The 144,179-nt window shown below is 40.0% G+C and overlaps 4 protein-coding genes across 7 annotated transcripts; 1 reads left to right on the forward strand and 3 right to left on the reverse strand.

Annotated features, from left to right (window-relative positions):
• Window positions 1–8,227: 8,227 nt before the first annotated feature.
• LOC146630848 (cytoplasmic phosphatidylinositol transfer protein 1-like) lies at window positions 8,228–81,995 on the forward strand. Its single transcript, XM_085354996.1, has 9 exons — window positions 8,228–8,505; window positions 63,608–63,756; window positions 67,415–67,503; window positions 69,818–69,825; window positions 71,236–71,307; window positions 77,467–77,562; window positions 78,013–78,168; window positions 78,410–78,473; window positions 80,122–81,995. The coding sequence occupies exons 1-9, from the start codon at window positions 8,458–8,460 to the stop codon at window positions 80,475–80,477; spliced, it is 1,038 nt and encodes a 345-aa protein (XP_085211122.1). The 5' UTR covers window positions 8,228–8,457; the 3' UTR covers window positions 80,478–81,995.
• Window positions 81,996–85,235: 3,240 nt separating this feature from the next.
• LOC146630849 (von Willebrand factor A domain-containing protein 7-like) lies at window positions 85,236–94,415 on the reverse strand. Its single transcript, XM_085356145.1, has 17 exons — window positions 94,221–94,415; window positions 93,501–93,708; window positions 92,924–93,009; window positions 92,714–92,807; window positions 92,464–92,592; window positions 92,177–92,363; window positions 90,182–90,351; window positions 89,830–89,942; window positions 89,464–89,580; window positions 88,911–89,114; window positions 88,691–88,826; window positions 88,231–88,383; window positions 88,008–88,100; window positions 87,596–87,705; window positions 86,954–87,118; window positions 86,368–86,691; window positions 85,236–85,697 (listed from the first exon to the last, which is right to left on the reverse strand). The coding sequence occupies exons 1-17, from the start codon at window positions 94,413–94,415 to the stop codon at window positions 85,236–85,238; spliced, it is 2,946 nt and encodes a 981-aa protein (XP_085212271.1).
• Window positions 94,416–105,404: 10,989 nt separating this feature from the next.
• On the reverse strand, window positions 105,405–115,633 carry LOC146630850 (von Willebrand factor A domain-containing protein 7-like). 4 transcript variants are annotated; one of them, XM_085356150.1, is made up of 18 exons: window positions 115,442–115,633; window positions 115,106–115,310; window positions 114,821–114,906; window positions 114,620–114,713; window positions 114,215–114,343; window positions 113,609–113,795; window positions 113,152–113,321; window positions 112,928–113,040; window positions 112,042–112,158; window positions 111,106–111,312; window positions 110,826–110,961; window positions 110,226–110,378; window positions 110,051–110,137; window positions 109,729–109,838; window positions 109,244–109,408; window positions 108,768–109,067; window positions 105,995–106,298; window positions 105,405–105,574 (listed from the first exon to the last, which is right to left on the reverse strand). In XM_085356150.1, the coding sequence occupies exons 1-18, from the start codon at window positions 115,631–115,633 to the stop codon at window positions 105,405–105,407; spliced, it is 2,925 nt and encodes a 974-aa protein (XP_085212276.1). The 4 variants fall into 4 exon arrangements, with proteins under 4 accessions (XP_085212276.1, XP_085212275.1, XP_085212273.1 ...); XM_085356149.1 differs by having other exon boundaries at window positions 105,405–105,592; XM_085356147.1 differs by having other exon boundaries at window positions 105,405–105,624; window positions 105,970–106,298.
• A 22,319-nt stretch (window positions 115,634–137,952) lies between these two features.
• Window positions 137,953–138,881, reverse strand: LOC146630851 (uncharacterized). The gene is made up of 2 exons (XM_085356624.1): window positions 138,369–138,881; window positions 137,953–138,135 (listed from the first exon to the last, which is right to left on the reverse strand). Exons 1-2 carry the CDS (start codon window positions 138,879–138,881, stop codon window positions 137,953–137,955), a joined length of 696 nt encoding a protein of 231 aa, XP_085212750.1.
• Between the last annotated feature and the right edge of the window lie 5,298 nt (window positions 138,882–144,179).

Here is a 144,179-nt window from a genome sequence, read left to right on the forward strand (position 1 = left end):
TTATGTTAGTTACAGAGACAGAATACAATAAATAAATGAATAAAAGTTTCCTTAATAATAGATTTTAGGGACTCGTGGACAGGTGACCAGTCTGCCCCAGTGTTAATATTATATATAGAGCCAGACATTAACACCTATGGTCAAATTAGAGTCAACAATTAGCTTAAACCCATGCCTGAAGGAGGAGGACAGAGTACCCAGAAAAAACATGTAAACACTACACAGAAAGGTACCAGATTAGATTTAGACCAACGACCTTCTCGGAATAATATTAATAATACAATTTAAATTCAAATACGTTTACTCAGACGGTCATTTTAATCTGTCTAAGCTGTTCTTTTGACATTAAAAAAGACGATATAACCATGCATCACCAGCAGGATGTGCTGATTCACCATTTTATAGCTCAATTCATTACTCAAAGCAAACCGCAAAATAACATCTTGAGTGAGTTCGAGTTTATTACATTAATGATGAAGCCAAACGTGCTTAAATTGGGACATAAGTGTTTGTATGGTGTAGTTGGGTGTAGGCGACCTGTCGCTGCACTAATTACTTATTCCGGACACTCCATTAAAACCTTATTGTTACCGTTTAAATATTTGGCTTCATGTGATTGAATAGTTCCTTATGATGAGCTGCTTGCTGTTGCTTTAACTGAAGAACATACTCACATATTGGCATACATACTAGTAAAACTAATCAGTCTTTATTTCATAGATATTGCAAAAAGCCTGCTCATATATGTTTGACATGCTCAGTATATTTGTTATGTGGCCGACTGAAAGAGACTGCCATATCTGTCCGCCGCTGGCATCAAGTGAAAAAAGTATAGTGGATATGAACTGCCTGGTATGGCTTTCCCTCCACAGTAAAAACAAAACAAAACAAAACAAAACAATCAATCAAACAAAAAAACAAACAAAAAAACACTCCTGTGGCAGTAAGACTATGCTGTTTTACATTGCTGTTCATATATTTTACTTAATTTGCTCTTAGACACGAGGACTATAATGGTGACAAGGCTAAGAGTAATGGTTGAGCGTTTTGGTGGAATCACCACTGACCACATAGCTTAGAGGAAATAAGAAGCCATACTTTAAAGAATAATAGTGGAAATCATGTCGGTGGTGAAGACTGAAATGGAACAGACACATTATTTTACCATTCACAGAATAAAGCCTCACGTGCTTGGCAATCATCAATCAAATGGTCAGGGTGAGTGAAGAACTTTGTGAATGGACAGGATTTGATTGAATGAACACATCGTGTAATTGCAGCAGTCCACCAGGAGGTGTCCTTTTAATGTGTGCGTTGATGTGTGCTTTGAAAGGCTCCCAGTAAATAGAGCCAATGTGGGTCAGTGATTTTCTTCCTCCTGGCAGAGAAAGCCCCTAAGCCCTGAACTAGAATCAGTTTGATCCCAGGGCAGGCTCAGTCAGCATAGACCTCAGAGGCCTGGTAAACTGAACATGACTCGGCTCTGTTGAGAGAAAGATCAAATATGGAACAAGAACTCTGATTGCGAAGGCATAAAAATAATCTCAGCATACTTTCCAGACTTCAAAACCATCAGGAAGAGCTCAGCGTGAGATTGAGCTTCAGATGGTCTCATCATTATTGTGATCATCAGTACAGTCAGCAACAAAAATGTCGTAAATGTCATTATTTTAGCCAGACATTTGACGATTTTAACATAGCATACTGTTGTACAAGTGCAAAATATTTTTGTGGATCAGAGTTCATCGTTATCTACCGAGAAGGATTTTAGATCCAACAGTGTGGGTCAAATCAAGGAAAATTGTATTTTTAAGGAATCTTGAAACTGTGAAACTTTAGACAGTATGCCTGTGTATAATTTTTATAGGACAGTGATTACAGAGTTCAGTGGGTACCTTGACACTGTAATGAGAACTGTATTCCCACCATACTTGCCCACGATCCCACAGAGACAGGCATCTGCTGGTCTTTAAAGGATCGTGGGAGATTCTCTAAACACTGTAACAGTAAAACAGCAGAAGTGATCATATGTGGTGCACATGAAGAACAGAGCCCATACAGAGGCCAGAGGGTGCATTGACAAAGGTACTGAAAGGCTCTGAAATGGGGTGGCATGCTCCAGTGTACTTCAAGTGGGTGTCCTGTGGTTACTCTGGCTTCCTACTAAAGACCAAAGACATACACGTAAGGCTAATTGGTGATTCTAAACTGGCTGTGGATGTGAGGTTCTTGAATTGTGTAATTAAAGTGTAACTTGCAGTCGGAAGCCTTTTAAGTGGTCAGTAAAACTATTCTGTTGTTGTGAACCTGCAGGCACAAATACCCACAATATAAGAAAACCTGTAAAAGTAAGCAAATTCAAAACAACCTGAACTGAGATTAAAACAGAGATCAAAAGAGAGTTTTAGAGGGATCATAAGATTATAAAAGCACCTTTTCTGCCATTTAAATGTCTTGGAAACGTCCAAATCCCACACACGCCACTGCTTTGAATGCACAGACTAGTTTGCAGTGAGTAAAATTTGTGCTTTTTTCCAAGCTCACATTTTTATTTATTTATTTTTGTATTAATAATGCAGCGCCTGATGTCATCTGTAGATCAGATGACATCGGGCGCTAATCTCTTTTCTAATCAACACAGACGTTATTGAAATTTTTGGGCCGTCTTTAGGTCAAGTAGTTACGCGAAAGACCATCACTGTTCGACAGCCGGGGGGGTTTAAGATAAACACAGACTGTCAGAAATTAAATACAGGCTTTGGATTTTAAGAAGCTCTTCCTTGTTTTATGTGTCACTGACTAATGAATTAAACCTTTGTGTGACTGTGCTTCATGCAAGGAATGAGTTTTGTGATATCTTAGGACCTGTCTTAAGACATGTCTTATCATATGGTTTTGAGGCATTTAAAAGAATGTCATATTTACCCAGGACATGGCTATAAAACAGTTACACAGTTGTATCTTAGGCTTCTTTTTAATGGAGGCATGAAGCACATTTTTGGTATTCTCCTTTGAAATCCATAAAAAAAAAAACAATACCACCCATGCATCTCTGGAGTGGTAACAGAATTCGAATACAGCAATGATTAAATTCAATTTAGTGTACTATAGTACTGTGGACCGTGGTTCAGGGGGTTGGGAAGCTCATCTTGTAACTGGAAGGTTGCCGGTTCGATCCCCAGCACTGTTTGTCTTGGTCATTGTGTCCTCGGGCAAGACACTTCACCTACCACCTACTAGTGATGGCCAGAGGGGCCGATGGCGTGACATAGCAGCCTCGCTTCTGTCAGTCTGCCCCAGGCCAGCTATGCCTACCACCAGTGTGTGAGAGTGAATGAATAGTGGAGTTGTAAAGCGCTTTGAGGGTCTCGAAATACACTATGTCAATGCAATCCATTATTAATATAGCAGCCGTGGATGTGTTTCTGTGCTTTGGGTTTAATAATCCTTTACCTTACTGGGCTGTTTGAAAGCCAAATATGTGAACACAGTTACATTGAATCACGGTGTATTTTATAAGACGTTCTTTTCAGTGCAAGCTCAGGTAAATTTAGCACTTAAATTAATATTTGCAGCTTCCCGAGGTTCACAAAGAAGTGGCACATGCTTTATTGCTGTGCCAGCGGGGTTAATTTTCTTGAGTGCTGTATTATGCAAGTTCTTTCTTTGAAAATGTGACTCATTTTGTTCATAAGGCCCAAGTAAAATGGTGCTACTTAATGTTAGACCATTAACTAGAACACAACAAGGAAAACTGTAAACATTTCTCTCAAAAAAGTGTTTTGAATCAATGTTAATCACTTGAATCTTCATTCAGTTAAGTTTATTAAGAAAGATGAGTTGAGTTGATGAGGAGCTCAAGCTTTGTGTTAAAGTTATCTTTTGTTATTCCCAATATATGGTGTAAAAACTTACATTGCTGTGAGGAAACTCACATTACATGATGCTTGTTTTCATATAGCTCTTCTGTAGCAACTGTGCCACCAGATATTTTGAGTTAATGTTAACTGATCACTTAATAATGTATCCCTGTAAGGCAAGGCAAGGCAAGTTTATTTGTATAGCACAATTCAACAACAAGGTGATTCAAAGTGCTTTACAGAGACATTAGAAACAAGAACAAATAAAAAGCATGATTTAAAATTGAATAAAACAAGCAAATAAACTAACTAACTAATTAACAAACAAACAAACAAACAACAGTATATAAAATCAAAACAGATAAAATCAGAACAGTAGATAAAATCAGTAGTTAAATGTAAGTTTTGAAATTTAAGCTTAAAGTGTGGATTTGGTGCTTTATTCAAATGCAGCTGAGAACAGGTGAGTCTTCAACCTGGATTTAAATAAACTGAGTGTTTCAGCTGATCTGAGGCTTTCTGGGAGTTTGTTCCAGATATAAGGAGCATAAAAGCTGAATGCAGCTTCTCCGTGTCTGGTTCTGACTCTGGGAACTGATAAAAGACCGGATCCAGATGACCTGAGGGATCTGGATGGTTCATACTGGGTCAGGAGGTCATTGATGTATTTTGGTCCTAAACCATTCAGAGCTCTTAAAGCAATGCCTTTAAGAGCATTAAATGTTTTAGCTATTAGGTGTGTGATCTGTACTTTAACATTAACGAGGCCACAGTCATGCACAAACTGGTCACATTTGCAATTTTTTTATATTCTTACAATGCTGTAACATTTTTTTTTAAAATAATGTACGACATCTATTTGAATTTATTCTCTGTGTTAAAGTATGGCGGATTCTAGCAGGCGTAGCTGACACTAATGGACAGCAGCATTACTGTCACTGACAAAATGTCTTGTTTTCAAAAGGAACTCACAAACTACAGAAATCCAATTACAAATACAGAGTGTTATACAAGTACCAGAAGGTACTTACTGAACTCTACTGGAGTCAGAAATATTAGCACCAATATTCTGAAGGTCTTGCAAAGTTTTTCCCTTCAACCCTTACTTAGGATGAGACAAAGATCTGTGCGTGTGTTAAAAGAGGGCACTGGCTGTCAATGTTAAAATAATAAATGAAGGTTATGGAACAGTATAATAATAGTTCCCAGATCCTTTAGGCCAAATGTTTGGTCAAGTGAGTTAACAATCCTGACTTCCTCTCTTCAGATATGTTGTGAAACCTGTGTGTTTTTAATGGGTGAATTGTGCAAACTGTACAGTTCGTTTACATCCCACTGAAAGGCCAACATTAGTAGCTGCAGTTTATAGGACACATGTTTGCTGTCTTGGCTCTCAGGTATCGTGATGGTCCTACTGAAAACAACAAATGAACCATAACCCTTGTATTTAGCTTCTCCTTAGTTCCTCTCCAGCTATCACATTCAGAAGTTTGCAGACGACACAGCCATCATGGGGTGTATCTGGGATGATCAGGAAGAGGAGTACAGAAGTCTGGTGAGGAACTTTGTCGCATGGAGTCACACAAACCACCTGCAACTCAACACCTCAAAGACTAAGGAACTGGTTGTGGACTTCGGGAGGTCTAGAGCAGGTCCACTGCCGGTTCAGATAGAGGGGGAGGAGGTGGAGGTGGTCAACAAGTACCTCGGGCTGTGGGTGGACAATAAACTGGACTGGTCATGCAACACAGAGCACCTGTATAAAAAAGCCCAAAGCCGACTGTACTTCCTCAGGAGGCTGAGGTCTTTTAACATCTGCAGGAAGCTCCTGAGGATGTTTTACCAGTCGGTGGTTGCTGGAGTACTTTTCTATGCTGTGGTGTGCTGGGGGAGCAGCACAGCAAAGAAGGACTCATCCAGGCTGGAGAAACTGATCAGGAGGGCTAGCTCTGTGGTCGGCATGAAGCTGGACACTCTGGTGACAGTGGCAGAGAAAAGGACATTAAAGAAACTGATGGACATTATGGACAATGCCAGGCATCCTCTGCACACGGCCATTAACAACCAGAAGAGTCTGTTCAGTGACAGGTTGCTTCTCCCAAAGACAAGAACTAACAGACTTAAAAACTCCTTTGTCCCACACGCCATCAGACTGTTTAACTCCTCTCTGGAGGGGAGAGGGAGGGGAAACAGGAGGACAAAGGAGGGAACAACTAAGCTGTAGTGCCTCTTCACCTCACTGTGCAATACCTTTTGTGCAATACTTTTGTAAATAGTCAACGGTGCAATAGACTCAATACTTGAAATGTGCAATTCACTTGTATTTTTATTTTTATTCCTATTTATTCTATTTATCCCCTTCGTATATTTTATTTATATCGTCTCTGTATTTATATATATGTGTGTGTGTATAACTCTGTAACTTCTGTCGGTGCTGTGCTTTTTTGGAAATCGAATTTCCCAGAGGAACCCACCCGAGGGATTAATAAAGTTCTATCTTATCTTATCTTATCTGAAGCCATCTGGACTAAGAACGCAGTACACAGCATAACCCCTAACTCATTTTAAATTGCTGTAGTGTCTGATCCTCTCAAAATGTTCCCATCATACTCACCCTGCTGAAACTATCTAAAACTCTTTATAGCTCACTCTCAGTGGTCTGTGTGCATATGTGCTAAATGCGTCTTTGATCGAGAAGCAAAAGCACTATGTAGACGTGTGAGAGGAGGTTGGGGGGAGTGCAGCAGTGAGCTGATGTTTCCTGTGCTGTGGTTGAGCAGACCGATGTTTCCAGCAAGCCGCTTCGTATTTCAACCGGCCAAGCAGAGGAAAGAAGGGGGGCCTAGACTGCTGCTAAGTGCTTACATTTTCCGATACCTCTGCGAGCTGTTTTTACAAGTGTGAGTGTTTGTGTCCGGGGGGCGGAGGGGGTTGCAGAGGGCCTCGTTCTCATCTGACTGAAGGACTCGTTTAAACCGCAGTTTTACTGCCTACAAGCTGAAGGCTGCTTAACAAACGCTGCTTTAAGAAGCCTTCAGCTTTACTCGTCAGCAGTTTAGCTTTTTACTTCTTGTGGCATCCCCAACAGAAAGCTGTGCAGCCAGCATGCAAAAGGCAATGCCACATCCGGTGAATTAGCTTTTTCAAAATAATAGCTTAAATAATCGCACCCTAAACTTTAAAGCAGGTTTTTATTTAATGGAAATAAAATGTAATCCACTAAATCTTGAATAATCACTTTTTTCTTTTTCTTTAAAAATATAAATTAAAGATCTTTTGTTTTTAGTGCAAATAAGAAATTTGCTTTTGCATCTTTGTACTTAGTCATTTACAAATTAACTGAAAGTTAAGTTCGACCAGTGTTTGATGCCCACAGATATAATTAGTTTTGGCAGTTTGATGATGAACAGAATTATTAAACAACTCGCATAATATAAACACATTCAGACTAAAAATTAAAGGCATTAAGGAGGAAGGAGTTGCACTATGTTTTAATGGATCTAGAAAAAAAAGCACGATAGGGTGCAAGGAGAGGAACTGTGGTACTGTATGAGGACGCCGGGAGTGGCAGAGAAAGATGTAAGGGTTGGTGAAGCATACATATGAGCACGGTGAGACAGTGGTGAGTGTGCAGTAGGAGTGACAGTGGGGGTGGCATTACATCAGGCATCAGATACAGAATACATGTGTGTGATTGAGAGGAAGACGGGTGAAACAGTGAAGATGCAAGGAGCAGAGGTAGTGAAGGTAGATGCTAGTGACAGGGTGAGATGGAGGCAGATGGTCTACTGTGGTGAGTGGTGACCCATAAAAGGAGCAGCCTGAAGAAGAAGAAGAAGAAGCCACACACAGGGCAACATTTTCATGTAACACCATAGTGATGCAAGTTCTTAAAAAATTGTTATTCTTAATAAAATATCCTCCTCTGTGAAACCAACATCAACTCTTCACTACTTTCATTTTCTCTGTGGACCCCCCCCTCTCCTGCCTGACAGCCCCATGGTTAACATCCGTGGTCCAGTATATCCACGGTCCCTCCTCTGCACATGCCCAAGCCACCTTTCCTAATGTTGTCCTCAAACTCACTTCCAATTGAAACTTGCAAAAAAAGTAACCTGTGCCTTTTGACCCTTTGGAATATGGCGTTCCACTTTCTGGCAATACAAAATAGAATAAAGTATAAATAGTTAAGTGAAAAATATGTCGCCAAACAACAACAATGATGTGTATGTGTAGAAAACGGGATCAATTCAAATTGCAGTCGCACACTTCTGCTCTTATTTTAATGGTCCATATGCTCACTTCCGGTTGTGTCCAGCGTCATTTGCTTCAACTTGACGCGTCATCAGTGTGTTGGGAGGGAACAACCCAGAACCGAGTTCACTTCTCCTCTCACGTTCAGCGCCTAAGACTGCGTCCTCTGGTTCTGATGAAAGTAGTGAGCCGGAACTCCGGGAGCGTTTTATAACTCGGGCTACGCGTCCCCTCACATGCTCTGACACGTCTCCAGACTGTACACACATCCCGTCGGTCGGCGGAGGGAACCTTTACTCGGCTGGTTTGACACATTGTGAATAAACAGAAAAGAGGGGGGAAGATGCTGATGAAGGAGTACAGGATATGCATGCCCCTCACAGTAGAGGAGGTAAGTTCTCCACCACTTGTTTCTTTTGTTATTTTTTAAATCACGAGCGGGGTTCAGTGCTGTTCGGACGACCTTAGCGGCTAACGCCATGGGTTTGCTTGTCCCAGACATGTGGCAGGAGGTCATATGAAGTGAGAAATGCGTTCAGGTTAACTTCACTGGAGACTAATCTATTATCTGCGCTTTATGCACACTTCTCCGCCTTTATCGGCACTTTTCTACTCGCACTTTAAATCACTACTTTTTGTCTGATAACGCATAGCAACACAAAGAACTCCCAATACAAGCAGGTGCCTTTGCACAGCTCGTAAAACGCTTCCATCAAATATAAAACCAATCATAGATCCGATTGTTTGATCAGCTGGTGGTAGAATTGCGTACAGTGGCAGTGTGCTCTCACTCTTCCTCTTACGGCCGCACACTCTAACTTGCTCACATGCAGGCAATTACATGCATATTACATTGCATTGATGTAATGCTGCACACGATGACACTAACACAATGCAGAGCAGGGGTCGGCACACTGATACCTGCATGCACTTGTGCCGCACGCGGCGATGTCAGAAAGAATTGTCCATTGTCTGTATTCAACCTATTTGTCTGTTTGGTCCCGCGACACAGTCTAAAATTAGAAGGTGAAGACGATCGCTGCTCTCTTGTCCTGGCATGCTTGCTGTACAGCACAACAGCATGTTTATCAATTGTCACCCAGGCCTTTGTTTTTCTCATTCATCTCCATCCCTCTTGTCGTTGTGATGTGTGGGTATAGGGGGTGGTGTTCTTATGGCTGGGGGCTGGTATAGTCACGTGGAACAATGCTTTCCAGTGGCATCTCCTCAACCCCAGACTTTAAGAGTAAAATCCACATGAGACTTGGTCATCTCTGAGGAAAGAAACAAGTATTGTAAAGCGTGAGCAGATAATGAGACCATTTTTTTGTCAGGCCTTTTACGGGGAACTTATTCATTCATATTTTCCTCATTTTTGCTCTCTGATTCATACATGGATGTGGTGATTGAGTTCTCCAACAGCAAATGTGTGTAACCCTCATTATATTCTTGTTTTCTGACACCTTCAGGATTTGAGGAAATCATGATTAGAGATGCAGGAAGAGAGGATTTTTGCACTGAAGTGCAGTTACACGCATCTCCCGTTTACATGTACAGCCTTACACAGTAATTTTAGATTCACTGGGAAAATCTTGCCGCATGTAATAAGTTCACTTTTCTTGCCATGGTCAGCAGCAGTTTTCTCAACACAGAGACTACGCAAAGTTTCACACCAACAATTCATGTAGAGACCTGCGGTTAAAAGGGAGAAGTCATTTTCTTGCACAAGGGTGTTACAGGGACAGTGTGCTCATGCCTGTGTTCTTAAACACCTTTGTGGTGGTGTGTGTGTGTGCGGTGATAATGCGTCTTAGCGTTCACACATGCTTTTTTTTCCATTCAGTAAAGCAGCCTTTCCTGTGAACATTTTATAAGCTTAGAGGAATAGCGAGCACTTTCTTGTCACGTCGGTTTAACTTGTGAACAGATGGTAGTTATGAGAAGCAAGAACAGTGTAATCAAAGGCTCAATCTGCAATCGCGTTTTCAACAAGAGGGTCACCCTAGCACGAAAAATTCAAAGCACCACATTGGATGCTGCTGTTTTTTCCTTTATTTACAAGTCTGCTGATACGTGGGAGCACCTGACAACCGCTTATGTGTATATTTATGAGAATATGCTGAGCCAATGACACTTTAATTTACCAGTTCGTACTTTCAAAAATGCTGTTACAGTGAGGCTTGACTTTTTGGCACCTGCTGTTTTAACTTCCTGTTGCTATTTTTTCCTTCCTCTGCAGTCGGGCTAGACCCAAACTATGAAAAGCACACGTAAACTCAGAGTGAACTTAAAAAACCCCAAACCCTGCTATTTATGGTTATTGTCAAGCTTTAAAACCCTTATTGAGGTTTGTATGATGAGGTGCAATGAAGCTAAACAAAATACTTAAATATACTCTTAGAAATACAGTAAAATTGGAAGTATAAGGAGTGTAGCGTGTATGTAGTTAAAGGTGAAGAAAAAAATAATATGGACCAAAATGCTCAAAAACACTGATGCTTTTGTACTGTACTCAGAATCTGATAGTTAAAAAGAAAACAGGGATGGAGACATTACTCTTACTTTTCAGCAAACAAGGAGGAGAGTGGTCATCCACTACTGCTCACACAGGCCCCGCGCTTTGCTTCTTTTTTTATTTGTGAAGATAAATCCATGTTTGGATGAAACACAGGAAGCAGGGCACCATTGTTTGCTGACAGTCCTGTTACAGAAAGGAACCTCCTTAATGATCTGGGGGAAAAACATATTAGGCTGTAGTTTGGCCTGTTTGTTCTTACTATTCTTATCAAGCCTGCACACATTGAGCTGAGTGTCGTCCCCTCGCTCCTGAAAATCCAGTTTCCTGCCAGTCCAAAGGGATAGGAAGGATGGATTAAGATAATGAAAGACGGAAGGGTAGAGTAGACAGATGAGGCATAAGGACAAACCGCGTTGTGCTGCCGGTTGATGTGCTGAGCAGAAGGGAAAGGATGGCAGAGAGGACAAGAAGAGTGGAGTGGAGTGGAGTGGGGGTAATGGGGGAAGTTCTGGGAGATCTTTTTTCCTCTTATAAGCTCCCTTGTGTCATAAACCGATACTGCGTACGTACGTGCACTTAGATTCTTAGAGTCGTGGGGACATGTAAGGTCACATCTTTCTGTGTGTCGTCTCTGGGAAGAGATCACTGTCTGCTGCTTGCTGTGTTGCGTCATTCGAGCCCTACTACTGAGGTTGGACTGGTTATCCGTGCTGTGTTTATACAAGTTTAACAAACATCATGCGCACTGAAGGAATCATTTAGCAATACCAGAGTGTATGAGCTGCTCTGTGAGGCTCAGTTCTCTTTCCTCTTAATCATCTCTGGGTGATGATTAAGATGCCTGTCTGGATGTGTTCCTGACGTATTACTGCTGCAGCATTTTTCCATCCATATTCTGCCTTTCTCATTCTTTTTTCCAACTTTAAACAGAGGAAAGTGGTCTTCCCAATTTCTTTGGACATGAAACTAGAAAAAAAGAAACCACACAGAGAACACCTTATTATGTTCACGCGAACATTTTCCTGTGCTTAGCTTAAAGATTAGAGAGAAAGGAAAGAAATCCAGTTTGCACAGAACCTTTAGAGCTCACTAATTTCCAATCTTTACCATTTTTTAAAATCTCAAATATGAAGTGTAAACACAGCACATCGTGGTCTTATAGGAGATTATTTTCTCTGTTCAAATCTAATCTTTTGACCACACATTTGAGTGGCAGGCAGCAGATGATGTCACAACTCTCAGCCAAGAAATAGACATTACCAGACGGCGGGTTGGCTATACTAGCTGAACTTTAACTAGACATTTCAGTATTTATGATCAGTCACACTAGCTGCTGCTTCTCATCTAGATGTTAACACCCAAGGCCTGTACTATGAAGCTTTGTTAGTGGAAGGTTTTTGCACGGGGTTTTCAGTCTTGGTGAGGTAACTTAGTTTATTTGGTTACACGCCCATAGTAACTTATTCTGTAAACCTAAACTTCTTTGGTGCAGGTTATTTTCGAGGTAAGAAAATGACACATAAAAATACATGTTGTCCAGTCAGTTCTCTTGAAAGCAGTATCTTATTTCCTGAAAAAGGATATCTTGATATCCAGGTTCTTGTTACTGCTTTGTGTTATGTAGCTAAGTGAAGTCAGTCTACATACATTTATAGTACAGACCAATCCCTTGTATAATTTTATGATAAATTACGGTTTTTGTCAGCAATAGCCATAGACAGAAAGAGGGTCTTTTTGGAAGACAAGAGCGTCGTGATGTTAGAGGAGATTAAAGTCAGGCACCATGTATTAGTCAGTGGACTGAATAGCCGATGGACAAACAAAGTGAAACATGTGGCGTGGACAAGTCAGGGCAGAAAGAGAGAACTGTGTTTATCACAGGCTTGGATTTATACACATTCCAAGTGGTAATATTGTTAGATTTGCTTCAGAGATGAGCTCATTTTAGCCTCAAACTTAGATTTTATAAGTAAGTATTCATAAGTCTTGAAATTGCAGTGGCAAAAGTTTCCACCTAAATGCTCACAAGCCTTGTTGTAGATTGGACTCACCTAGCAAATGAAAAGATTTGCTCATATTAACTTTAATTTTGTCAGTGTAATAATAACGGCCAGGATGACTCGGTGTAACTCAAGCCTTTGAAGCAGTTCACTCATAGCGTAGCTTCTCTGTTTTGGTTTAAAGTTCCATCTCAGAAGATTTACATGTAATACTAACCAGAACCACTTAGCCAAGAAATAATCATTTTCCCTTTTAAGTGCCTTGGGAATAAATCTGCTCTCTTCTCCTACGAGCTGAGCCATTCATCAGCCACCGTGGCGCTCGACAATTCATCAGCCACCTCTCTATCCTTTCCAGTAAAGGATAGGACACAGATGGATGTATTCCTCCTTCTCCTCTTTCTGTCTGTCTGTCATTATATATTTTTCCTTCTGCAGCAGCTCTCACTTGTGCCTCAGTGTCTTTGTTTGATATGTATTTTTGGTCAACCTTTGGCTAACCCGAGTCTCTATGTGGCACCATCGGCACAGTTGTTTGAGATCGTAGCCCTGGTGGATGAATTTTAAGTTTTCATTGCGAGTACAATTTCACACTGTAATAGCTTTATCTGTGTCATGAAAAGGGAACCGGAGAATCTCTTTGAATTGTGCTCAGATGTAGACCTAGACCGTATCATTTGAATAAGGTTGTCACAAGAGCGCACGATGTTTTCAAGGGAAAAGACAAAATGATGCAGGGCCTCATTGCCTCTTTTTTCCTTATTAACTGTAGTGACTCAGAGGATAATGACATTCAGCAGAGGATAGTGAAAAACACACCCTCTCAAAACTGAATTAACTGAATATCCATGAGTTTTAAGTCTGTTTGGTGTAGTCGACAGACAGTAGTAGCCTTTGGCTGAATGCCTGTTTGATGGGGTGTTAGCGCTGGCAGTAACTGAAGGATTATGACAGCATCTGATTGTGAAATGCTGTAATCTCCTGAAAGACTTGAGCTGGGATAACAGCTTTTTTGGGAAAAGAATGACACATTTAGAGGAAACCCAGAGGTATATCCATTATTGACCGCCATGTTTATCATTTGGAGGGAGTAGTAAAGCCAGATTTTGCAGAAACTGCTTTTTTTTTTAGGTGCTAGAGAGAATGGATGGCTTGATATATAGAAGGGTGACTTAATAAATGAGAAGACTTAGGGTTGGCTGACTGCTTGAAGGGATGTCTGGATGGTAGGTTCAAAGGAAACCTAGGTGGTTTTCTAACTCGACATTTTTTCGTGGTATTCATATGTTTGCAATTACCAGTTTTGTATAAATTCATTACAGAATGCATATCCTGATGTAGCATGCCCACATACTTGCCAAAGGAAACCTGCATACCTTACTGTAGTGTAATTTATGTTTGCATAGCTTAATTTCAGCTGAACACCTGCTCTGCTTCGACACAGCTGAGATTACCATTGATGTTGCTGACTAAAAGCAACTTGGACACAGAAGTGCAGTTAGCATCTGTTAGCTGTAATGTAGCGGATATTTACAAAGCACCATGATAGGATTTTGAATTGCTGAGTCATTTTGTGACTGATGAATATCAGTTGTAAATGCACATGGAAGCATTCATATTGTTCTGACATTGTATGAGCCCTCGAGCTTGGCAGTTTGAACAATTTCACGCAACACTGGCTTCCATCGCTTGATGTACTAATTTTATCTCAGTAAAACTGTTCTATAGACAGTAAAGGGTTACATGTGTTGGAAATATTGTCTGTTTCCCCAGGATATCTAATTTGTGTTGGAGGAACAGAAAAAGATCAGTCTCTTTAACTTGATTGGCTGCCATTGTCAAGTGATACTTTGGCCCAGAGCAAATTTTTATGACACTAGCAGTTATTTTCCATGTGTCCACAGGATGAAAGGCAGAAAATATGTAAGAACAAATCTGTTATGGCTGAATGAAAACAGCAATGCTTCTTTGGTGTTCCTGTGGTTTGAATGGATAATGTAATAAAGTTGCAAAGTGAGATATTGGTGATTGCTGTAGGGAACTTCTCTTTTTGCGCTTGTTAGATGAGTGAGGTGGAAGTTTGAGTTTTCGATTCATTACCTGCCTTCCGTAGTATATTAACGTAACCTCAAGATGACCCCAAAGCTCCATGATATCCCTGTATCAAAACACCAGTATTTAATTCAAAAGCAGAGCTGCACATTTACTCAGTATATTGTTTTCGCACTTCATTGTTAGATCCCTCCAGACCACCCCAGAGTTTGTTTGGGAAACAGGGCCCATTACATGCTGTTTATTTAGTTGGTTTCGTGGTAAGGTGCAAGACCTTTTTGCCATCTGGTATACATGACAATGCTATGATTCAATCAGCGTCTCATTTACTGCCATTTACTCTTCTAGAGGAAACCATCATGGGTTGTGACGGACCATTATCCTCGGATGAAGACTATTCTCATTTCCTAAATGGCTGTGTGTGTGTGTTTGTGTGCCGGTGTGGTAGTGTATCTGGATTGTATTGAGACAAAGGTCTTTTCATAACATAAGAGCTCCATGATGTCGTCATGCAACACTGACAGCCTCGTCTGGACCGATCCTCTCCTTTATGTTCCATACTTTTAGTTGGAACGAGTGTATTTGTGCCTCTTTTTTGTTTTCAACAGTAAGGCACATGATCATTGCAAGCTCTTCAGTGATCTGTGCTCTATAGCAGCATCAAGCACTCGAAGCCTGAGACGCTTATGCGAGACTGATAATGAGCTCAAAATGATGGACAGCAGTTCCCAACGTTTTGAGAGAGAGTGAAAACCCAGTGATCACTTATTGGAAATTTGCACGACACACAAAAACCCCACTCGGATATCATTAGGAGTATTGCTTAATCATTTTCTGTTTTCCCATAAAGTCACATAAAAATAAGTAATGGAGTTAAATGAGAGCAGCGCAGGCTCTTTTTGATCAAGCCTTGGCATAAAACAACCTCGTGTCACCATGGAGAAAAAAAGGATTTCTTCCAACGCGCTAGCAAATCACACAGGAGGGATAAGAGACGTTTTCTACTTGCAGCCACAGTTAGAAGGCGGCTGCTAAATCTGTAAAATGTGGCTATAAATAGAGACAAAGCAGCTGATTCTTTACACCAAAGCAACTTTCTTGCTGTGTTCAATTTGGGAAATGTCACTGAAAATGCTTACTGTTTGCTACTTTGGGTGCATATGCTAATGCCGTGTCTCGGAGATGCTTTATAAAAAGAAAAAAAAAACATGCTGAGATTAGAATAAAATGTAAACTTCCTTTTTATTGTTTGCTCTACATCCTGCTACAAGAGTTGAAAGGGTTGCTCTTCTCTTTGGCCCTCAGTATAATTGCGAATGCTGCCTTGTATAAAATCACCAAAATATGCACAAATGTGATACAAGGATGAGAGGCTAGAGTCTAGATAGAAGATGAGTGTAAATTAATATACACAGACTCTTTACAGCACTTGACATTACAGGCATTCATTTGCTGCTCTCAAGTGGGTTTGCGCAGATTTTCGTTGTTGTTTATCGAGAGAGCTTTCGCAGGGGTGTGGTTGAAGAGATTTTGCAGGAAAGATGACAGGAATTACATGGAATGGTCTGCGTGAATGAATTAGTCAGTGCCAGTAGCAGACAGCAAGGGCATCAGAGAAGTAATGTATGACAAATTAAGGATGAGAGGCGAGCTGATGATGATGTAGTGTTGATATGCATGATGTGTACTACTAATAACGCATGGAGACATGGGGAACGCAAATGTAGTCGCGTGGAGTGTGTGCATTCATCGTCGTGAAGTGATATGCATACACATAGAAGCACTATAGCAGCAGCTGACGTATGTGAAGATCTCCTTTTTAGTTTCTCTTTATTGGGAGTGGACAATGTAGCCTCAAAACTAGGGCTGAACGATATATCGCATTTGCGATAATATCGCGACATGATCAAGTGCAATTTTCTAACCGCAAAGGCTGCGATTATACTGCGATTATATTATACAATTCATGGGCTGCATCCTCCTGAGGCCGCATTTGTAGACCGATTACGTCACAGCGACGCGCCGAAGGCTGTCCAAATTACTACCATATCCCAGAATTCATAGCGCGGCCCAGCCAAACTCCAGTTTCCAGCAATGGTGGCCGCTACTAAGTTTTAAAATTACTCATACTAATCTTTCTGGGTCACAAAATAAACTTTTAACATATTTTCAGGCGAGAAAGTAGTTGTGTAAACATCAAATATCTGCTCGGTTTATCAAGATATCCCATATTTGCAAAAGTGCTTCGACGTTTTCAGAGGCGTCTGCTACCCACCAGCTCGACAGCTAGCCGGGAGCTCGAGGGTTACTGATGCGGCCGAGAACGGCACAACTCCCGGCACATCATTTTCAGATCACCGCGGAGTTTCGCTGCTCGGGTTAACGTAATATATAAGTCACTTAGACAACCTAAAAATGTTATTGTTGGGCTTTTTTCAGTGTTTTGTTTGTTCGTGAGTAAATCGGTTTGGCTGAGATTAAAGTTATTAGATTAGATAAAATAAAACTTTATTAATCCCCCGGGTGGGTTCCTCCTTGGTTTTCACACAGCTGACTAAACGTCAAACAGAAAACTTATTAAACAGAAGTATGAGACAGTCGAGAATTTACACCAGTGTCTGGTTATATTTTAGATAGCAAGAAGCAGACGGCCGAGTTTATTAAACTCCACCGAGACAGCGGTGACGCTAATCAGAACTAGCCTTCTGATTAGCTAATCAGAAGGCTAGACCGTCCAATTTCACGCCTTTAAACTTTAAAGGCGTGTTTGTGTGTGTGTTTATACAATTGCTATTATGTTTGCACTTTATGTGTAATGTTACTGACTGCAGAGATCAGTAAGATGTGTGTATTTTTTATTTATTAGTTTTATTTATTTAATATTATTTTTTAATTGAATGACTGTCTAGTAGTTTGTCGAAAAACTGAGTGTGGTAAAGCCACTGATTTTTTTTATGTATATTTCTGCAATCTGCACATTGTACTGACTTTCATTTTAATGTTTACACCAGGGTTCCTTGTCAGCACTTTATGCTCAGATGTTTGTAAGCTAAAAATAAACTATTGTGTATGTTCAAATATACTGTTGTGATTGAAGAAGTTAAATAAAAATGTCAGTCATCAATTCATGCATCACCTCATGTCATCATAACAGAGGTCTGTCTTCCAGGAAAGAACAGTTTAAAATTAATGTAATATAGTATTGGCCATACTATATGATGTATTGCTTGTCTTTGTTTAATAATACAGAAGACAAATACCTTAAAAAATAATCGCATATCGCATCGCAATCGCAATATTGGGGCAAAAAAATCGCAATTAGATTATTTTCCATAATCGTTCAGCCCTACTCAAAACTATACCACAACATTTCAGAAAGAATTTGTGATAGCGATATTTAATGTAGTACAGAAACCCCCCAAAACTGAACAGCATTTTGTTGATGCTTGCAGCTTGCACATAGCAGCATCGATAAGTAAATAAAGGGCATTTAAATTGTCCTTTTCCAATAAGCTGCCATCAGTGTCAATTACAGTGCAAAAGCAGTGACACAGCACAGTCAGATGTAAGAGCAAAAGTAGCCCTGATAGTGTTCTGGCTGCAAATTTTAAATAAAAGTATGACATAATTGCCTAACGCAGCTTATTTTAACAATAGCTTGAGCAACTTAACTTTGTAAGTCTTGAGGAGCTGCATGTCACAAACTGAAAACTGAAAAAACGAAAGAATCGTTTTGGGATGTTGCATTTGGGTCGAGTTTTTAAACAGCTGCTTAGAATCCTGTTTTTCCAACACGTCAGTAATTTCCATCCACCGTTTGCTCTTCCTGTCATGTGGGATGAAGCTAGCGATTCTTGGTTGAGCCATTTGTTTGCACATCACCAGCTGCTAATATCTTCTTCTTCGTAGCCTGGTTTTACTCGGAGGTTGTTGCCCCAGTGGTTAAACTAATTTGAAATTGAAACCTTTAAGGGGAACAGTTTATGGTCGCCCGCTCACCCCAAGAGCTAAACTGGTGCCCAAATTGGCTCCTTTCTTTGGTAGTAAATTGTCGTCGAAGCACGAGATGTGGCTCTTGCTTCCAGACGTGCCTGGGCTTATCTCATTATTGCATGCACTGCAGGAAGTAAATGCATCACATTGCTATAGCAACAATATCACAGTATGACATTTTTTATATCACGTAAAAATGTATACCTACATTATTAAAGACGATATGATGTAGCTCAGCTCTGTTTTTTTTTTTGTTATATCTTAGGTGTAGCAGAGAACTTTGTGGAGCCTCTAGAGTGTCCCGAGAGACCACTCAAAACACACAATATGTGGTATTTATTAATAATAGATTTTAGGGCAGACACTCAATATTATTTCATTAGTAAATCTGTCCATTTTTCCAAATCATTTGTGCGAACAGTGGAAAATTCCCATTAATTTTTTTCCTGCACTCGAGTTGGCGCCATTTAATGTCCCCCCCTGTCTTACCATCGGTGCCAAAAACATCCCCATTCATTCAAAAGACATCAACTTTGTCGCTCTCGCTTCGATGTTAAGGCGATATGAGGGAATGGGTGATTAAAACTGATTGATTGTACGGCAGTGTCAGAGTCATATCGCGCACATGCGCTTATGTCTGAGCTGTCAGTGGGGTTCTGCTCTCCACAGCAACCCCTGCATTTCCCAATGATCACTTTAACCAAGCTCGTGCACGCTCTATTATTTATCTTGCCACAACCGAATTTCCACACCCCCTTTTTGTGTTTTATGAATTATTGAGTAGATTCCTGCCAAAAGCAGAGGGGTGTGTGTGGGTGTGCAGGGTGGGGGATAGAGGGGTTGAGTGGTTGGGGGGGTTAACGTGATAAACAGAGTAAACACATCACTTCTGTCTGAGTAAAGTGTTGGAAATTATGATCCTACAAACGCACACAGGAAACTAGATTCTGGCTGTGACGCTGAAAGTGATTCTGAGAGGACAATTATTAGCACTGTTAAATTTCAAGGGTGATTTGATTTCCCTTTTAGGAAGCTCCTTAATGTGTTTTGTAGTGCTACATGGTGCTAAATCCAGTTGTGATGCTGATCTAACATTATACTATTAACAGACTTGCTGTCCCATCTTTTGAGAGTAAAATTATCCGAGTGAACAATCTGTTTTGAATTTCAAGATCACGCAATGTCTTCAAATCAGTTATATTCCACAAGTGCTTATTTATACAAGAATTATAACATGCCAGCATTAACTTTATACAAATGTAACTGTCTGTTTACATGAAGTAAACTGCTATCTGGGAAGGTTACCTCTATTGACTTGTGGCCTCTGCTGTCAGATTTGAATTTGTTCACGGTCCACTGAATATGTACAAACACACTTTAGCAACTCAAATATAGACTTTGCACTTGTACTGTGATATTGTGGATAATGAGTCTAAATTCACATGACCATAGACTAGCGTTGGTTGCTGTCGACAGCTAAGACCTGTTACAGCACAGACTGGTGTTTTGCTGCAGAAGAGCGCAAAATAAAAATGACGGCATCACATAACATGTTAAACGATGTTTTTAATCACTTCCTTTTGAACTGTAGTGCTCTGGTTTTGAGAGGCAAGAGGGAAAGTTCTGTCACAAGTTCCAAATAAATACAACAAGGTGCTTAAAGCTTGATTTAGGCTTATATCTTCAATACTTAAGCAAATGCCAAACTGATAACGCTATCACCTTTAGTATGAAAGTGGCTTTAAAGTGGCCTCGTGCTTGTTCGGCTACACTGTTTGTGGCTGGCTATTTACTGTGTTCTGTGTGTTCTGCCCTGATTAGGTCTTTGGCCTTTCTTTCTTGAATAGCCTTTAGCTCTATAATCTATGAAGAGTGAGTTGCCATCTGATTCAATTTAATGTTCCGGTGGTCCTCTTTCACCGTCTGTAGTTTCACATGTTGTGCGTGTGTATTTTGTATTTGTGTATGTGTATACAGGCATAGAGCTGAACCTGTATTTGTACAGTAGCTGCTGGTCCCTGCTGTCTCTCCACAGAGATACTTAGACAGAAAGTGCAACAGAGGATTACAGAGAAATGGAAAATATAAATCCACAACCCCTCCCCGCTCCCTCTTTTTTTTTCTGCCTTTTTTTTCTCCATTAGTGCATGAAGAGGCGAGAAGGAAAGATTTACCAAGATGGGGTTAGGGTATTAAGATGGAGATGGAAAGTGGAGGTTCACCAGAGGCTTTCATTCAGTAAAATACATGCAAATAAGAGGAAGAAGGGGGAGAACAAAGATAGACTGAGATGGTGTACTTGCATGAAATATGGAGAAGGAAGGATACGTTTAAAAAGTCATCTTTGGTTTAGTGCTGCTTGCTGCTACATTAGGATGATTTCACTGCCTGACACTGAAATTATAGCAGATTTAAGAGTGTTTTACCAATATAATGTGCTTTGGTTTTTTGTTTTTTTGCACTTTGCAAACTTCCGTCAGTTACTTTGCCGTCTTCTGAAATAAGTAAGGCTTAATTTCTCAGGTGCGTCATTGTCCATGTGTGTGCAAAAACACATTTGGCATTAATGAGGCTATGAGTGAATCTATTTCTATCGCTTTTAGAAAAGTTTCAGCTTGCTCCCGCCATGTGTAACTGAGCTGCTTTTACACTCGGGATAAGAATACACTTGCGCACACTGGTCATCATGCTGTGCTGCTACGCCTGCAGCCCACACACAGGTGCAACGCATCTTTGGAAGAACTATCATCTCAGCCTACACACGCACATACATACACACACGCACACAAATTAGACAGGCTATAGATAGCTATATGCTGACACGCTTCATTATCGTCTCTGGTTTCTATGGTAACCAGCACCATCCTTCCCTACCATTACCCTGATCGCGGACTGGATTATAGTGATTATGGTGTAAGGCTATCCCTAGGATAACTGTCAAATAATGAGGCAGTTGAATGAGTCTTACTTTACCCCAAACCTGGGATTTAGCACCAATCACTTGCTTGCAGTGTGGATAATTTCAGCTTAGACACATTGATGCCAAGGTTAATAGGCTCTGCTATTTTTTTTAAGCATTTGTTTATGTTATGTTTCAGCAGGGTGTATATTCAATCCAGCACATACCTCTAAACGCAGCAAAATTTAAATGAACCATGAAATGTCATAAGCTTCTTTCTCTTTTCTGACAACAAAAAGACAACGCATGACGGAGCCCCAGTGAGGAAAGAAATGAGACGTTCAAGTGGTTGTTAATGTGCATGAAAACTGTTAATGAGAACAGTGGGCTAAGATACATGAACGAATCAATATTTTTGTGCTAAAAAGGCTTTTGGGCTTGCTGGGGGTCCTCCCGCTTGTGATTAAACTGGTAGAAATCCTAGATGCATCCAAAGTGTTGGACTGATTGAATGACATTGCAATACTCCGACACTAGATTTTACTTGCAAGAGATGATTCTTTATTTAACCAGCTGACAAGAAATGCCACAGGAGTAAAACAAGCTTTCAGATGGTAAGAGCTTTTATCTGGATGTGAAATAAAAGCTTACATAGCCTTTAAGTGATTATAATGAAGGCTTGATATTTACCATCATCTCTGCATCGAACAACTTCTGCAGTTTGTTTTATAATTGATTGAATATTTCAGCACAATAACTGCTATTCAGGTGCACATTTTGAACTTCTCAACTTGAAAATGAGCCTTGTCCAAGTACGCTGAGCTCTCCTTGGGTACAAGATTTTTAAGGGAGTGCTGTCTTGTACTAACCTGGGCTAGATGTAAGGCCAGTATATCCCCTGCCGCCTCTGCATGAAGGAATTCTGATGAAGGAACACAGAGATCACTTGCTGAATGAAGCTAATAAACTTCATGTCTTATCTTAATGGGCTCACAATGACGCTCAGGCAATCTCTGCAAGGGACTGCCTGAGTGTGAGAGAGAGGGCAAATTATTTTCCACACCGAGTTACAATTCCCCACGTAATTGTAAAGGTAGGTCATGTTTTGAACTCCTCCTTTGAAAAAGAAGAGTAGGTATTGATTTCTTCCCTCACTGGTGCAGGTGCGTGTGTGTGTGTAAATTTTCCCCTGTTTTAGTGTCCTCTTCCACCGAGTCAGCCCTGACCACGGTTGATTTGCTGTGTGATTTGCAGGATTAAGCAGCGAAAATGCCAGCTAAGATGCATTGACCGTGTGTGTGTGTGTGTGTGTGTGTGTGTGTGTGTGTGTGCGTGCATACATGGAAGCTACATGGTTGAGAGTAGGGGGATGAAGGGGATAATGTTTGGAGGAGCAAGTAGAGAGATGTGCTTGTCTAATCATTTAGATAACAGAATGGTTGATCACATTGATAGTTGGCAGTCAGCTTGTAGGAAAGTACAAAAGGAAATCGATGTTTTTAATTAGAAACTGAGCACATGTGCTTCTCTGTGCAGTTTTATAAAAAGATGTGGGTAAAGAACAGATAATAAGAATAATGATTTTTATTTTTATTTATATATTTGCATTTAATATTTGAAAGCATGGCTCTTCTGTAAAGCTGGCAATTGTTGGTTTAAGAAGTTGTTTTCTCTTTTTTGTCATTCTGATTGTGTTTTAAACACTTAGTATTCATTTTGTTTTAGTTTTTTTTATGTGTGAAGGTCACGCTCCTGGTTAAATAAATATTTCTATGTTTTTTTCTCCTTTCTGACAACAAACAGAAAAAAAATGATAATGGAATCCCAGTAAGGAAAGAAATTAGACTTTTGACCTGTTTTTTTTTTTTTAATTATATGTGTAAAAACAGTTAATGGCAACGGTGGGCTAATAAGATACATTAGCTAATCTAACAGTTGTAGCTTTTATCCTAAAAAGGGGTCATCTTGCCTGTTGGAAACCCTATAAGTGGCTTGTTTTGTAACATTTTAAAGAGACTGTAGTCTGTAGCAAATCAGAACCATGTTAGTGGTTCTGTGAAACTGTACATGGGTATAGCAGTGGTTTGGAGCTACTTGCTAACATTAGCCTGCTAATGCTCGCTAACTGGCGCTAACCAGCTGAGCTTGTTGAAGTAGTGCAATTTCCCCAGGTGGGTCCTTTGAGGTCATACCAGTTTTTGTGCCAACTCATCCAGTATGTTTTATAATTGGCAGGATTAGGAATTTAATATTTTACCTGCTGGTGGCCCCCGTGGAGGCCCTGCATGGATGAAAGTGCTACGACAGGGTTGTAAAGTTCTGCAATGGTAAAATCACCAGACTCGGCCCAGCTAGGATAATCAGCAATGAGGACTGTACATGGCAGCTGAAGCTAAATGACCCAAAGAGACCCTACCCCCACCCCTAGGAATGCAATTATAGCAATACTGTGTAACATTTCTCAAGGGATTACTAAGGAACGCGGACAAGATTTATTTTTGTATATGTAGGAAAGTTAAGTAGGGTTCAAGAAGACTGTTGTCTGTTTGTTTCAAGCTTTAAAAAACGTGTTATTTTTTATTGTTGTTTAGTTTGAATAATTTCTACATTACACTACAAATGGACGTAGCCACAGAGTAATTCTCACAGACTTTTATGTTCCCTTTTAGACTCTTCTGTTTGCAACAACATTGATATACGGTTAAATCATGTTTTAAAAACTCATATTTTTTGAGCATTCTCATAGACAATGATTCTAAGGATTTTTTTTTGTCTCTGCTAAACTTCAGATTTAAAAAAAAGAAAAATCCTAGAAGTAGTTGTTCAACAATTATATGGCATGATAGATGGCAACAAGAATTTTAATTGCCCATGCAAAGAGAAATTCTTACGGTTGAATTATAAAGCTGTGTCCACACTGCAAGAGATTTGCAGCAATGTGGTGACCAGAGACATTTGACCTCAAGGGGCGGGACCTGAAATAATCTTTTCTCAGCTTCCAGACGAGCGTTTGCAATAATCACCAGTGAGAGCACAGTGTCCTGTTAATTGACACATGACCTGGTAGTAAATACATTAGTTGGTTTGGCAACCCGATCCTAGAATGTTGACAAGTAACCAGCTGTCAGCTTCAAAGCAATGCACAATGAATTAACTGCTTTCAATCTAAAGTTGCGTCCACACTGGAAGTGATTCAAAGCAATGTGGCGACCAAAGACCAAGACAAGCGACAGACGTACGGTGACTAAAAGTGATTCCAGGGAAAATAACTGCTGGCATGGACATGTGGGCACAACTTGAAATGAACGTTTCTCACCTTGAAGGTGAGCAATCGAAGCAGCTACCAGCACAGGATACCGCTGATTGACATATGACCTGATAGTATATGCACGACAGGGTTACCTAGGAAACTAAAGCCTGGAACGTCTGCAAACGACTGGGCATCAGCTTCAAAGCTTCCAGTCTGGATGTAGCTTGATAGAACCTAAACCAAACACCACCACCCTAGACACAGAGAACATCTATACGTCGAGGTTTTAATTTGAAATTTGAATTTTTGCTGAAAAATATAGCAAACATCATGACCAGCAATGTTACCATACACCTATACACAGAATCAGAATTACTGATAAGAAATGGAAGTGATACAGTAAACACCACTGTACAGTGTACATGTTGGTGGTTTCGGTTCATTTTGGAGACTGGTATAGGTCACTATGAACATCCAATGGAGGGGAAGCTGTTCAGTATAAAGAAAAAAAACCCAAACAAACCAAAACAAAAACCAGAACCAAAAAAATCTCGACATTAAATATCATTTTCTTAAATAAATGATTCCATAATGGTTTAAAAAGGGGTAACTACCAGCTTTGTTTGCAGAGATGTCCTCCTGTTTCAAACAGCTGCTGTTTGGGATCACTAACATATAAAAATTACATAATGCTGCTTTAAGTTGTCTACTGTGTGCTTTTCATTTTCGTTCTTATTTGAATTTCCATAACAACACTGCAGTTTTTCTGTTCAGCCTCCCTCAGTGTAGCACCTGGTGAAAATGAAAAAAATAAAAAATACTGGGGAAGTTTGATTTGTATGCCCAAGTCACTCTGTTCATTTGATGTTGTTGGTTCAAGCCATCCAAGTGTGCATCTCATAAAGACTATCTCCCTTCTCTTCTATCACCATTTACTCTCCTTTCTTTTTCCAGGCTTTACAGCCCCAGAAAGGCAAACAGGGGGCAGATGTGCAGGCTCTTTAAATAGACCTAAAGAGGCCTTAAAAAGCAGGCTACTTAGCTCTGGCTCTTGTTAAAGTCTGGTTGCCCCTTATGGCCCCTCAGAAATTCCACAAACCCCTCAGTTGCTGTAATTTATTCTCTGTTTACTTTATTTTCCCTTTTTAATACCATAACTTCTAGTACACCTGTTATCTGTCTGCTGTAGAGCAGCTGGTGCCATTTCTAAGGAAATATAATTGTTGCTACAAGCAGAGAAGTGATTGATTTGGTGTAAATACAAAAACCAGCATGTACGTAATGCCCACAAAGTCCAAACACTGAAGCGCAAGTGTGAACTTCTAATATTGATTGAACAAGCCAGCAGTGTGGGAAGGGCAGGTCTACTACAAAGTAGATTCAGCCTGCTAGGTAAAGGTTTATATGGCATATGTCACATCCTTGATCTATTTTTACACAGCGTTTCCAGTTCTTGCTGCTTTAAGTCTCCGTGGTTTCAGTCCTGAGTCTTTTTTGAGGACTTATAGAGGTTACATGGACTCACCGGCTCCTGGGATGATTCATCTCATATTGATCAACCTGTGCTAATTTTTGACTCTCTCGCTTGTTGCGTTCTGGCCCCCAAAGTGTAGCGTTTGTTTGGTGCTAACACATCTGCTGATCACTTCCCACACATTTCTTTTCTCGGTGTGCGCGCTCGTATGTGTTTGTATGTGCATGACTCACTCTCATCCCACATCCTTCTCCTCAAAGGACAACCCCTTTTCAAAGTCCACTACCACAATCCCAGAATTCAACAGGGAAGGGAAAGAAAGGCAAGTTTAGATTTTTTTCTGGTGTTTGAAAGTATAGAAAACATAAAATACTATATAGAGAAACCCACACGGTAGTATGCATGAATACTGGTATATTTAAATCTCCATGCTGACAGGTGTATAAATTCCATATATACAAACACAGAGAAGATGTACAGCAGGTTATAAACAGGTCATAAGGATGTGCATTAAGGGTGATTGAAGACAGAATATGGAAATGTGCTAACCAGTGAAGAGAGTGTGCTGAGAAGATGTAAGGATTACTTTAAGAAGCTGATGAATGCAGAAAATGAGAGAGAAAAGAGGATGGATGGAGGATAGTTAGTGAATCAGGAAATGCAGAGGATTAGTAAGGAGGAAGTGAGGGCAGCTGTGAAGAGGACGAACTGGGAAGGCAGTTGATCCAGATGACTAGGAGAGAGGGCAGTGGACATGTTAACATGATTTTGAGGAGTGAAGGGATGAAGAGGAATGGAGAAGAAGTGTACTGGTATTGGTGATGTGCAGAGCTGCAGTATCCACAGAGGGATAAAGCTGATGAGCCATACCATGAAGAAATGGGAAGGAGTTGCAGAAACTAGGTTAGGAAGAGAGGTGACAATCAGTGAGCAGCAGTAAGACTTTATCCAGAGGAAGCACACTAGTGATATGATGTTTAGTTTGAGAGTGTTGAGGGTAAAGTTTAGAAAAGGTCAGAGGCTTCACTATCTTTGTGGATTTAGAGACAGCATATGGTAGGGTGGCAAGAGAGGAACTCTTGTACTGTAGGTGGGAGTCAGGAGTGGCAGAGGAGTATGTGACGGTGGTGCAGGACATGCAAAGGACAGAGAGACAGTGATGAGGTGTGCGGCAGGAGTGACAGATGCGTTCAATGCGGGGGTGGGATTACATTAGGGATCTACTTTGAGCCCTGTCTTGTTTGCCATGGTGATGGACAGGTTGACAGATGAGTCAGGCAGGAGGCTCTTATTTGCAGATGACATTGTGATCTGTTGTGAGAGTAGAGAGCAGGTGGAAGAGAGCCTGGAGAGGTGGAGGTATGCACTGGAGTGGAAAAGAATGAAAGTCGGTGGGAGTGAGACAGAGTATATGTGTGAGTGATAGGGAGACGGGTGGAACTGTAAACTTGCAAGGAGGAGAGACAGTAAAGGTAGGTGAGTTTAAATGCCTGGGGTCAGCCATCCAGGGTAAAGGACGGTAAAGGAGAGAGTGGAGACAGGGTGGGGTGGCTGGAGACAAGTGTCAGGGGTGAGCAAGAGTTAAAGGGAGGTTTACAAGGTTGTAGTTAAATCTTGCTATGATCTATGAGTTGGAGGCAGTGACACTTGCAAAACTACAGGATTCTGAGCCAAAGTTGAAGATATTAAGATTTCATTGGGAGTAACTGGGAGGAGCTGGATTCAAAAGGAGTAGATTAGAGGGGCAGCTCAGCTTGAGCGGTTTGGAGACAAAGTTAGAGGCAAGGCTGAGATGATTTTGACATGTGCAGAGGAGGGATAGTGGATATATTGGACAAAGGATGTTGACTATCGAGCTGCCAGTTCATCTTCTACATGCTTAATAATGATCACAAAGGCTTTCCTCTGTGTTTCTGTGGGAATGTGTGTGGGCATTCCTTCTAATGATACAAATAAAGGACTACATCTAAGAGATACCAGTGAGCCTAACTCAGAATGGTCTTCATTTCTTCAGTTTGTATTGAGCTAAATCTCTAAAAACACTACATAACAGCAAATGTCCTTTGTGTTTTGCTTCACAGTGTTCACACAGTGTTTGGGCTGTGTTTTGCACTATCAGGTTAGAAAGGTAGCTGAAAACAGAGGTGATACACATGCAGACACTGTTAGGCACTAATCAAATGTTGTTTTAGTTGCATGAGAATATAAGTTGGTGTGTTGCTTCTTTTGGAAATGTGGGAGTTCTGTTGAAAAGCAGGATCAGTGTTATAAATATTGATCACAAATTAACTGCTACTGTTGCAATTAGTCAGAAGAAGTTGCTGAAGAAATATAAGACTGTGGCGTTGAGATCTTTCTTATCAGCCTGTTTTTTTAAACAAAATAACAGTAACCTATTACTGAGGTCATGTTCCTGACAATGCTACCCATGCATTATTCATGGAGAATCCAGAATTGGTTTCTATTTGTGGTCCTTTCTTAAAAGGGTGAATAAATAATACAGGTGGGCCCATGTTGTTAAAACTAAACAACAGAGCAATAATGAGCTGTCTCTCCATGAGGACGGCAACTGAACAGTCTTGGAGAGCAGTTAACGACGGCAGTCTTTGTTATGCCCTGCAGCCTCGGTGAGCTCAGTGTAGCAGCATATGAGCTAGTTCTCTGCTTCCTGCAGATTTTGGTTAAACTGAACCTTTACATCTGAGGACAAATGCTGTTCTTGCCAGCTGTAGTCCTACATGATGGACGTCAAGTCGAAGTCTGCTCCGTTTTGGGAGGAGAGACACAACAGTGATTTTATCAGCTCGAAAGTAGGGAAACACAAGAGGGGAACGTCTGAGACTAATTGATGAGGTTTTGTTTTTGCTCGAGAAATCATTTTTAACCATGCTTTTTTTGGAGTTTACTTTGTGGTGTGGTAATACAGTCAAGTTCCTGCTGAACCTGATCTTCTTAACATAAATTGTAGTATGATGTATTGCATAACACAGTAATGTCTTCCAAGATATTAGTATTAATAATTCGGTACTGGTTCTAGCACCAGTTTGAGATATGCAGAGGCAATAAAACTGAGTCAAGCCATCATTTAAGCTCACTCTGAGACTGTTGCTCTGTGATTACAAAGATTGGCTCTGTCTTTTCTCCAACTCCAAACATTTTCTAACTTCCTTCCCCTTTGCACCCCCATTGATGTCACTGCAAAGAGCCACACGCAGCTAAACACACACATCCAAACTCACATGCTCACACATGCTGGCCAAGGATCAACAGTGCAGATACTTTGGAAAAAGCTGAGTAATTTCCTCGAAATACAGAAGGGAAGAGAAGCATTGCTGCTGGGCTGTTTTGGCCTTAGCAGGGACTTGACGTCAGTGGGAGGTGAAATTGGACTCCGATACGCATTTCTGAAAACTGGACCCAGAGGCCTCAGTGGATGATCCATTGGATTCTCTTTTTTTCCTGTTACTGTTTCCAGTATTTTTGTCAAGCACTTGATAAGCGTTGTTATGAATGGATTGTACAGAATTCCAAAAGTGTAAAAACAGCACTTGAAATTAAGCACTTGAACTGCAAACGTAAAGTTCACGATGTGAGGTAACAGTTTCATTATAACTTAATAAACCTGTAGTTAAAGTGACATTTGTTTGTCTTTTGAACACATTGCAGTAGCCATCAAGTTTAATTTAGTCAGTTATTAACTTCACACTGATATGAAGTTTTAACTGATAAAAGTAGATTTGGTCGAGGATCCTGCATCCAGAATTTTGTCTGACTGTCTTGTGTACCTAAATAACATTACATACAAAAGTAGATGGATTTATATTAACTTTGAGGTCGTCATTTCACAGACTGTGTTGTGGTACAAAGCACAGTCGCATTGCATTTGCGGAGGATGACGCAAGCAGTTGGTTATGGAAGTGTGCCAGAGTGCTTACTCTGAATGTCAAGCTCCCTTTTCTGTTTTTTTGTTTTTTGGGGTTTGTTTTCTTGCTGGTCAGTGTGAAGTTATGGGGGGGAATTTGTGAAGAGAAAGAAAGCAAAAAAGGAAACCGTTTTTTGAAGGGTTTTGTAGGAGGTTGTTAGTGTTTCACTTAAATGATTACCCTGAGTTTCTACTTTGGGCTTGATTACTTGGAAAATGATCAACCCCACTTTAAGGTCTTAAAGCATGCTTTCTTTCTTTACTGACAGTTCTCTTCTTGTGACATGATTTGTTTTTTGCATTTGCCCATGATTTCCTCAAGTTTGGGGTTAGTTTAAGTTTGTGGGCTCTGGGTTTTGAGAAGAAGGAAGTGATGCTTGGATTTGTGACTGCCAGAAGATTATTTTCGCCACCTTCATGACGCCAATACTTAATGGAGAGATGAGATACGTGCATTGAGCAATAATTGTTTATGTGTGTGGTTTGTGGTTATTGGCCTGTCGTCACACAGCGAAAGCTGAAGCAATGGCCACAAGGCCTCGATGATCTGTGTGAAATAACAATCCAATTTATGAAGCCACTAATTCAGCATCATGGAAAATCATTTAGGGGAGCACACGAGGGTGGGCATATTCAGGAATTGCCTTTAGGGATGTAAAGCTGTCATGTAATTTTGAGAGAGTGAGCTGGTGACTTGCACGTTATCAACTATTAATGCGACTTGGATAAACGAGATGCGATTAATGGCAAGGAACTTTTGTAAACCTGTTTAAACACGACAATGTTTAAACACATTGTTGCCCTGTAGCAGTTTCATAGTCACATAAGAATGAACTCTGTCTCAGAATTATTAATGTGGTCTAAGATTGAAGACCTCTCTGCTTGTTCTAAACGTTATATAAACATCATTCTTGCATAGCCTGCTGTAAACACATTTCCTTAAACCACAAGAAACACACTGTAGACACTGGAATCTTGGTCTCTATTTTAGTCCTACTGGTAGGGAAATGAATGTTGGTTTGTGGTAAAAATTATTTTCTTAGGATTTCCTTTTATTTCGAGCAAACAAAGATCACAGCGTAAGCCAGTGTTTTGCTGAAACACAGTTTGTTGCTTTGAACGATGAACACAGGCTTTAGTTTACGTTTAATCACATATTTTGACAAACTATATATTACCACAAAAGTGTGCAGGCCCGAGGGTGTAGACATTGCACACGGTCAACCTGCTCTATTTCTTTTCTAAAAATATTTTTGGACTTCTTAACTGCCTGTTTCTTACGCTCTTCCTCCTTAGTGTTTTTGACCTTGGAACAATGGCCCTGGTTAGCAACACTGTTATGGAAACATGGTTAGCTTGACAGATAAAAAATCAACAGACAGAAGGTCGAGGCCAGTGGACAGAAAGCTTTTAAGTCAGTCACCACACTTTACCAGCAGCTGTTTGTCAGACATTTTTGCTGCTGAAGAATCAAATATCTTCATGAGGCAGCTTCTTTCTGCTTGCTGACCAAACAAAGCAGGGAGTCTTATAAAAATTCAAAAAATAATCACTGATGCTGGTTAGTAGTTCTTGCTATAATAGATACAGTAGTGCTGGAGATATATTGATTTCTGTACATGGCTTCCTGCTGATGTAGTAGAATCAGTAGCCAAAGTTTCTGCAATTAGCTTTGTGTGTGTGTGTGTGTGTGTGTGCAAAACCCCCCAAAAACCAAATGTGTTGCATTTCACTTTCGGGGGGAAACATGAGACTCCATTGCGTTTGCTTTTATGCTATCCGGTCGTTAAGTCTGACGTCACTAGCCGTGTCTGGGCCTAAACTCCGCTGCAGGTCCATATATCAAACGATCACTATGGCATTACTGAGAGTTGAAAAAATGTCTAAAGTCTTTCATCTTTAATAAAATGATCAGCGTTCTGCTCTACCAGGTGTAACAACTGAGTTTAACATCCAGGCATCCATGAAAACGGAATTTATGACATTTAACAGAGTTAGAAGTTAGCAGGAAGTTAGCTCGCTAGCTTCTATCTAAATACAATATAGCATGTCCTGACTGTGGGGTTTTGGAAGCAAATTAAAACGTACAGCTCTTTTATCACTTCCAACATAAATGAAGACAGAAAACTAAACAGCAGTGACGTTTGTAGGGTTACTGAAGTTGGGCTAGCTGGTATATAATGATGTGCTACGTGACCGCTAGCGACACAGCTATGTTAGCATAATATAAACAAGCTAACTTTTTTCCCACTCGATAAAAGTTAACGTGAGCGCTCTCGGTGGTCAGGAACAAATGTGGTTGGCACATGGCAGGATGCTGTAAAAGCACCAAACTTCAGCCAGGAGAACAACTGAGATAATCCATTCACAATACGAGGTTAGTCATTCATATACTGCTGCATGGGATGGGCTGTAGTTACATCCTAAGGTTTTAAAAACTGAGCTTAAATAAATGATTAGTGGTAATAAAAGCTGAGGGAGGTCAACAGTGATCACTGACTGTTTTAGGAGCTTTTTGATTTTAATAGAAGAAAATACAAAACATTAAACATGTTAACAACACAAAAGCCATATTAAACGCAGACTACTTTAGGCCTGGAAGTAGGATTCGTCACGTCATCACTTAACGACCGGATATTGACTCTCTGAAAGCACCTGTATGCTGCAACTGAAGTACCTCTCCCGTGGTCTAGTGCTGTCAACATCTTCCAAACATTTCTTTGGTGTTACTGTACTTTACATTCACCTACATCCAGAAGTAAATGTGGAAGTGAATAAGCTTTTTTAGTGAGTAAGTTAGTTTTTTTAGTGCTTGCATGACTTTTTGTACGTTCAACCAAATGTACAGCATAGTGTAGTTACATATGTTTATGTAATGCAAATGAAATGACCTAATTATTCTCCGTATATAGTAATTTGTTTAACTACTCTTCAGATTACTTTTGCATCTCTCTGCAACATGGTTTGAGATTCATTTCTTATAATTACCAGTTGTGGCCCAGTGAGGATGCACGGGCTCTTTTGTTTCGTTCTTAAGTCTTAACACTAAATTGACAGCGAAGTTGAAAGCAAGACGAAAGAGCAGTCCACAGAAAAAAGTGTTGTGGCCATAGAGATAAAACTCTAGAAACAGAAATGGAGGCTACACTGCTACAAGTCTGGCTGCTTTTGTTTCGTGTTAAAAATGTTGGCAGCTTTGTCTGCTTGGCTTGAGTCGACATTTGGGATTCTTTCCTACTAGCTCTGTGTTATCACTGTCTTTCCAGATGCTTTCAAAGAGTTGCCACGTTAGCAGTAACGCACACTTGTTTCTGGCTTGGGTGCAGTTTGCACTTAACCACTTAACCGTCACATTCTTGTGCTTTGTGTAAAAAGACAAATTAAAAGTAGCGTCTGCCACTCTGCCATCTTTTTCCTCCTCCACACAAACTGAAATCATCTGACTGTAGTGCTAGGTGCATGGGAAAAATCAGCTACTTTTTTTTCTGTGTACCCAGTTTGCAGATGATTAAGGAACTTATGTAACCCAAGTAACAGGATAACTTTGTGATTAAGAATTGTAATGGGATTACTGAATTTAGTTGCATTATGACATTACAGAAAAATGTAATGTGATTATAGTAAAGCGTAACACTCAGCACTGTTCCCCATGTAACTGGCTACAGACGCTGTAATGGGGAACTGGGCCTGTCACTTCCTGTTTATAACATTAACAATAAACCCTTTTGTTCAGGATTTAGTTGGTAAAGTATTCCAGCCTCTCTTCTCACACAAGATTACTGAAGTCTTTACTCCTTTTGTGATTCCAGGCTATTACTGTCTTTGATGACACAATCAGCAATTAACAGCTGATGGCCTTTCTGATCACATGACCTCATGCCTTTCATGCCACTATAACTTTCAATTTTGTCCTCTCAGACAGACACGCATGCACACAAACACACACACACATGTATATTTCCTATTTGAATTATTAATTGATGCATTTATTTAATTCATTTTGGTTCATAGATAGAGTCCATTACACTCGTAATTCTTGGATTCCAACAGTCTGCTTATGCCCATGTCGCATTTCTCTCCCTCTCCAGCTCTCACTGTTTCGTTCTGCTCCATATATAGACTAAATCACAGCAGGACTGTTATTAATGTTATTGTATGAAATGTCACTCTTTGTGGAAGGTTAACATGGAGAAGCCCTCTGCTCTTTGGAAGGCAGCAAAGTTGTCGGCATTAATGATTTTTCAGTCAGTACCTGTAGTTGGCAGCAGAATCTCAATACAAGTTGAAAGATGTTCATTTTATGGAAAATGCTGATAGAATATTCACAAACAGCAGATATGAAAATGTACATTATTTGTCCTGTTTTTGGTTTCAGTTCTGATCTGATGGGCATATTCAAACTTCTTCTAAAATTTCATGTAATAACGATCCCATAAGTTTGAAGCAGTTATTTAAATGCACGCAAGTATTGCTGTGGACCTTAAATAGTTAAATTCCATTCATAAAAACCTAACGGGTGTCTCGTGAGTGGAAAACGGCAGTGTCAAATGATAAAAATGCAGCATCAGTGGCTTACCCACTGTGAGTCACTGGGGAATCACTGGTCAGCTTGGAATGGAGACAGATTTGCAAATTATATTTTTCTGTTACTCAGCATAATGTCAGAGGCACTTTATGCTCTTTCTAGTCCATTACAGAAATATCTGTTGCTCTTGTTGCATCAGTTTAGACTCTAAAATAGAGAGATGTGTGGACTCGTATCCCAGAAACGCACAAAGATTCTGCCTTTCTTATCCTCCCTCACACGTGATCACTGCCCCTCAGGGAGCCACTACAGTGGACACTCAATGAGGAGAGCTCTACTGATCTACCTGCTGGTGGGGAGGTAAAAGAGACCCCATTACTGCTTTAATAACAAAGTCTCACTTTGTGTCGGCCTGTCGTACACACTCTGTAGCACTTAGCCGGTCCTGTCACTCAGCCTGAGCCGTGTACAGCATCATCTAGTGACTGACACTGAGGCTGTTGTCATGGTGCATTGACTGACTGACTGAAATCATGTGCTGCTACTATTCATTACATTCTGCTATGTTCCAAGACAGTCTCCAGCCAATTGTAATTTTGTTTTTCTCTTAATTAAAGTTTCATTTAAGAAAAACATGTCTTGATTTAAATCGAGAAATCTTTAAAACAGGGAAGGGAGAGGAGGAGTGCATGTCTCAAAATGATCTTGTTTTCCAAGATTCCCAGCATACCTTAACCCTGCTGACTGGCATTACTGAATGGGCTTTGTGCCTATATAGGCTTTGATTGGCGTGCATACTTTAGTTTTTTGCTGTTATTCTTATATAGAGTTATATCCTGTAAAGCTACTGTCCCATTTTTCTGCATCCTCACTTTGATTTCACTCATACATTGTGGCACCTTTCCTCACCTCTGACCTTCACCCATTACCATGGCAATCGGCATAAACCTCCAATTAGCAGTTCTGGGAAAATCAGGTCATTCATTGCTTCCCAGAAAGCTCTGTAGTGCTCCAAGGGAAAGAAAGAAGGGCGATTTGGAAACGCTCTGGTTCCCATGTTGATACACCGCCAGCTGAGCTCATTTCTGTGCTTTCACTGTTCCTCGGTTTTCAGGGCTGGTTATTCGTCTTTCATTGGCGGGGATTTTTGTGCTCTCTTTTTTTTGTAGCTCAGTTACCCAGGCAGTGGGTCCTGTGAAGCTCAAAAAGTTTGGAGTTTAGTTGGTTGTCAGTGGAAATGTGTCATGAATCGCTGTGTGGCAGGCAGGAGTTGGACCCAAGATGCAGGCACTCAGACTCGAGGGATGAACTCAAAAAACTCAGCTTTATTTGCTGACAGGGGAAAAGCATACAAAACTAAACTAAACTGGGAAAATATAAACTCACACTTTACAGCGAGGCACACAAGGAAACACACAGCTTGAGGGACAACGTGACACTGACTCAGAGAAAAACAGGGTTTAAATACACTGGGAAGTAACGAGGGGAATGAGACACAGAAGGAGGGCACAGCTGGGAGAAATCAGAACTGACGAGACAAGGAAGCAAAGCAGGACACATTCACATAAGACACGGACCTTCAAAGTAAAACAGGAAGTATAACACAGAGACGTGAACTTGACATGGTGGAGACAGCAACTAAGAAACACAGACATAAACCATAAGGCAGAGGACTCTGAGAACCAAAATACACAGAGGGAAATACTAAGCTTGGAACACAAGAAACTAGACTAGAGGGAGTAACAAAAGACCAGCATGAGAACATAATTCACAATAGAAAACAAGAAGCTCAAACATGCAAAGACACAGACGTACACAGAACAGAGGGGGCACAGAGAAACATGAAGGGCAAGGGATCAAAACAAGAAACCATAGAATAAATCACACAAATACAAGAATCGCAAAGAACTAAAAACGCTGGGTCAGGAGACCCAGGATCCTGACAAAATGTAGGCGTTAAAAGAACTATTTCTGAAAAGACTTTGGCTGGCTTGGTCTCTGCCTCCTTTTCCTGCTGCATTATGTGCGGTGTTGGTGAGTCAGAAGAAATACAAAACAGCTGGTACCACTAATATAGGAAAACCTAAACCTAATTCTGAAAAAGTTAGGACACAGTGTGAAATATACATTAAAAAAATGATTTGAACACAGAATGTTTGAACTGTTTTAAGAAAAATATTAGCTTATTTTCAAGTTCATGGCAGCAACACGTCTGAGAAAAGTTGGTACGGGGGAAACAAAAGACTGGATTAGCAGCGGGTCAGTGACATGATTAGGTATTAAAAGAGCATCTTAGAGAGGCAGATTTTCTTAGAATTAAAGATAAGCAGAAGTTCACCAAAACTGCCTGCAAATAGTGGAACAATTCAGAATAATGTTCTCCAACTTAAAATTCCAAAGACTTTGAATGTCTCATCTAAAAGTGGGAAATCTGTTCTGTGGTCTGGTGAATTGAAATTTGAAATTCTTTTTATAAAACAATGAACATTGTAGTCTCTGTGCTAAAGAGGAGCGAGACCATGTAGCTTGTTAGCAGCACTCAGTTCAAAAGCCTACATCTCTGATGGTATGGAGGAGCATTAGTGCCTATGGAAGTGGCACCTTGCACATCTGGAAAATATCATCCATGTAGTAAGATGTATACAGGTTTTAAAGCAACATATGATTCCATCCAGATGACTTTTTTTTTTTAGTGAAGGACTTGCATATTTCTGCAAGAAAATGATAAACTGCATACTGAATCTGTTCCATAGTAAAGGAGTCTAGATGCTGAACCCTCCTGCCTGCAGTCCCGATCTTTAACAAAAAACGTGCGGTACGTCATGAAAGGAAAATGCCACAAAGAAGACAGCTAGAATCCTACATCGGACAACATCCATCTCCCAAAAGTCCAGTGCTGTGAATTTCATGAGTGTGATAAGACAGTACTTTAAAGAAAATATATTTTTTCCATCCCTCAGGTAAAGTTTACAGACATATCAAAAATCAAAGAAATTGAAGCTGCTCTGGCACCACATGGCTGCTCACAATCATTAGCTGTGCATAAATTCACCTAAATACAAATCCTTTAACTTCCAATCAAAGCTAATGGCCAAAATTACAGATCTCTGCAAAGCCGGTGTCACTTTGATGCTTTAAGAAGACACTGGTATGCTCACCACTTTCTTCATCCACCATGCATGTGCATGAGGACAATTCACAGTGACACTACAGGGAAAAAAGTAAACTAGGGCAGCTCTAAATGACATCAGTATGCAGTAGCCTAATGACTCACTCAGCTAAAATGACCTTCAATAATAATTATGTTTGTTGTGTAAAATACCCTTTTCACTTAATGTATGCATTAAGGTTGATTCATTTGCTACTTTAAAAATAAGCTTGAGTCAGTTGTTGCCTTATACATTTAAGAATAATCCACACTTTCTTATTATTTCTTTTTATTTTAATATTGGCACTGGATCAGTTCATGGTATTTTTGCTAGGGCTGTGCCATATCCTACTGTCCACAGTAATTTTGATGTGATGTAAAAGTGTAATATTGCATTATCAGTGATATAGTGTCATCCATTCCCTATGGTGCTCTACAATAACATAAGCCCAGACATGTCTGAGACCAAGAGCAGCATTGCAACGTCTCAGCCTCCGATGATGATTTAGTACCTTAAAGGCGAGCTACTTCCACAGTAACCTCCAACTAAGCACACAGCTTTACAAAAGATGCAAGAAACTGCTCCTGCTTAAGGTGGAAATATAGTGGCTGGAAGTAACTGATGTAGTTACACGGTGCCAAAAGAGGGCTTTCAGTAGCTTGTTTAAAAACCCAGCCCAAAACAACAGAAAATATTTTTCAATTACAAATTTATTATATGACAATATTGTGCAGCAAGTTACTTCTCACTAAAGAGATACTTCAGTGATTATTATTGTTAAAATAGGGTGTTAAGCAGTAGCTGTGTCACTATGCTGTATCACTGTATGCTGTGTCACTATAGCATTTCTGCTGCTACTCCCGTGTGGCAATAGATTCTCACTTTGAATTAGGTTAATTCAAAGTGGGAATTAGGTGTAATCAAAGACAGTGGGTTATTGGAAAGGAATGGGAAATTACGTTCATTTTGTTTGTGCTAATAAAAGCTGCTGCCAGCAAACTACAACCTCCAATGAAACCTCGTTAATGAAAAAAAATATTGTTATAAATATGGTTATTACAAATGTCCTTCTAATCTAATTTTGAAGATATAATGGCACACCCCAACTCTAGAAGGTACAGCTTTTTATTTATTTGATAAGGTCAGCACCAGTGCATGCTGGGACTGTTTGCGATGAAGCATTTTAAAATATTTATCTGTAAGGTCCCAGTGAATGTTTTCTTTTATTACTTTTACTTCATTAATTAGCTTATTATTATTATTATTTTTGTTGAAATGTAAAACATAAAACTGAGAAGAGCTGTGAGTTTTCATACTTGAGAGGCTAAAGTTGAATTTTTTACCAACCCGACTGAAACAGGTAACAGATTGTTAATTAAGTTTCCTGAGAAATGAATAAACTCTCTCAGTACTGTTATATTAATACGTGTGTTATGGGGGTTACATATCTGCTGTTTTGTCAAACCCACTGGCATCCCACAGCATACTGAAGGTGTCCTACAGTGTTCGCTCTGTGATACTCTGAGTTAATAGTGAGACAGATCTCACACTTACACTTTTAAACACAGGGTAACCTAAATTATTGGGACTGATTAATGTCCCAGTGCACTTTTCAGAAGTAGTTTTTCACTCCTTAATCTAAACAAGTACCCTTTGATACATAAACTTAACCAGTGAGTAAAGTACTTGAAAACTAAGCTAATAAAATAGCGAATGCAAAGCTAAGCAAAGTAGTGGGAGCATTCCTCTTAGGGCTACATTACGCTGAGTAGTGTAGCCCTAAGAGGAATGAAAGATTATGAACGTCAATAAATGAAATAGAGAATATAACATAACCATTCATTTCTTATGTTCAGACTATATATGGACTTATCAAAGTGCTGTTTGGCTGCACTTCCATGAGGAGACTCTCATCCGTGAGTCCAATTTAAACAGGGTTAGATTCACCATAGTGGGCTCAGTAATTTTAATTATTATTAATCCATCCACAGCTGTAATCCACTAGGCATCTGCCATATCAAATCTAAACAAATTACCTAATGGTTTTCGGTCCACTTAGAATTTTTATAATTCCCATAATAGCAGTGCGCTCAAATAGACATAAAAAGGCAGAAGTGTGCCTTTTTAAGGCTGAGCAACATATTGTGCCATCACTGTGCGTATATGTGTAAATGCATCCCTGTACCATTTTGAGCTTTGAGCAGTGGCTGGAATACTGAAACTCTGGCTCCCCTAAGTAGTAGATCACACTTTGCATCTGTATCTGGCAAGGCAATGGATTTATTTAAAAGTTAAAAAACAAGTTTGAATTCTGCGCAGATGCCAGTTTATATAAAGCGAAGAGGTTTTTGTTGAAGATGGCTATGGATGACTGCACCCACTTTTCCACCAGAAGATAATGGTAGCTGTCCAAGGTACTGAACTGTGTTTACAGCCCAAGGGGTTGGTACGCACGCACGCACACAAACACAAACACAGGCACACTCAGATCCTTGTAGTATAAACTGAGAACCTCCAGCCAATCAACAAATCAAATCAAATCAAATCACTTTTTATTGTCACATCACATGTGCAGGCACACTGGCACAGCACATGCGAGTGAAATTCTTGTGTGCGAGCCCCACAAGCAACAGAGATGTGCAAACACAACAACACAAACGAGCAAAATACAAGAATGGCCAACCTGAAACTAATAAATATATGTACAATATATAATAGTGTATGCATTTCTGGATGTGTATACTAAATATTTTCCTACGTGTGTGTGTGTGTGTGTGTGTGTGTGTGTGTGTGTGTGTGTGTGTGTATACACATTTTTACAAATTAAATAGTAAAAAAATAAAATAAAATAATAATAATAATAATAAAATATATAAAATATACAGAGTTGAATATGTGCAAAACAAGTGGCATTTATATACAGTGTGGAGTGCATAATGTTGAAGTTCCAGTAGTGAAGCTGAGGTGTCTATGACGTGTTCAGCAGTCTGATGGCCTGATGGAAAAAGCTGTCTCTCAGTCTGCTGGTACGGGACCGGATGCTGCAGAACCTCCTTCCTGATGGAAGCAGTCTGAACAGTTTATGGCTGGGGTGACTGGAGTCCTTGATGATCCTCCCCGCTTTCCTCAGGCACCGCTTCCTGTAGATGTCTTGGAGGGAGGGAAGCTCACCTCCAATTATCCGTTCAGAGCACCGCACTACTCGCTGGAGAGCTTTGCAGTTGTAGGCGGTGCTGTGTTATGTGATGATCGTTGTTATGTTTTTATTTTGTTTTAAATTTAAATTTAAAAACTATTGTACTTTTTTTGACTGCACCATTATCTATCTGTCTGTCTGTCTGTCTGTCTGTCTAAAAAAAATGTGTATGTGTATCTATCTCTGCATGGACTAGCCTTTCACATTCCTTCCCGCAGTCCTTATTTTCTATTTAGTGAAAAGCATACCTCAGCCATATGAGACCAACTGAGACATAGGACAACCAGCATACACTCTGGCTTAAAAAAGTTGCACACTGGGTATGTAATGAAATGTGAAAAGGGGATGTTTTGTGGCATAATGCAGCTCTTTCAGAAAACAAAGATTAAAAAAGAGGAAAAGCACAAGAAGAAGCAATGAAAATAAAATGAAAAGTTTAAAAAAAAAATAATTAAAAATTGATACTTTTGAAATGTTCACCAGATGCTCAACTTTAAGAATTCAAGCTTTAAAATCTATCAAAAGAACCTAGATCAAAGTATTTCACTGTTCCAGTTTCCATGCTGACAGAACTTAAGCTCTGCTGTTATGCAGCAAGATGGGGAAGTGTTTACTAGATGTGCAGTTTTCAGAGATAAAATGTTGGCCATGTGGTTTGTCTTGAGCTACTGCTGATTACATTCTTCAAGATGCAAATTGAGGAAAAGCACCACAGAGGTTGGATAACAGTGAGCAGAAATAGGCTGGTCAGAGGAAATAGCCTTATTTCTTGCCTTGGGTCCAAACTGATTTAGCGTAACTCTTATGCCAGCTCTCTTTTTCTCTTTGTGGGTTGATCGCACCTCTTACAGTGTTACGTCCAGCTGCTCTGGCTGGTTGGAGGATATTAAAGGCAGAAAGGGTCTGAAGGTCTGCTGTGCTTAATCCAATCCCTGCACTTCCTTTTTCAACATTGATTAGTGTATTTCTGTCAGCAGTAACCACGGGTAATGTGTGCTTCAGCAGAAAATAAGAAGTAGAGAAATTTTAGAAATCTTCCAGCTGCTTTATTTATTTTAATACTTACTTTGTGGATTTAATATTTACTTTCTTCTTGGGGTGCCAATGTAGGTTAAACAGGCGATCCATGTGCCATAAGGTAGAGGCCCATTGCAGTAAAGACTAAAAATGTGATATTTAAATGTAATAAACATGTATTATGTATGTTGAGCACCCAAAAGAATATTTCCTGAAATTCACAAGCAGAAGTTGGATGATTGGAATATTTTTGTGGCTGCTGTGAAATGCTGATTGTTTATGTAGTTCAGGGGTAGGCAACTCCACGCCTCGAGGGCCAGTGTCCTGCAGGTTTTAGATATCACCCTGGGTCAACACACCTGAATCACATGATTAGTTTAGTTCATTACCAGGCCTCTGGAGAACTTCAAGACATGTTGAGGCGGTCATTTAGCCATTTGAATCAGCTGTGTTGGATCAAGGACACATCAAAAACCTGCAGGACACCGGCCCTGGAGGCCTGGAGTTGCCCACCCCGATGTAGTTTAACGCACCTCCGGCATATTTTGTCAGAAATCTGCATTTAAGTATTTTTACATTATTGAATCTTTTAATAATGTCATAATAATAATGGATTGGATTTATATAGCGCTTTTCAAGGCACCCAAAGCGCTTTACAATGCCACTATTCATTCACACACTGGTGGAGGCAAGCTACGGTTGTAGCCACAGCTGCCCTGGGGCAGACTGACAGAAGCGAGGCTGCCATATTGCGCCATCGGCCCCTCTGGCCAACACTAGTAGGCGGTAGGTGAAGTGTCTTGCCCAAGGACACAACGACCAGGACAACGACCGGGGATCGAACCGGCGACCTTCCGGTTACGGATACGCTTCCCAACCCCCTGAGCCACGGTCGCCCCATTAGCTGAAAGTAACTATAAAGAAAAGCCCAGCCTTAATAGTTTTTTGAAAGGGCAATAAAAAAACTCAATTACACACTCTGATTCATCAGAGTCACTTATTGTGAAACTATTTGGCTATATACTTGGGATGGGATTGATATTGTTGCCACATTCTAGTACTGAGGCTGCAGTATATACAAAAAACGTCCATAGTTTAAACATATGGAACTGTTTTGTGTTTTTTTTTCCAGTCCTTCTGGACCCTGTCTTACATGTCTTCGTATTTCTTTGTATTTTGATGCTATTTATATCCATTTCCATCTATGAAATGCCTTCAGTACAGCTCAGCGAGGATACGTGACTTATTTTTTAGTGACTTGTTCCTTAAGCTGTTCATGTAGAAGAAATATAGGATGCTCATTAGCATATTATCAGAGAATTTAACAGTTACATGCACTTGGATTGCCACAGATGGCTCCTAATTACCAAAAATACCACATTACACAGTACAGCTCATTTATTAGAATATACAAAAGGAATATTCAGATGTGTGCTTGTGTTCTAGGAGAAACTTCTGCAAGTAAAATAAAATACTTTGAGAATATGTTGAAAGCATTGTACATGTGTACTTGCAATCATTAAAATCGTCTGTACACATGTATATGTGACTCGTTATAGTATGAGGTTGAGCAGCTGTGTTCATTTTCACATAAGCACTATGCCTGTTGACTTAAAACCTGTAAGGACTGGGATGTATTGACAGCTGGTTTGTGTGCTTGTCCGTGTAAGTGTGCCTGAGTTTTATCCCAGAGTCTATAGCTGTAACTATAATTAGCTCTTGTGTTTTGGTTGCCTTGGTAACGCCACAAAGTCCTTGTGACTGTGGCTGTGTGTGAATGTGTGAGCGGATTTGCCTTAACAAGTGCGCTGTGGCATTTTCCCCTTATTGTTCAGCAGCGTGCTTACATATATATGTGGCATGAGGGACTAAGCCAAGCAAGCCTGTAATGCACAGAGGGCTGCTCTCGGGGTAGCACGTGATGCTCATGTTAACAACAGCAGAAAGATGAAACTGGATTGATTAATTAAGGAAATGTTTTTTCTGGGAGTTGTTTGAGCAATTTCAGCAATTGGAGTAGATACAGAGTGAATTCACATCAGTAATATTTGTAGCAGTTTATTTGCACTTTCACAACCTTCCAAGGTTATTGGGAGTAGTGCCAGTTAAACTCTGGTGTCACTTTACTCAAATAAAGCACCTGAAAGGATCTGGTCCTCATCCAAGAGAGCCACAGTGCATTCATTAAGAAAAAAACTCTTATCCAATCTGACATGCAGGGTTTTGTAGGTGTCTCGAGACTAGTATTAAAGCATGCTAGCAGTTTCTTAGGCTTGGAAAGATGAGCACAATACAAAAAAAAGGCAAACTGCACAGAGCCTCTGCTATGTTCCTTCCTGGGATTAACACGGACATAATATTAACGACAGAGTACAGGCGAGACAAGCCAGTGTGTTTAGTTTAAGTTACAGTAACTGGAGTCAGATTTGTTTTGACGTTCCCTTCTGATGCCAGGACGACCGGTTGCCAGATTACTCTCCTATAATTTTGCTACTTGTGGGAATGGAAACTGTTTATAAATGCTGGTTTGCACTAACACACCAGTGTGACTGGAGACTGAACCATGTACAGAATGTTTTATGTGAGCACAAAATTATATCCATCGATAGATTTGGACATAATTTGGAATGGTGTAGTTGTTAACACTCATTCTCTCACCTGGTCACATTGCTGGTTTAAAGTGGTTAGGTCAGATGGAAAGTGCACAATTAAAAATGGAGACGGAAGTCCTGACTGGCCTTTCACAGCTAAAAGATCTTATTGTGTGGTAGATTTGGCATGGCATCAAACAGATATGAAGCATTATGAACTCTTCCATTACAGTTGAATTAATATTTTGAGGTGGTGAGAATTAAAATACCAAAATCTTCTACATTTGCACTGAAAATAAATCTGAAGTACAGGTAGTTAATGTGGTTTATAAATAAATAAAGCATTGGTAGAAAGTACATTAATGAAAGGCAATTTCTTTTCCCTTTCTCTTTTTGAAAACAATGTCTTTGATGACCGAGGAGTAAGTGAACATGGGTGGCGAGAAATCCACCTCGGCTTACTTGCTATGCCGTCATGCTGCATTGGGAATCATTAACGTGTGTAGAATTACACCACCATGGACAGTAATGCTATCTGAACCATCATTATGCAATAGCCCAGCATGCCACTCACAAGTACACTGAATCAGTAATGCGCGGGTCACGTGAGGTGCCATATGCATTAATGCATGATGAAAGTATGAGGCATGGAGATGGTAGGGGGTGGAATATAGCAATATAAATGGGGGGGTGGGGGTGGTGGTGGTGGTGGGGGGGGGGGGGGGGGGTATTGTTATTGCAATATCACATTAAACAGATAAGAGGTGACGTTAAAGTCAGGAGAGAAGTTGGTAAAAGTGTTTTCACATGGCTGTATCCGCACTATATGGAAGCAGGGTTTATCGTTTCCTAAATCCTATTCTGTGGTAAAATGCCAAAAGCTGTGTGCTAAATGTCTAAAAGTCTTAAATACTTAAGTCTTAAAGAATTAAATGTTACCATTAATAGTTTTGTTTCATCCTGTTTTAATCACACCCTGCTAAATCTGTCATAAGCTCATCAGCAAAGTCAGTGTGTAAAATGAATAATAAATATTGAGCAACATTTGAGAGTCATCAGTGTTGAGCAGTCTGTTGGCATGAATGAGGCAGTGAATGTGAATCTTTACTCTTGAAAAGGATTTGAATGCAGCAGTTTGTTTCCAAAGACATGGACTGTCTGTTTTTCATTAGATTTGACCTGAAAGCCTCCATCAGCCAGTGCAGTGGTCTCTTAAGTAAATCTGTCTCTCCAGTGTAATTTGTCTGCTTATTGTAGAAACGGAAGACCGGGATTTTTATTTGATGGGCATACTTTGATTTGATTTTTGGTGAACAAACATCGGCAACAGAAATAAGATTTGTAGCAAAGTTTCACTGCGTTACTCTCCCTGCACTGGTGGATAATGCAGTGCAGCACAGTTTGTGAACTAGTGTAAACTTTCAGGATGTTACAAAGCAACTGGAAAGATCAGTTTCATGATGAATGAGAGTGACACAGATGAGAAACAGTTCACAGAAGCTTTACACAATTTTCTTCTTTCAGAATAAACCCTTTCATTCACTCATTTATACAGCAGCCACTACAGTTGGATGATGTGTCAGAAATTTCAGTTGCAATCAATCCCAACTAAAAAGCTTATCGTCTGATCATGAATACATTTTACTCGATCTTATTTGTAGCAGATGGCTTGGTTGTTTTCGATGGATCCGAATAGCAATTTCATGCAATTAGGCTGTTCGATATAACGATATATATCGGATGACGATATAAAAACGTCTATTGTTTCATTTTACGCTATCGTTTATTTCGTGGTGTCGCAAAATAAACTGTTTACGGCAATATTTTTTCATCGTTCTGATGGTCACTGTAGTGGCTATATTAATTTCTTAAAGTTCTCTCTTTCTCTTATATGTAATATAACCACACTACTGACGGACAAGCGCCTGTTTTTATGCGTTGTCGTTAGCAACAACGACGGTAACACCTTCGCATGTCCGCTTGTTTATGTTCCACATAAACCTTTCACAATAAAGCTCAAGATCCTGTTGAGACTTTTCAAAATAAACTGAATCACGTGAAAGAGCAAATTGTTTACGGATGAGAAGTAAAAAAGCCGCCAGGTGCTAAAAATAAACCTTAGACTCAAACGTTAGAACAGGCTTTTCCCTGCAGCACAAATAAAAAGGCGGCCGTTACAACTTATGTCTAAAAATGTATGTGCAACCTCTGTATGGCAAGCTGCTTGCAACTGGTTGCCAAATGCTAAAGAAATTCTTTGCAATCATTGGGCAACCACCAAATTTAGTGGGAAGGAGGTTGCTGTGCTATTTTTGCTCTGTGACTAACCCACAAGTGGAAAGAAACAATATCCATAAAGACCTATTCTTACCTTTAAAGGGATAAATGCCTTTGCTAAAGTGCCAATAAATTTCCTGATTTCATTCATAGAAATCAATAAGCTCATCCTGGCAAAGGACTGTTATTTAGATTTTATTCGCTGTCAGATTTTCAGAGCATCTCATTCAGACTTAATCAGACATTTAACAGCTTAATTAATCTAATCAGCTGTTAGTTGAGATGTTATCAGCTTAATAGTCATTTTTTGTTTTCCTTTCTTAAGCTAGAGAAACTGGCTCTAATGTTAAGACTTCTTTTTTTTACATATACTTAACAGTTTTTTAACAGGGTTAAGATTACTTTTTTTAAGTCTTAGAGATGGAGGTAAATATGGAGAAAAATTGTGAGATGAAGAATAGAGGAAGACGAAGGAAAAGGAAAGTGGAGGAGGCTGAAATTGATTGTCTTTAGTCCCCAATGATGAAGTAAAACCTCAACAAGCAAGGTTAAAAATAGTACAGTGAGTGGCCCTGCTGATATCACACACACACACACACACACACACACACACACACACACACACACACACACACACACACACACACACACACACACACACACCCACCCACCCCCCAGTGGGGATTCCCATCAAAGCTGCTATCTGCCATCCTGACCTTTTCATTTAAGTTATGTTTGTTCACTCTCTCAATCCACCATTCATATTTACAACCTCCCCGTGCAATACAAACCATTCACCTGCACTCCTACACCCAGCCACTACATTCATAAACACTAACGGATTCAGACACAAAAGCAATCACACACAGGCTTCTTGCTATTCTTTTATTCATACCCTGCCTATATGCCGGAGGCCTGTGATTTACTGTTTTCCACAGCGGACTTGTTCTTTGAAAATACAGTTGAGTTGCTTTTATATTAGTTCCCTCAACATGTAGTAAACTGCAATGACAATGCTTAAATAAAGAGAAAGCAAAGTGGCAAATTATCTTAAATGAGCACACAGCCCACTCTGCAATGTATAGCCAAGGAAATGGGAGAGAACAGTGAAGCCCCAGGGGATTCTTTGTTGCTTCAAGTTGATAATTCATTTTGAAAAATTTAACGTTTCAGCCATCGCCATCACTTTAGGGCTATTATAGAAACTGTGTGTGTGTGTGTGTGTGTGTGTGTGTGTGTGTGTTTATGTGTCTATATCTAGGCTCAGTTTTACACATTGTTTCTACTCTGCATGATTTCTGTTAGAACAGTTATTCGAGGCCCAGCATAGGATATAAAAAAAAATCACTCAATTGAACTGTGACTCATGCAAAGACGCTAGTCCAAGAACACAAGTATGAAGTTGAAAATAAACATAATATGGGCCCTTTTGGACATCTGCAAATGCTCGAAATATAATGCTTATTTCGTAAGCTGTTGAACTTCTCGTCTTGTCTGGCAGTAAAAATATTACTTCACAGTGACTTTAATTTACATACACACATTTTGCACTCCAAAGGAAAAAGTCTCTCTTTAAAGAAGTTCTATTGCACTTGGGGAAATAATAAAATATACATGTTATCTTTCTTGGAGATAGATGTTATGATTAACACCACTGTCAGCAATGAAGGATTGTCATTAGTATGATGTTTCTGGATTTACAGGTGCTGATTGGCAGAAATGATTCCCTTTGAAAAGTGCCCAGCTGGCAGATTTTCTCTGCTTACTGTCTTTACATTTTAATTTCAGTTTCAGTTTTATCTATATAACGCCAAATCACATCAACAGTCGCCTTACGGCACTTAATATTTTAAGGTAAAGACCCTACAATAATACAGACAGACCCCAACAATCAGACGAGTATGCACTTTGGCAACAGCCAGAAGGAAAAACTCTCTTTTAACAGGAAGAAACCTCCAGCAGAACCAGGTAGAACAAGGCTATATCAGTATGCGATGACACTTTCACTTTCACTCTCAGCTTCTTTCTGTCTTGGGTGCTTGCACTCACACTCTGTCTAACTCTATTTATGTTTGTTGTATCGCTTCAAAATCTGCTTTGGATTGTTACGGTAACAATATTACAGTCACAATTCACTTATTATTTTTCACTTGTCGTTACTAATTCTAAGGTGCACTCAGTGAGACTTAGTGCATAGAGGGTTGAAACACCAGCGGTAAGTTGTAAATCAGAAGTAAATCTCAGGTAAAACTATGGCATTTTACAAGGTTAATTACATAAAGATAATTATATGTAAGAAGTATTGTTATAAGTGGAAAAAAGACATTACAAGCAGGTAACCCTCTAAACCTTTGTTCTGCAGTGAGCTGTCACTTTGTAGCTTTGTCTAGCTGCTGTCGTCAGTCTGCAGTAGTACCTCTTTGGCTACTGTGTGCAATGTCTCTGAGCAGTGAAGAGGAAGTACTTTCACACATGCATACATTTGTGTTTTTGCAGCTCATACATTACGTTTAGCTCTTTTAGTCTGGAGAGTAAAAATAAACATGTCAAGATGAACTATTATTCTCCATGTTCAGGAAGTTCTCACAACTCCAAGAACTCTTGACCATCTGCACAGTGACAGTGTGAAGAGCAAAGCACCGATTTGTGAAAATGAAAAACAGATTCAGAGTTTCACTGACATGGAAGTGAATCGAATTAAATTATAGGGCAGTGGTGAAAAGACATATTAGTGGAGTGAATGAAGTGACAGAAGACCGATGATATGATTATAGTAAGTTATAGAGATAGACTATATAAACTATATATAGTTTTAGTTTTAGCTTATAGTTACTGACAAGCTCAGATGACACCAAGGGTGTCCTGGTCAGCACCTCATCTACTCCCACACAGGCTTCATGCCCCCTAAAATTGGATTCGATGCCCTCTCATGGCAACTGTCCGTGACGTCGTTAGAATCACAGCTTTTTGTTCTTGTCCAAGAAATGCGTTTGTAGTTGGAATAATGATAAAATACTGCACATTTCAAGAAGTTAGATGCTTTCTAATGTAATTTCTACAACATAATATCATTTCTTAAATTGTTTATAGAGAACAAATGCCTTTAGGGTAGGGAAGCATTTGTATACATTCTCCTAATATATTTAACCCTAAAAATTTGTATTTCGCCAGAAGTGCTGTACTGGTTAAAGCCAAGTTCAGTGTTGAAGCCAATCCACATTTTTTTTTTGCTATTCTCATGGTATAAAGTCCTCTGGCGCTGTTGGTAATCTTACTTACGAGTGGTATATGTATATCAGGAGCTGTACTGCTTTATTTAAAACTGTGGGATGGATTGCTTCTGAACTTGAGATATTTATGGTTAAAACAACATCAATCTTAGTAACTCTGATGAATCGTGTAGATTCTACAAAGCTCTTTTGCAAGATTCTGGATATATACAATTGAGAATTTGATTTGGTTGATAATCATCCATCTTACCACTTGTCCAATGGGGAGGGATCTAGAGCGCTTTGCACAGTTTGTAAGTCTGTCACACGGCTAACACAGAGAGGCAGACACATTTACACCTACAACCAATTTGGACTCACCAATTAAGCTAACATAAACTTGTTGTGAGGTGACAGTGTCTCCCAGCAAAAGCACAGGTTTGAAACAGAGCTAAGGGTTTGTTTACATCCTCTCAAGTTTCGGGGGGGATTTACAGTCCCTATGTTGGCCAGAAAGGACAAGGAGGGAGGATCCATTGAATCAAGAACAGTTTTCCTTATCTGCATCCTCTTCCTCCATCGTGATTTATGCTTCTCCTCAGTTCCCCCCCCTCTCTCCACATGAGATGAGGCTTTTTCCTGCCTTTTTTGAAGAATCTGTTATTGAGACTCTGATTAAATATCTCAACAGAGTTGAAAGCCGTGCAAAGGGGTAAGGTCCTCCTTTTTTTCTTATTATTTTTTGGCTTATTGCCTTTATTACACAGTAAGTGAAGATAGACAGGATAGAGAGGAGTCGGTCGGACTTCAATCTGCAGCCCTTTGCTGCGTGTCGCCCCATCTCCCTTCCTGCTTTCCTGCCATGCAGCATGTGGTGGTCTCCTTACCCACTGAGCTAAACCGGCACCCAGTGTAACCTTTAACATCAATTGAGTCTACTTACTTTTGTCATTCTAATCTGTTATTGGCTAAGACACAAAACATTATGCTCCAAAGAGTTGGCCAATCAGCAACCACAATACAATATTGACATTGTGTTGCTCCAGTGATAATCTTCAATTCTCTACCCCAGTATTTACAGGAGTGCGATTAACGTGCAGTAAAGGGATAGAGTACCGTATTATGACATGCAAATTGCAAGCTAATATTAAATGTATTTTATTTAGGCCAGTTCAGAATAGTCAGTAATTACATTTTTGCAATTAAGAATGACAGACATCTCTGTGGGACCGAAAACAGCACAGAAGAAGTTTATTTTGATGTTTTGCTGATGTCTTCTGGTCTTAGAACAGGCACAGACAACGGCCAACCTTTTTCTGGTATAAATCACCCGTAGACAGAATGACTGATAACTCATTTAATTTAGAATTTCTGCTAATAATTTTAAGTAATATACACTCTCGCTTAACTTACTAGGTTCTGCTGTTTTATCATCCCTTTTATCACGACATTCGACATTTTTGTTATGTTACCCACAGGCAGGTCACAGATATAAATTTACAGTGTTGCTAAATATCTCTATCGTATTTTTATATTGATATTTAGCAACATGCACTGTCCTGATTAACCCCCCCCCCCCCCCCGAATCAAATCACCAAGAAAATAAATCTCCTATGCATGTGGTAATGCTTTGTAAGGGTGAATTTTTAACTAAAACCTAAAAAAGTAGTTCCTAAGTTTTGCCTTAACCCAACCGAACAGTGAGTCGAGTACACTTAAATATAGTAAACACAGTGAAAATATTTTGCCCTAATCTGCCAAAATATGACGTTCCTACCACACATACACACACAGATACAGACACACAGTCAAATGAACAGCAGTGTTCAAAGCAGTGACCTTAGAGACTGCAGTGCACTATTTTCATGTGACAGGAAAATAGTGCAGTTCATGGCACACTACCATGACCTTCACCCTGCCCATCTCGAGATTCGACTCAACTTTCCTTAATATATTGAACTTTTTTCTGTCCAGCTGTAATATTATCTAGGAAATCCAGCATTTGAATTAGGGACATTTTAATGTGGAAATATCAGCCAAAATATCCGGCATCTCTTTAATGCTTCAGGCTCTGTTTCTGGAAAAAACAATTATCTAAAAATACTAGTCGACAACATTTCCTGGTCCTGCACTTTCCATGACTCTTCATTTTCTTTATTGTGTCAGAGCCATCATCTAAGCCACAGCAAAAGCAGCCATCTAACTGTCTCTGGCATTGGATTTGTGTGTATAAATGTTACAGTGCATCATGTGGGTGCTAAGGCCTGTCTGCTTAGGTGATGATATGATGAATAATAATAGGTTGGGTGATTAATCATACTGTCTGCAGCAAGACGTGCATCCTGTTCCTTTGCCTCAGCTGGACAGCACTTTATCCCACATTAGCGGGAACTTGGAGCTGACAGGTATCAGGTTAAGTCACAGGTGGACACCTCAGCTCAGTTTGTTTTACTTAAAGGTCAAGGCAGTAGCCTTCGAAAGCAATGCACAACAACTGAAACATTTTTAAATAATTACTTTTTAAATGCTAATGATAATTCAGGAGGGTTTAATGGAATTGGCATTTGTTCCGTTCTTCCTGTTTTCTATAGTTTAATATTCCATCTGTGCACTTCAGCCAATGTGAAAAATGTCAACATTTTCACATAGATGGATGTTGCGCCTTGTTTATGGCATTAAATTGATTGTGACTCATTCTGTTTTGACTGATGACTGAGGTTGTCAGGCAAACAGCGTATAGTCTGAAAACGAAATAAGAACACCGCTGTTCTAACTTCGGCACACATCGAGAACATTTACCAACTGCCTCCAAATAACAGGAAACTTCGAACTCAAAACAAACGGATTCGAAAATTCATTTCATACTTTTGATCAATTTTGCGAGTTAACCCCTTTGTTAAACCCTTTTTGTAAACAAGTGCAAGTGCAGAAAAAAATGACTTCTTACCAACAAAGACACACAGTACACATTCTCCGTGTGCCCACTTAACAGGGAGCAGAGAAGGTAGGAGAAGCAGAAGCATAGATGGCACTGCAGATGTGTTTGCATCCTTCACATTGATTTCTCATGTTTATAGTGCTCTGCTGGGCAACACTGATAACTTGTCTTTGTGCTTTTCTCTCTTATTCACTCAATTTCTCTTTACCATCTTTATCTGTGTTGTTCATTTACCCTCTCTCCCTTGGCCTAATACACATACACACACACAAACACTAATTATGCCCCGTGTCTAACCTATTGACTGTCAGGCCTACAGCTAAAGGATAATCTTATCTGGAGAGTGCAGCTCAGAGCAGTGCACACTGCCACCCAGTTGATTAAATGCGCACAGAACAGGGCAAGAAGGGCTGCATGTGTCTGTCGCTCAATGTGAGTTTGTTTGTGTATATTTGCCATGATAGGTAATGAAACGTCCCTGTGGGTGTGGCATCAGTATAGGATTGTGGATGTATGTATTTCTATGTGTGTGTACCAGATGTATGTGTCGTCTTAGTGATTTTTCTGTACAATGACATTTTCTCTTACGGGTTAAGAAAACTGGAAAACTAAATTAAACTATTTTGAAGCCCAGAGCAGAATTATCTAAATGTGCTGAATTGCAAAGCTGAAAAACAGAAGGAAGAAAAAAACCTTTTTTTTGTTTATTGTGTAAAAATGGAGCAATGAAATACCGGACAAATGTGAATGACTTCTGTGGATTCCAGCATATTTAAAAAAAAATGTTGGGATTATGAGCAATTGAATAGTTGATTTTTGTTTGCACGTACTTTTGAAAATTAGAATCGGGAAAAATAAACGTCTGCAGCTCATGCTTACGAAAAAATTGGAAAACAGCCAAGAAAGCTGCAGCCAGTGCATCACTAATTACGGGACTTACACTAAACTCTTAGTTTTTGTCGAGATCCCAATAGTATTCACAAAGTGAGTAACCCACATTGAAGCCTACATAATCACAGGTCTTTAATATGCAGTCACTATTTTACACGTACACTTCTCCTCACAGGCTCTTTCACCCTGCAGCTAAGAGAAACACACTGAGCGAATCAGCTCACAACCCTACTTTTAAAGTTGCTCGTACAAGTTGTCAGTGTTGTAGTACCTGCCAAGCACAAAATGGTCTCTCAGTTTTGGCTACCACAGTACTCCCAGAGGGCATTAACGTGGCCCTGTGCAAGTGGAGCACAGTGATTATCAGAGCTTTTAGTGTAGACTGTTACCTCACATTGACATTCAAATTGAGAGGTTTGCTGACAAGGCTGCCGAGGAGCAGCCTTGTTAAACTGCAGGTTAATTATGTGCTCACTGATTCCATACTCATTTAGAAGAGTATTTGGCTAATGTCAGAAGCTCTCTGTGGAAGGTCATTTATTTTACTTGCTCTGGGAAAAAAAAACATCTAAAAGATTTATAGATTTCTAAATGTAACAAAAAGTCGTCTCATTTTAACGAGTGCGACCTTGTGTTATTAATGAGAAGTTTCTCGAGTTATTGTTGTCTCAATCTGATGGGAGTCTGGTGTTTGGAAAGGCTACATATTTCCATCTTACATCTTTCTATCTTACTCAGCTAATGATAAATCACCGTGTGTCTCATAAGTGAAGGCAAATTTCATTTTCTCTGCAAAACATAATTTGCACTACATCAGATTAACCAGTAATCTGCGCTTGGAAAGCAAAGTATAATTCAAACTAGCGTATTATGTGGTTCAATTGAATAATGAGATTCATCTTAATTACGCAACGATGGTAAAGTGTGCTGTAGATTTAAACTTGTCTCATTTGTCAGGCTCTTTAAGCCAACTCAATAGAGCAAGCTTGATACTGAGCTTGATACTGTAGCGTGTGCCTAGTTTTATTACAGTTAAACGAATCATGGAATAAATGAAATCCTGTCTGGGTAAGTAAACTGCTTGATAATAGCATTTTGTAAGCTTCATCATACAAAATCAGGTTTGCAAAGGTGGACTGAGTATTTATTACATAGTAAGGGATATTGATACTTTAATTACATTATATGTAATGTAATATTAGTATATTAAGTTAATTGTCTTTTTTTATTTTAAGCACACCTTTAAATGAATTGTCAACTTTATTAATCACATATTTGGAAATTTGATATGTGTGGTATGAATGAATCAGGGTTTATACTGTAACATTATTTTGTGCCAATGATGATGTTGACTGGACATCAAAATCATAATATCAAGCTATTTATTTATTTCTGCTATATCTGCAAGAGCTTTGAAGATACTCGAAATCCAACTGTTGACCTTTTGCTGAACATTTGTTTTCAAAAGGCCAAAGAAAATGACAAACAATTTTCTGTGATGTTTTTGCTACTCTTACACTTAGTCTTTTTTTTTTTTTTTTAGCACAATTAAAACTAATTCTTAACAGCAACATTAGACTTAACTTTCATGCTAAATTGAATCAGTGGGTCTTTTGTTTAAGTGCTACAGCCTAAGTCTTATCTTTAATTAAAAGCTAAGTTCAAGATCTTTCATCACTGTGTCGTTCTGAGGGTGCAAGCGGAGCCAAAGTACTCAAGACCTCCACGTCTTTGATGAGAGATGTTGTCACACAGGAGGGGGATAATCTCTCAGACAGTTAATAATTCTATATTTTCCCCAATCCATTCTGGTCGGCCTTTATTTATTGCTCTCGTTCATTTCAGTTCCCTCTACTCTGTATGCAGAGGCCTGGAAACAGAGTGACATACACTGCTAATCATACCCCCTCTCTCCTTTTCTGCTGTCTCCCTATCCCTTCCCTGTCCCTTACTTCAATAATCCCTCCCCTTTTTCCCTCTTCTTCTCTTTTATCTTTCTCCCTCATTATCCGATGTCCACTCCCAATCGCGCTCAGCAACAGACGATACAAGGATCAACCATTTTATCAGTATTGCCACTGCAGAAGCATGTCTGAGTCTAGACACTAAGCCGTTAGGACTGGTAGCAGTAGTACTCCTTTTTTGGTTAATGAGGGATTTCTGTTTATGGTGTCTTTAGATATTGCAACTTTGGACAAAGCTTTTGTTATTTCTTTAAGGCAATAGGTTGGCAGAAGAAAAGTGAAGCATAAGTAAGATGGGGGGGAAGGGAGGAAAAAAAAAGAAGAATGCATATTTGAAATTATGTGATAATCAAGTGATAATAGTATTTTTCTGAGGGTGAGCTCAGACATGCTGAATGCAAATTAGCGCTAGATGTTTTAGGGCTAAATGACTCCTCATATTTTATAATTAAGAACTTCATATCAATGACAGTGATTTTATTATTTCACAGCAATGATTCCCCTCTAGATATTTGTGTTATTATTCTTTTACATTAGATGAAAGAACCAGCAAAATAATGTCTGTCACTCCATTCTTTGTAGCTTATGGATGTAAATAAAACTCATAGCAAAGTATTCAATGGCTGTATATACTTCTATATGTCTCCTATTATGTTCAGTGCAGATATCACTACTTTTCAAAAGTTATAATATATCCATTAAGATATAACATAACTTTTGCCCATTTTGTTGACTATTTTTCCTTCATTGGTCACTATATGGAATGCAGTTGCATCGGTGACTTCAGTGCGTCTTGATGGATACGCTGACGTGCTCTACAGGCTTGCTTTTATGGACACTTGAGCTGATGTTGGATTGATTCATGTTAGCAGCCTTTGTATTGTTTGTTTTGGCCTTCATTATAGTGCCATTTTGTGGTCTGTTTACAGGTAGTTGAATGAGTTAGTTGTGTTTGCACCACAAAGCAACACAACTAACTTTCCAGTAACGTCGATCAAGTTCAAGGGACAAAGTCTCCGCTATCTGCTATGCCAGACATTTGGTTTTCGTGTCGATGGTACGTTATTCAATTTCAATTCAATTCAGTTTTATTTATATAGCGCCAAATCACAACAACAGTTACCTTGAGGCCCGTAACCCTTGTGGTGTCCTCGGATCAAAGATGGTCCCTAGGTGAATGGCAAACAAGCATATGGGAATCCCGAGGACACTGTAAGGTAATAACCCTACAATAATACAGTGAAACCCAACAATCAGACAACCACCATTTGAGTGAGCACTTTTGCAACAGTGGGAAGAAAAAACTCCCTTTTAACAGGACGAAATATGCTACAACTGGTTGGGTTGAGTGGAGGGAGAAGGGACAAAAGACATTAATTAATAATGATTCATAATTAAGTGGTATCATTTGTTGACTATCCGTTTTTGTGATGTAGTGTTCATACGACATTCAGGAAACTTCAAGGGGACATTTGTAAATAGCACATGCAGGCACTTCTTCAGGTAGTGATTTTTTATTGGCAGATTTCCAATATTGGTCGATCATGTTCATTTAATTGTAGAATGCTAAATAATTGAGATTAAATTAGATTATTTGCCTTACATGGAAATTTAGGGATGATTATGCAGTTTGCACATACAGGCACTCAAGCAAGATGCCGTAGTTGGCTCATCTCACGTCCGTAAGAATGTAGTCATCTTAGTTTGTGAGTTTGGGTTTCAGTGAACTAGCCCAGGACCTCGTAATTGGGGGCGATGATGACAACACACTCTAGTTTATTATTATTGATTAATGAGCAACAACAAACCAGAGCGCCTTGTTATCAGAAAAATCAAATAAAGGCAAGGCAAGCACTGGCCAGCTGTGTCATAAAGCTAAATGATTGATCACGCTGTGAAGATTTCCAGAAAAGGGAAAGAATGAGTGTAACTCAACAGAACAGCTTTCACAGAAGTGATTACTCCAAAGGGAGAAAATAGCAGGTTACTGAACTAATCAGTACAAGACTTTTTTATTCTGTTTTTGTTGTTGTTGCTGTTCAAACCTTTCGGTGTACTGGGTAGCCTCTTTTTGGCTTCTTCGTGATTGAGGATATTAATGGTGGGGTGTTTTTTTAATATTTTAAAATCATCACACTGACCCACAAAAGAGGGCAAGATGACGTATGCTAGTCCTTGATATTTTTAAAGGCCACTACAACTCATCAATGTCAAAATGAATGGACGAGGACACGTCTTGTCTAAATGAATAGTGAATTAAGATGATGTCACACTTGTGTTCAAAGCTTTTATTTCAAGGTGACAGTACCTCACTTGCATTTACTTTAATTTGTCATTACTCACAAAACTCCAGATATCTTTGTGACGCTCCCCTTACTTTGTCCTCTGCCACTGCAGTGTCTTTCAGTTGACACTACTCACCTCACTGGTTTTTGTGTGGCGCACAGGAAAGCAATGGAGTGCATATGCATTATTTACAGTAGCTCTTAGCTTATCAGGCTGGATCTCTTCCACAGCCCAGAGCTGTTTTTAGAAGCTTTTGAGACTTCATTGAAGAGGTGAGCTTTTATTAATAAAGCAGGCCATGACTCAGATTAGGAGAGACAAAACTGATATGATGCAAAAATAACATGCATTTTGCCCTGGATGTTACTGTAATGGCTTCTTGACAGTGATGTAAGAACTTAATGTAATTAATAACTTTAGATGATTCAGCTTTGGGTATATGCTGTAATAATAAGTTAACACAAACCTTTTTATTTTTGTAAAAAGTATTCTATAGCCCAAAAACTCATATAGTGTCCATTGTCACTGCTGATCTCATGGACATTCCATCTAGTCAGCTGTTTTCTCATTGCTTAACCAATTCAGGGTTGCTGGAGTCTTTCCCAGATGTCATAGAGTAAGAGCCAGGGTACAGCCTGGACAGGTAGCTAGTCTATCACGGTGTATACACATGGTCCATGACAGATTTATTGTCTGTGATTGAGCTATCTGAAAGTCAACATATTACAAGCAGAGTAAATGAAACCATTGACTCGTTTAAGTGTTATAACCAAGGAAATAAATGCCTAAGTACTGTTTACATAAGATTGAATAGGCCTGCCCTTGCATAACACTTGAAGGTTGGCTATGCATTTCAGGACCTCAGAGGTTGTGCAGTACAGAGCACTACACTGTACACGGGTTATTTCAGGACTAAGCCTGATGTCAAAATGTCCTGAAGGTATGCTGTGAGTGCAGAAAATGTCCTATGCCTGATGAATTTCATAATCTTGCAACATGACAGCCCTGTGCTAGACTGAACTCACTGAACTTCATTGAACTTCACTGAACTTTTTAGTGGGTTCTGCACTGCTGCTGCTAAAGTGGGCTTAGCAGCAGTGGTGCTTTTTAGACGTAAGTGGCTGTTAAAATGGCTACGTGTTGTGATTATTATCAGCTTAGTTTTTGTTTGTTTCATTACATTACACTCACTATATGTATACTGTTGTCAGTTGAAAGCAACTTTGGCTATTTGATGGACATCGTGCAGCTGTTAGTGCTGAGCTGCATGAACAGTTAGAATCATATATTTCCAGAGCTAAAAAGAGATTTAATATTGGCTGTAACTTTCAGTAGGTAACCAGAAACCCAACTCCAAATGAGCGACGGTGACTCGGGAGGTAAGAGCAGATAGCCTACTAATCAGAATGTTGGAATGTTGGCGGTTCAATCCCACCAACCTCAACATATCTGCTGTTCTTCAGCAAGTGTTGAACCAGTTTTTTATGACTTAAAAATGTCATAAAATGCAATCCTGTGTTAATGTGTATGAAAAGGACTTGTAGTGTAAAAGAGTTCTGAGTGGTCAGCAAGACTAGAAATGTGCTATCTAAATGCCAGTCCATTTAACACTAATTACGTGAGCTGTATCTGAGGCATTGACCATAGTATGTTATGTAATGAATTAAATGTCACATGGTGTTTGGTTCACTGCTTGGCCTGTCTCTCCTCATGGCTCACTGAAATTCAAAAACTGTGCAGTACCAGTACTTTGAAAATTGAAAGCGAATTGAAATGTGAAATGTGGTATTATTGTAAATTGAGATGTTGGAGAGGAAGGGTTTTTTTTTGTGAAACTATGATTTATACACAATTATTACTGTTTTGGCTTTAATGTGAGAGCAACGCAGTACAAGGCATTTTTTTTCTTACTGTTTATCAGTGCTGCAGTAGTAGTGGTTGGAATACTTTTTTAAACTTAGCTTCATCTCGTTTCAAGTTTTTATGAGGAATCTTAAACTGTAGTCTAGGTTAGAGTGTTTAACCAAAACCATCCGTCTGAGCCAGTGTGTGTTATGTTGAATACAGAGGTTTGGGTTTTTTGTTTTTTGTTTTTTTGCTAAAATAAAATTCACTTCATTTTGGCTTTTATTTGACCAGTGGAAGGAGGGAGAATGCCCGTACGTCTTAATTTTTCACTGTAGCCTGCTTCTGCTTCCAGATCTCCACTCTGCTAGTGTTGTGCTTAGACAACTATCTTTATGGTTAGTGGGTATGTGTGCATGGTGTGTGTGTGTTCACGGATGTAATGTACGTGCATGCATGCATGTTTCTATCTGTGTGAAACAACGAATACATATCATTGCCCAGAGCAGTGTGTGGGCCAAACAGCCACAAAGGATTTGAGTCATTGTGTTACTTTCACAGTGAAACTAGTCCACCACAGAGGATGCAGAGCCAAGGTGATGCAGCTGTGCCTGTGACCTTTAATGCATAGATTGCATGAATGCATGGGGGGGGAAAAGTGATATAGCTAAGGAATGTAAGCACGGGAAACACATTATGTCAGGTTTCATTCAACAAAAGCACTCTATTTAATTGTTGCTTTGGTGTCATAACAGAAAATGTATGTAAAATAGGCTTATTGTGTGCCTTACCTATGTGCCTACATGTTTGGCGTATATTTATGTGGCTTTCTGCCCCTGTTGACGACATCATGTATCATGATCTTAGACAGAGTCTTCTTTTCATTAAATCGATAGCATTACATGAGGGTTTCAAGTGTTTAAAATTCAAAAGGGAGGATTTTTTCTTTCCTCGTGGCCCATGCTTAATCAGAACTAATCAAAAGCTATACTAATTCATCATCTGTGTCCTACTCTGTGTATGTGTCCTGCTCTGGTGGGAGTGTCTATTTTTCAAATGATTACACTCTTGTCCCTGAGGCTCTGTTGGCCACTGAAAGCTCTGTTAAGCATAACAATCACCATCACCTCTCCTCAGCAGGACACTTAGACTTATTAGTTTCAGGGAATTAACATGTTTGTAAAGCGATAATAACACGGTGTTGTATTTTATGTTTTCACCAGACTATTAGTTAATTGGGCTAATTAAGTCAGAAATATACACTCACACTAACATAATATGTTGTATGTATATTATTTGACCCCCATGCAGCTACTTTGAGGTATTGTGTGCAAGTACATATGTACTGTATTTGACTAAATATGGCGGCCTGGAAATAACGAACTAGAAAATCTTCCGTGTTAAATATTCATCACGCGAGTGATAAAGTTAACTTTCTAAAAACCACACACGCAAAGCCTCCATGATGAAATCTCTGCTTTAACCGTTTCATGTCGTTTTATTTTATGCCTGTTTATTAAAAAAACAGAAAGAAAGAAAATTTAGAGGCCTGCTGGGAGTTTGTTTGGGCGACTATCTGAGCACCTCTCATTTTCCCTCGACAGGACATCACAGCTTAGCTAACAGCTGAGGCTGGAAAAGGTCAGCTGAATCCACAGAAATATGGTTAATTTGATTTACCAGGGCAAACTTTCCTGGTTTTTTTAATCTTTTGTGAAGCTAGTATCTCTTAGTGAAGAGCTCAGACTGTTTATGCCTCACCTTTATGTTTCCTTATTCATTTAATTATAATCACTCTAGAATTTACAGTTGTCTGTATCCTCTGTATCTCTTTGATTTGCCATCCTTTGATCCTCTTCAGTCTTTCTCTCACACTCAGCTCTTGACCTCCTCTTTAAAAATCAGTCTTTCTCCTTTTTTGTCTTTTTACACAGAACAATGCTTTGGATTTATGCATAGCTACACTTATTTGGTTAATTGAAAACGTTCCAGTGTGCTGCAGAGACATGTTCTATAGCAGCGGTCCCCAACCCCCGGGTCTCGGACCGGTACCGGTCCGTGAGTCGTTTGGTACCGGGTCGCGAGAGTTGAGGCTCAGGTGTGAAATGTATCGTTTTCAGGGTTTTTATCGGTTTTCAGCGTTATTTTGTTATCGTTTACTCGGTTTTCCTTGGTCTTTTCACGCGTGTTATGAATAAATTTTCTTTTTTTCGGTACTGGTACTAGTTTTATTTTGTTGTATTTATCCGTGACACATTAAAGGCCGGTCCATGAAAATATTGTCGGGCATAAACCGGTCCGCGGTGCAAAAATGGTTGGAGACTGCTGTTCTATAGAACAGAAGTTCCTTTGCCATACAACAGCAATTTTTACCTTTGTACAGAGATCCATTATTGCAGAAGAAGCATCTGAGACTTCATTTTGTTTTCTATGTTTGCTTTCAGTGAAATCAGGAGTAACATTAAATGCAGTAAATACACAATGATTGTTGACTGCAAGATAAGCAGGTGGAATTCATTGTTGCATAAACATATAATTTTTACTTCGTGATTGACTAAAGTGTCTCTTCAGTCACAGTTTAATTACTCTTTTATAATTTTAGCTTTGTAGAAATTCTTGACGTCATCTTACTAGAACACAGTCCCTGTCTGGTTGTTTGCCCAGAAAGTCCCACATGAGCAGGAGTTGAGCAACCCAAATTGGTACGTAGCTACATCTTAGGCCCTGAAGGTTCTTATCTAGATCAGATATTAGGATGTCCTCATGTTGCCTATCAGCCACCTGGCAACGGACTGAAATCACAGACCACACAATACTATAGCATGTGCTATTAATTAATTATAAAATTAAAAATTCAAATGTTAAGGCTAATGGATTAAGAGAATGTATTTATCTGCTTCATCTTGTAACATTTCTCTGAGGTGATCTACAGTGCTAAACTCCACAGGAAAAAAAGTACCATGCACGTATTACTGAGGTAACTTGTGCATCAAAAGGTGTAGAAGTGTATAAGCCAAGTTTGCTGTTAGCATGGGTGCTTTGATGCCCTGCTGAGTTCCCTTTGATTCTATTTCTCTTAAGCTCTACATATGTAATCGCTGACTAAAAGGAAGGTGACCATAACTGCTTTTGGCATATGCTTCTCTGTGGCTGCAGTGATAACAGCAAATTAGACTGAGTCAAGGGTGCAGTTAGTGAAGCACAGTTCGAGGCTCTTTTTTAGGTGTCATTAGTGAATCACAAACTGTGGATTTTTTTTCTTGTACTTTTTGTTAGTGTTATTAGATTCTGGTAATGGTGTTATGACATTATCAACTGGATATTTGCTTTTAGAAATAAAAAATAAAGTACGACTGGCGCACCTTTTCATTTGTAATTTAACTGTGGATGAACTTTTTCGGTGAAATCTTTTGTTATCAGTGTTTCTTTCTGATTCTGTCACAGTTTTGGTTGCTTCGGAGTGTGAACTCACCCTGTCTGTGCGTTTTGTCTTTTAGTACCGGATTGGGCAGCTGTACATGATCAGTAAACACAGCCATGAGCAGAGCGATCGAGGGGAAGGGGTGGAGGTTGTCCAGAACGAACCGTATGAAGACCCGGCACATGGCCAAGGACAGTACACAGAGAAACGAGTCTACCTCAACAGGTCAGTGGAATATTCTCCTGCTAGTTGAATGCCCGACATGTGATTAATTAGTAGTGTGTGGGCTACTTTTATATGCTGGCCACCATTAATCTAATCTAATTTTCATTTGGTCTCCAACCAGTTCCTGAACATTTCTGTTTGCTGTCTTTCTCTGGCAGAATCTTCTTGCCCACAGAACATATTTTGTTTGTTTGTTTCAGAAATGGAACGAACAAATTCAATCCCTATGGTTGAATATTTACAGAAAAGACTACTCAGTGAATGCAATGAATCAAAATGAATCAAAAACTTCCCACACTGACTGGCAGAACTAAACTCTGTAGAAGTTTACCAGAAAGCCAAATGCTTGTGGGATTGTTGTTTTAAAGGCTATTCTCGCCACCTGGGACCTAATTCCCTGTTCCTAAATGCAGTCAATCCAAAAAAAAGCAATGCAGGGGTTAAAATCGTGATATAGTTTAACAAGAAATACTTCAAATTGCCTAAACACCGCTTGCAGTGTTTCCTGGTGATGAACTATTTGCTTATATTTACAGCATTTCTTCCCGATGACACGAGTGCTTGCAGGATGTGGTAATTTCAGGTAATTCGGTAAAAAATGATTAGACCTAAAATTGTTCTTGTTTGTCTGAGGCAAAGATGTACAATCTAATCACAATGGCCTCTGCATCGAGAAGCATCGAGAAGCATCAAGTCCATTCATTGTATCTTTGGTTGTTTAATGACAAGACTGGCAGTATTGTTGTTAATTTTTTTATTTTAATGAATGATTAATTACTTATTTGTTATAATGAATTGTCATTTAAATATATATAATTATTATTACGAATTAAAATGAAAGTTAGCAAGAAATACATTATTAAAAAATGAAAAGGTGGAAATTTTTTTGCGGAAAAAAATATGACAGAGCCTAAACGAGGTCAAGAGAGAGAAAATGGAAGAAGGCAGAGATGCTGTAGGCCATTTGTCTGAGCACAAATACCCGTGTCAGCATTCGCTATGCCAGGGAACTAATTATGTTGAGTCAGCACACCTCTGCTCTGCAGAGGAAATGAAGAAGGCAAAGGCAGCATACAGAGATCGTCTGGATCTCCATTCAGATATTTTCAGTCGGTTTGCTTTGTATTGAACTAGAAATTTATATAGATAAATTGAGTATTTTGAGCAACAGTGTTCAGGAAGACACTTGCTTGGAGCTTTGTTTAAACAGAAATGAAAGGCAACAGTTGCTTTGTACAAAAAAAAGACCTTAGGCTATAATCTTCATTCACACTGTAAGGTGGAGCAGTTCTGTGAAATTTTTGTGAAATTTTGCCAATATCTAAGGAGCGATATTTACTCATTTCAGAGCAGTTCATTCATGCGCACCAACAAAATTGTCATTCAGGCAAGGAGAAAAAAGAGGGACAGAATTGTATTCTAAACACTTAAACTCTCAGCTTTGATGGATGTTTGCATTTGCAGTTAGATGGAGATCTAGAAAACACTAACCTTTCCACAGCAGCTGACATTTTGATGGAGTGAAATGTATGAGTGCGTAAATGTGTGTCTGTGTTTGGCAGAATTCAAAAGCTCCACATATTGATGATGAACATCCCTGTGGTTTAATTCGAAACCCTCACTTCTCAATGGAAATAACAGCTGCGTTCCTCTGTCAACCACTCAAGCTGCCTTTTATATCTCTGTCTTACAATATTTGTAGTGAAAAAATGATCAAGGAATTCTTACTAGATGGTGCATAATCATGGAAAACAACTGATGTGCTTTCACATGAAGTGAAATGGCATTCTTAATTTATTGCCTTAAAACAAACAAACACACAAACCTGGGTAATATCAGCAGAACCCAACAGTGTAAACATGTAAATAAATAAGTAAACAAAACCATTGTTGGGGAAGTCTGTTTGTGTTTTGGTTTGGCTCTACTACCAAATGCAATAAAATTCCCTTCAGGCGTTCTTGAGATATCAAATTGACCAGAAGACATAAAAAAAACTAATCCACAAGTAATATTGTTATATTTTAATGATGTTCTTTGTATAAACGTGGTAAGCGTGGCAAGAAGAAACTGCATGGATGGAAGTTAGGCTTGTATAGAATCAACAACATAACTTTACTATAGTTAACTACTGTTCTGTTTACCTTAACTGGTCATCCATCTGGAGCTGCAACAAGTAAACATTAACTTTAAGTCACCAGCAGGGAATCAAGCTGCCAATCTGTCACACTTTAACCGCCTCATTAGCCCTCACAATCTGCTTCACACAGTACTTTACTATTTGGCCTGATCTCATCTCATGAATACTGTTTTCCTTGTTTATTATCATTATTATTATTGTTATTACTATTACTATTGTTAAAGTTGATTGATTATGAACAATTGTTACCATTCCTCAGATGCGTTCAGATAAACCGGGATGCTTTTTTAAAAAAATAAATAAAATAAAGCAGACATCCATTACGCTCGCACGTTTGGCAACATGGGCTGGCAAAGATCTTTACAAGAAGAAGAAGGAGGGAATAGGAGAACTCAACAGATGGAGGTGTAGGAGGGGTGTCAGTCTCTTTGTTGGAAGAGAGAGAGAATATCTGGCAGCATTCACAAATTTTTATTCACAGCAGTCACGTATTTCACGGAGTGCCATTTTTGTCCTGTTTTGGAGAGTATGTCAGTCAAAGTATGTGGCGGCTTTCCAAAGTACATAATCGAAGAAAAGTGAATGTCAAGCACAGACATGCATTAATAAGTCTCCCGAATACACATATTGGTAGAGTACTGAAACAGTGACCTCATGCTGGATGATACCGAGATTAAAAGTTTCAACAAAGTGCTTTCAGGCTCAGAAAACTCATATGTCTGCCGCTACAACTGATAAATAGTGCGATATTTAATAAATTTTTGAGAGTTTATATGACTATTTTGTTTGTGGGATAAGTATGACACTACCTTGACATAATTTAACCTGCATTAGAAGCATCCTGCTGATTCCTTGTGAAAAAGGGGGGAAAGCCAGAAGTAGCTTTATTAACTCAGATTAATACATTAGTGAAACAAAGCTGTGAGATGTTTCAAGTCGGAATAAGTTATCCGTCAGTGTCGAGGATTTGAATTGTTGAAATGTCATGAAATAAAATTATTATGTTGTAAAATTATGTTGCTGCACAGCTCACGAGAAAAAGGGAAGGCACCACTTGTTTTTTCCTCATTGCTGCCATTAATGTGTCTTTTGGTCCCTTTAGGTCCTTAAAGCCCAACTGCTTCAGCCATCCTTGGAATGAATGTGTTTAACTGTGTGTATATATATAAAAAAAAGAGAGAGCGCTCCTTTATAGACCACATTTATATCAGCAGCATAAATTGTTATAACTTTTTTTTTTGTCCGTATGTTCTTTTGTTGGTCTTTTGGTTTCATTTATTACATTAGAGTGGCTGAAAATCCTAAGCTGCCATTTGTACTCCCCTCAATCAAAGCTTTACAGAAGCACTCTTTTATTCAACTGTTTTATTCTGCGAGTCCATTTTCCTTTCATGCGTAAAACAAGTTTTTGATGATTGCTGTGCCAAAGGAAGCAGTTTCAATCTTTCAACCTCCTTCACTAACACAAGCTCACAGTTGCGCTCCACATCTGTCTTTGTCTCTCTCAATGCCTCTCTGCAGTAAATTACCCAGCTGGGCTCGAGCAGTGGTTCCTAAAATCTTCTATGTAACAGAGAAGGCATGGAACTACTACCCTTACACCATAACCGGTAAGTAAACCGTCTAAAAGTATTTCTCAGGATGTCATGCTGTTCACAGCTCATGCTATATCAAGAATTGAGTTAGCTGTTGTAACTGAAGGAGGCCTACTTTTGCCTTCTTAATACTCTGTGTTTAAAGCCTAGAACTACAGTCAGATTGTAAGCACAATATTTCTTTTAAAGGTCAGCTTCTCAGGACTCGCCAGCTACTATAAACACTTGGCTGCATGTTTTAAGTGAACTGGAGGAGTGTGAAAAGAAGATATAAAGGTTTAAGAAGCTTGGAGATAAAATCTGGTCCCAGATTGTGAATCTTTAATGGACAGTTTTAATAGATTGTGCAAAAGCATATATCCTTTTTTTTAATGTAGGTAAAAGTCACTGAGAGCCCAAAGAAAGCTGAAATTACAGCAAAAGTAACATAAGTAAAGAAACAAATACAACCGATATTCAGTGCAGGTGAACACAAACATCCAATTCATTTGCATTAACACATTATTTAAATAATTTCTTGCCTTAAATTTTTATTGGACTCAAACTTATCCGTCATAACCAACTCTAACAGTTTCAGGTCCGTCTGCGGATTATTCCAGAAAAAGGGAGCAGCATATTTAAAAGCCTTCTTTTTCCATTCTGACTGACACAATTTCCAGAAAGACCAATAAAGACATGTTCATGCAGCGTATAAGTTTAAAGCAGCAATTTTTCTGAGTATTCGAGATTTGGATGACTTGATCTGTTAATTAGTTGTGAAAGATTATATGAACCGCTGTAGATGTAACACAGTCTGAGGCAGCAGTGCCAGTTAAAATCTGCAGCCAGGAGACTTTCATTAAAATCGCAGGTTAGTGGTTTGTTACAGATTCATAAAAAGTCCCCTGAAAAGTTGAAGTTTGAGGCAAAGAAATTAGCCTGGACCTCAATATTATTGAAGCAGTGTGGGATCAGCTTAACAGAAAACAGAACTAAAGGCAGAAACATCCAAAGGAGAGATTTGAATGGCTGTCAAGAAGCCAGGAGGACTTTTTTTGAAGACTACTTAAAGAAATTACAAGAAAACCTACCTAAGAGAGTTCAGGCTGTGCTGTGGTTATACCAAATATCGCATTTCAAGCTAATTAGAATTGTAGAAACTCTCTTTTTACCTTCCATTCATCAGGTGCTGGCATATCCCAGCTGCCATATGGTGAGAGGTGGGGCACACTGTGGCTCTATCGCAGGGCAATCATTCACACTCATTGCCAATTTAGAATACCTACGTAACCTAATCCCATGCATGTGTGGTTGTGTGGATTTTCTCTTTGAACTCTGGCAACTGTACCTATTTCCCATTTTCCTTACAATATATAAAGAAATGAGAGTTGGATCAAGACTTTTGCACAGCACTGTAAGAAAAAGCGAATAAGTGGTCAGAGCCATCAAAGTTACTATGCAACCTAACTCGTAATTTATGGTCAGATTCCAGCAGCTCCATGTGTAATCTCTGAAGGACATTTGGAGGTTTCACCACATTAAGGCTTATAGCAGATTTGGGCACAGTGATCATGAGCTGGATGCAGTGACTTTGGAAATAAGCGCTTTTATAGCAACTTGAGCAAAATGCTAATTCAGTGTTAAAGGTCGGTGACTGCCATAGATGAAAGATGAGGGAGGATTTTCAGTGTTGATCAATAAAGTGCAATCTTAAACTCTATAAAAGGTGAAGGCATTTACATGGGACAGCATCTTCAGTCAAAAAGCAAACTGCAGACATTGTAAGTTCCTGAGTGCCCTTAATGCCTCCACGCAACATTCAAGGTCAACCAGAATGGGATGTTACATCAGTGACAGCGTTGCAGCTTTCTGGTTGCCAGTGTTTCAGTTTGGTAGCAAAACACAAAACTATGTAAAAAAGTATGAACGTGTCACTCATTCACGCGTGACCACGTTTAAATCTGCATATAGTTACATGCTTACAGCCGCCAGTGCTTTTTATGCGCATTGAGCACAGCGGTGGAATAAGCCAATATTACCAATATTACGAGCAAGCAGTAATCAGGAGTCCAAAGATCAGAGGCACAGTGGCCAGAACAGAACATTTCTGTGATGCTTTAATGATTCTGATCATTAAAAAGCGGTGTTACAAGATGATGAGGACAGATTAAAGGGAATGAAAACACACACTCTAGTGAGGAGGGATGATTTGGGTTTTCAGATATTTGACAGACATTTTTTATATGTTGTAGCCTTCACTTATATTCTTTGATGTTGTGTAACTGATTTTGCTTTCTTTTGTGTTCTCCCATGGCTTTGACCCGATGTCACCTCATGCATTGTTCTGAAGAATACACTGTAAGTATCCTCAATCATTGTGGAATATTATTGTGGAAATATTAGGAGCTAATTGAATATCATAGAAGGGGCAAACATTTATGCTTACCTCACCGGTAGATTTCAAACAAAGATCTTTTTTCTCCATTTCTTTTAATTAATAGCACATAGAAAAATTGATTATTAAGTATTGTGTACTTAATAATAGGCCCAGCAGAGACTCAACTCTGGCCCTTTGAGCTTTAGAAATTGTGAAGAATTGCATAGATTTTTCCCTTTTCCTATTGATTTAGACCTCTCCCTGCCACTGAAATTCATACTAGACCAAAGTAAATAAGTAATACATAAACAATGACAATAATTTGATTGTTTGTTTGTATTTTACAGTGAGTTCACAGGGGGAAGCATTTTCCCGGAGTTAACAAAAATTTCAGCACTTTTTTTAGTAGCTTTAGCAATTTATTACATAGTTTTACTCGTGAAGTCTGGTCCACTCAAGATCAAAGTGAGCTGTATGCGGCCCACAGTGTGAAATGACTTTGACATCCCTTCTCTAAATTGTGTCTGCTCGTCTTTCATTTCAAACATCTGACTGCTTGTAACATGTCAAATTGTAGAAAAATGCCAGAATTTACATATTAAAGAATTTTCCGATTACTGATTATGCAGTCTTCTGCTGTATGCAGCGTAGCCGCAGTACAGTGGTGGCAGCTGAGTTCTGTCAGAAGGGTTTGTTAGTCTCTGCAATGATCAAAACAACTTACATAGCAACCACACACACAAACACACACACACGCACTAAGTTTTCCCCAATAATCAGAACGGCCTCTGTGACCCATGATTAACCTTGATACATAATTTAAAACATATGAATGTGATTAGGCTTAGCTATAGGGCTTCTGTTATGCAGAGGGAGAAATGTCAGTAGCGTGAGTCACGACACTTTTGGGTGTGGGGATAAACGGGGAAAGAGGACAATGTTGTGACAGCGAAGGAATGCTCGATATTGTCTATGTGCATGTGTGGGAGCGTACTGTGCTTATGTATGAGTCAGTGCAAATACACCCATGCAAAATGAGTTTTTAAGCAGGCTAGCAAAATTGTCTTGGTTTTTGTCACTTTTGACAGGGAGATTTAAGTACTGCACTGCTACAGCTCATTTTAAACTATACAGTGATAAACATACAAATGGAGAAAAAACCTTCCCAACTCAGACACGGTGCTCATAAAAGCACTTGAGGTGTTACAGCAAGGCACGTATGAATATGTTAGCCTCATGAAGAACAGACTTCATAAGCTCGTTGCTTCTATTTTTGCTCAGCTTTGGAATGCAGAAGAATAATAAAAGCAACACCGCTTCTGTTAAGGACATTAGTTGATGAATTTGTCTTTACAAGTGATTAAGCATCTTTTTTCTTTCTTAATCCACAGTGCTCGTTCCTGCCCAAGTTTTCCATCCACATAGAGACAAAATATGAGGACAACAAAGGATGCAATGACAATGTAAGTACATGGTGTGCAGGTGTGATAGGAGCTTTGAACTGTGGTTTGGGTGTTTCCTTTTAGTCACATGCTGAGTGGAACACAGTATAGTATGACTGCTCTGTACATCTGCAGTCTGTTGCATGAATGTCTCTGCAAGCAGATGGACGCCTCCTGTGTTCCTCCTCCAGATGGTCTAAAGGCAAATAGTTTTCCATGCTGCAGAGATTTTAAAGTGTTTTTGAGGCAAACTTGTGATTTTGGGCTATACAAGTTATATTGATTTGACCTCATGATGTGTTATTAGTAATGGCCTTGTGTTCCGTTACTTCTGGGCTTTCTGTTCTGATATAAATACTGTAGCATATGCACTTTGGTGACCCATAAGCAGCGCAATGGAACAAAGTAGAAAATGAAACTTTTAGTTTTATCTTTATCGTGAAATGCACTGTTTGTGGTTTCCCAGCGAACACCCATACTGCTGTCAGCCCATATGCCCAGTCAGTTAATCAGGCAGGCTCTCACTCCCACGCAAATCTTTCAGCTTAATGTAACACTGCTGACTGTTTGCTCTCTTTCTCATAGAGAAATATGTAAAGCAAGATAACCCTGTCTAAGATAAAATAGCACATAAAAAACAAGATCTCTACAAAGGCTATATGAGTAAAATTATCCAGGCAGATCTGGCAGCAAAGACTCTTTCTGTGCAATCCCATCATGTAATAATGCCAACAGTGCATGAGCCTCAAGAGTCTGCCAAAAAACGGCTCCACTTGTTGGACACCTAATTTCATTTGGGTTGTTGGAATTGCTAACTCTCTGTATTCCCATTTATATGGGTATTAATCATCAAATGAAAGGCTGCCAGTGCTCAGACATTAGGAAAAAGAAATCGTGGAGTGGTGTGCTACATACAGATAGTTTTAAATGTATTGTGGTTACTGGTAAGCAGGTTAAGATCACTCGAGTTTTAAAATGATGTGTGGTTTTTGCGATGTATACGTAGAAGATGGTTCCTAGTGCTTCAAGTGCTTTGTTTGTGTCTGAGACAAACCACACTTGTACCCTTAAAGCAGGAAGACGGAAATGACCAGACTGTCAGTGCTCATTGATGCATGCATGAAACGTTAGACTGATGCTTGCTTCATCTGACAAGACAAAGTGATAGACCTAAGAGTTTTTAAATGAAATCTAAAGAGCAGAAATCGCCTTCAGCAAGTGCACTTTGTGGATGAAAACTAAGAGAAATCACAGTTGTGTCGGATAAATATCTGGTTTCAATTTGAAATGCCTGTGGACACACACGGACACACACGCAGATTTAGCACTTAGATTTAGTAATGGAATAAAACAGCTTTGCTACTTTGTATAACGTCTTTAAGGCAAGTAAACAAGGGGCTTTGCATTTTTTATGACAAACAGTAACCAGTCTGAGTTATGTATGTTTCTATAAAGGATGCTGTGAAATGATAAGAATGCAGCTGCTTTGGTGTTTGTGTGTTTGTGTGTGTGTGTGTGTGTGTGTTTTTTTAAGACTTCAACAAACCTTCCCCCACCCATAGTCCAGGGGTGGGGGAACTCCAGGCCTCGAGGGCCGGTGTCCTGCAGGTTTTAGATGTGTCCTTGATCCAACACAGCTGATTTAAATGGCTAAATTACTTCCTCAACATGTCTTGAAGTTCCCCAGAGGTCTGGTAATGAACTAATCATTTGATTCAGGTGTGTTGACCCAGGGTGAGATCTAAAACCTGCAGGACACTGGCCGTCGAGGCCTGGAGTTGCCCACCTCTGCCCTAGTCCAATCTTACGACATAACTTGCATTTGTCCACTCAGCTTGTTGTTTATAAACTAAGCTGAAAACATAGTGAAAGAGAGGAAGGCCAACTGCATGAATATGGAGGAAGCATGAATGGAAACAAAAAAGGAAAAGCAAGGAATCTTGAAAGTTAGAAGGACAGGAAATGAGTAGATGTGCCTGGACAGAATGCACTCGTTGAATTGAGGGTGTGGTAAAAGAAAATGCATGAGAGGTTTCACACAGGGAAACTGTAACCATAATAAGATCATGCAACAAAAAGAAAGAAAGAAAAAAGATACAGATATGATTGAATCAGGGCTGAGCTCAAGGAATGTAGACTTTGGGATTGCCCAAGTTACAACACATCTTATAACAAATGAAACATGCTCATGTCTCATAAAGTCTCATGAAAAATAGAATACAGCTGGTTAATGTTAAGCAGAAATAAGCAGTGTCTTCGCCATTGGACAGAATGACAGAGAAAGTGTAAGGCCATAAGTAGAGCTATGGCTTTGCGATACACTTAAATCTTGGGCAGTGATATATTTACTGTTTGTTGTCATCTCTTACCCCCTCTTTCTGTACTAAATATACATTCAGTAATTATGCTAATTATTTTTATCCACTGAAAATGGGAGACTATACATTTAAAAAGGTTGTACTTCCCAAACAGTTAATGTAATGTGTTTGTAAAATCCAGGGAATTAAACTTGAGAGCCTGAGCTTCAATCACATCTTAATGATTTGAATTGAAAATCCAGCCTTATTCTTGATGGATAAGGCTTGTGCTATTATCATTATTAATATTATCAAAACAATCCCATAAAAATAGGTCTGTAGGTTCCCAGTCATTCAGGTCACAGGAGTCTTAAGTCATTGAACTGAATTCATTTGGACTTCTTTATATGTTTGTGAAGTTGTTTTTTTATCCAAGTCATTGATGACTCTCAGGACCACGTCCGAGTTGATACATGAGACTCTTCAACAGCTTGTAGAACTAAAGAAGGGTCTCAGATGAGAGGTAAAAAGTCTTCATTCAATACCATTTGTTAGTGTATCTAGAAAAAAAGATTAAATGTTATTTTCTCATAGCTAAAGACGTACCCTAAGTTTATTAGAGTATTTTGAGTATTTTCCTTGCTTATGTTTATATTGAAATGGTCTCTTAAGAGTTTTAGGTGCTGGTGCTGCATCAGTATCTTTAAAAATATTCAGCATCGAGTGAAAAAAAAACCCCCCAAAACATTTCACTCATTCATTACTGCAGATGTTTGTTTATATTTTGCAGAGTGACAAAGTGCAGCTATTTTTCCTTCTTCTCATCTGTTGACACAAATCAATTTCCTGTCACTTCTTTTATTGCTTTCCCTGTCTGTCATTATCAGAACAGTTTCAGAATGTAATTGTAACCTTGGAATTATTTAAGTGCCACAGTGTCTAGTTTGTGATGTATCACAGTGTTGCTGTTGTAGTAGAAAGGACTATTTCTAGAGGTCAACTCATTATTTATCAAGCTTTTGATTTTGTTTCACACAAATTTTGCAGCAAGATGCTCACAAGCTCTGACTGTAGAAGAACTGATAAATCGACAAGTAGATGCATGCATAAATTGCAGTGTATTATAAACTAACTGCAACATCCCTTTATTCAACATGAGAAATAATGACCGACAGCAATAAGAAAGCAACACAAAGAATGAAGGAGGGCCGATGACTTCTCAACATTTGATGCAGTTATTGGAGTCAGCACTGGCAGTGCTGCAAAACATGGGAGAGAGCGCCCCCTACTGGTTATTTAGACAATAACATGTGGTTCAAGTGATGAGGCTTTAGAGCAGGGGTGGGCAACTCCAGGCCTCGAGGGCCGGTGTCCTGCAGGTTTTAGATGTGTCCTTGATCCAACACAGCTGATTTAAATGGCTAAATGACCTCCTCAACATGTCTTGAAGTTCTCCAGAGGTCTGGTAACGAACTAATCATTTGATTCAGGTGTGTTGACCCAGGGTGAGATCTAAAACCTGCAGGACACCGGCCGTCGAGGCCTGGAGTTGCCCACCTCTGCCCTGGTCCAATCTTACGACATAACTTGCATTTGTCCACTCAGCTTGTTGTTTATAAACTAAGCTGTAAAACATAGTGAAAGAGAGGAAGGCCAACTGCATGAATATGGAGGAAGCATGAATGGAAACAAAAAAGGAAAAGCAAGGAATCTTGAAAGTTAGAAGGACAGGAAATGAGTAGATGTGCCTGGACAGAATGCACTCGTTGAATTGAGGGTGTGGTAAAAGAAAATGCATGAGAGGTTTCACACAGGGAAACTGTAACCATAATAAGATCATGCAACAAAAAAAAAGAAAGAAAGAAAAAAGATACAGATATGATTGAATCAGGGCTGAGCTCAAGGAATGTAGACTTTGGGATTGCCCAAGTTACAACACATCTTATAACAAATGAAACATGCTCATGTCTCATAAAGTCTCATGAAAAATAGAATACAGCTGGTTAGGGCTGCTCAATTAATCGAATTTTAATCACGATTACGATCTGGGCTTTCAACGATCATTAAAAATGACTGAGCCGATTATTAGCCCCTCCCTCATTTATCCGCGACACCTTAAAGGCCGGTCCGTGAAAATATTGTCGGGCGCAAAAAAGGTTGGAGACCGCTGATTAAGAGGACCCGAGGGAAGCCCGGAAAGCTAAGCAGAAGTTATTTGGAGAGGAGAGTGACTGCCGCTGGTTGAAAAGAGAGGTAAAAAAAACTTCAGTGGTGTTGCACACTATTTTATATTATTTTTTAAAGTCATTGTTAACCCTTTAAAGCCGGTCAGAGCAGCACGCTCCGTGTTGTGTAACTATTTTTAAATCCCTGTAGAACCGGAACCGTGTAAGCTAGCGCAATAATTTGTTTTGCATATGAAACCGGAGGAGTTGTACTTACATCTGATGCCATCAGCTTGTCCTCGGTCACAGTTTCCTTCCACATAAAGCTTTGCAAAAACTGCATAAAAAGCTCTTGCAGGAACAAAAACACAATATTCCAGAAACACGCTTTGCCGTTCCTATCAGCTGTTCGTAACACTTCCCACAGTGAAACAGACGTCAGCGCGAACTGTATGTCCGCCATTTCCTGGCCGAAACCGGAAGTGACGTCATTTTCGCGGAAATTGTAGTTTTTTACTTGTAGGCCTTAAAAGCCTATACTGGTCATGTTTGACTCTATACTTTTCTGAATAGTTGCTGGGATGCTTAGAACTCAAATTGCACTGCTGGAAATAGTTTATTTTGATGCACATGCTGTTTTCTTTGCAAATTTGCATCATAGGATTGTTTTTTCGTTTTTCCTGCAGTATATAAAAATTGGTGTATCTCCAAAATAAAACTATGAAGACACTCAAAATAAATTTCCTGTTGTTGTAAACTATTTTTTGCAACTTTTTTGTATTTAAAGTTTTGAGGGATAAACCTCTTAAATTTCTCCAAGTAGAAATATATGTAAACAAAACAAAAACGATTTTCAATTTTTTTGTAGTTTATTGCACTTTTTTGCAATTAATGTAGTTACTATGGACTTAATGCATACATATTATTAAAATATGGGCTATAACAGTTGCATAGCAAATTGAAATGCTCCCACAAACGGCACTACAACATGTAAATGGCCTGTATTTATATAGCGCTTTACTAGTCCCTAAGGACCCCAAAGCGCTTTACATATCCAGTCATCCACCCATTCACACACACATTCACACACTGGTGATGGCAAGCTACATTGTAGCCACAGCCACCCTGGGGCGCACTGACAGAGGCGAGGCTGCCGGACACTGGCGCCACCGGGCCCTCTGACCACCACCAGTAGGCAACGGGTGAAGTGTCTTGCCCAAGGACACAACGACCGAGACTGTCCAAGCCGGGGCTCGAACCGGCAACCTTCCGATTACAAGGCGAACTCCCAACTCTTGAGCCACGATCGCCCGACATATAAAAAAAATAATATGAGCTCTGGCGGACTTGGTTCTATAGTAGGTCTTAAAGGGTTAAATAAATATCGTCAAATAATCGCGATCTCAATTTCAGTGAAAATAATCGTGATTATCATTTTTGCCATAATCGAGCAGCCCTACAGCTGGTTAATGTTAAGCAGAAATAAGCAGTGTCTTCGCCATTGGACAGAATGACAGAGAAAGTGTAAGACCATAAGTAGAGCTATGGCTTTGCAATACACTTTGCGATACACTGGAGTTGCCCACCTCTGCTTTTAGAGTGACAAGGTACAAGTCAAGCAGTGTTAAGATTCTATTCCAACTCTTGCAGTGACCAGTAAGTACCTTTCTGAGATGTATTTATGTGACGACGGGCAAATCTACCTCGTCTGTTTTCAGATCTTTGACACTGAGCTGAAGGACCAGGAGAGGGAAGTTTGCTTCATCGACATCGCCTACGATGAGATCCCGGAGCGCTACTATAAAGAGTCTGAGGTGAGTTTGTGTAGGTGTGTGTGTGTGTTTGAAGGCTGTTAGCTAATAGGAGTAAACGCCCCTGGAGAGGTGTAAACACACTGGTGGAAACAGTAGTAAAAACTGTGTCATTTATTAAATCACTTCTAATGGAAAGGTTCTTCTGTTTCTAGATGGAAAATAGGAATACATTTTATTTTATTTTTATCTGTTCAGTTGTGTAAATTATGTGGACTTCAGAGCTGCACTTACCTCAAATGACTCTTCCATCTCACACATTTTTATCTGGCATCTATCTTTTTTCATAGCTGTTTAATAAAAGCTTGAGATTTTCTCAAGGACGAGGGTTAATGTGAAAAGGTGTTATTTACTGTCATTCAGTTCAAAGTTTTGATTATTTCCCAAGTCTGTTGCAGACACGATGCCAGTTTGGGTTACAGTGTCACATGTGTGATCACTCTACAATTGCAGGACTTACGATATTTCAAGTCTGAGAAGACGTCACGAGGGATTCTTCAGGAGGGCTGGAGGGACACGCAGGATCCCATCATGTGCTCATACAAACTTGTCTCAGTAAAGTTTGAGGTGTGGGGTCTGCAGACACGAGTTGAGCAGTTTGTCCACAAGGTGAGACGTCAGACGCAAGTCTTAATAAAATACATATTTCAAATTCTAGTACTGGATGAAGTAAATTTCCATAGTTACAACTGAAACGTGAATGTTTCCAACTTATCACAGCACATGTTCATCTTATGGTTGGTAAATGGGTTGAATATTAACAAACTGTAAGGCGTGGCTATTTATATTATTTGTGTGTTAGTTTATAAAGTTTTTCTGGACTTCAGACCGTCTTTGTATTTTTTTACAGGTGGTTCGGGATGTGCTGCTGCTGGGACACAGGCAGGCTTTTGCCTGGGTGGATGAGTGGATAGGTAGGTCACTGCTGAACTTATGTCATTAAAGTATTTAGTTTTCTTGTCTAAGTAATAGTACACAGTGCTACATGCAGTGGTAGCACGTCCATAGTTTAACAAATGTTTGAATTTGACATGTTCTTGTACTTTGCATTGTAGATCACTGTAGTTTACTTCCTGCCTCATTCATTGCCATGCATGAACAGTCATTCGGCCTCAGCTAAACCCGGCCACTGCTAGTCCTGTTTATTCTCTTACAGCATGGAACCTCTTCTCACAACTAACCCACTAATAATAAACGCTTTTTGAGCATGGTCAAAGTTTGTTTCAACTGAGACCTGCGCAATAGAAATATATTTCAACCACATTCTTTCATGTTTCATAATGGAGACATTCATATGTACCAGTTGATGCAACAAAAAAAAATAAAAAAATGTAAAGAGTAGAAACAGTATTCTAAAACTGAAACAAAGTATCAGCAAAATAAAATGCGTGCAGCGCATCTGACTGGCTGGTTGTGGTTAAATTGCCACTTATTCCTTTATTCCTTGGTGATGAGTGTGGTCCTTACTGAAACATGAAAGCTACCTTTGTCTGTTTCTGTGAATTTTGTGGTTGTGCAAGAAGCAGCTCTGTTTGCTCGTATAAGTGGCTGCAGCACATTAACTGTAGGGTGCATAGATGAGCCCATTGTCTTTGCCCTGAAATGTTCCCCTTCTCTATAACCACTAACCATTGCAGCCTGCACTTTTTTAATACTCCTAAAATCTTTTCACTGTGGAATGATTTTTTTTTTTTTTTGCCTGTGGAATCGGTTTTGCAGGTGTTTCTTTTATGCTTGCAATGATCCAGCCTCTCCATGCTTTTCCTTTGTCTTGAAACATCCTTGACCTTATCAGTCCTTTCCTCTTTGTGTGCCTCGGATTTGTTTGGTTTTATCCCACAAACTCTTTGGGTCTTGGGAAGCTGGCAGCTTAACCTCTAAAGCTTTAACTTCAAAAAAAGCCTGCCTTTGCCACCTAACGCTCTCGCTCCCCCACCTGTCTCTCAATTGGAGAACGTTGTAGGAGAGTTACCAACATTTCGACCCCCGTTCCACCCCTCCCCCCTTCTTCCAGATATGACTTTGGATGATGTGCGGGATTACGAGAGAAAAATGCATGAGAAAACCAACATTAAAGTTTGCCATGAACAGCAAGAGCATTCCACAACAAACGCATCTTCACTGGATGACATAGAGATCCATGACAAAGCAAGCGTATGTGTCTTTTTCATTGTTTTTTTTACTCCATTGCCCCTCTTTTCTTATATTTAAACTGATGATGACTCTCCTCTGAAGCGTTCACAGCTGACTTTACATGTTCTCATGGATCGACTTATTCTGAGTCAAACTACTCACACACAAAGCCAAAAAACGAAATTTAATTTGAACTAACAGTTATGATGATTCTAAAAAAAATGGTTCCTAAAAAATTCACGTTATCCACGTTTTTTTGTAAATATGTGGTTTGTTTTGTTTTTTAGTCTTTTACTGACCATGTACCATTTTCTAGGTGTGGCTGTGTTAACACATTCCAGCTTAACGTTTCTACATTCATACAAAGGCTTAAAAAGTTGTGTCCACCTTTCTGTCACTGGTCTTAATAAAATAAAATTTCTGATCCAGACATGACGATGGATGAGGTGAGAGAGTTTGAGCGCGCCATCCAGGAGGCCACGAACCAGAAGATTGGGATGTTTCCCCCGTCGATCTCTATCAGTGAGACACCCCTGTCCTCCTGTGCCCTCACTGGCCCTGCCAGCGCCCCCTCCACACCCATGTGCACCGATGCGCCTGAGTCACTCTCTGTCCCCAAGGACCGACCCCGCAAAAAGTCTGCCCCAGAAACCCTGACCCTTCCTGACCCAGCTCCAAGTGACGTCCCCCAGGGCTCAACCGTAAGCCCATTACCCACTTCAAACCACCTCCAACCATCCACACCGCCCTCTAATTCTGAGCTTGCTGAAGTGGAGGACCAGTAGAAGAACTTGGAATCTCTTTCCCTACCCCTTATTTTACTTATTCCCAGTACCTGTTGTCTTATGTGCCCAAATGAGACTAGCCTAACCTCCAAACACCAGTGCCCAAGACAGTCAAGTTCCTTAGCCATATCCAATGAATTGCCATAATCCTGAAAAAAACAACAATCACTCTACAACAATCACTCTAGAAGCCTCATCAGTGTCACTGATACCATCCAGGGCAGCTGTAGGCTAAGCCACTGTGACGTGGCAGGCTTCTTCTTCCTGTGACTCTAACCAGCCACATTTAATCTAACAACCACCCACGGTCTTTAATTAAAGCAAAGCTTGTCAAATTGTATTTTATTTTTTTGACCAGCAGTTCTTTAACTCATCGGAATAAATTCCTGGCATTGTTTCCTTAGTTGTTATCGTCAACCATAAAGGCTGGCTATGAACTATCGAACTTTGAATAGTTGCCTTAACACCACAGAGCCATTGGTGTTTAATAGTTTTGACGACATGTGCAAATGAATGAATTTGTAAAATGGCTGTCGTGTATTCAATTAGAAATGTAATCATTGAAATGCACTAGAGTAGCACTGTAGATGTAATTTGTTAAAAAATCATACATTGAAATGAAAAGACAGCCAAGAACCCTCATAAAAGATGCTCCCGTTTCTTGAGCCGTCCAAACTAGTCGTTGGATCAGACTCTGCCCATTCCTTTGTTTTCCGAACTCCATTAATATAAGTGATGCAAGAGCAGTACAATCATAGAGTAAACACCTCAGGTCTCCCCCAACTCTATCTGGCACGCACTCCAAATACAGGGATTGTACTGTGTGTTTCTCTCCCTGGTTATTGCCAAACACGTGCATTTTGTACCTCCGCTGACATAATACAGTAACTATTGTACTATACTAGTCTGCCTAACCCTTGGAAATGTTTACACATCAGAAACCTTGGAGCATTTGCATATTAGCAGTCATGTTCAGAATAAGCTGTTGTTATTACTGCATTTGTCGTTTTAACGTGACAGTTGCAGTGTTGAAAGGTACTGCATATATCTTACTGAAGTTGACTGAGAGGTCAGTACAACAAAAGTACTTCATTACAACCAAGTCAAGTGTTGCCTGAAACTAATGCTGGACATCACATGTGACATAAATGTGATCCTTTTTGATCAAATCAGCGAGTCACTTTTACGTCACATGCAGGAACAAGGCCATTTTTGAGGAGGTTTTTCTTTTTGTTTTGTGCATAGTGGAGGTAGCAGCAACTCAGTGTTTGATTGGAGGAGAAGGGCACGTGCGTCAAGCTGACTTGAGTATGTGCCTCATTAGGTGCAAAGTATTTGCAGAAGTGCTTACTTTTTTGTCTCACCAGTGTTGGCAGAAAACAGTTTTAAAACAGAAGTGTCATTTGTAGTGAGCTATTATCATCCAAAACCACCAGGATGACAATTTGTCCTGTGAAGGAATAAAAAAAATGGTATTAATCAAAGACAGGTTTTTATATATGCTGCATGGATTTTTCACACCACATATTATATGAAGTAGATGGATATAATGTAAATGGATGATTTGATATATTTGGTGATTGAACCGCGTAAGAATAACGAATGCTTACATTTGAAGTCTGTAGTCATTTTGTAAAATATAACATCCAAATTTGAAGTGAAATGAAAGCATGTCCAGAGAATATACTCTGTAGGCCTATAAACTCTTTGAACTCAGTGCCTCTGCATGCAGAATTATATAATTACCGACATGTGTGTAAACCAAACTCTTATATTTAAGCAACAGACACACAAAATGCTGTTGCATTCTTCTTTCCTGGCTTTTTCCTGGCTCAAATGCTGCATTTAAGAATAAAAATGGGATAAAACGTCACATAAAGTAGCTGAATTGCAACATAATCAGATCAAGTCCATCATATCAAATCACACCACCAGATTTTCAAATAACAGGGCTAACTTGTTATGTTTTAGTAAAGAAATTATTTGTTCGCTTCCCCCCTCCTTATGCGATTACCAACCTACAGCGCAATGCATTTTGCACTTTCCAGTCTTTGACACCTTATTTGACAATGAAGGAATGTGTTACATTACTGTCTTGCTGGGTTTGTTGGACCAAAGTCCCATATTACAGCATATTAACTTCAGAGAGAGAAGGTCAAAGAGAAGATCCTCGATGGTCTTCTCCTACAATATTGTTACTATTTTGTACAGTTTCTCACTTGCTTTTGTTAAAAAACAGAAAAAAAAACTGTAGCCATTTATCTGTAACTGTAGCTTTTGTCTTTGCCTTCTGAGGATACAAATGCTATATTCTGGTTATTGGCCCTTTGTTGATCTGTTATGTATAAGCTTATACATACTTACAACTCTGGTATTGACCACCTCTCTTGTCAGGAACAAAGAGATCCAGGGACATGTTCGATCTACCATGGGCTATTAATAAAATGCAAAATATCCAACTGTGTAACATTAAGCTCTGCTCTGTTTAAAAGAGTAACACATTAGGTATTGTAAATACTGTTGTTAATGATTAATATAGTAGATTTCTTATATTGAACCTGTTCAAAGTTTCATTACTGATGTGACATGAATGTGCTTAAAGCAGACAAAGAAGGTTACTCTTTTGTGTTTGTGTGATTAGGATGGCATTTTCACAGACATGGATTCAAATGTCTGTTTTATTCTAGATCTAGGCTTGATATGTGTCTAATCAATGAAGCTGTCATCTATTGAGCATACTGAATTTGGTTATGTTTACTTTTCTCAGTTAAGTATCAAAGTTCCTCATCGTAGTGGTGCACTTTTGACTCCGGTTGCTTTTGATGACCCTGCGGGGCAATATTATTTTCCAAGTCGTACAACAAAATGAAGCGTTTCTTTTTAGTGGTGTGGCTGCTTTGATGTTTACGCGCCATGTTTATTGAGGGTTGATTGGCTCTTCTGTTTTCCTTTATGTAGTAAACCTGCTGTACTTTGATTTAGTGATGATGTATTGTTCAGAGAAAAATGGTTTTAAAAATGAGTTTATCACCATTTCTTTTGTCAAGAGGACCAAACATTTCACTCCTCCACCCCTCTTCCTGATGCAGTTTGCATTCGGCCAGGCTGTCGTGCTGTCTCCTGATATTTGGGGCCTGTGTCACAAAGCAGAGTCATGGAGTTATTTGGGATCTGTCACTGAGTAAAAGCACAGCTCAGTGTACTGCAGCATGTGTACGTTTCTGGCTCATCAAACTTTCTTCGTTAATTGTGCTTTGTGACACAGGCCCCAGAAGTGCCATTCTTGTTTAGCTGCTGGAAGTTGCTCTTAGTTCTTCCACTTATACTGTTATTGCATTTGCTATATTTTTATTGCAGTTCAAGGTTAATTTGGTTCTTTGTTGTAATTATGGTTTTACTTTTTTCTGAAATAAACTTTATTAGCTATTACAAATGTGTATCTATTCTTTTTTTAGTTCTAAGGCCCAAATCATCAGCCCTACACCACCGTGCTTGACATTTTGTCTGAAGTGTTTGTCCTGACATCTTGGTGTGGTGTGCATGATGTGTAGCGGCAGTTAACACACACCTGTATGCTCCAGATGGGTAAACTACCAAAACATCTGCTCTTCATTTAGGTGCTCACACTCGCTGATGAGCATTTAATCAAATGCATTTGATTGACATTACAATTGAAAGTTGAGCACTTTCTTTTTCACATGACTCCATTTATGTAATGGAATTACAATTACTCAGCAATATGTTAGCGTAAGATTGTTGTTAGTGTAATAGTGTAATCATACTGTTCAACTTTATTGGTGCATTGTTGAATAACCAAAACATTGCAGAGTACTTTCAAAAGAAAGAAACTGTCATTGTAAAATGACCTTCCAGTCTCCAGCTGAGTAATAATAACTACATTATTAATATGCTTTGGAATCCAAATATAAAGGCAAAGTTAAACCACTCAAGAATAATTTAGCACACTTCTAACATATTAAATGGTGTTTTTTCTTGGTGCTACAGTGAGAATCCAGATGCTTTCTCTGGTTTGTCACTGGAACAATAATATAAAATAATTCTCCATTAATGACCGCAGGAACACCATTATAATCTGTAACCTCTTTAATAATGAGACAATTAAGTGATACTTGTAAATTGATTAAAATCACATTTATTTACGTTTTAATTAAAGTCAACATTTTTTTTATATGTATGTGTTCTTATATATATAATGTTGTATTTCAGTAGGTTGTTACAAATCTTCAGTGGTAACACACAAAGAAAGAGATGTCTGGATTGGTGACTTCTCAGAGATAAGAAAGAGATACCAGGAGCAGGTAAGAAAAGGAAGTAATGGCTGGTTACATGATACTGTGGAATGAAAAAGCAGCTTTCAAAACTAGGAAATTGCTCCGTTAAGTGGACAGGTTGAAAAGAATTTGATACTCTATTTCCACCTATGCAAAGACTGACTGTAGAAATATAAGAGAGAACATTAATGCTGATTTTATGTAGTGGAATCACTTTATAATCTTGTTTACTACATAATAATTTATTCTAGGAAATTACAGAAATTAACAGGCCAAAAAGTTGATGTATTTAAAGTGTTTACAATTTAAACACAAAAACATGCCTGGGTAATAGAAGGTGTTAGTATTTAAAGATACTTTTCTCAGTGTGTTGCTTCATAGCCATTTCAGCTCAGCAATCAAAGATGGGTCACTTGGCTCATATGTCACAAATTACAAATACAGTGCAATTTCCATTTGTTCTCTTTTACTTCCAAAGTACAGAGAACACAACAGTGAGCCAAACGATGGTTGATATGTTCAAAGTGTACCCTCCGGTGGATGTTGTTTGAACTGCAGATGTAGTTGCAGGGGTTGTTGTAGTTGCAGGGGTCATTGTCATTGGAGGAGGTGTGGTAAGCACTCTAGCCTGTCCCACACATGTCCCCACATTTCCTACACTATCTACAGCAGTCAGCTCCACAATCTGTGAGCAGCAGGAGGCAGTGTAGGTAACCAGGGTAATATTCTCACCCCCTGCTTCAACCACTGTGCTCATATTCAGAGTACCATTCCCTTGGCTGATGGTTACACTCTCAATGCCAGTTCCATTGATGCCATCAGTGAAATTGGCAATGAACTCCCACTGGGAGGAAGCACAACGCAATGAAGTGGAATCACAGGTTGATGTGTTGACTACCTGGCAAACTGGACGGTTAACATCTGTCACCTGGAGACAGAAATATGAAAAGAATGAAAAGTACTGGGTGGTTGGGTATGTGTCACACCAGTTATTAAAGATAAAAAGAAAAGAACACTAATTAGATCTTTGCGTGTCAGTTAGATTCAGTTCATCCCGCCTCCCATGTCTTTCTTGTTGGGTATTTGCCTTTGTGCTGATTGCTCTCACATTTCTGTCTTATTTTAATACTATTTTTGTCTTGCATTTAGTTTTACTTTCTTTATCTCATCCTTGATTGTTTGCACTTGTTTGTTTACCCACTTGTTCCACATTCACCTAATCATCATTTGAGTATTAATATCCTCAGTTCTCCCTTTTTCATTTTTGTGATGTGCTTCTCGTGTCTTTCTTATACATAAAGGTGTGTTTTATTTTTTTTCAGCCAGTCTGGCATTTGTGTCCTTGTCTAGCAACCCATGACAAACAATTTAACATATTCAGTTTCAATTAATGTATAATGATTCACAAGAGAAGTATGACACATAAAGCCTAACTGTAACTGCAAGACAACAATATTAAAACGAATTGCGTGTGAAATTTAATCTTTCATTTGAAATAAAAATAACAAAAATTTCTTTTTGATATATTATGTACGTGATCATTAATTATTACAGAATTAAGAATAATGTTGAAAAATATTCTAACCATTATCACTCACCTTAGCAGTCACAGAAAACCTGAGAACTACATAGTTGATGTCGGTGGCAGCGGCGTTTTCTGCCTCAATGGTGAGGGTCACGTCTGATCCTGATGCAGCACTGGATGGAGCCGTTAGGGTCACAGTGCCATTGGCTTTACCTCCACTGCCTGCTACAGTAGTAACACTGCTGGGTGAAGTGGAAGTATAACTGCGGTCATTGCTGACTCGCACTGTAAATGTCTCAGTTGCAGAGTCAGTTATAACTCCATCAGCAGTTGCGGCGACTGTGAAGGGGATGGAGATAGTGGTGCCCGGCTCGATGTTGGTATTATTGGCTTGGGCCTGGACAAGAAGAGAGAGGGAGAGAGGAGCAGGGGAATTTTTTTTTTTTAAAGATTGTAGATAATAATATGTTGATGCATAATGACATGACTTCACACTGAAAGAAGCACATTAGGAATGGCTGTTGTTTATGATTGTAGACTTATTTACATAGATGGCTATTACAAATTATATAAAGTTAAAAAAATCAATGTAAAAATGTTTCAGTTTACTTATGGTGAGGTTAAGGATTCTTCAGAAAGCACACATTAACTGATCTCACAGTGACAGAGATGCTGGAGGTCTTGATCTGTGTGGACGCTTGTCTCTGGAAGCTGCTTGAAGTGGACCTGGAAGTGGAGCTGCTGGCCTCTCCTTTCAGGATAAGCACAAACTCACCTGCTGGGATTCCACTAAATGTCACCAGGAAATCGTTGCTTCCTAATGACTGCATGAGAGAAAAAGCAGCGACATGCATTGTCAACAGATTAACAGTAACCAAACCAAACAATATATGACTACATCCTTATGGCAGGGTAGGGCGAGTGCGAGGACTATTTGTGGATGTTGCAGGACATTCATGTATTTAAGGTTTGAAAATTGGCTGCTATTAAATAGTGTAGCAAAAAATAGCGGCCTTCATTTAATTAAAATTAAAACTTCTGCCTTGTAAATTCACACAATATTAATTAAGCTCTGAAATGCCAACAATATCTCTGTAGTATGTAGTAATATTATCATTTCAAGCAAATACTTCTTCATTTCACTGAGGTTTATTCACAGCTCGTGATTTCTACTGGACCAATGAACACTATGTTATTTTTCTTTTTCAGTCACTGCGTTGTAGATTTGCTGGTGACACTTGGGATTAATGCATGACTCCAACTTCAACTAAGCCTTATCTGTCAGATAGACGGCCTCACACCTGCAATGATCCTTTGACCTCTGTCGGACCTGAGCTGTCAAACAGTGTGACTTCTGTGACCTTTGCTGTGTCACTTCCTGTCACAGTGATCAAGAAGCTGGTATTACCACCTGAAAGACAGGTAAAGAAAAAAAGGTAATTAAATGAGTATCAGTATGACATGCCCTTAAAGCGAAACACAACCTGTACAAATAAAAAAGGTAAGCTAAAGGACAGAATAGTCAAGTTTGAACTGTACTGACTATAACATGATGTAGCATAAACCTTTGGGGCACAGAGTAACTTTTTCAAGACAAATGATTGTTGCTGTTGATTAAAAGATGACTCTTTGGACAGTGTAGAAAATTGTCTACCACAACAGAACTTTACAACTATAAAAATGAACAAACAGTCACCATAAAAGTAGCCTGACCTGAGAGAGGACGTCCTTCTTTTACACTGAAGTCCCCATGGGCTCCCTCGTGCTCTTCGACAAGGTTATAAATGAAGTCCACTAAACTTTGACCTGATACACAAAATAGATCAGAAGGGATGGAATACGTATGTTCAGAAGTAGAAACAGACCTTGTAAATACATTTTTTCTAAAACATTTCATGTAACTCAGAGCCTAAAAATAAGCTTTCATAATACTGACCTGTAACCTTAACTAGGTAAGGGTTATTTGAGCTAACACTGAGTTGCCATAGGCCCGTTTCATTATCAGTGTTGAGGCTTAAACGACGCAAGTTTCCTGCTGTGGTGACAAATGCCAAAGGCCCACTGGACTGACTGGAAGTCTGAGATACACCTGGAGGAGAGGGACAAACTATTATAAAGGTGTTTTCAACATGACAGTGTAAGAAGTAGAAGTTTAATAAAACAAATGCATCAAATAGAGCCTTAGAATTAAAAGCCTGAACCATGAAATACTCGGCAGAAAATGTGTTTCATGAACCTTCTCATTAAATTAAAAATAAACAAATAATATGTATATATATATACTATAAATATTCAATATAGTATAATAATATACTATATGCATTCAATTTGCATACATGAGTTTAAATTTCTATCATATTTGCTACAGGGTAAACAGACATTCATGATGACAAAACCTGTGGAGCTGGTGAGGCTGAAGGTGAGAGCTGAGTCTCCTGTGATGTAAGCTGTTATGTTCTGTAATGAGCTATCAACAGTAAAATTAAAACTGTCAGGCCTTCCAGGATTCCTTGATGCCTGAAAAACTGTCACCTAAGAGAAAAAGGAGAGAAACATCACATTTACTCACACAGTGTGATCTTCAGTCAGATATGATTCTCTTGATTGATGTCTTACCACAGCGCTGGCTGATGAGTCTACTATAACACTGGTAGCCAGAGAGAGTTCTGACTTAGTGACCTGAATGGCCTGACCTCCAGAAGCTTCAGCTAGGTCTTGGTATAATTGGACAGCAGATCGACCCATTACACGTGGAGCCACACCCTGAGAGGTTCTGCGGCGACGTCGAACTGCTGCAAAGCCTGTGAGCATGAAAGTAACCTGCAAGCATGAGGAAAAAAATCTTAAAAGTTAGGACCACAAGCCTAAGTGGAAAACATTTATTGATAATGAAGATGAAAGATGAATGGTAATCAATGAGCTAGGCCAGAGGCAGCAGCTTTCAGGCCTGGCAGCCTTGACAGACGATGAAAAACATGCAAAGGAAAGGAGGTTGGAGCACAGAAAAAAACACACATACAGGTGTGTGGGGAACCTGTTTAAAAAGTTTGGTCCCTCCGAACTTCAGATAATGTTCTTCATTTCAAGACAAATGTTATACAAATTATCAGATGTTACATGCCAAAAATGACATTTTTTAGAGCAAGGATGATACAAAGTTTACTCTTACCTGAGATTTGGTGCTCTCTATAAGAGCAATAATGGTGTTTTTAAGGTGGGCGTCTTTAGCTGGAGCATCAGTGAAGAGAAAAATCTCAGAGAAGGGTGGAGCTGCTGTCAGTGCAAGCTTCAATATTATTTGTATGAAAGACAGGACAAAGTATCAACAATTAATAATTAATAATAATAATAAAAAATACAGTCTGAGTGAAAAGTGGCATTTCTGGCCACCTCAACTACACGTGTTTAATAACAAAAGGTCATTCTGAGAACACTGTGTCTATACTTTTTCTATACCATTTTTTTCTCCCAAATCAAATATGATGTTTTTAAACTTTTGTCTAAAGTAGAAAACAGTTTGTTATGTTGTTAGCACCTGCAGTCCAGACAAGGCCATTTCTGGGGTATCTCCTCCTCCATCCGCAGTCAAACTGTTGATCTTTCCTTTGAAGATGTCTGCATTAGATGTCATAACTATCGGTCCAAAATCTGCACATAGAATACATAAAATAAAATAAAAAATGTTCAAAGTGACACATTTGCTCTTTTAAAGATTTGCTACAAACACAGCTGCTATTATATTCTCATTCATATGGAAGACTAAATAACAAAAGAAATTGACTCCCAAATTAAGTCTATAATAATGTATTAATTATTATTACAATATTCTTTTCAAACAACATCTTTTCTACATAACAAAGCACAAATTCACCCTGTAAATGATCTACCTGGGTCATTGAAAGGTACCAATATATAACCAGAGGGTTCCTCTCCTGTTCCCCTTTTTCTGTCAATGATCTCAAAAGAAACCCTCTTTGCTTCATCAATGTCATCACTCATACTTCCTGTTGTGTCTATGACAAAACACAACACAGGAGACTGGGAGAGGCCCATCAGTCTGTAGAAACAAACATGAGAAAAAAAACAACAAATTACATATTTTCATATTATTAATCTGATTTCTTTGAAACTATGGTTTCATCCATCCATCCATCTTTATCTGCTTTATCCGAGGCCGGGTCGCGGGGCAGCAGCCTAAGCAGAGAGGCCCAGACCTCCCTCTCCCCAGCCACCTCCTCCAGCCTATCCGGGGGAATACCAAGGCGTTCCCAGGCCAGCCGAGAGAGATAATCTCTCCAGCGTGTCCTGGGTCTGCCCCGGGGCCTCCTCCCGGTGGGACATGCCCGGAACACCTCACCTAGGAGGCGCCCAGGGGGCATCCTTGTCAGATGCCCGAACCACCTCAGCTGGCTCCTTTCGATGTGGAGCAGCAGCGGCTCTACTCTGAGCCCCTCCCGGATGGCCGAACTTCTCACCCTATCTCTAAGGGAGAGGCCAGCCACCCTTCGGAGGAAGCTCATTTCTGCCGCTTGTATCCGCGATCTCGTTCTTTCGGTCACTACCCACAGCTCGTGGCCATAGGTGAGGGTAGGGACGTAGATCGACCGGTAAATTGAGAGCTTCGCTTTTACACTCAGCTCCCTCTTCACCACGACGGACCGGTGCAGCATCCGCATTACTGCAGCTGCAGCCCCAATCCGTCTGTCGATCTCCGGCTCCCTTCTCCCATCACTCGCGAACAAGACCCGAGATACTTGAACTCCTCCACTTGGGGAAGGAACTCATCCCCGAACCGGAGTGGGCGCTCCACACTTTTCCGGCTGAGAACCATGGCCTCAGATTTGGAGGGGCTGATCCTCATTCCCGCTGCTTCACACTCGGCTGCGAACCGTTCCAGTGCGAGCTGGAGGTCCCCACCCGATGAAGCCAACAGAACCACATCATCCGCAAAAAATCAGAGATGAGAACACAGACTGGAGTGGTGCTAACAGCAGCTACGCATGATGAAGCAGTAGTCTTTAAGAGTATGATGATTGTCAAAGCCTATGCATTTTCTTTTTTCACAAGCATTAATGAAACTATGGTTTCATTGATGCTTAATTCATTAGCAGGGAAAAATACACTTATTAGGAACACCTGTTTAACTCCTCGTTAACACAACTATCTAACTATCAGGTCACATTGCATGAACCCCATGTATTTAGGCATGTGAACATGTCCAAGATGATCTGAAGTTTTAACTGAGCATCAGAAAAGGAGAGGAAGATTTAAGTGACTTAGAACGTGGCTTAGTTGTTGCTGCCTGACAAGTTGGTCTGAGTGCTGCAGAAAACTGCTGTTCGACTTTGATTTTGCCACATAGCCATCTCCAGTGTTTACGGAGATGGTAATATCCAGTGAGCTGCAGTTCTCTGGGTGAAAATGTCTTGTTGATGTCAGACGTTACAAGACACCAGTGGCCAGAGTGCTTTAGGTGAATAAGAAAGAAATAACCACTCACTATGTAGAAGACCATCTCTGAATGCACAACACCTTTAACCTTGAAGTAGGCTATCTAAAGCAACAGAAGACCACAGCACTGACACTTCTCTGTCAGCTAAGATTGAAGCTAATAAAAAGGCCACTAGAAACTGAAACAGAAATGGTGGCAGTCTACAACGTCTGTATTTGAGATGCAGAAAAATATAGCTCCATGCACAGAAATACCTCAGACAAACCATTTTTTTTATCCCGCACATCTAAATCTAATCTAAAAATGATGATCAATTCAATAAAAAGCAAGAGGCGCAGGAATGTTTAAATGTTTATTTTTTATCATGTGCTTCAGCTCCATTTTCCCCACATTTGTTTCCTCTTGTGTGAGACTTGAGAGCTAGCTTTACCTCGTGAAGTTTGTGTCTCCAGCTGCTAATCTGATGTCCTCCAGAAGCTCCATGGTGGCACGAATAGCCAGATTAGCTGCTTCATTGTGACGGAAGCCATGACTGGAATTAAGTGTATCCTTATTGATCCCGCCCACTGGATCCCTCCTGCTTGTGCTATCAGCAGATCCACCGTGACTGCATTTACCTTTGAACAGGGATAACATTTTATCATTTTGTCAAGAGATATTGAAAACATACAAAGACTTTATCATAACACATCAAAAGAGATGATTGCTCCAAGTTACCTGTAGGTTTTGATGAGGAGATTAGGCTAAAGTAGCCTGAAGTCAGAAGTCCCTGGTTCAGCACATCAGGCAGAATGTTGTTGGTACAGTTCTCTCCTACGCAACTTCTGCAAGTTGGAGTATTTTGTCCTGCAGAAATATCAAATAACAAAGAAAAAAAATATTGATTTATATTTTGAAAGTAAACATTACAAATACTACTACAAATTTAATCTAGATCATATTTAAACTGGAAATTCTCAACTCCTACCTGCCAAGTTCTTAAGAGGTTGGTCAGGTCTGATCAGAGCACTGTATGGAGCTTTATTTCCCAGCTCCACCCAGTTACTGTGGCTGTAGAAGTCCTTCATATACAGAAAATGAAAACAAATTTAGAATATCACCTTTGCGTTTTGTTTTAATTACACAATGCTGTCATCTAGCAGTCTTAACAAATTAGCAGTAAATTAAGTATCGGTACCTGTAGAGTGTGACAGATTTGCCCTAGAGACCACCTCCCTCGGATATAGTTTTCTTTCTTAGCATGCGCCTTCACCACAGATGCACCTTATTATTAAAATACAACAGATTAGACACAAGCTGCAAAACCTGAATTACAGCATTACATCACCAGTCTTTATCCACTCAAAGCAGTGTTACAGTGTGTGTGTGTGTGTGTGTGTGTGTGAATGTTGAAGATGTTATTCTGCAAGATTTCTGATTGAAGTTGGCAGTTCCAACTGACAAACAAGTCTTGCTTGTTGAGTACTGAAGTAATCTGTAACATCACTTTCCTTCCCTAGATATAGAACTTTCAAGTATGTAAGACTTTTGTGGGAATTGCTACAAACCTTGTTGAAATGAGAAATGTTACAAAAATTCTTTCTAGATTTCAGTTTTTGTTTTTTGATTTTCTGTTATTTACCAAACCCTAATTCTAAACACCTTTCTTCATTAGGCCGTTGAATTCTATAGATCTGTATTCACATGAGTTAGTTATACATAGTATAACATTATTATTTTCATTATTAAACTATTATTGACAAGCTTTGAGGTACCTTCAGTGATGATATCCCGTCCTTCCTGGAAGGTCTCATTGTCAAAATGGTGCGCTGCACTCAGGAAAAAAACTCCATCCACCTCCGCATTGCTGAGGTACATAGAAGCAATGGCAGTTTCAAACTTGATGGTGGAAACGAAAGATGTGAAGGTATCCATAGACGAACAGGCCCTTTGCACCTCGCCAGCTGACAAGTTGTTATCAATCTGGAGACAATAAATTTGTATATTACAACTCCTTAAATATGTTATTCGCATGTTAACCAAAATTGGTACTAAATATTGCGCTAAAGGTAAGAGTAGTCTTATCTCATCATCAGCAATTATGACCAGCAAAGTAGTTTGTGTGTAATATAGTACATAGTAATAAAGTGCAGGTCCCACTGGTGACACCACTAATTTTGATAAGAGGCCACTGGCAGCAGTGTGGCCTCTGTTGACTGGGCTTGCTTGAGCACAATCCAACAGAATCTTTGTCATTATGTATGCAGATGGATGTATCAAAGTGACACCAACATGAATAGTAGGACACGAGGTTTTATAGCACAACACTGAACTGTACGAAGAAAAATGTAATTCATGTTGTGGCTGACTGATATATTTCTCCACTCAACAACATTAGAATGAGAATAACATATATTCTTTCGTTAGTGTTAAACACTAAGCGAAGCACAGATGTATCACTGTTCTTGCTGTGTTTCTTTGTAAGTCTAACTCACAATCAGATTGAAGTCCAGTCCTTTAGAAGCAGCGATATCTCGGCAGACCTCTGCTGTCTTTCGAAGGACTGCTGTTCGTGTGATTTCACGGTGGGTGAATGAATTCGAATTGAAGAGTGGTTTAAAGCTATGAATAAGACCTGGGAGGGAGAGGACCAGCACCACCAGAAGCATCACTGACTGCCTGGTAGTCATAGTCGAGCAGGTAGGCCGGATGGTAATGCTGAAAGAAAAAGAAATCCTGATGGAAACTCCCCATGAATGTTTATTCTCATCAATGGTCATGACAATTTGAACAGAATCAACCTTTTGGGACAAAAAGGATGTGATCAAGCACAGAGACTGCCTTTGCAGTTAATGTAAAGCAGTGCAACTATTACACATTGAAAGTAAGTGGAAATGATCATGTTTGATATTTTATTAAACAGATTAACGCTATTAACATCAGCACTACATCATATGATAATTTTATACTGGACCTCACATTTTACTTAGATGTAAAAACGATTGATACAAATGCATTGGTCATTTACTTCCATTCATTAATATTGAAAATAATATAGAAAAAAACAAATGGGATACTAGGAAAAAAACAGATGGTACAACATATGTTTAAGATGCCAAAATAATTCTATGATACACTATAAAAAGGTTTCACTGTCCATCTTACCTGTGTGAACCGTTCTTAGGTCGTTCTTAGGTAGTTTTGTAGGATTCAGTCTTTAGAACTTCTTCAGTGTGAGACTTTGTTTACTCAAGTAGATTATAGTCTATAGTCAGATGTGTGTTTTCTGCTTCAATTCTAGGCTGCATCTGAGTGTGCTTTGGGTGTGTGTGTGTGTGCTCTGAATCATTCCTCTTATATTTGTGCCTCCCTTAAGCTGATGAATTCCAAAGAACACCCACACAAACTGCTTTTGTTTTATCATCTGTGCATCTTAGTGTGACATCAAGAGTATGAGTAAATGTATAACAAAATGACACATATTGTACTGGTTGCTAATCTGTCACTTATCTATGAATACTAATTTCAGTTAAAGGAATATTCCAGCGTATAAGTTGTTTGAGTATGGAGTTGAATGTAGTAATCTAACTCTCATTTCATTGTTACCTTGTTACTACGTGGAGTGGTATATTCTGATTGTAAATTTGTTGTTTGGTTTGGGTTAGGACCGGAGATAAATGTTAATGTTAGTTTGTTCCTTGATTTTTGGTGCCAACTTGTAATATAAATTGGATTGTAGATAGGGGGCAGGGTTTAATAAGAATATTTTCTTCTTCCTGCTCCTTTTCACACATGGTTGTAGTGCTTTTTGATAGAAAGTGTGGTTGGTTTGTTTGAATTGTTGTACCAAGTGTGAAATAAACGAATAAATAAATGAAATGAAATGAAATTTCTGAACACAGAAAGTGGGGCGAGTAAATACTACTACTATGAAGCTTTATTCCACAGCCCCACCCACTTACTGTGGCCGTAGAAGTCTGTGACACACAGAATATGAAACTGACCTTTGCATTTTGTTTTAATCACACTCCGCTGTCATCTATCACTAAAAAAAATCCTTCAAGGGTACGATAGGTACTGTTAACTTTCGCTTAACTGGGTGAAAGGACACTCTCTCATGCTGAACATAGAACACACACACACATGCATGTACACTGAAACAGATACGCACTCACCCACCCCAAATGCCTCCGATGCATGTCACGTGCTTTACATGGTGTAAATGTGAATATTCGTGTGCTTTTTTGTGCTGAGGTGTATTTTTTTTACTGACCTCAAGCTGGTTTCCCAGTTAGGCGCACAGTTCGAGTAGAGTTCTTTTTTTCTCTTCTTGTCCCTGATGTGTGTACTTTCACTGTTTTTCTTTTTGGCGTGGCTACATCTGTGATGGTGCGGCTGTTTTGTGATGGTAATGAAGTCTAAGCTTTGAGTTGATCAGATACAGAATAGAATAAAATAGCCCTTGATTTTCATTGTACATGCACAACGAAACTATGATGAATCTCTAAGTGAATAAACTGTAACCCGATGTACTTGGAATCTCAACTTTTAGTCATTTACAAATAATTGCACAAGAACCCTTCAGACGGGTTTTCAGTAAGAATTTTATCTGCACTGTGCAATTTCAGCCTCACAGTCTTGCACAATGTCATATTTTGTCTTGAATCTTTGTTTCATGTATTAACTGTGGTCTGAATCATTGAGTACAAACTAAAACGAGATAGCCAAGATAATCTCTCTTTATTTGCAACAGTAGCCTATAGTGTACTGGCTGACCTGTTTTTACTTCTCTGGTCTGACAGAAGGGCCTAATACTCAAAGAATGCTCTAGAACTTTATCAATAGAAAATCACAAAAAGAGCAACGTGTGAATTGTGACAATTTACAGAGTAACATTTTTCAGCTCGACAGGCATATTTGTTATAGTCATATTTCTGCACACTGCCACAGTGTCTTTTAAACCAAACAATCAGCATTGAAGTGCAGCCTTTTAGCTATGATTTTACATCAGCTTTCATTCAGTGCATTTTTTCAATGATTTTTACATCGACATCAGCATTTGGTGATGTCTTCTGTTCCTGTTAGAACTAGAATTATATTCTTCTTTGAAAGGAAAGAAACACATGGTTTTATGTTTCTCTTCTCTTCTCTTTCTTTCTTTTTTTTGGGGCAATTTCCCCTCATGAACAAGTTCATTTTTATGTTGTTGTCAGTCAGAGAAGATTTTAAATTAACTTCTAGTTTAAGCTAATTCACATAAAACAATAACTGATATTACCTAAAGTTATTAGAAGATATCAGTTAAGAAGTAGACACTGCCTGAACCCAAATGTAAGATTTAGTCCTAACAGTTTCTTTACACTTACTGTTAACTTTCTGAGGTTGTATTAAACCACACACTAACAGCAGAACATGCAGAATGTTAACTTTAAATGCAAGTTTTAGACAACATGTTCTTTACTTTGGACCATAAAACCTAATAACCCCCCCCCCCCCAAAACAAAACAAAGAATACTGTGTGAGAGTTAAAACCTGTTATGAATAGAGGTATAAAAGGTTCTTAAGCAGAGGGGAAAAAACAGAACGACAAAGAGACATAAAATACTTCCCAAATACTAAAAGACAGTGAGCTACATCGTGCAGAGACTTTGTGCTAATGGCCACACAGCTCTTGCCCCACACATAGTAATACCACTGTCCACTTTCAAGACAAATACATTTATCAGCACTTCAAATGGGTGTGTCACAACAGTTGACATGATGGAAGCTTTCACAGTCTCACTAGTTTAATAATAAACAAAAGACCTGCTAACCCACACAAAGGCATTCATGAGCTTCCCTTCTGTTGATTGAGCAAAGTCATATTTTGTCTTGAATATCTTGAATCTCGATAACCTATGTTTATAGTGACAGTAGTGCACTAACTGACATATTTTTGCGTTTGCTTTTACTTCTTTGCTCTGACAATAGATGCTGACGCTGAAAGAATGCTATTAACAGAAAATGGCAAAAGAACAAGGATATGATAGTGACCACTTGTAGAGTAACATTTCTCGTAGTTTAGTTTCTGCACACAACCACAGTGCCTTTTAAATCAAACAATCAATCACGCTTTCAGCCTTGATTCTCCATACTTTAACGCAGTGGGTTTTTACAAAGATTTTTACATTAACCCATGGACATCAACATTTGGTGATGTCCATACCACATTTTATTTTTCTTGGAAATCTCTGCTAACCCTTTTCTGTGGTTCAAGGTTCAAGGTTCTTTATTTGTCACATGCATAGTTATACAAGTATAACACACAGTGAAATGTAGCCTGACACGCTCCTTGACATGTGCAAAAATTGGGGGGGGGCTGTAGAGGAAGAACATTATATATATATATATATATATGTATATATATATATATATATATATATATATATATATATATATATACATACATACACACAGTGGGACAAAAAAGTATTTAGTCAGCCACCGATTGTGCAAGTTCCCCCACCTAAAATGATGACAGAGGTCAGTAATTTGCACCAGAGCTACACTTCAACTGTGAGAGACAGAATGTGAAAAAAAAATCCATGAATTCACATGGTAGGATTTGTAAAGAATTTATTCGTAAATCGGGGTGGAAAATAAGTATTTGGTCACCTCAAACAAGGAAAATCTCTGGCTCTCACAGACCTGTAACGTCTTCTGTAAGAAGCTTTTCTGTCCCCCACTCGTTACCTGTATGAATGGCACCTGTTTGAACTCATCATCTGTATAAAAGACACCTGTCCACAACCTCAAACAGTCAGACTCCAAACTCCGCCATGGCCAAGACCAAAGAGCTTTCGAAGGACACCAGGAAAAGTATTGTAGACCTGCACCAGACTGGGAAGAGTGAATCTACAATAGGCAAGCAGCTTGGTGTGAAGAAATCAACTGTGGGAGCAATCATCAGAAAATGGAAGACATACAAGACCACTGATAATCTCCCTCGATCTGGGGCTCCACGCAAGATCTCATCCCGTGGGGTCAAAATGATCATGAGAACGGTGAGCAAAGATCCCAGAACCACACGGGGGGACCTGGTGAATGACCTGCAGAGAGCTGGGACCAAAGTAACAAAGGTCACCATCAGTAACACACTACAACGGCAGGGAATCAAATCCCGCAGTGCCAGACGTGTTCCGCTGCTGAAGCCAGTGCATGTCCAGGCCCGTCTGAAGTTTGCCAGAGAGCACATGGATGATACAGCAGAGGATTGGGAGAATGTCATGTGGTCAGATGAAACCAAAGTAGAACTTTTTGGTATAAACTCAACTCGTCGTGTTTGGAGGAAGAAGAATACTGAGTTGCATCCCAAGAACACCATACCTACTGTGAAGCATGGGGGTGGAAACATCATGCTATGGGGCTTTTTTTCTGCCAAGGGGACAGGACGACTGATCCGTGTTAAGGACAGAATGAATGGGGCCATGTATCGTGAGATTTTGAGCCAAAACCTCCTTCCATCAGTGAGAACTTTGAAGATGAAACGAGGCTGGGTCTTCCAATATGACAATGATCCAAAACACACCGCCCGGGCAACAAAGGAGTGGCTCTGTAAGAAGCATTTGAAGGTCCTGGAGTGGCCTAGCCAGTCTCCAGACCTCAACCCCATAGAAAATCTGTGGCGGGAGTTGAAAGTTCATGTTGCTCGGCGACAGCCCCAAAACATCACTGCTCTCGAGAAGATCTGCATGGAGGAATGGGCCAAAATACCAGCTACTGTGTGTGCAAACCTGGTAAAGACCTATAGTAAACATTTGACCTCTGTTATTTCCAACAATGGTTATGTTACAAAGTATTGAGTTGTATTTTTGTTATTGACCAAATACTTATTTTCCACCCTGATTTACGAATAAATTCTTTACAAATCCTACCATGTGGATTCATGGATTTTTTTTTTCACATTCTGTCTCTCACAGTTGAAGTGTATCTCTGGTGCAAAATTACTGACCTCTGTCATCATTTTAGGTGGGGGAACTTGCACAATCGGTGGCTGACTAAATACTTTTTTGCCCCACTGTATATAGTATATACATTGGGTGAATGTGCAGTAGTAGCAGCAAGCAGGTGAATTCTGTACATTAATATGAATAGACGTCTGACTATTTTACAGGATAGACAATATAAACATGTTTAAAATTAAAGGAATTTGAAATGTACATTGTTCCTTGGTTTAGTGTCTGGAAGAGAGTCCTGTCTCAGTCAATTATAGATGATGTGAGATGATGTGAGCGGGCGGGTGTGTGTGTTTAGGGCACGGATGGCTTGGGGATAGAAGCTCCTCTTGAGTCTCTCTGTCCTTGCCCGGAAGATGCGGAACCTTCTACCAGATTGCAGAAGTTGGAACAGTTTGTTGCCAGGATGGGACGGGTCCTTCAGTATCTGCGCTGCTCTAGTCCGGCATCTCCTGGTGTAGGTGTCCTGAAGCGGGGGGAGAGCAATCCTGCAGCAGCGTTCTGCTGTATGGATCACTCTCTGGAGAGCTTTTTGGTCCTTCACACAGCTGTTCCCAAACCACGATGTCATGTTCTGTGTGAGGATGCTCTCCACAGCGCCTGTATAGAAAATCCTGAGGATCTCTGGAGACACCCTGAACTTCCTCAGTTGTCGTAGGTGATACAGGCGCTGCCTAGCCTTTTTGGTCTGGACCTGAATGTGGGCAGCCCATGTCAGGTCTGAGGAGATGTGAACACCAAGATACTTGAAGGACTGCACCCTCTCCACTGGAGCTCCATTGATGATAATGGGCTTGTAGTCTCTGTGCTGACCCCTTCTGAAGTCCACCACCAGCTCCTTGGTCTTGCCGACGTTCAGCTGGAGGTGGTTGTCCTGGCACCATGATGCCAGATTCTTCACTTCATCCATGTAGGCCGCCTCATCGTTGTTGGAGATGGCACCCAACACCACTGTGTCGTCAGCAAACTTCACAATGGTATTGGAGCCATGGGTGGCCACACAGTCTGAAGTGTAGAGGGAGTAGAGCAGTGGCGAGAGGACACATCCCTGAGGTGCTCCTGTGTTGATGGTGATGCTGTTGGAGAAGCACCTGCCCACCCTCACCACCTGAGTTCTGCCAGTGAGGAAGTCCAACACCCATGCACACAGACGGCTGTTAAGTCCCAGATCCCTGAGCTTTGTGAACAGTCTGCAGGGCACTATTGTGTTAAACGCTGTCTGTGATCATCTTCAGTTCTTGCTTGTTTGCTTGAAATGCTTTCCTGCCTGTAGTTTTGTGTTTAAGAACTAAAAAACATTCAGGCAGCTTTTTAGTTCTATTGTGTTGAGATTGGGTAACTGACTTGGCAATTGAGGTATACTACATTCCTTTGCCTTGAGAAACTATTGGATTGCTTTGCTTATACTTCACAATTCATCCTGCTACTTATATCAGCAGTCATAGCTTCAATAAATACTAATGACCTGATTCCACTGTCAAACAGTCATGCTTTACCATAACATAACCTCCACTGTTTTTGATAGATAATGAAGTATGCTTGAAAACCCAGAGGCCTCGTCCACCTAGCACTGTCTAAATGAGGGACTTAATATCTAGCCCCAAGATAGTTGATAAAGTACAGCATTCCAAAATATGTACACATGAAATTACAGTACCGGTGATTTTAAAAAATGCAGTATTTAGGATTAACAGATGCAATAAAATGATTAAAAATAATGATTCTGTAATTTGTCTAAATGAGAGAAATGCAGTAATGCTGTAAACAGGAAGTCAGCAGGGTCATCATATATGGCACAACAGGAGACATGTACCATCAAGAATGATCTTAGCAGGAGGGGAAATAGGTGCAGTAGAATTTTTGAATGACAATAAAAATGGGTGATTTTGTATTAATGGACTGTTGCAAAAAATTAAAGGAACATTCTCAAAACATATCAGATCTCAATGGGATCTAATGGACTGCGATTCACCTTTCCAGCACCCTGACATAGACTTTGATGGGGAGGCTGAGGAGTGTGATCTCCTTATAGTTGGAGCACACCTAATGGTTCCCCTTATTAAAGATGGGAACCATCACCCGAGTCCACCAGTTCTCAGGTACTGCCACCTGACATTGTAGACCTGTGCCAATCAAGACAAACCTACAACATCCAGAGCCTTAAGGAACTCAGAGCGAACCTCATCCACCCCAGGGGCCATGCCACCAAGGAATTGTTTAACTGCCTCAGTGACCTGACCTCCAGTGATGTATAACTCCCTTCACAAAGCTGAACTCCCCTACTGTACTTCAGAGAAGGAGTGCCTTTCTGTGATATGGGCCCTTGAACACTTTCACCCATATGTTGAAGGCATTCATGTTACTATGTTCACTGACCACAACAGTCTCAGGTGGCTCATGTCTCATCAAAACCCAACACTCCGACTCGCCCGCTGGTCACTTCACCTGCAGGCCTTTGATTTCACACTAGTGCACAAACTTGGCGCACATAACAAAGTTCCAGATGCGCTGTTTACCTCTGACTTGTGAGAGGCCGACAGAACACGCTGTCATAGGCAGCCTGGACCTTTGGACTCTTAGCTCTCTGAACAGCTAAGACAGTGCTACCTTGTTACAGTATTTTGTGTACTGTAACAGTTGCTGTTGTAATGCATTGTATCACCACATGGTGGCGCCTCCTGGCTCATGACTGGTGTGTCACCCCCTTTTTGTTCTTCTTCGCACTGTCCCTGTAATGGATGCTCTTGTGTGTATGCGGACTAGTGTGCCCTCGAGTAATGTGTGGTAGAGGTAGCACTTTTATTTTTGATATTTTAAATAAATGACTACTTGTGGAGAGGCAGAAGCTGTTGCTCATTCGCTATCCACCTGCACACCTCCGCGGCTGACTTCATCTCCACCGCACGTTACAGTATGACTCTCTTTTGTATCACAGAGACCCCAAGTCTACATGTGCTTTGCACCCTTTGAAAGAGCTGATACTGTTTGCCCCTGTTTCCATGAGAGGCGCCTTGCTAGTCTATTACCATGATCACCCCACAGCAGTTCACCTGGGTGTTTCTAGGACACTGGCTGGACTGTGCTTTAGGTTTTTCTGGCCCAAAATGGCAGCTGATGTGAAGCACCGTGTGACTTTATTACTGATGTGAAGCACCATGTGACTTTATGCTCAGTGTGCCAACTCACCATACCAAATCAGAAAAAAAGCAGCAGGTCTTATGGTTCCCATTGTCCCCCAGAAACCCTGAGAGTAGGCTATGTGGATTTTGTTGGGCCAGTGCCCTGCACCCCCGCTGATAATGCATATTTGATTGTGTTTGTTGACTATTTAAATAAGTGGGTTGAAGCCAGTGCTGTCAAAGAAGCTACATCTCAGGTAGCAGCTGGTAAATTTGTTACTGACATTTTTGCTAGACACGGTACACCCACTTACCTGATTTCTGACAGACGGTCTCCTTTTGTGAGTGAGCTTTTTGAACAGGTTGTTTCTGCTTTAGACTCGGTGCACAGACTCACTACAGCATATCTCCCTCAGACAAATGCTACTGAACGCTTCTACTGGACTCTGAAGACTGCAATCTGCTCTTATGTAGGTGATAAGCACACATCATGGGACAAGTTTCTCCTTCAGATTTGTCGTGAGTTGGACACCCCACTTGACCTTATCACTCAGCCTTTTACAGCAGGTGTTGATGAACCGGGTGTACTTTACCCTGAGACTCTTAAAGCCTCCCCACAGGGAACTCACAACCAAACCAGAGCGGATCTTGACTATAGCCATGGCAGACAAAAACATTACTATGACTTGAGACGTCAACATGCCACATTTCGTTTTGGTGACCTTGTCAGAGTTAGGACACAAGCAAGGTCAGACGCTCAGTCTAACTTTACTGTTAAACTTGCACCATTGTTTGAGGGACCATTGTGTGTATCTCAGAGACCCAGTTATGTTAACTACAGCCTCACTTGGGTGGACTCCGGTGTGGATGCAGGTGTTTATCATGTTGTGAACATGCAACTGTTCCATACCTGGGACTCTCTCACTTCCAAGGAACATTCTGTTTCATCTCTTGCTGTCAGAGAGACCACAAAGGATCTGGACACTGACCCTCAGGCCCACCCTGCCCCCAAAAGATGGACAAATGATTTTCACATGACTGGGCTTGATCTGAAGTGAAATGTTTTGATTAAACCTATTTCATGTTGTCTTGGTGCACTGCAATTTTGAGTCATGAAGGTGTAGACTTTTCTGTTCACTCTTCTTAATCCAGTTGTATGGCTCTTTAGTGTGTTATGGTTCACGTTCTTTGAAAAACAAAGAAAACAGATTTTGCACTGTACATATTCATTTCATTTTATTTTTGCCAAATTCATTTTTAAATGGTCTTTTGCCCTGTGTGTGTTGTGATCTTAGCTGTAACCTCTATGTACAGGGTACTGTTAGGTGTGGTGTGTGCTTCTTTAGCTGTGGGGACTATGTAACAGTTGCTGTTGTAGTACAGTGTATTGCTGCATGGTGGTGCCTCCTGTCTCATGACTGGTGGGTCACCCCCCTTTTGTTCTTTTTTGTAATGGATTCTTCCATGTGTACGCGGACAAGTGCGTTCAAGTAATGTGTGGTAGAGGTAGCACTTTTATTTTTGATATTTGAAATAAATGAGTACTTGTGGAAAGTTAGAAGTTGTTGCTTATTCTCTATCCACGAAAGTTAAACCACTTAAAAATAACTGAGCACACGCTTCTAACAAAGGTTAAATTATGTTTTTCTTTGTTGCATGTTTTTTCTTTGTTGTATAATCTCGGTGCCTTCAGTTGCCAAGTAGTTCCTGGAAAGCCAAACTGCAGAAGCAAAAGTGTCAAAGGGATAAACTCAACATAGTGCTGGAGGCAGGTTTAATCATCATGGCAAACTGAAACTGCAAGAAAAATATTAAATTCAGTCACCTAATACTGTAATAGCCTATAAGTATAGCACATGATGGTAATCTCTTTAGGAATGAGACAATAAAATGAGACAGTTATAAACTAATGAAATCACATTTATTTATTGCTTAAACACATTAAAACTGTTTTGTGATTCTGACAAAATTCTTAAATATAAATTATATATTAATAGCCTGTTGTAAATCTTCCACAGTAGCATCAAAAGGCATCCAAGCTGTCTCATTCGGAAGTGATGTCTGGACTGGTGGCACTGGTGGCATTTCAGGATGTTCCAAATGGAGTTTTGTTTCTAAAAGTTGTCTAAATCATCATTCCCTTAGCAGATAGTAGTTGCTTATTACATTGTACTGGGGAATGAAATGCAGCTTTGGACACTAAGAAATTGCTACTTTATGTGCACAGGTTAAAATGAATCAAATACTTTACAATTTCATCTATGAAAAGATTAACTATAACTTTGTAAGAGAGGGTATTAATGTTGATTTATGTAGTGAATTCAATATAAATGTTTACTTGGATCCTTTTTAGCAGGCAATGATAAAACAAATAAACAAAATGTACGTTATTATACCACGTTCCCATTTTCACCCAAAAAAATAAAAAAATTAAAATATGAGATGCTCAATTACACCTTTACAAAAATGCAATGGCTCATATTTTAAAAAGAGTTAAAAGTATTACTTTTCTAAAACAGATTTTGATTTGATGATTCAGTTCTAGTTAAATTTCTGTTTATATACCTTACTTAAAAAGCAGTGAAAAAGCAATGCTGATCCAGACATAATGTGTTACACTCATTGTATGACCTCTAGTGGATGCTCTGTTAGCTGCAGCAGTAGTCACCGAGGGAGTCACTGCAGTGGTTGTAGGGACAGGAGTAGTTGTAGGTACTGGTGTAGTTGTAGTCAGAGAGGTAGTTGTAGGTACTGGGATAGTTGTAGGTACTGGTGTAGTTGTAGTCAGAGAAGCAGTTGTAAGTACTGGGATAGTTGTAGGTACTGGTGTAGTTGTAGTCAGAGAAGTAGTTGTAGGTACTGGGATAGTTGTAGGTACTGGTGTAGTTGTAGTCAGAGAAGCAGTTGTAGGTACTGGGATAGTTGTAGGTACTGGTGTAGTTGTAGTCAGAGAAGCAGTTGTAAGTACTGGGATAGTTGTAGGTACTGGTGTAGTTGTAGTCAGAGAAGCAGTTGTAGGTACTGGTGTAGTTGTAGTCAGAGAAGCAGTTGTAGGTACTGGGATAGTTGTAGGTACTGGTGTAGTTGTAGTCAGAGAAGTAGTTGCAGGTACTGGAGTAGTTGTAGTTATAGGAGCAGGCGTGGCAGGTACTCTAGCTTGCCCCATACATGTCCCCACGTTTCCTGCCCTGTCCACAGCAGCTAGAACCACATTCTGTGAACAGCAGGAGGCAGTGTAGGTCACCAGTGTGATATTCTCGCCCCCTGCTCCAACCGCTGTGCTAGTATCAAGGGTACCATTCCCTTCGCGGAGGGTGATGCTTGCGATGCCAGTCCCATTGATGCCGTCAGTGAGATTAGCAATGAACTCCCACTGAGATGATGCACAGAGGATGGAAGAGACATTACAGATACCTGATATATTAACTACATGGCACACTGGACCGGACAAATCTGTGGCCTGAAAAAAGAGAGAGAAAGGAGATCAAGTAGTCAGAAAGGCAAAAGAACAGGAACAAAAAGAATTTGGTATAGATGCTACCTTATATCGCTGTTCTTTCATACTTTCAGCGTTTTCTTTTGTTTTTGAATATCACTTAAAAAATGTGTATGAAACGACTAGTGATGGGAATTCCGGCTCTTTTTAGAGAACCGGCTTATCGGGGGGGGGGTGACCTTGGTTCAAGTGGTTGGGAAGCTCATCTGTAACCGGAAGGTTGCCGGCTCGATCCCCCAATTCTCTTGGTCCTAGTCATTGTGTCCTTGGGCAAGACACTTTACCCTACCGCCTATTGGTGTTGGCCAGAGGGGCTGATGGCCCGATATGGCAGCCTCGCTTCTGTCAGTCTGCCCCAGGGCAGCTCCAGTGTGTGAATGTAAGAGTAAATGAATAGTGGAATTGTAAAGTGCTTTGGGTGCCTAGAAAAGCGCTATATAAATGCAATCCATTATTATTATCCTCTTCAGGGTCACCGGAGCCTATCCAAGCTGTCATAGGGCAAGAGGCGGCAGGTCACCAGTCTGTCTCAGGGCTAACACATAGAGACAGACAACCATTCACACTCAGGCAATTAACCTATCCCCACTAACTGCATGTCTTTGGATTATACCTGGGGAGAACCCACACAAACACAGGGAAATTCAGAATACTTTATTGATCCCTAGGGGAAATTATTCTTCCCTGCAACATGCAAGCTCCACACAGAAAGACCCTGGCCTGATGGTAGAATTGAACTCAGCAGCAACAGTGCTAACCACCGTGACACCGTACTGCCTGAAATATGCAAAAAAAACAAAACAAAAAAAAATGAACGCCCAGATCTTTAATTAAGGGAAAGGTTGGCATTTAGAAATATTAATATCAAACTGACTGTGTTTTATCTTTCCATTGTACTGATGGGTGGACAGTTCTCAAGTGCCTGTGCATTTTATTTGTGGAGCCAGCTCTATATGATAGTCTCTTCTTGCAGATTCTCCACTCTGCCTTTGTATTGTCTATAAAATTGAAATGGTTCCAGATTTTGCTTCTTTTCTTGGTGTTACTCATTTTCTTTACCATACCTTTCTAATGTGACGATGTTGTCTCTTGTTGTTGCCCCTGGTGTTCTGAGAATCCATCCTACCTGACAAACCATCCTACCTGTTGTTTATGCGCATGCGCACAACACAAAATTAAGTGGCGAACCGTCCTATCTTTGTGAATATTAGCTAGAAAAATACTCTGAGTAAAATTAAGTGCCAAACCATCCTACCTTTGTGAATATGAGCTAGAAGCATACTTTAACAGCTAAAATTAAGTGGAAAATCATCCTACCTTTGTTAATAAGATCTAGAAAGATACTCTGTCGGGTAAAATGAAGTGCCAAACCATGCTACCTTTGTGAATGTTACCTACAAGCATACTCTGATGGGCAAAGTTAAGTGGCAAACCGTCATTCCTACTTAAATTTGTGCTGGAATTACTCTGTGACAGCAGAAATGTGCATAAATGTCTTACGGTAGGACATTTTGCCAAAGTAGGCCGGTTTGTCAGAATACCGGCTCTCTTTGTCTCTCTCGCCCTCCTGCTCTTTTTGTGTGCTACTGCTGTTATGAGTGTAACTACCGCCCCCGCCCCCTCTGCTCAGGGGCACAAACAGAGGCTTGCGTTTTCGCCCCTCCCGTCTCTGCTCAGCATAAACACAAGGCTGACGTGCAGCATGAAGCGAAAAAAAGTGAAAGAGAGGGCAAGACAAAGAAAAAAAAAACCCCATGGCTCCCAATAAGGAGCCAGCTCGCATCGGTCACTTCAAAGAGTCGGCTCTAAGAGCGACGTTCGTTTGCGACCGGCCCATCACTAGTAATGAGATATTATTGTTTACAAAAAAACCTATGTCCCGAATTAAAACTCACTTTAATTGATATTATGGGTTATAAATCCAGACGTTTCATTCAAAATGACTCACAAAATTTGTACAACCCCGATAGTAGTATTACTGTTTCAATAATTTAGCAAATCTGGGCGACAAAAAGAATTTAGCACAGTGGTCAAATGACCCTATGCCAAATAACAAATTGTTTGTAAAAACCATTGAACAGCTGTGGAAAAGAACATTTCGTTTTTGGATTTACTAATACAATCATGATCAGAAAGTTAACAGATTAATCAATGGATTTCTTGGATGAAATTTGTAGCATGACCCTTTACATTGTCCACGCAGTGAATCATGTTTTTTTTCTTATTTTGAACTAGAACATATGCAGTACTAATTCATCACTGAGCTGATTCTTTTAAAAGCTCTCCTCAGATCACAGTTGAAGTATTATGTAAACTGAAACATTTGGCATTTGACAATACAGAACAGTGATACATTTAGTTTGGATTATTAGTTTTTTTAAATGTAAAACACTGTTTTTAGTCTCATTTCACCTAAAGTCTTTTTTCTTTTACCTTGGCAGCCACAGAAAATCGGAGGACAGCATAGTTGATGTCAGTGGCAGCAGCGTTTTGTGCCTGAATGGTGAGGGTCACGTCTGTTCCTGATTTAGTGCTGGCTGGAACACTTAAGGTTATTGTCCCATTGGCTTTGCCTCCATCGCTTGGACCAATATTGACATTTCCAGGTGAGGTGAAGTCAAAGCTGCGGTCATTACTGACTTGCACTGTGAATGTCCCAGTTACATCCGAAGACACTGTAAAAGGAATGATGATGCGAGTGCCTGGTTCTATGTTGATACTGTCAGCTTGTGCCTGGAAAAGTAGCGATAGAAGAGGGCAGGAAATTTGAAGTTAAACAATCACTTCTTTCTTTTATATAATGACATAGAAAATAACATGACAGTGGTTGTTGAGTTTATCCAGGCAGATAAGATGTTTAGAAACTGGCTCTAGAAATTCAAAAAACAACATATGACTCTACTACTCACAGCAACAGAGAGACTAGCTGTTGTGATGCGGGTGGAGGCTTGTCTCTGGAAGGTATCTGAGGTAGACCGGGATGTGGTGCTGGTGTCCTCACCTTGCAGTCGAACTACATAGTCTCCTACTGGGACTTCAGTGAATGTTACCAGAAAGTTGCTGTTTTCTAATGACTGTGGAAAACAGAAAGATAGCAACTGAGAGCACCTTATGCATGTTTAGATGCACAAGTTAGTTGTTAGATGGTGGCAACAATCAGTAATCAGAGTAAACAAGCAGCCACCAAAGACCAATGTTATTTATGTATCTTTTACTTCTTGGTGTTTTCTTAAGCTGTTGTAGAACTACAAAAGTTATGTTTATAACACTATGTTTGACAGTGCAGTTAGCACAGACTAAAAGCGACTAAGTCTAGGAATGCTTGCTGTGGTCTGTTGTAGTTTCAGTTGTAATTTTGACCTTTTACATTTATCAGGTGTAAAATATGACATGCCTGTATTGATCCAATCAACTCCTTTGGCCCTGAACTGTCGAAGAGCGTGAGCTTTGTGACTGTTACTGTATCACTTCCTGTCACAGTGACCAGGAGAGTGACATTACCACCTGAAAATGATAGCAAGCCACAAAAGAGTATTATTACAACAGATCCTTAGACTGTACGTGAATCTTCTTTAAACTTAAAAGTTTATGTTTATCTAAACAAAAAAGTTGGAAGTTTTCTACCCAGAAACATAAATCAATGTAATCATTTTTCATGACTATTTAGGTCATCTCAGTTTCCCACAAACCAAATGATACATTTTTGTTTAGTCAACCTGTAGCAGGACGGCCTTCCTTGGGTCTGATGCCACCTTCCTTTTGTAATTCAACAAGGTTATAGATGAAGTTCACTGAACTTTGACCTTATGCACACAGAAACCACATCTAAGTTAGAAATATTATACCACTGAAAACATTTTCTACAGACTATTTCCTAATTATATTACAGACCTGTGACTTTAATAGAGTAGGGACTGTTAGAGTTGATGTGGATTTGCCAAAAACCCGTTTGATTTCCAGCATTGAGCTTTATTCTGCGTAGGTTTCCCACTGTTGTTATGGATGCCAGAGAACCACTGGTCTGACTTGACTCCTGAGACACTCCTGAAAAGAGGAAAATGGCTGAATTATTTACCAGCATGACAATGGAATTTTCTTCCTCCTCCTAAATTTGTAATTGTGACTGTTGTTGTTTTTATTACTACTGTGCTATTACTGCAATTCATGGGTGTGAGACACTTGCAAATTACTCCACTTCTGTAATAGGCAAATGAATTCCGATCCACCTGCACAGTTACTACTAAATAAGAATGTAAAATTATGACTAGTACCACTACTGTACATTCTTAACCTTCACCTGACTGCCCAAACAACAGATTTGCACAGGAGAAATCAAAAGGCAAAAAGCAGAGACCAGAGATCAGGTCAGATGAGGAACTTCCAGAGAGCCAAAGAAATAAAGCAAAGCTGACACAAGGTGGGAAGTGCCTTGTCTTTGTGAAATATTATGTTTTAGAAAACTGATGTCCAAAAAATATCGTTGAACTGAACCTGCTGAGCTGGTGAGTGTGAAAGTGAGAGATGAAACTCCGGTGATGTAAATGATGACGTTGCTTACTGATGAATCAACAGTAAAATTAAAATTATCAGGTCGCCCCGGATCCATTACTACCTGGAAAACTGTCACCTGAAAGACAAAGAAACAGAAGCTCCAGTGAGAAAGCAATTTTGAAAGAAAATCTGTTAAATATCTGGCCCCAACTTATCAAAATGTAGTCCTTCACAATTTGTAAACATGTTAAGTAATTCCTGTTAATGCTCAGTGTCTCACCACAGCACCAGCTGATGAATCTTTTATAACAGTAGTGGCCAAGGAAAGATCTGACTTCCTGACTTCAATAGCCTGACCTCCAGAAGCTTGGGCCAGGTCTCTGTATAGCTGGACATTTGATAGCCTCACTGCACGAGGTGAAAAATTTTGACCATCAATACTGCGGCGCCGCCGAATGGAAAAAATGTTTGTCAACAGGAAAGACACCTGAAAGTGTAGGGATAGAAAAATGCATCAGTTTATATATATCACGCTCAGTGGAAACTGGATAAGTTCTATCTAAAGTATCAAAGAGACCTAAAGTGACCATTCAGTACATGGATAAATGAAACTATTTACTGAGGTGTTGCTCTAGGATTGGACTAGCTTGAGTAAAACTGACTTTTTTGTAAAAAAAAGAAAAAAGAAAAAAAAAGCTTTTGTAAAATTTGATAATGGACTGGCATTTATGTTGCCATCAAGCTATATTGACCCTTTTCACCAGTAATTATTTAGCAGCTATCTACGTTTCACTCATATCTACAGCTAATTCAAAAAAATATTAATTAATTCACCATGCAGAATTTTGTATACAATTGTGCAAACACACAGGCGGTGAAAGAACATGTAAACTCCAAACAGGCCTGGATACCCAGTGTTTAAAACCCAGAACCTCCTTACTGTGATCCTACAGTAATAAACACGGCACCACTGTGCCACACTGTACTTTTCTCCGCCAGAGTATTAACCTTTTTTTCTGTTGTTGTTGTTTTGTTTTTGTTTGTTTTTTTACACATTTTTGTAAGCTGGAATTACAATTCAGAATTTATTTATTTTTACATTTCAACAAAGAATACTCTTTCCTTTCTGCATGTTTTTATTTGGCAATTTCTTCATCAGCTGAACTAACATATAAAGTGCAACAATAATAAGAATGCAACTTATCCTCACACATACCTCAGTCTTGGTTCTCTCTATAAGGGCAATGTTGGTGCTTTTTAGATGGGAATCTTTGGCTGAAGCATCAGTGAAGACATAGATTTTAGAGGAAGGTGGAGCTGATGTCAGCGCAAGCTGTCAGTTATACAAATGACAGAAGAATTAAACATTATTTGTTGTGATTTACCAGATGTGCAAAACTGTAATTCAGAAAGTGATTAAAAAAGTAACAAAAAAGCAAGTTCTGATAATGCATGCACACAGTCATTCTGTTATTACATAATAGGACACAATAGGTTCATATTAATTTCCTAACTATGTTGTTACGGCAATAGCAGGGCCTCCTCCTGAAGGTGCCTGTGTGGGCGTGTCCCACCACCTCTTCTGCCTGAGGTGTCACCTTTCCCTGTTACACAGCTGACTCACATCAGTAATTAAAAGTATTTAAGCCCAGGGAAAGGTGAGCTCTGGGCCAGAGTGCCATGAGTGTGGTTACAGCTAGTGAGCTGAGTGTGTTTGTGAGTGGTTACAGCTAGTGAGCTGTGTTATTGTGGTTTGCAGCTAGTGAGCTGCTCTCTTTCTTTTTGGCTTACGTTTTACTTTATTGACCACGCCTGAGTTTTGTTTGTTTTCTTAAATGGTGATAGCTGCTTGTCCGTCTCTTTTAGTTGAGCTACTTTAATAAAACTCTTTGATTTAACCCTTTTGCCTCCTTGACTCCTTTTTCTAACCCGGTCACTTTTTGTTACTCTCCCCTCACCGCCTAGACCCCTCAGGGGAACGTAACAATGTCCTTTGCACTACCTGCAAATACCCCATTTCTTCATCCTAAAAGTTCATAAGTCACATCACACTAATTACTGTGTAAGCACACATCCCAATGATAGAATACAAGTACACTCACTCGCAGTCCAGACATGCTCATCTCTGGTTCATCCCCTCCTCCGGATGCAGTGAGCTTGTTGATTTCCTTTTTGAAGTAGTTTTTGTCAGTTGTCTTTATCACGGGTCCAAATTCTTTTTGGGGGACAGAGAAATACATGAACTTGCAGATTTTTGTACTGTATATGTGCTTTGTTTGTTGGCTCTCTTTGGCAACATGGGGAATATCCATAAAAGTGGAAGTACCTGGGTCATTGAAAGGTACCAGTATGTACTGAGAGGGTTCCTGTAGCGTTCCTGCGTTACTGTCAATTATGTTAAAGGCAACTTGTTTTGCTGCATTGATGTCATCAGCCATACTGCCTGTAGTGTCAATGACAAAACACAGTGCATAGGACTGGGAGAGGCCCATCAACCTGGAGGAACATAAGTGAAAAAACAAAATCATCCCTTTGTTATTCTGTAAGGAACCCAATTTCGCTACATTCAGAATGATGCCGAGGTATCTTTGCAGAAACATGTGCATCATAAAAAGCATCACTTTTAAGATACATATTATCTTCTGTGAGGAAGGCTTTTTACTATTTTTTCCTTGAAAGCTGTGTCATGAAAATAAATATAAACTGTTTCAATTTCAAATTTATTAGAGTTCTAGTAACCATTTCATGAGTGCAAGAATGTCTCTGATCAATTTTTCCCGTACCGCAAGAAGTTCCTGTCTCCAGCAGCTAGTCTGATGTCCTCCAGCAGCTCCATAGTAGCATCCACTGCCAGATTAGCTGCTTTTTTGTGCAACGTGCCATGATCTGATGTAAAAGAATCCTTATTGATGCCCCCAACTGGGTCCCTTTTTCTTGTCTTGTCAAGTAGACCACCATGGCTACATTTACCTGGACAAAAAAATAACAAATTACATTTAATTATACCTAGATAAATAGCTGAATAAATGATCAATAAGACAAAAAACATCCAAAGAGTTTTATAGTTGGGGTATGGCAATGAATAGGTGAGTTTAGGTAATCTTTAAATTAAATTCAAGGTGGGACAACACATCTATTTGTTGTAATATTTAAATTTGTAGCTTGTGGGAATTCATTACTGTGAGATGCTGTTTACATTTTCTAATCAAAAAACAAATACCAAAAACAAACAAAACTACAGAAGCCAATTTAGTTTCAGTGTTGATTACAATTTACTCATTCTGCTGGTTTGATAAACAGTCCATTTGCTATGAAACAAGCAAACAAAAGAAAATAATAATACAAATCCTAATAGTTTGCTGTTATACACAAATGAATGTGATTGTTACCAGTAGGCTTTGAAGAAGAGAATGTGCTAAAGTAGCCTGAGGTCAGGAGCCCCTGTTTCAGCACTTCAGGCAAAATGTTATCAGTGCAGGCATCTCCTGTACAGCTATTACAAGTTGGAGTAGATGGACCTGGAGCAAAGCAAGAGAAAGGTTATCCATAAAACCATCTGGAAACAGGTTGTGACATACAGTATTTAAAGGTGGGCCATCTATGCTTTGGCGATAAGACTTGGTTTGAACTGTGCTTTTGTAAAATGATTTTGGCTATTATATCTTTCCTATTTATCCCCTTTATCTCCCTTATTGCAAGTGTGTGTCCGTACACACCCCACCAGGTAAATTAATTAAAACAAGTGGAGACAAATGTGTTTCTTACTGTGATTAAAGTTGCTGGAAGGCTTTTACCTGCTAGGTTCTGCAGTGGTTGATCTGGTCTGATCAGAGCGGAGTAAGGAGTGGTTTTCCCCAACTCCACCCAGTTACTGTGGCTGTAAAAGTCCTTAATGTATGGAAAATCTAACATTATTTCCAATCCTATCACTGCTTCCTACTTCCAAAATCTTAACATCATCAAGTTTAAATAAAAACAATAATTATCACTCTCACCTGAATTATGTGACAAATTTGTCCAAGTACCTGTCTTGCAGCAACAAAATTCTCCAACTTCACACTAGCCTTCATGGCAGACATATCTCAAACAAAACATATAACCTTAAGAATCCAGTATAAGTGAAACCTAATGAAGCAAAATTCTGATTTTTGTTGCACCTATCATTTAAATGTTTTTTAATTGGTGTATAGGAATAGAAATTAATTAAAAATTCAAAATAATCTACTATCTGTGTTGTACTGAACGTAAACATGTTTAATTTTGAGGACTTTAAAGTGTACCTCTTGTGATGATGTCCCGTCCTCCCAGGAAGGTCTCACTGTGAAAATGGAACTCAGGGAAATCGACCAATGAGACCACTTTTTCGTTGCTACCGTAGATCTCATTAAGGGCAGTTTGGAAAATGTCAGTAGAGAGCGGAGCGGTGGAGGTAGATGAGGAGAAACAGGCCTTTTGCACCTCCTGAACTGAAAGGTTGTCATCAATCTGGAGACAAAGAAATGCCAAGTGCTTAACTGGACATTTGGAAAAATCTCAAAATGTTAAATTTCACAGTTATGTTAGACTAAACATGAATGCATAAGCAGTGACCCTGTTTTAAATGATAATGAGCCCACATTCAAGTTGAAGTCTCTTCCATCAGCGGCGGCAAGGTCTCGGCAAACCTCAGCTGTCTTTCTGAGAACTGCCTTTCTGGTGATGTCACGATGAGTTTCATCAACAGAGAAGGATGGTTGAAATCCATGGGTTAGACCTGGTAGGTAGAGACAAACTGCCACCAGGAGCATGACTGTGTGTTTGACAGCCATGATGGACAGTGTTTTACTAAAGGAACAAGAGAAAGGGAATATAACAGTAAATACTAAATGTTAAACATTATTGTGCAGCACGTAAGATCGACAGCGCACAGTGTGCTTTAAGGTAGGAGCCAAAAAGGGTGTAGTTTGTGTATGTGAGCACTCGTGTGTACACCTGTGAGCATGAACGCGCTTGTTTTTAAAAGGTTCCTACATGTAATGATCTGTTAGAGGGTGAGGGGAGCCTGCATGAAGCAGGTATGGAGGAGATCAAGGCTCCAGACATCCAGAGGCCCTCAGAACACAAGAGACCAAGGAAGACCAACAGAGGGGTAGCCGCGCCACTATCCCAGAAAGAGCCGAGGAGAATCCCAGATAAGGGGTCACTCAGCAGCCGCGGAAGGGGTTTCAGTGACATGCCCGGGAGCTCCGCCGGCAGCCAGCTGCGCCAGAGTGACCGAGCCCCAGGCCGAGCAGTGGCGTGTCCAGCGGGGTGGCCTGGGGGGGCACAGGCCACCCCCCCAACCAGACTGGCCACCCCAGGTGCCACCCCAAAGGTAAAACAATAAAATTCAATCAAATATCAAATGTCCGATTATGTTTTCACGGTGAAGCTCAGATATCCGAGTGTAAGTGAATGCAGCATCGGCTTCTGCGCTATGTGCATCACGTTAGCAAAGGTAGGAGAGCCAAGCACGAAAGAGGCACTGCAGGAAACAATTTTTCGGTGAAAGAAAATGAGGACAGAATAAATGTCCCGGTAAGTAATATTAAGTTTGTTGAGTTTAGTAAACTTTGGTGAAATTAGAATCCCAAGGAAAAAATAACACTTAAAGAATTATTGCAGCCGTCGAATATTTCAGACAGTAGGCTACTGAGGGCAGCTAACATAAGAGTTATGAGTTATGAGTTATAATCTAAGTCGTAACATTGCTGTATGGAGCTGCAGATTTGGTTGCAGGTTAACATAGCTGGACTGGCCATCGGGCATACCGGGCATATTTTTTATTTTTTTGTAACGGCATGAACAATGAGAGGTGGTGGATTGGCCAGATGCAGGTCGATGTGTAAAAATAACTCAGTTGTTTGGTGGTGGCTGTGGCGGAGCTTCCACAGAGGCAACAGGTGGATGAGGGAAGGGGAGGCAGGAGGAGAGACCCGAGGCAGCCACCAGTCCGAGTGTCAGGTGAACTTCAGGTAAGAAGTTATGAGCTGCAGTCTATCTGGGTCAGATATGAACCAAGTTTAAGTGGAGTTTATTTTCGTTGTGCTGACTTTTTACCGTCAGTTACAATAACTCGTACTGCGTGCTAGCTAGCATGACGGAGTTTCTATACAGCAGGGTGGTGCTATGATGTTACTGATAGTGAACTTTATTCATAAGGTTAGTTAGTAGAGTTTCCAACGGCTCCTTAAAAATGGAATGGTCCCTCATTCAGAGAAAATATTACACGTTTCATATTGAGCTGAGAAGGAAAGCAGTTTGTCCCGGACTTCAGCTACAATGAAAAAGACACAAAGCTGGAGTTATTCTGTGTCTTTGCTGCACAGCTGCCTCTTCTTCTCTCATTCTCCCCCCTCTCTCTCCTGTTTCTACTTCAGTCATGAAACTGATCAGTGATCAGCTGATCGGCTTTTCTCTCTTGTTTGTTTATCGCCCACTTTGCCAGAAACAGGAAACTAGAGATGGCACGATACCACTTTTTTATGTCCGATACCGATATCATAAATTTGGATATCTGCCGATACCGATATGAATCCGATATAGTGTTTTTTAATCAACAAAACTGTTTTTTTAAATATCTTGCTGCATTTTGTATAAGTTCATACTCAAGTTTAAAACAACAACTAAACTAAAGCTATTCTGTTATACCTGTATGCAAAAAAAAATATTTCATAGTTCAGCAATACTGATCAATCTAATAAACTTAAACCTACACCATCCTCCCTATTCTGGTATTTTAAAGAGTACTTATTAATATTAAGCAACCTAACTAATAGGGTTCCAACTCCCAGCAACAACAAAAATAAAAAAATAAAAAAATAGGGAACCACCCCTCACGCTCCACCTCATGATGCTTAATCGACGTAATCAACCTTAATTTGATGCAGTGTGAAAAAAAATGCACAGAAATCAATTATTTTTCAAGAAATATTAAGTAGATTCAACATCTTTCTTCAAAAAAACTGCAGACTGCACAGATGGTACCTTCCCAAAATAAAAAGTACTATAACTTACTAGGGTATATATATTAGACTTAATAGTCACTATATACAGTAATTGACTTCTATTCCTTTTACATCAAATTAAAACTTTGGGTGTCAGATAATTATTTATTAAAAGCTAAACATTTTAAATGAGAATAAGAAAGAAAAGTATGTCTTTGTGCCCCCTTTTCCCTGTTAATGCCCTATCGGCCCCCCTGGCTAAACTTTGCTAGATCCGCCCCTGCACAGTTACCAGCCGTCAGCTACGTAGAAAAAGATCCTGGTGTAGAAAGTAATATTAAATAAATTCTAACAACAGCTTATCAAGCTTAAACGTGCTGCTGTTGTTCAGCCGCTGGTTTCCTCTTTCTGGTGCAAAGTGGGCCAAAAACAAACAAGAGAGACGGACTCGCGACAGAAAAGCCGATCAGCTGATCATTAAGCAGTTTCATGATGATTTCATGATAGCAGCAAGAAGAGGCAGTCGCTTGTTAAGCTTAACGCAGGAATGCTTTACAAACATTTAGAGATGGACTTACACACTTGCTTTACTTCTCTCGGGGATAACTTTGTCGGAGATGAAATGCCGGGTTGCTAGTGAAGCTCCAAATGCTATCCAGACCACCGACAGGTCCCGCATGCCACAGCCGCTCTATCACGTGATGCATACTGCTCCGACGTGCTAACGTTCTGAGGTGAGTTACGGCGTGTTGCAAGTTTTGCGAGGTGCTTTCGTGATATTTAATGGATTGGATTACATTTTTTATTTTTCTCCGATATCCGATCCAGTAATTTAGGTCAGTATCGGACCGATACCGATACGTAATATCGGATCGGTCCATCTCTACAGGAAACCAGCGGATGTCGCGCTAAACAACAGCAGCACGTTTAAGCTTGATCAGCTGTTGTTAGAATTTATTTAATATTAATTTCTAGTATCAGCTGATGTTTGCTGGAGCCACAGCTGTAAAGCTGCTGGTCGTGATGTCGGTTTGGATATGTGGTGAGAGGGAAACATGAAGATGAAACCAGGAGATGTCCTTACTGAATCATCAGAGCTGTGATGGAGAAACAGGTTTACCTTTTAGGTCACATGAATGAGTTGAAGTTATGAACTGTTTCTGAGAGACAAATAACACCAGGATCCTTTTCTAAGCAGCTGACAGCTGGTAACTGTGCAGGGGCGGGTCTAGTAAAGTGTTGCCAGGGGGCCAGGTAGGGCATTAACAGGGAGAGGGGGGCACAAAGACATACTTTTCTTTCTTATTCTCATTTAAAATATCTCACTTTTAATAAATAATTATCTGAATCTTACAACCAAAGTTTTTATCTGACGTAAAATGTATAGAAATCATACATATACCAACAAGACAGTGTACATATGGAAAAGATATTTATAAATCTTATAAAGTTTGTATCTGTCTTGTGTGAAACTTGTATGAAAAGCATACAAGAGTAAAAACAGATATAAGATCCCTTGAAAGATTATATAATGAATCTTGTATGTTTTGGATACTTACTAAAACAATATATGAAAGTAATGAGAAAGTGGCCACTTTCATGAGTAAATCATATAAGTTTTACTATTTCTTTTCCATATGGGTCACAACAGCCTTTGTTTTCATTCAAAGTCTTTATGGCTTTAATACCTGGGGGGCCGGTCTGTAGTGACAATGCCCGATTTTCTGTCCCAGTCCAGCCCTGCAGGTTAATACTGGCAGTGTCACCATGCCAGCTGACTGTATTTCATCATCAGCCAGTGTTGTTCTTTATCAATATTACCAAAGTTTACCATAAGGAAGCATAGAAAGTATTTACTTGCTTTCAGGTTTTATTCAAATGTTAGTCTTTTCATTTGTTTCTCCACTTTTTTCCTGTTTCAAAATCAAACACCAGTTTGTGAGAAGATTATCTTCTTTTTTTAACAGACAGATAAAGTTTTGCATTGGCTAATTTGTCAATTGTATGTTAAAAATGTTCATATTTTAATATTCAAAACTGTTTTTGCCCAAAACATATGTGCACTACATGTCAGTAAAAATACTATGCAAATATTGCTGTCCTTGAATGCTGAGTAAACACTGACAAAGCACTGATTGTATCTCTTGTACTTTATCAACGCAGTATCTAAAAACTTTGCACCGTAGTGGTTAAAATCTCATTCTAATAAGAGTTAAAAGCGCATTCGGTTATTAGGTTTACAGGATTATTGAATTATGGTTAACGGTTGGTAGAATTGTTTTTAACATTATCTGCCAATTACATCTGCCACCCTTCTCCAAATCTGTGCCCCTACCTGGCCCAACAAAAATTTTCTAGACACGCCACTGAGGCCGAGGGCACCCCACCCCTGAAGTGGCCCGAGTGAGCCCCAGGCTCCAGGCCCCGATAAGCAGCCACCAAGGAGTGAGCCAGTGTGTACCTAGATGCCCATCCCCGGACACAAAGACCCACAAACGCACCGATGTCTGAGGGCGTCTGCCACTGGCAGGGGAAGTGGTGGGGGGAGATAGGCCTCCATAACTTGGAGGGCCTGAGATGTCCCCAGAGAGGTGGTGTGTGATACCCGACCTGACATATGGACACAGACAAACAGGCACACACAGATACAAACATCCATTCCCACCCTCATGCTCTCATATGTGATTACTCAACACTCACCCAACGTGGAGACAGACATAGAGAGACACTGTACACACAATCACACTCCCCAAGCGTCCGTGTAGCGTGCCCACCCCCAAGATCCTATATGTATGTGTTATGAGAGTGTGAGTAATGTGAATGTCTAAGTTGTGAGATAAAATTGAGGCAGAGGCAGCCAGAAGGGGACAGAGGGGGGGGGGTGCCTCCCCTGCACCCTGGTGACACACCTTTACCCCAAGGCCCTGCATGTGTGGGTGATTGTGGTGGAGCGGGAAGAGGGAGGCAGCTGGAGATGGGGAGGGAAGGAAGGGAGGGGCAAGTGACCCCTCCCTGGGGCCAGCTCCCCCGCTGACCCCAGTAGGCACCCCCATACTCCGCAACCCGCTGGGGAAAGGGGGCCCAGGCCCATCCGGACCGGGGCCCAGTATAGCAGCGCCGCCTGGCCCCACAGAGTCCGGGACAGCCCACCCGACCCCACCTCAGAGAAAACTGCACCCACCCACTCATCTTCCAGACTACAGAGTGAGTTCCTGAAGAGAGGAGAGCTCCTGCAAGATGTAACAACCTCCCCCACCAGTCGAAGAGCCCCCCAGGTGGCTCGATGCACTGGCGGCACCCTGCGTCAGGGCTGGGCCCCCATACACCCACCTGCTCACAACCCCGGCAACACACCAACCATGACCCAAGCCCCCGAGGCCCAGCCAGGGCCCCAGCCCGGAGACGGAGCACCCCCACAACCCCACGCCCGTCCCGGACCCACCCCGGGGCAGCCAGGCTACCAGGTCAGTAACCCACGTCCGTCAGCACAGACCCTCCCCTAGCCCCGCTGCACGCAGCCACGAGGAAACTGTCACCTAAGAGCCAACAGAGCCCTTAATAGGCCATGACCGCTACCCCAGGTTGAGCCCTCCAAGGAAGATGCTCCTGGGGAACCCCCCGACGCCCTAAGCCTGTCCCTACCCCCACACCAATCACAACAGCGAAGGTGGGACCAAACTATGACCCCCCACCCACACTAGGTGATGGAGCTGATCAAAGGAGCCCAGAGCAATTGATCTGATGTGGTGGCAGAGGCTGTATCAAGACTAATGTAATCTAATAGATAATTTCTATATTGGTTAGAATTAAGATTATTTTAATTTTTCCAGTTCATGAGGACTGTTTTCTTGGCTATGCATAGGGCAGTGAAAACCATATGGGCTATATTCTTATCTGTAGTGACATTATCTAAGCTGCCCAACAAACACACTAAAGGGGAAGTTGGAATGTTACATTTCAGACACTTTGATAAGTCTTCACATATCTTGCGCCAAAACTTCAGAACTGGTGGACAGAACCAAAGAGCGTGGATATAATTGTCCGGTGAGTTGGTTTGGCAGTGCGAGCAGTTGTTGGTAGACATATAACCCATCTTGAACAACTGATGCCCTGTATAGTGCACTCTATGTAGTATTTTGTATTGAATTAATTGAAGACTAGGATTTCTAATTAGATGAAAGGTTTTTAAGCAAATCTGAGACCAGAAGTTTTGGTCTAAGTTAACTGATAAATCCGCTTCCCATTTTGCAGAGTAAGAGTAAGAAATTGAACCACACTTGGTGGCGTTTGTAGTTCAACTTGACCCGGTTTGAATTTCTTTTTTACTATGGATTTAATTTGTTGATATTCTAAAAAGCTTTTCTTGTTGATCCCATATTGTGTAACTAGTCTGTCAAATGGAATAAATTCTGTTCCTTCTAGTATATGTTCTAAATATTTTATTCCTTTACCACTCCAATCTGAAAAGTTTATCATATTATTGTTTTGTACTATGTCAGGGTTGTTCCAGATAGGTGTACGTTTGCATGGGATTAATGAAGACTCCGTCAATTTTAGAAACTCCCACCATGCTGTCAGAGAAGAGCTGATGTTGATGCTTTTGAAGCATTCATATCGTTGGATGTTTGAGCTGATAAATGATAGATCTGAAATCTCTAGATTATTGCAAAGTGCTTGTTCTACATCTAGCCAAGGTTCATCTAAGAGAACCTAAGAGAAATATTGTAGTTTCAAGGTTTTTACTGTATGAGTAGTCTATCAAATTAAGTAATCTGCGTATATTTGTTGATGAGTGCCTACCTTTTATGAAACCAGTTTGGTCAGGATGAATTAAGAGGGGGGTTATTTTCTCTAATCTCTTTGAGAGAGCTTTGCAGATTATTTTAAGGTCTACATTTATATGGGATATTGGACGATATCTTGAGGGATATACAGGGTCTTTGCCTGGTTTTAGCAGGAGATTAATGTTTGCAGAATTCATATTTGATGGAAGTCTTCCCTTTTCTTTGATTTCCCACAACGTTCTGAAAAAAACTGATGCTAGAATTGTCCAGAATTCTTTGTAGAATTCTGCAGGAAAGCCGTCTGGACCTGGAGCCTTATTATTGGGCATACTTATCAGGGCTTCCTGGAGTTCACCTGATGTCAGTGGCGAATCCAGTGCCATTGCTTGAGTGTCTAATAATTTTGGAAGAGTTATGTTGTCTAAAAACTGATCAATTTCCCTTTTAGATGGATTTATTTGTGGTGAATACGACGTTTTATAGAAATCCCTGAAAATGTTGTTTATTTGTCATATACTGTTGTTCTGATATCAAAAGTTTTTAAGGTAGACTGTTTTCTTGGATTTGGTAAATGTTTAAATATGCAATTGTAACTCTGTGGTGTCACCTTAAAACCTGTAGTCTGTAATAGGACATGATGTTGTCGGTAAACAGGAAGTAAGTCTGTGAATTAAGGAGAAGGCATGCGCAGCATGGTGGCCTTAGCCAGATAAATCCAGTGGCATCCACATACATCCTATGCCTTTGGTAGCATTGTGGATATATATAGACTTGTTTTATATTTTATGTGCATGTATAGACCACTTTTTTTCAAATAAGTTCATTTTTCTGTAAGTTTAATGATAAAACCAAGCTTATGCGGTTTATGCTAGCAATCGCTTATGGAGCTAGTTAAAGGGGAACGACAAACGAATTGGAGGCATTCATTATAGCAAGACTTGTTAAAATCATAATTTGATGTTTGTATTTGAGTTAAAAAGGGAAGTAATTCATATGAACATTGCATGTTGACATATTAAAAAACTGGGTTAATATATTTTTATCGTTATATATGTAAATGGTGAATAAATACAGTGATTATGCCTTGTACTGTTTGTTACAGTTTCACCTTTCCCTCTGTCAATAAACCTGTGAACCGGAAATCGTGTCATCAGAGTCTTGATGTGGGGAAGGAGTTTAGCTGACGGCCCAACCATAGCAGAGGCAGTACAACTGTGTTCCCAGAATCTTGAACAGCACCTGTAGTTGTTTTTTATTTCTTTATTTTTAGCTGGTTTGCTAGAAATTTACCGGATTTATTACCATGTTCATAATTTTGTAAGCATGGTCTTTGTACTAAGAATTTTGTTTTTTATCAATTATCTCATTTAATTCTAGTTTTGTTTTGCGTATTTTGTTCAGTGTTTCCTGATCTTGGTGGGACGCGTAGGTAGAGCTGGGCGATATGACCCAAAATTCATATCTCGATATTTTTTAGCTGGATGGCGATATACGATATGTACCTCGATTTTTTTTTTTTTAAGCCATAAGGTAAGAACAAAAAGAGAGTTTAGTCAAAGCTGTGTCCCAGATGTCAATCAGGCACTTTTATTAACATATAGCATAGATGTACATGAAGAAATTACTCAAAAATAAATTATTAGCATTTATTAAATAGTAATGCTCCATAAATAAAAGAACGCAATGTTGTTTTTGTGCACAACAAAAAGCTCACAATTGTGCAGTCAAAATGTAAACTAAAAGACGCTGAGCATAATAACAAAGACAGACAGATTTCACGGCTGCTCTGTTCCCAAGTTCTACTGCATGACTGACAGCCTGGAGTTTGAAATCCTCTTTGTAACCGTGTCTCTTAACAGGTGCCATTTATGGTCCTTATATACACACAATACAGTAATATTACCTTGAAGCACAATACTTATTACTCCGCGAGGCTCCATTACGGTAGCCGTAATGCTCCGACAATCCATCAAGCGGTGCGGCTCCGTAGCTCACCAAAGTCGTACTAAAACATTTTTTGACAGATTGCACATAAGGTGCACTGTCGAGTTTTGAGAAAATGAAAGGATTTTAGGTCGTTAGCGTGGTTAGCTCGCTAACACGTCGACGCCGTCCAGCCCCACGCACGGGGCGATCCGCGGTAACTCATTAACGGAGATTTGCCGTGTTCATCTTGTCGTTGCCTGCAGGTGAAGCTATAGGGGAGGGGGAGTTGTGCTCAGTGAAGGAGAGGTGAGGCCCAGTAACGCAGCATAGAGACAAAAATGGACGTAAGAGAGGCAAACTTGCGGCTCCACAAGTATAATTATAACGTAACATAGACTATATCGATATAAACGATATTGTCACATCTTATATCTCGTATGAAAATATATCGATATTTTTTAAAAACTCGATATATCGCCCAGCTCTACGCGTAGGCTTCTTCTAGGGATTTGATGTTTTTTTCTAATTCCAGAATATTTTTGTTTTCTTCTTTCTTTTTATGTGATGAGAAATAAATTATTTTACCTCTCATCACAGCTTTCCCTACTTCCCATAGAACAGAAGCTGATGTTCCGGGAGTGTCATTATAGTCTAAATATGAAGTCCATTCTTTTTTAAAATATTTAATAAAGTCTTCATCTTTAAGTAGTGATGTATCCAGTTTTTACTTGGCATAGTATTATTCTTGTTCATTAGTGTTAAAGATACAGGAGCATGATCGCTGACAGCTATAGGGTGAATTTGCTCTCTTAAAATTAAAATAACTTGATATCCACACAGAGTATTTATTCAACTTATACAGTTACTGATAAAGTTAACATCGTCCACAATATCACTGAAGTGCGGTCCTCTGTGGAAATGCAACAAAGCAATGCTATATGTAACTGAAACAATAGACAAACTGCATGCTCAAGTTATCAAACAGATATTTAAAATGTTCAATCTGAAACTGAGTGACTGCTTAAACCAACATCTCACCTTAAAAGTCACTGCAAGCTGCTGGTTTAAAACTTTATGAGTAAAAAGTAAAAATTAACCAAATTTAGGAACACTCTGATTTATTAAAAAAAAAAATCATCTTTATAGCCACTAGCTTTTATTCATCTCACCTAAGGAACCCTCTTTTGTTTTTCTTTCTTATCTTATTCCATCCACCTATTCTCAGTTTTAATCTGCTCCCCCTCTGTTACAGTTAGTTTATCAACAACTCAACATTTTCTGCATCTATTTGCATGTACTAATTTGTGAAGTAACTGACTAATAGGTAGGGATGGGTATCGAAAACCGGTTCTTGTTGAGAACCAGTTCCCACTGTTTCAGTTCCCTGGAATTGTTTGCCATTTTTGCAAACGATTTCCTTATCGATTCTAGTCGCCCCGAATGACGTCACCACGTTGCGGAGTGTCATTTACCTGGGAGGAAACATGGCGGCTCAAACGCTCAAAAGTTTGGTTATACTTCACGAGAACGGATGACAACAGGGCAACTTGCAATACTTGCAAAGTAGATATTTCATTTAAGGGAGGAAACACTACGAATATGCAAAAAGCATTTGCTCACAAAACACACGATGACCTTAAATGAATATCATGTTTTTAATTCCGCTCCGGACTCGTGAATCTCAACCCAGCAGCGGTAACGTTTGCACGTCCTCTCCCATTAATGCGGCAGGTAAATAATCAACTAACAGTGCACATTATGTTAGGATAGGCGAATGTCACCGAGCAGTGACTAAGTTTGTGGTAAAAGGCTTGCACCCATTTACCACAGCAGATGCCCCCGATTTTCGGTAAGTGAATGTGTTTAATTGTAGGCAGGGACATTACTGGATATTCTTGTGTAATTGCTACAGAATAATTTATGTTATACTTTGTTATTGCTACAGAAGAATATTTATTTTATTGTTTTACAGTTACACTTTTTTTTTCCTGGGGACCCTGTGACACCCCATTGAAGAGCCGTAGGCTGTGGATCTCTTAAGATATCACTGCTGGGTTTGTAAGGCCATGTTACTCCTAAATTTCTGTCTTGTTCAAAGAGAAGATATAAAACAAAGTTCTAAGCTAATCGACCTTAGTGTTCTCCTTTTTTAAAAAAGAATCGATAAGAGAATCAATAAAGAATCGAACTGTTAAACAGAATCGAAAATGGAATCGGAATCGTGAAAATCTTATCAATACCCATCCCTACTAATAGGTTAATTAATTAATGAGTTTATTACATTAATGAGTCACTGTCATACATGAATGTATCATTGCCTTTTGTTTTTTTTTATTAATTATCCATAAGGACGAAGAAAAAGAATATTATAAAGTATAGTAAAAAAAAAAATCCTGGAGGAACCAGGCAAAAAAAGGAAAAAAGAAAAAGGAAGACAAATAATATAAAATAACCCAAGACCCTGAATAGAGACACAAAAGACATATGCAAACAAATAGACAACAATAAAAAGGGAAAGAAGATCTTAAACTTAACCTTCACCTAGTTTCCCAAATGTGCACCTAGGGCTCTTAAGGTTCAAACAACAGTTAGCCAGCAGTAATTGTGCCAATTTACTCTAAGACTACTCTAAGATGCCCAATACAAGTCACTAATAGTTTGGCCAAATTCACCATTTTCCCACATTTAATCTGTTAACTACCATGGATTATTAATTATCTTTTTTTTTAATATTACAGTAACAATAAATTAATGTTTTTTATATACAAAAGAATACTGTTAAACACATACCACAGAGTTTTGATTGTTTTGGTAGCAGCCAGTCCAGTTTCTTGAATAAGACTGTAGCAGACGTTTGCGTGTGCAGTGTGCATCAGTGTGTGTTTGTCTTTGATGGCTTACTTTTATAAGGAACACTTCTATATCCTCATTCTTTCCCTAAAGTATTTTTTTACGTGTTTGATCATTTGCTTACGTGATGTAGACGTTACTTACCGTTGACTGTGCTGATGATGGCATGTTTGGCATGTGTTTTTGCTGTAAATCACTGTAATTCCTTTGCTAATATATGGGATGTGTCTATGTCTCCATTCTTCCCTTAAAGCTCTTTGACATGTTTATTTATTAAACTCATGACATTGGCATAGTTAGAATGTTTTACTTCTGTGAATTAAAAAATAATAAAAAAAAAGTTTTCTTGAAACTTAAAGAAGTCCAGATGCCTTTCTTTCCAAGCTCCTTAGACTACAATGACCTGGATGACTGAGAACCTTCACAGACATCCATCCATCCATCCATCTTCATCCGCTTTATCCGAGGCCGAGTCAAGGGGGCAGCAGCCTAAGCAAAGAGGCCCAGACCTCCCTCTCCCCAGCCACCTCCTCCAGCTTATCCGGGGGAACACCAAGGCGTTCCCAGGCCAGCCGAGAGATATAATCTCTCCAGCGTGTCCTGGGTCTCCCGGTGGGACATGCCTGGAACACCTCACCCAGGAGGCGCCCAGGGGGCATCCTTGTCAGATGCCCGAACCACCTCAACTGGCTCCTTTCGATGTGGAGCAGCAGCGGCTCTACTCTGAGCCCCTCCCGGATGGCCGAACTTCTCACCCTATCTCTAAGGGAGAGGCCAGCCACCCTTCGGAGGAAGGTCATTTCTGCCGATTGTATCCGCGATCTCGTTCTTTCGGTCACTACCCACAGCTCGTGGCCATAGGTGAGGGTAGGGACGTAGATCGACCGGTAAATTGAGAGCTTCGCTTTTACACTCAGCTCCCTCTTCACAATGACGGACCAGTGCAGCGTCTGCATTACTGCAGCTGCAGCCCCAATCTGTCTGTCAATCTCCGGCTCGCTTGTCCCATCACTCGCGAACAAGACCCCGAGATACTTGAACTCCTCCACTTGGGGCAGGAACTCATCCCCGACCCGGAGTGGGCACTCCACCCTTTTCCGGCTGAGAACCATGGCCTCAGATTTGGAGGTGCTGATCCTCATTCCCGCTGCTTCACACTCGGCTGCGAACCGTTCCAGTGCGAGCTGGAGGCCCTCACAGACAACTTGATAAATTAACACTAATGATAGCTATTCTTCTTTTTCTTATTATTTCAGATTATGTTAGATACTCAACATTTAAAAGGTAATCAAATTTGCTATGTTCAGACTGTATGGATACACTTCTACAGGGAGTGCAGAATTATTAGGCAAGTTGTATTTCTGAGGAATAATTTTATTATTGAACAACAACCATGTTCTCAATGAACCCAAAAAACACATTAATATCAAAGCTGAATGTTTTTGGAAGTAGTTTTTAGTTTGTTTTTAGTTTTAGCTATTTTAGGGGGATATCTGTGTGTGCAGGTGACTATTACTGTGCATAATTATTAGGCAACTTAACAAAAAACAAATATATACCCATTTCAATTATTTATTTTTACCAGTGAAACCAATATAACGTCTCCACATTCACAAATATACATTTCTGACATTCAAAAACCAAACAAAAACAAATCAGCGACCAATACAGCCACCTTTCTTTGCAAGGACACTCAAAAGCCTGCCATCCATGGATTCTGTCAGTGTTTTGATCTGTTCACCATCAACATTGCGTGCAGCAGCAACCACAGCCTCCCAGACACTGTTCAGAGAGGTGTACTGTTTTCCCTCCTTGTAAATCTCACATTTGATGATGGACCACAGGTTCTCAATGGGGTTCAGATCAGGTGAACAAGGTGGCCATGTCATTAGTTTTTCTTCTTTTATACCCTTTCTTGCCAGCCACGCTGTGGAGTACTTGGACGCGTGTGATGGAGCATTGTCCTGCATGAAAATCATGTTTTTCTTGAAGGATGCAGACTTCTTCCTGTACCACTGCTTGAAGAAGGTGTCTTCCAGAAACTGGCAGTAGGACTGGGAGTTTAGCTTGACTCCATCCTCAACCCGAAAAGGCCCCACAAGCTCATCTTTGATGATACCAGCCCAAACCAGTACTCCACCTCCACCTTGCTGGCGTCTGAGTCGGACTGGAGCTCTCTGCCCTTTACCAATCCAGCCACAGGCCCATCCATCTGGCCCATCAAGACTCACTCTCATTTCATCAGTCCATAAAACCTTAGAAAAACCAGTGTTGAGATATTTCTTGGCCCAGTCTTGACATTTCAGCTTGTGTGTCTTGTTCAGTGGTGGTCGTCTTTCAGCCTTTCTTACCTTGGCCATGTCTCTGAGTATTGCACACTTTGTGCTTTTGGGCACTCCAGTCATGTTGCAGCTCTGAAATATGGCCAAACTGGTGGCAAGTGGCATCTTGGCAGCTGCACGCTTGATTTTTCTCAGTTCGTGGGCAGTTATTTTGCGCCTTGGTTTTTCCACACGCTTCTTGCGACCCTGTTGACTATTTTGAATGAAACGCTTGATTGTTCGATGATCACGCTTCAGAAGCTTTGCAATTTTGAGACTGCTGCATCCCTCTGCAAGATATCTCACTATTTTTGACTTTTCTGAGCCTGTCAAGCCCTTCTTTTGACCCATTTTGCCAAAGGAAAGGACGTTGCCTAATAATTATGCACACCTGATATAGGGTGTTGATGTCATTAGACCACACCCCTTCTCATTACAGAGATGCACATCACCTAATATGCTTAATTGGTAGTAGGCTTTCGAGCCTATACAGCTTGGAGTAAGACAACATGCATGAAGAGGATGATGTGGACAAAATACTCATTTGCCTAATAATTCTGCACTCCCTGTATACGATTTAACTGACAATGGCTTGCAGTGTAAACAAATAGTTTCATAACTGTCATTAGGCCACTAAGGCAGTCAACATGTGGTGGGCTGGCCTCAGCAGAGGGTGTCAAAAGGGTAGAAAACCTAACACCAGAATTTTTACAGTGAAAAACCAGAACCCTGGTTCACTGATACAGCTGTCTCAGGGTCTCCTGGGGACTTTTGCAGTTAACCTCATGATAGTGAAACCTAATGGAGGAATGTAAAAAGAAAAAAATTCTATTCTTCTCCCCTCTGTTCTTTTTCCCTTTTCTGGAATGCAATGGGGAGGTAGAGCTTACAGCCCGATCTGGTGGGGAGGTGTGGGATGCCAGATCAGATGCCCCCCTTCTGGTTCTCCTCTCTCTTGTCTCTTTTCTCTCTTGCTTCTGTCTATCACCTTTTCTATCGCTTTGAAATAGAAAACAAAAGACAAATATAAAAGGAAATTTAAAAAGGAATAAAAGTTTAATAATACTAATAAAAATTGATTAATAAGAATATTTTACATATGCCAGAGACAAACTGCAGAGTCTGATCAACCTCAACAGGGTTATCTTTGGATGAGGGTGTCTAGTGATAATGGCCGAAACACCCTAATGTGTTCCTTTCTGTATTTGTGATTTCTCATGTGAAAGGATGTTAAGGCTAGAACTTGAGTTTAGTTTATGTTTCTCCTAGGTCTTCTGTGTCAGGTCATGGATTTCCTATCTGTGTGTTTCCATGTTGTCAAGCCTGGGTCATGTCTACATCTCTCCTTGTTTCCTATTTTATTTCGAAGAGGTCTTGTGTTCTATGTTTATTGTTTTAGTTTCACGTTCCCCAAGGTGTCATGACGTTCATTTGTGTCAGCTGTTTTCCCATGTGTTTCCACTGCCCCTGATCACCTCCTGTGTGTGTATTTAGTATATGTGTTGTCATTCAGTCGTTGTCAGGAATTCTGTTCTTATCACCCAGTTTTGGTACCTCTTGTCTCAGCTCTCATAGTGTCATAGTTATCGTCATAGCCTCATAGCTATCATGGCAATCTTACTTGTTTCACAGTCTCACACTCTAGTCACTGCTTTGTCACGTATTTGGTTTTGCCCAGCTTATGTTTAGTTTAGTTTCGCCCCACGGGCATCTCACATTGTTTTTGTTTCTTGTGTTTCAGCCCAATAAAGGCTTGCTTTTTGTTTGTTCAAATTCTGTTCTCCTGTGTCTGCTTTCATTTCTTCAACTCACGCTCCATACGGTCTGGCTGTGACACAATGAATCCAAGGTCCACTACTGATGATGCGTCTTTAAAAGTTTTATATTTGAATTAAATATTATAATCTCGATCAGATTTCTAATCTACCTAACCAAGGAATTTAAAAAGAAATTGAAAATAAAAATTGGTAGAATAATTTGTGATAAAAGGCCAAAACACCCTGTGAAGTTTAGGCACACAACTGATGATGCGTCCTGCTTGTAAAGCTTCCGGGCTGCCTTTTCTCATTGCAGCCGCCCCTCAAGACTTTCTCCATTTGATGGAATGCAATATCAGGGATTATAAAATCTAGTCCTTTTATTGAATTTGATTCTATTTTAATTGTGATCAATAAAGTGATCAATGAAATGATTGATGCATCATTAAGTAGGACAGCGTGCGGTAGTGCCATTAAATTAAATTGTTTAGTTGTTCCGAAGTTCAGATAAGAACAAGCATCCAGTAAATTTCTAGGCATCTCAGAAAGTACAGAGAAAAACATGCCGTCAACTTTTATGACTGCATACCATTATAAACTAGTAAGAAAATAGCAGAAAAAACACTCCAATAAAATAACAACCTGTTTGGTAGACTGTTGAACACTGTGGGATTATAATATTATTTTATGCCATGTTAGACCCCTAATTAAAGATTGTGAATTATTATGTGGTTTTAGTTTGCATTATTCTCCTGAATTAGAAGGTGATAACTATTGCATTTGTTAAACTGATTTGCATTACATTAGACTGCTGATTTATTGTGAATGAATGATATTGTTTTATGATGAGTTATAAGAAATACTGTTCGCAGAAAGTCATTGCCTTATTTGTCTGATTAGAAGAGAACAGAACATACTGGAGTTTTCTGCCCCATCTCAGCAGGAGCAGATAAACAGGGAGCCAAGGTCGTAGCTTAGGCGCCGTGTGAGAGAAAGAATGTGAATGTTTAGGCTTTTATGATTAGGTGGGGGCCACTAGAGGCTATAAGAGGTTGATCAATGCTCCACCATTTTGAGATCTGATGCTGTCTGCGTACGGTGTCCATCTCCCACGCGTGTGATCATTAAAATCATTGTTTGACTCAACCCGGCCGGACCAGTGTTGTTATTGTGGTTTTTCCTCTTGTATCCATCCCCAATATTTGAATCCATAACAACACCTGTACTAAACCACATCACAACAATAAGGTTACTGAGAAAATGGCCTCTAGCAACCATAGGAGTATAAGTCAGGGTGAGAGGAAACAATGTACATAGTATTAAGCTAAATAAGTTAATCATAAAATATTTCACGTTTTATTGTGTTTGAAAACACTGCAGAAACACATGCAGAAAACATGCATATGGCTAAGGTGTGCAAAACCTTCTTTGGCAATTTTTGAAAGGTGCAATTATGAGCAAAACATGCCAACAGAAAAGAAACAATAAGCTTGGAATCACATGTCGTAAAGAACTGACCGTAAAATGTAAAGTAAATACCAGGAAAAAAAGAAGCCATAATCACTGTAAAAAAAGAAATGTATGTATCTTGTGTTTTATGTAAGAAATTTTTACTTTTAATATCTGTTAATGTGTTTGGCCATTAATTTGAGTGAAATTGTATTGTATTGTATTGTATCTTTATTTCAGACATATACAGAAAAAACCAATATATACACAAGTACACATACTTGCATTTACAAATACGAATATATATGTAAATACACACACGTATGTGCTCAGATAAAACAACAAAAAATAAAATAAATAAAATAAAACAAAGTCTAAATGACATGAAATGACAATTATTAGGTCTGAAATGGAGTAGGAAGAAGTATAACATACTTATTAATCCCTACCCCATGCTCAACATTCTATTGAATCCCACTATTCACCTAATTCCCATCATCACTTACCCCACACAATAAACAAGGAGAACATGTATAAACATAGCTACAGTGATAGATATAATTTAGATACAATTTAGTATAGTTATATATACAATGGGTGATCAACTTTATCAGTTTCATATTCTTCCAAAAGCAGTTTTCGAAACATCTTTATAAACTGACTAATGCTTGAACATTGCTGTAGGTCCACAGTACCCCATAAATAGTAACACAAAAGGTTTTAACCTTTGGCCGTGCTTTAAGAGTCTTCAGATTTAATTTTCCCCTCAATTCATAGTCCCCTTCTCTGTCAAAAAAACATCCTCTGTACATTTCCTGGTAACATATTGTATCTGGCTTTGTACATAATTTTTGCAGTTTTATATTTTATGAGATCCATAAACTTCAGAATTTTTAATTTCAAGAACATGATGTTAGTATGGTCTCTAAATCCTGCTTTAGTAATCATCCTGATTGCTTTTTTCTGAATTTTACATAGTGGTTGAAGTGAAGTTTTGTATGTATTTCCCCAGATTTCCACACAGTATTCCAAAAATGGCAATATAAGTGAACAGTAAAGTACCCGGAGTGATTTGGAAGGCAAAAAATGTTTAACTTTACTCAGTACAGAGATGCTTCTTGACAGTTTAGCTTGTATATGCTTTATGTGAGGTTTCCAGCAGATTTTGTTATCTATTATCACACCCAGAAATTTTGTATCAGAAACTTGCTCTACTTCAACATTGTTTATTAACAATTTTGCTCTGGCATCTTTTTTACAATTTCCAAATAACATAAATGTATTTTTTTTTTCAAATTTAGTGATAACGTGTTTCTGTCAAACCATGTTTTCAGTTTAATCATTTCTTGTGTGACAATTTCCAAAAACTGCTGTGAATCCTCTCCAGCACAAAAAATATTTGTATCATCTGCAAATAAAATAAACTGTAATATATCAGATGTTTTACATATATCATTGATGTAGAGGATAAACAGCTTTGGTCCCAATACTGACCCTTGTGGAACTCCGCAAACAATGTCCAGGCACTCTGATTGATATTCACCAATCTTCACAAATTGTTGCCTGTCTCTCAAATAACTCCTGACCCACTCTAGCACCACTCCTCTAATGCCATAGTACTCCAGTTTATCAAGTAATATTTCATGATTAATTGTGTCAAAAGCTTTTTTTAGGTCAATGAAAACACTAACTATGCTTTGTCTTTGATCTATATTGTTGGTGATATTTTCAATTAGTTCCATTAATGCCATAGATGTTGATCTATTTGTTCTGAAACCATACTGACTGTCCATTATTATTTTGTGTTTATCTATAAATTTGTCAAGTCTATTAATGAAAACTTTTTCCAGTATTTTTGAAAATTGTGAAAGTAGAGAAACAGGCCTATAATTTGTGAATTGGTGTCTATCTCCATTTTTAAACAGTGGTATTACTTTAGCTGTTTTCATTTGTGTTGGGAATGCACCAGTTTGTAGAGACAAATTGCAAATGTGTGTTAAGGGTTTGGAGATGCCATCTATCACTTTCTTAACGATTTCCATATCAATGTCATTAGAGTCTGTAGAATTTTTTGTTTGTAATTTCCCAAAAATATCAATGATTTCCTTTTCTTCTACCACCGTTAAAAACATTGAATGAGGATTACAGTCAATGAGTTTAGTTTCTTTCTCTGCAGAATCTGTTATATCAGGAATTGTATCAGCCAAGTCTGGCCCAACACTTACAAATAATTTATTGAACTCATTAACCACATCACTCATGTTAGTAATATTTCTATCATTATTAGCGAAATACGAAGGATAATTTGACTGCCTAGAACCATTTTTAATGATGGTATTTAATGTTTTCCAAATCCCTTTAATATTATTTTTATTCATATTTAATAATTTCTCATAATATTCCTTTTTACATGACCTCAAAATACTAGTTAATTTATTTTTATATTTCTTGTATTTATTTTCAACTTCTGTACTTCTGTTCGTTATAAATTCTCTATATAAGGTATTTTTCTTTTTACATGCATTTTGTAATCCTTTTGTGATCCATGGGCACGCTGCATATTTTTGTTTTTTACTATATTTCTTTACTGGGTAACGACTATCATATAACAGTTTAAATTTTCCTAAAAAAATCTCATAAGCTTTATCAATATTTTTTTCCTTATACAGCATCTCCCATTCTTGCTTAAGTAAATCACTTTTAAATGCATTTATGGACTCCTCTGTTCTCACTCGTTTGTATTTTGTTGTATTTTCCTGTTTGACCTTCCTGTAATTGCTGTTATACACTACAAAAACAGGTAGATGATCACTGATGTCATTAATTAGGAGACCACTTATAGATCTGTTTTCTATTTCATTAGTAAATATATTGTCTATTAAGGTTACTGACTGTGCTGTAATCCTGCTGGGTTTAGTGATCACTGGACAGAGTCCCATGCTATACTTTGTATTAATAAACTCATCTGTCATAGTATGTTTTTTTGGATTTAATAGGTCTATGTTGAAATCCCCACAAATGAACATAACTTTTTGATTTGTCCTAATAAATGTTTTATCTACCCACTCCTTAAATATTTCAATATTAGAACCTGGTGTTCTACATATACAACTTACAATGACATTTTTCTTTTTTTCCATACTAATTTCTATTGTTACTGTGTTGCCCTTAAGGCATTTCTCTGAATAAGTGGGTTCATAAGTTTGAAATAAATAATTCTAAAAAGATTTGCCATTAAAAAATTAATATGTGTTGTTAAAATGAATAATTCATGCTTTACATACGTTTTAGTTAAAAGGAAAATATCGCTAAAATGTATTTCCTGTTCTGGCGGGGCACTTCCGTTTCCGGTCAAGCACTTCCGGTTTTGGTCAAGCGCTCGGTTTTGCTGAGAAACAGGCTCCTCATGCTAAAGGCAGTATGGAGATGTAATCAAATGCCATCTTCTCCGAATTATCAGGGTGGAACACCGTAAGTTACTTTATATGACAGTTTATATAGATAACTTTGGATATTAATGTATATTTTGCTAACATGAATGTTTTAGTGAGAGTAATGCACTTTATTGATGTAAACATGCTTCTGTCTGTTGAGATGGAGTTTATTTTCTGTCATTTCAGTTTTCACCACATGTTCATGGAGACAATTAAACAAGCTGCAACTAAACTCCAGGGTCTTCATTTGTGGTTTAACTCGGTGTCACCAACATCCTCGTTGAAAACACTACAGTTACACACTCTAAGGCTGCGTTCACACTGCAGGTCTTAATGCTCAATTCCGATTTTTTGATCAAATCCGATTTTTTTGCCTGCTCGTTCACACTACAAATAAAATGCGACAGCAAACGCGCTCTAGTGTGAACGCTCAAAGCGGCCCGCATGCGCAAAAGAAGATGTCACACACAACGCGCTCTGTTTAGACCCAGAGCAACAGTATTGTTTGACTGATGGCCCTTAATATAAAGACTTTGGACTTCACGTTTCCCAATTTTTGCTTTAAGTTATTTTGTTATTTACATAATAATGTAAATAACCTAATAATGATCCTTATTGCTGTTTAAGAGAGGAGCGGTGCTTCAAAGGATAGCTGCAGATTTCTGTCAGAATCTGCAGATTATACAGTACAAATAAAATGTTTACGTTGTCTTCCCAACAGTTTCACTGACATCTACACTGGATGGCCAGGAAGCGTTCACGATGTCTTCTCGGGCGCTTCTCTGGCGCTGATAATTGGCTTCAGTCTTGTGTCGGTGACGTAAAAGGCGGATTTAATGCGACTTGACCGTTCAAACAGCAGTCGCTTTCTAAAACATCGGATATGTATCGGATTCAGTACCATATACGAAAGTGACCCAGATCGGATTTGAAAATATCGGATTTGCGCCGTTCACACTGTCATAGCATGATCGGATATGGGTCGCATAGGGTCAAAAAAATCGGATTTGATGCGCTTTCGCCTGCAGTGTGAACGTAGCCTAATATGTTATCCACCACCACCGTCATTTTTTCCCACCACCCTGTATTTTAAATTTTTGTCCACAAACAAAGCCACACCCCCACCATTCTTATTCTTTCTGTTCATAAAATTTAATTCATATCCGTCTATTTCAAAGTCCACTCCTTTCTCCATATTAATCCACGTCTCAGATACTGCAATCACACTGAATGGATGTGCAAATTTGCTTAAATATTCCCTTATTTTGTGAAAATTGGCATATAAACTTCTACTATTAAAGTGGATTATGGACATTTTGCAGTCAGCCTTGACAGTTTTATTGAATTGTTCTTCAGTATAATAGCAGCAGGTGTTTCTGATGTTAAAAAAGTTCAATTCTGGATCAATGTCCTGCTCTGTGAAGTGTGTATTGTATTCCGTGTTTTGTGGTGAATTTAACTCCAGATTCTCATGATTAGCAATCCTCTGTGATAGCAGTGTATAATTCCCAGATGTTAAATTAATTGATTGTTTCATGATTTAATATGTTGTGCTTTAGCTTCCGTTGTTATCTTCTATTACCTGCTTTGATGGATGTAGATTGTTTGTTCAGCTCCTTGCATTTGTAGTCATGTGACTTGTTAATATTTTTCCAGATCCTGGATGCATTTGATGACCAGCACTTTGGCTTCCTCCGGTGTGCCGTTGAGTTTAATAAATATTTTACAGTTTGCAGTCCAGGTATTTTGAATTTTATCCAGTTTCTTTAGGTGTCGTGCTTTCTTAGCCATGTCAGCGTTGTATTTGGTTAGATGGTCATTCATGTAGACCAGGGGTGCTCAATCCCAGTCCTCGAGAGCTACTGTCCTGCAGCTTTTAGATGCATCCCTACTCCAACACAGCTGAATCAAATGTTTGATCACCTCTTCAGCATGCCATCAAGTTTGGAGAAGGCCTGATAACAAGCCATTCGTTTGATTCAGCTGTGTCGGAACAAGGATGCATCTAAAAGCTGCAGGACAGTAGCTCTCGAGGACTGGGATTGAGCACCCCTGATGTAGACGTTCGATCCCTTTAGTTTTCTCCCCTGCTTCAGCAGTGCATTCTTGTGTTTCCTGTTTACAAATCTTATGATGACAGCTGGTTTATCACTAGCGTTTCTCCTGGGCAAAGGGTGGCATGCCTCGATGTTATTACAGTCCAGGTCGATCCCTTTTGACTGCAAGAAACCAGCTACCTGTTGCTCTGCAGAGCTAACATCCAGTTCTCCATGCTCCTCTTTGCTGTCAGCAGTCACAGCCCGAGCATATGACTGGGGTTTTATGTGTAGCCCTGTGATGATCACATCGTTCATTCTGGTGTATTGCTCCAGGTCCACGACCCTGCTCTCCAGATAGACAATCCGTTTCTGCTTCTCTGCATTCTGATTGCGAAGCGACCTTATCTCCTCGACAATGTCCAGGATATATTTCTGCTGTAGCTTGATAGCTGATGTTTCTTCAGTTAAAAAGTCCAGTGACTTTTTGATGTCCTCAATTTCCTCAGCGGTCGGTGTTCTCTTAGGCCCCATTTAGTTTGCTGTCTCACTTGCTCCGTTCACCGTTGTGGGCGTTTTCCTCGCTGTTGCTGACACTGCAATGTCCAGAGGTTGCCCGATCTCTCCAGTCAATCCAGTCTCAGTTCGGCGCTCTCTCCTGCTGCGGCTCGCCGAGCTCCGGCGCTCTCTCCTGCTGCGCATTTGAGTGAAAATGCCACGACATTGGCATGTGCTGATTTTTCCTGTAAGGATAAGCTGATCTTTTCTGGTAAAATTAAATGAAACTAAAGGAATATAACTAAAAAACAACAAAAAATAACTGAAAACCTGTTCAAATGATGCCTTCTCGTTCAATATCTCTGTGTCTGACCTCACAAATGCACTTCTGGAAGAATGATCAAAAATTCCCACAGACACACCCCTAAACTTTGTGCAAGTGTCACGGACCCGGCTCTGGGGACTCGGGGTCCGTGGGCAGTGGGGACTATGACTGTTGTTGTTGTTGTTGTTGTTATTATTATTATTATTATTATTATTATTGTTGTTGTTATTATTATTTGGTGTGTTGTCTGCACTGCCCCTGTGCACATCTGTATGTAGGCAGGTGTGTGTGTGTGTTGCCTTTCTTCTGTGGCCAAGTTACAGGCACCTTCAGCCCTGGGGGCGTGGCCTGACTTGAGGGCTGGCCACACCCGAAGTTCTTGCCGCACACCTGCTCCTCATCTGGGCTCATCGGGGGAGCTATTTAGATGAGCGATGGAGCTTCCACCGACGCTGGATTATTGCGTTTGACTACACGTCAATCTTCAAGCATAGTCAAGTGTGAGTGTATGCCCGCTGGGACAAGTGTGTAACGGCTGCCTCTATTGTTTTCCCCTCAGGAGGAGTGTGGGACGAGAAGGAGCAGTGAGCATGGGGAGTGCAGGGACACTGGGGCAGAGAGCACTACACGGGGACTTTTGGGAAGAAGACACTACACGGGAGTCTGGGAAACTGGGGATTTATTGTTGTTTACTTCACCACCTTGTAAATAAACACTGTTGCACTGAATAGTCCGGCGGTTGGGTCCTATTTCCCCATCTCCCCACGTGTCAGGATCAGGAGAGACTCGGAGGCAGACCGTCACTTAAGTTCACAATTTATTTACACACAGACACCAGGTGCGGATATATACAGGTGAGGGGGCACAGGAAGAGGGTCTCCGGGGAACACAGGCACGGGAAGGGGATGGCTATGTACACAATCCTTCACTGAAGCTCAGGTAGCTCGGACTCCGGCTTTTAGCTCACCAAACGGCGGTCCTCAGGCTGGCGAGAAATCTGACACAGGGAGGAAAAACAGGTAAGTTGCGGCACGAAAGAAACTCGGGAAAAAGCTCAGATTGGCGATGACACTGACGAGTGTTACACAATAATCCAGCGAAGAAGCACTCTCAGCAGCCGCCTTAAGAAGTGGATGAGATGATTGTTTGCAGGTGTCCGAGCCAGGGGCTGGAGCCGTCATGACTCCGCCCCGGTAGAGCGCAGTGGGGAAAGAGATGCAGCACAACAAAAACACTTGTAGCCATACAGAGTCAGCCGAGAAGGCACAGGGTCATGACACCACGGTCTGCCAGCCAGACCGTGACAGAATAATCCAGCCATTATGGGCCCAGCGGACTCAAGGACCGTCTCACAGGAGGAATTGTTCGCCCAGCTCTGGAATTACTGTCGGAGCATTATCCAGGCGGCAGACCCACATCAGAGACACATACAGGTCGTATTTTTTGATACTTTCCTGTCTTCAACCACCTTTTCTGTAAGCTTTTTGGACATTAAGAGATTAATTTCGATTATAACCATACTGAGGGCAAGTTCCAGCTTTGAGCTTTTTGGTTTGGGCTGTCCGGGTGAGGCGGATGTGGCAACCTCCCTGGGAGCCCTTGCTGCCTGTTTCTTTTTTCATAGGCAGATAGCTTCCCCACCGTCGCTTGCAGCTCACTTGTTGGACCCTCCATTGTGGGGGAAACAGTTCCCACGCTCTCTGCACCTCACCACATCTCCACTCACCCCCGCGGCATCTGCTGAGTCAGCAGACGAAGGACCGGCAGCTCAAAACCACACAGCTGCTGTCCTGCCCGGCCGGCTGGTGGAACCTTAGTCAGACACCGGCCCCGGCATTGTTTAGGAAGCGACGTTGGCGCCGCCGGCGTGCCTCACCACTGCCAGGTTCCCTGACTTTTCCTCAGCCAATTGTGTCGGAGGTCGATACACCGGCTGGACCCACTCCACCAGCGTCCCATCAGTCTGCAACGAGTGCAGCACTCTCGGCTTCACTATCCACATCACCTACTTTACCATCATCTCCACCGCCTGCGGATGCCGTATCACCATCTTCGCCACCGGCTCAACCATCCGTAGCTGCAGTGCAGCCGGAGGAGCTCGGCGAGCGGGACGAGCCCGCGCCGCCTGCAGAGGAGCTCAGCAAATGGGAGGAGCCCGCGCCGCCTGTAGAGGAGCTCGGTGAGCGGGAGGAGCCCGCGCCGCCTGCAGAGGAGCTCGGCGTGCCGCAGCAGGAGAGAGCGCTGGAGCTCAGCGAGCCTGCACCGCCGCTGAAGGAGGGACCTGCGCTGCCAACTGTGGAGCTCAGCGAGCAGGAGCCCAGTGAGCAGGAGCCAGCGTCGCAGCCGGAGGTACTCGGCGTGCAGGGGGGACCCGCTCAGCCAGAGCCGGAGGTCGGTGTGCAGGATGTACCTCCACGTCCAGCGCGCCCACCACAGCGTCCACGTCCAGCACGTCGGGGATTATGGGCCATTCTACTCCGTCGCTCAACAGAGCTGCAACGCCGCCGCCATCGGACCCGTGGCCGCCTGCCGGAACTGTTGCGACGCCGCCGCCACCGGGCCTGTGGCCGCCCGCCGGAGCTGTCACACAGCTGCCACCGGATCCGTGGCCGCCCGCCGGAGCTGCAGCGCCGCCGCCATTGCACCTGTGGCAGGCCGGTTGAAGTATTCTGTTGCTTTCACGGGACCCGAGGTAGGCCACCTGAACTCTTGTGTTATAGTTACTGGCCGCCTGAACTATTTTTCTCCCGCCACAGTTTTGGGGGGTTATTGAACTGTTTTGTGCCTCCGCTGGAGTCGCGGTTGAGCCTCTGGGACTTTTGAGATGGACAGTTTGGTCATTTGGGGGTTGGTTTTATTACTATGTGCATATTTGTATTGTACAGCACTTTTGTCTACCAGGTGTGTTTTTAAAGTGTTATTTACATAAATGATGATGATGATCTGGGCAATGATAATTGATTGTTAAAATCCATTTTTATGGTAGTGTTTTAAACACTAAAGTAACTATATAAAAATGCTTTTGTCCGGGTCCTGGGTCGGAGCGACCCAGGGTCCCCGAGCAGTTATGAATTATGTTGTGATATGTATTTGTAATTCTATGCTTCTGTTCGGTGTTCCACTTATTGTATGTGTAGCCGTGTGTGTGTGTATGTGTGCGTATATATGTGTGTGGATGTCAAGCACCTGCAGGCCTGATGGGCGTGGTCCTGCTAGAGGATTGGCCACGCCTGCTGCTGATCAGGCTCGTCGGGGGAGCTATTTAGGAGACCGATGGAGCTCCCACTGACGCGGGATTATTGCGACACGACACGACATGGGAGTCACGGGAGAGCACGGGGATTTATTGTTGTTGGTTTCCATACATTGTAAATAAACGCACTGTTTACACACAGAGCTCCGCGCCTGGGTCCTCCTTCCCTGCTTCCTCACGGTTTGCCCTGCCAAACCGTGACAGCTTTAATTGATTTTCTATTCATCATATGTTTGTTTTTTTATGTGCCTCCCATTTCTATACATGGTACAAATATGCAGAAGAGTTGCATTGTTTGGTGTGTGACGTGCAGAACAGATAATATATGTCAGTTGTGGGCAGGGCTGGACTGGGACAAAAAATTGGCCCAGGCATTTTGACTAGAGACTGGCCCCCCCAGGTATTATAGGAAAAGCCATAAAGCCTTTGAATGAAAACAGACGCTGTTGTAAAAGTGATGTACACTGTCTTGTTGGTATATGTATGATTTCCATACATTTTAGGTCAGATAAAAACTTTGGTTGTAATCTTCAGATAATTATTTAATAAAAGCGAGACATTTTAAATGAGAATAAGAACGTATTTCTTTGCGCCCCCTTTTCCCTGTTAATGCCCTACCTGGCCCCCTGGCAAAACTTTGCTAGATCCGCCCCTGCACAGTTACCAGCTGTCAGCGTAAAAAAGGATCCTGGTGTTATTTGTCTCTCAGAAACAGTTCATAACTTCCCTTTAACTCATTCCTGTCACCTAAAAGGTAAACCTGTTTGTCCATCACCTGTTCAGCTCTGATGATTCAGTAAGGACATCTCCTGGTTTCATCTTCATGTTTCCCTCTCACCACATATCAAACCGACATCATGACCAGCAGCTTAATAGCTGTGGCTCCAGCAAACATCAGCTGATACTTGAAATTGATATTAAATCAATTCTAAAAACAGCTGATCAAGCTTAAACGTGCAGCTGTTGTTTAACGCGACATCCGCTGGTTTCCTCTTTCTGGCGCAAAGTGGGCGATAAACAAACAAGAGAGAAAAGCTGATCATTGATCAGATTCATGATCATGTTCATTGAAGTAGAAACAGGTGAGGGAGGGGGAAAAATGAGCGAAGAAGAGGCAGCTGACAGCATAAAGACAGAATAACTCAAGCTTTGTGTCTTTTCCATTGTAGCTGAAGTCCGGGACAAACTGTGCTCCTTTTTTAGCTCAATACAAAACGCGTAATATTTTCTCTGAATGCGGGACGATTCCGTCTTTTTACGGGACGGTTGGCAACTCTACTAACAAACCTTATGAATTAAATAAAGTTCACTATCAGTAACATCATAGCACCCACCCAGCTGTATAGAAACTCCGTCATGCTAGCTAGTACGCAGTACGAGTTATTGTAAACTGACTGTAAAAAACAAAACAAAAACTGACAGCACAACAAAAATAAACTCCACCTAAACTTGGTTTATATCTGACCCAGATAGACTGCAGGTCATAACCGGCGGCTGCCTCTGGTCTCTCCTTCTCTTGCCTCCCCTTTCTCTCATCCACCTGCTGTCCTCCACCACTTGCTAATGTTACTGAATCTGTGGAAGCATCGCGATAGCCATCACCAAACAACTGAGTTATTTTTACACACCAGCCAGCATCTGACCAATCCACCACCTTTCATTGTTTATACCGTTACCAGAAAAAAAAAAAAAATCATCGGCCCATAAAAACGAAAAATCACCATCGGCCCACCGGGCAAATGGTTGTGGGAAAAAA

This window comes from Diplotaxodon limnothrissa, linkage group LG6, assembly GCF_057381915.1.
Source record: "Diplotaxodon limnothrissa isolate DT_005_m linkage group LG6, D_limnothrissa_male_GT1.1, whole genome shotgun sequence".
Taxonomy (NCBI): Eukaryota; Metazoa; Chordata; class Actinopteri; order Cichliformes; family Cichlidae; genus Diplotaxodon; species Diplotaxodon limnothrissa.

What these genes read in the sequence shown, in the direction of transcription:
- LOC146630851 (XM_085356624.1), bottom strand. Translation starts at nt 138,881, where the DNA reads ATGGGGCCTAAGAGAACACCGACCGCTGAGGAAATTGAGGACATCAAA. An exon ending in TAAAGGGATCGAACGTCTAC is followed by an intron (nt 138,136 to 138,368) that starts ATCAGGGGTGCT and finishes CCCCTGGTCTAC; the next exon opens with ATGAATGACCATCTAACCAA.
- LOC146630848 (XM_085354996.1), top strand. Translation starts at nt 8,458, where the DNA reads ATGCTGATGAAGGAGTACAGGATATGCATGCCCCTCACAGTAGAGGAG. An exon ending in GCTACTATAAAGAGTCTGAG is followed by an intron (nt 77,563 to 78,012) that starts GTGAGTTTGTGT and finishes CTACAATTGCAG; the next exon opens with GACTTACGATATTTCAAGTC. An exon ending in TTGAGCAGTTTGTCCACAAG is followed by an intron (nt 78,169 to 78,409) that starts GTGAGACGTCAG and finishes ATTTTTTTACAG; the next exon opens with GTGGTTCGGGATGTGCTGCT.
- LOC146630849 (XM_085356145.1), bottom strand. Translation starts at nt 94,415, where the DNA reads ATGACTACCAGGCAGTCAGTGATGCTTCTGGTGGTGCTGGTCCTCTCC. An exon ending in ACGGGATATCATCACTGAAG is followed by an intron (nt 93,010 to 93,500) that starts GTACCTCAAAGC and finishes TTTAATAATAAG; the next exon opens with GTGCATCTGTGGTGAAGGCG. An exon ending in ACTCATCAGCCAGCGCTGTG is followed by an intron (nt 88,827 to 88,910) that starts GTAAGACATCAA and finishes TTTTTCTCTTAG; the next exon opens with GTGACAGTTTTTCAGGCATC.
- LOC146630850 (XM_085356146.1), bottom strand. Translation starts at nt 115,633, where the DNA reads ATGGCTGTCAAACACACAGTCATGCTCCTGGTGGCAGTTTGTCTCTAC. An exon ending in GAAGAGACTTCAACTTGAAT is followed by an intron (nt 115,311 to 115,441) that starts GTGGGCTCATTA and finishes CTTTGTCTCCAG; the next exon opens with ATTGATGACAACCTTTCAGT. An exon ending in ACGGGACATCATCACAAGAG is followed by an intron (nt 114,907 to 115,105) that starts GTACACTTTAAA and finishes GTTTTGTTTGAG; the next exon opens with ATATGTCTGCCATGAAGGCT.